The sequence below is a fragment of the Euleptes europaea genome, chromosome 7 (genome assembly GCF_029931775.1).
Source record: "Euleptes europaea isolate rEulEur1 chromosome 7, rEulEur1.hap1, whole genome shotgun sequence".
Classification (NCBI taxonomy): domain Eukaryota; kingdom Metazoa; phylum Chordata; class Lepidosauria; order Squamata; family Sphaerodactylidae; genus Euleptes; species Euleptes europaea.
The window spans coordinates 825998-963811 of record NC_079318.1 but is presented as its reverse complement, the minus strand read 5'-3'; the positions used below and the strand labels follow the sequence as shown (position 1 = coordinate 963811).

Sequence of the window (137814 nt, the reverse complement as noted above, 5' to 3'; positions counted from 1 at the left end):
CTACATCTTTTGCACAGGAATAACTGAAGACACGTTCCGACTGAAAGTTTATGCGCCATCCATGCATCATTTTTAATATGACTATTGTCGTCAAATGAATGTAAGCATTTTACTTAAATTTTACCGTTGGAGAGTAGCTTAGGTTTTTGTTTTAATTCTTTAGTGATTCACTTAATAGTAGCTGTTAACAATTATACCGCAGCAAGTAGAAAAATACAATACTATTTGTCTTGATCACTTTTTAAAAATGTTTAAAAATTGTATAAGCAATGTAATTTTGCTTTGTCCAAAAGGTATGGTTGAAACGTTGAGAATTGTACTTCATTGCCCCTACAACTGTGTTTTATTCTGAAGTAAACCTTAGGTCTGCACATCTAAATCTTGAGGCAGCACTTTTTAAAAATAAATCGATATTAAATCTCAACTCTATGCTGGAGTTAGTATTTTCCTTAGTTTTTTTGTTTGTGTGGCTTATGGTTAAATTGTAGTGTAATAATTGCTTGATTTATTTGGGATGGGATAACAATGACTCAGCCACCTAAATAATCTTGTCAACATGTGAGTAGCACTGAAAGACTAATGGGTTACAATCTGTTTTCACAAAAATGATTGTGGATCAGGTTTGAAAACTATAGTATGTTCTGTTTTCTGAAGAATGAGTGTAAGTAGGGGGTATATGTAGGTTGGTGTTGGGATCTAATTAATTATTTCATGCATTCACATTTCTAGACCACAGTGGGAGTTTCTTCTGAACAGATCTAGATCTGACAAGTAGAGCGCTGTAGCTTAACAGGTGCTACGTTTCTCCGTCCACACATGTCCTAACTGCTAATGGGGAAATGCCTCAACTGTTTGTGCAACAGCACTAAAAGTAGTTTGACCTTCTGCACACTCTTTTCTAACAAGAGGATCTATCCTACATTCCAAATGCCCGTACCTTTAGACGTACAACAGAGAAAGGTAAATTGTAGTGAAAAAAGTTACCTTTAACAACCAGCATGCTTCAGGATGTTATTTCAGAATTTACATGCATAATAAATATAGTCTTCTGTAAAACTCTAGATATCCATTTATAACATTTAAGCAGAGTGTATAATGAGTGTGAAATGGCATTATTACTGCAGGAACATTAGAGGAAGACTCATTTGGCTTCTGGTGAAAGTGTCGGCCAAGAAGTACATGGCAATATTGATCCAGCTACTATGTGTCTTTTCCCCAGATTGTAAAATAGTCTCTCTTGTTTTTTCTGTGGGGTTTCTTTGGTAAATAACCTAACAAAAAATGGGATATCTCCGTCATGTTTTCCGTCTTCAGTGGAATAAAGATGTGAAAATTCTAAAATGACATTAGACTGTTATTACATATCACAGAAATATCATAATAGCTGTGTGTTGATGTCTGAGCAACAGGCGTTTTGGGGACAAGCTTCATTTGATTTTGTATATCAAAACCACATAGTCAAATAGTCAATTGAATAAAGTTCAAATTCATGTCAGCTTAAAATGTGAAAATTTAACACTTTACCAGTCCTTTTAGATACTTGTACTGCTAGAATGCTTTGAGGCAATATTAGCTGAGGTTTGCTCTACATATGCAGCAGGTAATAGAATAATGAGCAGGTAAAATGTGCCACTGCAGGCTACAGCCATGGATAGTTACATTTGAAACGTTGCACCATGTGAAAGTCCCTGTAAATTTAAAAAAATGGCGTATACAAGGAAATGTCTCTGTGTGTGCAGTGTTGTTCCCTGTAAGTAGAAAACTAATTTTTGAGCTCTGGAAAACATTACTTTATTTTGTAGGCTGATGTAGTACAATCCATTCTTCAGTATCTTGCTGCCTCAGTACCACCTGCTGTGTGTATAGCCTAGGCCTGAAATACAAAGCAATTTCAAGAAAGTAGTGTTTAATAGGCAGCAATGTCATTGTCAATACTGAAATGAAGGAGAGGCACTGTGCGTGCGGGAGAGTTGCTTTAACTGGTCCATCTAGTACTGTCTCCAATCCTTTCAACTTGAGACGCCATTTATCCTCCCATAATACCTTAACAAAGAGTTGTGAAGGGGATCGATATAAGTATCTAGTAACGACAAATGTAAGCATAAGAATTGGTGATGCGAAAAGGCTATGATTCATCACATGATAGACAACAGCAATATCATTGTTAGTGAGTAGTCAGAAGTCACAAATGAATTGGGAGCATGCCATTTAAATAAAAATACATACACCCATTGCTAAAACTCAATAACTAAACAGGCATATGGTCGCATTGCAATAAGGCAATAGTTAATCAAGGCAGATGGTCATATTCATCATTAGATCAGCAGTGACAGAATGGAGCAGGGCTTCTGAAAGAAGACAGAAGAGAAACTTCTCAGTGCTCAGAAAAACTTCAGAAAGTGTTCTGCCCCGTCTTCGGGCTTAAAAGAGAAATGATTGCAACAAGATGGGAAGAAGATGAATGCCACCCTCAGTCACGCATGGTGTGCCGTCACGTGGAACCTGTATGCAAGCTGATGAAGAATGAAGAACTGGCTGCACTTGAATTCTATGGGTAGAAACTGCATTTTGAGAGGAGGGGCTAATTCATACTTAGGTGTCAGAAAAATGAATCACTTTGCTCATGTGTACACAGGTGAGCCCCATGAAAAGAAGGTACACGCCTGAAAAAATGCATGTTCCAGAGAGACCTTGCAGTTCCCAGACATGTGGGGAACATGGGGGCAACTATATAAGGGCATCTTCTAGAAGTTACAAGAGGATAAAGATGAAAAGGAACAGGCATAGCAAAATGTGTAAAAAAGTTAACAGTTAATGATTTTTTTTTTAGAAACCTGATAAGAGGGGAATTAGGTTTCCTAGCATCTCAGTAACTCAAGTTCTAGTCACCTGTCCAATTTTTAAGAGCCAGCTGCCTATTTCACACTGGCATATATACTCTGTGTCTTCCACTCTGTCTGCCATGTTATTTTATGGAAATAATTTTACACAGAAAACTCACAACTTACTAAAGCATATATAAAGTCAGAATTAATTCCTGGCATATCAAGGCACAGCCCCAGGCCAGCCTGTCAGATCTCAGAAACTTAAGCAGGGTTGGCCCTGGTTCGAATTGTATGGGAGACCTCCAAGGACTACCAGGATTGTGACACGGGCAGGCAATGGCAAACCACCTCTGAACGTCTCTTGCCTTGAAAACTTACGTGGTCATCATAGGTCAGCTGTTACTTGATGGCATGCGCGCACACATATCAAGGCACACACCTTGGGGGTGGGGGAATGAACTGGTAAGCAAGTATGTAATTAACAATAGGGCAAATCACATGATGTCTCACTACATATGGACAATCGCCAGGCAGATGGGAGTATTTCTGATGGTACCCACATTGAGTGGCATGTACTAATTGAATTTGTGCTTTAGCTATTTGCCTATGGGGGAACACAAATCTTTACATTATAGAGAGGGTATTTCTGCATTGCTAGGAGGGAAGGCTGCATGGTATAGCCCGATCTTGGAAGCTGAGCAGGGTCAATACTTGGAAGGGACACCTCCAAGGATAGCCCTGGAGAGGAAGGCAATGGCAAACCACCTCTGCTTCTCACTTGCCTGGAAAGCCCCTTGCTGGGGTCGCCATAAGTCGGCTGTGACTTGACAGCACTTTACCCACAGTGTACATCCCTACCAGATCCTTAAGATTTTTGCAAAATTCTGCCTTTATATGTAATATTGAAACATCCAGCCTTGTGCTTATCTGTAGGATATTTGATGTTACAGCATCATAAATAATAAAATGCATACAGGAACACCCTGTGCAATTATTTTACTGGTGTCAATCAGAGCATGATTTACACTTGGCTGACTGTCAGCTGTTTGCCTCTATCAACTGGTTTTCTGGAAAGCATCTCTAGAAGCCTTTTAGTTTCTACCTACCCTGTCGCTCCCTATCTACATGTGGCTGTTTACTTCGTTTATATCGCAAGGTCTACAGCACTGGTTCCCAACTGTTGTCTGTGGACCCCCAGGGGTCCGCGAGAACTAAATTAAGGTCCACTAAACAAAGTTAAAAACCCATCATAAATTAATATTTTCAATTAAAAGTTCTCTATTATAAATATATATATACATTCAAATATTATTCTAAGCTTAATGTTTAACTAACAGTTATGATTAAAGTTTATTTTCAAATTCTCTGAATTTTTATTTTGAACCCTGGGGTCCCTGCACCGAACAAAAAAGTCCTAGCGGTCCCTGGTCAAAAAAAAGGTTGGGAACCCACGTTTGGGAGACCCGAGGCTGAAGGGCTCGACGCCTCGCATCGCCGTCTGCTGCGCGCTTTGGAGAGGGGAGAGAGCGCGGGATGGGAAGGACGCCCCCCCACCACCCCTCTCCCACCCAACCCCCCCCCTTTTCGTTTTAGCCCAGTTGCATTTTAGACCCCGGCGACGTTTATTCTTGCACGAGCTGCGGCGAGTCGGAGCCCCCCCGCCCCTCCCCATGAAAAAAGACCCCCCCCCCCAAACACACACACATGCACACTTTCCCTTGCATTTGAAGAAGGGGCTGCCCGTGAACCCGGTCAGCCTTGGCGGCGCCTCCGGACCTTCGGTCTTGCTGGGGGCCGGCCGGCCGGCCGGCCCCCAGCAAGACCGAAGGTCCGGAGGCGCCGCCAAGGCTGACCGGGTTCACGGGCAGCACGTGCTCCCCTCCGCTCCCCTCCGCCCCGCCCCGCCCCTCGCCGAAGCCCCGCCCCCCGTGCCGCGGGGTTGGCTGGCGCGGGCGGCGACGCCCCCTCGGCTCCTCCAATCGCGTGGAGGACGGGCCGGAGTTTGAGTGTAACGGTCGCGGCGGTCGGTTGGAGGAGGGTCGCTCGCTCGCTCGGCTGAGGGGGGGGATTTCTTCGGTTCGTGTAGGTTCCTCCCGCCCCCCCCCCGGTGCTCCCGTCCAGTCAGCGCCGGGGGGCTTCTCGGGGCCGGCGGGCCAAGGCACTTGGCGGGGGTGGGTGGGCGTCTCTGCGCTCCTTGCGGGCCCCGGGGCCTGGCTCTGGGGGTCCTGGGCCTGCGGCGGCGGCGGGGTCCCCAGTGGCCGGAAGGTGAGGCGGAGCGACGGTCCAGGCCCCCCTCCCCCCCCCTCCCCTGGAGTGGCTGGGTTCGGTTCCGGGCACCACAATTTAAAAAAGATGTCGACAAGCTGGAACGTGTCCAGAGGAGGGCAAGGAAGATGGGGAGGGGGTCTGGAGACCAAGTCCTGTGAGGGAAGGTTGAAGGGGCTGGGTATGCTTAGCTTGAAGAGGAGAAGACTGAGAGGGGATATGATAACCATCTTCAAGGACTTGAAGGGCTGTCATAGAGAGGAGGGTGATTAGTTGTTTTCTGTTGCCCCAGGAGGTCGGACCAGAACCAACGGGTGGAAATTAAATCAAAAGAATTTCCGTCGAGACATTAGGAAGGATTTTCTAACCGTCAGAGCATTTCCTCAGTGGAACAGGCTTCCTCCGAAGGTGGTGAGCTGTCCTTCCCTGGAAGTTTTTAAGAAGAGGCTAGATGGCCATCTGTCAGCAATGCTGATTCTGTGACCTTAGGCAGATGATGAGAGGGAGGGCCTCTTGGCCATCTTCTGGTCACTAGGGGTGTGTGTGTGGGGGGGGAGGTAGTTGTGAATTTCCTGCATTGGGCAGGGGGTTGGACTAGATGACCCTGGTGGTCCCTTCCAACGCTATGATTCTCGTGGGAATTTTTTACCCCATTTGTTTTTCTAACACAGAATTTGGAATGAACAACAATACCATGTACAAGCCAGGGCCATGTTTATTAGCCTAAAGCACTTCCTGTGTGGCTGAGTTAAATTAAATCAAAAGAGTTTCCGTCTAGACATTAGGAAGAATTTTCTAACCGTTAGAGCGGTTCCTCAGTGGAACAGGCTTCCTCGAGAGGTGGTAAGCTCTCCTTCCCTGGAGGTTTTTAAGAAGAGGTTAGATGGCCATCTGTCAGCGATGCTGATTCTGGGACCCTAGGCAGATGATGAGAGGGAGGGCACCTTGGCCATCTTCTGGTCAATAGGGGTGTGTGTGTGGGGGAGGAAGGTAGTTGTGAATTTCCTGCATTGGGCAGGGGGTTGGACTAGATGACCCTGGTGGTCCCTTCCAACCCTGTGATTCTATGAAAGACAGGCTTATGGCAAAAACCAAAGTTGTGAAATAACTCTTTAAATTAGGACCGCTCTAAAACGGCATGGCACCGGACTCTTGATTAGGTCAGGCCGGATGTTTCATACAAAAATAAAAGCAGGTTGACAAGGAAATGATCCTAAACTGAGGGGGGGGGGGTTAGAGTCATTTGGGTTGGGGCAACAATGGCATGTCTGTTGATTTCGGCACAGTGCTCACTGTCTTTGGGTTTCTGGACCAGCTGCTTTCCAGCCCTTGCGACGCATGCCGCAGGCGGCCCCTTGTTTCTTGAAATGTTGAGATTTCATGAAAAATTACATTTTCACAACATCACCACCCTTTCTAAAACCCTCCTGTCAAGCTTTTATATTTTAGTGTCTGTTTAGACATTAACGTTAGAAATATGGAAGCTGAATAAGGCCAGGTGTTTTTAGTTTGAAAGTTTTACGTGCGCGATTTAGAATGATTCGTATTTAGTGACAAGCGGGGGACCACTCGCAATGGCTTGTGAGAGACAGTAGAGACATGAGGGCTCAGAGGGAAGGTGGAAAAGTTTGGGAGGAGAACTTTTTTTTTCTCAAGGCCTTTATTTAAGTTTTTTTCTGATTGAAAACTTGGGGAAACAATGAAAGATTCCTATGAGATATTTTATATATTTCAGAATGAGTAAAATGCTTAATAAGGTAATATTTTTCACACTCCAGATGTAGAGCATGAAAAAATTTGAGGACCTTTTCAACTTTTCTATTGGAAAAAATGGGAAATCTTGAGGAGTGCTGAGAGAAGGCCTGCTTTGCGATATTTCCTCCTTTTGAGTGAGAAAAACCTTGTCTAAAGAAGCATTTCACTCATTCCACATGTACAGCATGAAAAAGTCTCAGGGTGGAAAAATTGGGATATTTGAAGGAGCAATTGGGGGGAAATTCTTATATTGTAAACTTATATTTTCAAGATTTTAATAATAAGTTTAATAATATATTATTAAAGAATTCAGTGTTTTCACATAGTTTGTATCTAATGATGCTGGCAGTTCTACCTATTGTGATTATTAAGCGGTATGGTTCAAATACTTACTTTTTTTTTTACAACAACATTTGTTTTATCAGTAAAAGAAGATGAGGTTTGTTAGGAAAGTGAGTACTGCATAAATTTAAATTCTCCCCAACCCCTCCCCCCAACAGAAAAAATGCTTTCCCCCGTAGCTTCAAAATTACTGGAAATTTTACATCTCTGGGGATGATGTTTCATTTCCCCCACATCCCCCATCACTATTTCCTCTTTCCCTTCCCTGGCAGCCCCCTTAGTCTCTCCCCTTTGCCCTGTGTCCTTTTCTCATTCCTAGCCACCAACCTATCTTAATCAGAGGTAGGGAAGGAGGGAAAGTTGAAGACACCTTCAGCTTTTCTTCCTTCCCCACCTCTGACAGCTTATCCCTGGGAAAACTCTGGCTAGGCTGCCTGGTGGCAGACACTGGGCTGGGCCACTCACTGAGTTTCATGGGGGCTGATGCTGGGCCGGGCTGATTGGCACAGTAGCTACCACTGCTAGGCTAGGCTGAGCTGTGTGTATAGTGACTTTCTGGTAGTTGCTGCTGCACCTGTACCCTGCGAGTCCTCCTTCCTCAAGAGACATAGTGTGTGTGGGGGGGACATTTTCCAGGGCTGTTTTGGCCTCCCAATCCCCTCATGCTCCCCACCCACTCTGCTTTACAGGAATCAAATTTGGAAGGAATCATAGAGTTGGAAGGGACCATGCAGGCCATCTAATCCAACCCCCTGCTCAGTGCAGGATCAACCTAAAGTATGCCTGACACATGTTCATCCAACTCCTGCTTGAAGACTGCCGGTGAGGGGAAGCTCACCACCTCCCTAGGCAACCAATTCCACTGCTGAACAGCTTTGTGAAATCGGCTGCCTAGGGAGGTGGTTGGCAGTATTAGCAATATTATTGTGGTTGCCTAACAATCCATAGTAGCCACTGAAAGTTCAGTGGGCATTCTTTTCTGAAAGCTACGTGTGTTGTTTCTGTTATTTTGGTGTTTTTTGATCCCCCTATTTTTTAAAAACTGATTGCAGGTTTTTCTGCAACCATGGCACTTCTTTCAGGTTTGTACAGAAATCCCTCTGGTCTGTCCCTAGCTCGGTTTTGCAGCTGTACCTATCTATTCTCTGTGGTTTGGAAATAGATATATTGATAGGACTGGTTAATTGGCCTTGTGGGGGGTGCAGATGACAGGATATTGAATTACTAAAGACTTCTGTGTAATTTTGTGTACAAATAATACAGCAATAGAACTAGTTTCTCCCAGAAACAATAACTTCCAATATATTGTAGCCGGGAATTAAGATGATTTGACTGTGTGCACTAAGTGGTTTTGGGGAAATCCTTAGCTTAGGACCTCTTCCCAGTCAACTACCACCCTCACATACATAACTTACACCCTTCCCTTCCCCACATAACATAGTATCTGCTGCCTCCTCAAAAATAGCGTGACAACAATTGTATAAATTGGAAGACAATGCCACCATGATGGATTGATTTCAAATCCATGATTTAAATTGCGATATAGAATGGTTATGAAATGTAATGGTAAGGAGTAAAGTGGTGAAATGGCAGGGAATATATTGTTGCCAACCTCCAGGTGGGGGCAGAATTAGAACTGATCTTTAGATGCTAGAGATCAGTTCACCTGGAGTAAATGGCTGTTTTGGGGGTGGGCTTTATAGCATACTCAAGGTCCTTCCTCTCCCCAAACCCCACTCCCAAACCTCCAGGAATTTCCCAATCCAGAGTTGACTACCCTATACGGAGACAGAGGCCATTAACGCATGTCCATCTTGTCCCGTGAATCTCCCGGGCATGTAGCAATTCTCCTTAGTCCAGGACTTCCAGTAGAGTGCCATTGGTCCGAGCGCCATTGTTTCTTGGGGGCTCCCAAGAGACACCAAGAGTCGTTTAGATTTGGAGTGCTAAAAGCACCCCAACCCTGTCCTAAATAGTGGATCGGGAAGCAGGAAATTCCCCTGCAGCCTTCAAGAGCGGATGGACTCCCATATTCTCTGAGAGAGCTTTCATTAAGCCTCTCGGAGATTTGGAAGCTGTCTCCGCCGGCACTTAGGGGCTACCATTGCCTCGGACAACTCTTTGGATTTAGGCTTTGACCTCCTCTATCCATTAACATCAAAGAACCTATGAAAAGAACAATAAGCCTCACCTTTGGAAGTCAGAGTGAGTAAAGACACCTTCTGCCTTTATCTTGATTGAGAAGACTTGAATGACGATAAAAACACCTACGAAAACCGCGACTCCCTGCCCAGCGTAACGAGTCTTTTTAAATTAACAAATGCCATAAAACGAACCGACACATACCTTATCAACTTGATCAGTGAGTAGGCGCAATAAAAGGGACTTTTTAATGACTTTACAACTACCAATTAAATGTTGTCGAAGGCTTTCACGGTCAGAGTTCATTGGTTCTTGTAGGTTATCCGGGCTGTGTAACCGTGGTCTTGGAATTTTCTTTCCTGACGTTTCGCCAGCAACTGTGGCAGGCATCTTCAGAGTAGTAACACTGTCCTTCAGTGTTACTACTCTGAAGATGCCTGCCACAGTTGCTGGCGAAACGTCAGGAAAGAAAATTCCAAGACCACGGTTACACAGCCCGGATAACCTACAAGTACCAATTAAATGCTTTGAGGGGAGGGAGTGAGACAACCCCCCCCCATTCCCGGTTCTCTCTGATTCAATCAGTCCTCCAGCCACGTCGCCTCTTAAGACCGGAAGATAATAAGAAGGGCTTTGTTACCATTGAAAAGACAGGGCAGATTTGAAGACTTGAAGTGAATCTCCCTAGTGTAACCATCAGATAGTTCCTACCACTTAACCACCAAGAGGAGACGACGCAGGATCTATGATACTGCAGTTTCCTGTCTACTTCCTTTTCTTTATCTGTGCCACTTTGAAGCGAAATTGAGGATATTTTGAAAATTACAAAGCCCACTTTTATATAAGAATACAAGCAGATATGTCAAACAAGAGGATGGAAGATATGTTACTCAAACAAATGGACATGTTTGCAGTGCAACAAGATTTAGTCTTTGAAAAACAACAAGCGCTCTCACATCAAGTATTTCAACTAGCTGAGAAGATGAATATCTTATTTAAATCAATCAATGGAAAACTGGATACAATTATTGAGGAGATCCATGATATGAAGACCAAAGATATGACAACAATTATGCCAATGGAAATAAAAGGATCTACTAAGGAGATGACGACTGAATGCTATGTGGAAGTGGTGATAAAATCTGGAAGTAATGACAATGAACCAGAACAATTTATCCTAAAAGAGGTAGCTGCAAATGTCCAGCTTGCAATGAGAGAGAGCAACATGAGAGAATTCAATACCTCTACATTCTACTTGTCTGAGTTACTGTTGATAGGAGGAACACTATTATCCCAAGAAAACATTTCCTGGCAGCCAGCGATGGAGGGAGATACAACGAAAGATTTTAACAAGAAGCTGCAGGAAATTTTAACAAGAAGCCAATGGATGCAACTACTGGGATCCTCTTTTACATTTTCAGAGGCCAGAATTGCAGCTACTATACTGAAAAATGGGGGGGTGGGAATTGGGAAATGAAGAAGGACTGGCAGATCCCCTCCCAAAACAAGAAAATGGCTAAGATGATGCTTATTTTTGGGGTGTAAGGGAGGCACGGTGGATTTACTTTGATGAATTTTTAAATGGGAAAATTTGTTTATGATCTAATCCCTTCATTATAGAATAACAAAATGTTACATAGAGACAATGATGATGATATTATAACTATGCAGGACTTCTGAAGAAGTGAGCTGTGGCTCACGAAAGCTCATATCCTGCCAGAAAATATTTTTGTTAGTCTTTAAGGTGCTACTGGACTCTTGCTCTTTTCTACTATGTAGGACTTGAAACTGCTTATAGAAGTAGTATAGATAGCTTAAAGCAAGTCTGTATGAAAGAAATTAAGGATTAGAAATTAATTTGAAATGGAAAAGTGTTAACCAGTAGAATTAGTGACTGAAGATGTGGGGAAGTCGTATATAGTAGATAGCATTGAATACTATAGATAACATATTCTCAGTAGTCGCAATGAGTTTTTTTATTATAAATTGTTTTAATTTTAAACTGAATTTCCATTTTCACCCTATACATGATTTTTTTTTAACAGCTGTGGCAGATGATTACTAAATTATTCCAGCATTTGAATGAATACATTGCTTTTTAAATGTCTCTGCTACTGAGCCTCTTAAGACAACTGCTGGAATATTATGGTGTGCCTCCTGAACTGGTAAGCCAATATTATTGGATTAAATGAGGTGGGGGATTGGGAGATGTTTCATGAATATTTTGTATTGAAACTGGAAAAGGACCATAGCAAGCTTGACAATCAGTTAGTGTCATAACTAGACAATTTTATAATTCGGCTACCTTGGCCATTTGATCAGTGTTAACTTCTGCTGAGAGAACTGTTCAGATTGGGGAGAAAACAGTCTAGAGGGTTCATGTTAATAGTGAGATTCTTTTTGGTGAATCCTTTTTTATTTTGGCAGGTCCTACAAAGATGTGAAGTTTGTCTTTATGGTATTGCTCAGATGTTCAGATCTCATCATCCTTTAAATACCTTGTCTGCAGTATACTTCCAACAGTTACGTGCCATCTCAAGAAACTATTTGGTGAGGGTAGCAACATCTTTCTCTTGTGCTTTGTAGTGTTCCTAAAGTAGGCAGATCTTGAGTACGTTGTTTGCAGTACTTTTTGTTCTTCCACTGTCATAGCTTGAGATTTCTGCAGTTTACTACTGCTATTAACTTCACTTTTAATTTTTTGGACTTTCTATCGTGGGATTTTTTTAAAATACATACCATTATCCACAAACAGTTATACCTCTACTGCTTTATGTGTATATTTTCCTGTTTGTAGTTAACACTGATTTTGTTCCTATGTTACCTTTTGAAAACTGGTTAATGGCTGTCCTATAATATTTCCCCCCTTTCATTTCTGTACTAGTGTTGTTTGCCTGAAAACAAAATGCAATAGAAAACCAGTAATGAACTAAAATGTTTTACCCAGCTGAGAGCCCTATTTGTGTTTAAGGTTGAAAGATATTCTTCTCTCTTAGGTGTCCTGGTCTTGGGAAACAAAGAAATATGGATCTACTCGAAGTTTTGTCCGCAGATTGGGAAAAATGATATCCTTAGACCCTTATCCAAGGGCTCACTTTCAGGTTTGAGGATTATTGCAGAGTTCAGTACTAATGTCTTGTCTAAGTCCAGTGTCTTATTCCGGCATTCTGTTTTGTGCTGCATGTAATACTAGTGAAAATGAGTAGTAGGCATCCCTTAAGAGAATTTTACTGGAACTGTATTGCTTTGATTTACAAAAAAATATGTCAAAACTGAGGAAATAGAAACAATGTACTGCAGTGTTCCTGGAAACTGATTGGGAGGGGCTGCAGCTCAGAGGTAGAGCATCTGTTGGTCATGCAGAAGGTTCCAGGTTCAGTCCCTGGCGTCCCCAGTTAAAATAATCAGATAGTAGGTAATGTGGAAGACCTCTACAGGAAACTCTGGAGAGCTGCTGCAAGTCTGAGTAGGCAGTACTGACCTTGATGTACTAAAGATCCGTTCAGTATAAGGCAGCTTCATGGGAGACTTAAGCTGTGACATTTTTTAATTTTTTTTAAAAATATTTAAGTTATTTATACACTTTTCTCACTGAGAATCAGGGTGGATTACGCTGTTAAAGTCAAGGGTCCGTAGCCTTTTTCAACCTTTGTGCATCTTTGGAATTCTGACACAGGGTGGTAGGCACAAACCACAAAATAGCTGCTGCAGGAGGTAGAGCCAACCGCAAAATGAAAGGGAGTGAGGTTATGCTTAACTCTAATAGTAACTCGTCAACATTTCAAGCAGAAGCTCTGCTTAAAGATGATACCTTTTAAAATGAGTCTATTACTTAAAAATATGTCCTTGCATTCATACATCGTACCTTCGGTCACACAGCAAAGTACTTGTGTTGTGGTAGCTGCTGCTGGAGCAATGTTTGTTTTTTAAATCTGCACAGCCAACCTCATCTCCAGTTTGGTCTGCAGAATCTGAAACCAAGCAGCAATATGAAAAGAGCCAAAACACAGCATAAGCATTAATATGACATGTGAAACAATGCAGAAATTACTTAGTAATGGACAATATAAACGATAAGCTAGTATAGTCCATAGTCCCTTTGTATTTACCAAAGCATCCTTCTGAATCATTTTGTTACAGTATTGCTTGTGTAAAAAAGCTATCCTGAATAATTCAGTTTTGTACAGTTTGAGAAATGCCAGTTTTCCTGGCCTCATTGGTGGCAAGATTCACAGGGGTTCAGGGGGTAGCAATCCCAAGCATCACCCGAAGTTGTGTGTACAGTTGTACTGTAAGCAGATCTGACTCATCTTAAATGAATGACTGTAGAACTGAAAATATATAGGGGAAAGTTTGCAAGTATGGTTGTTGGCAACTGTGTTGCTTCCAAATAAGGCCAATAAACAGTTGTCAGGCGTAGGCTACTTTTTTGCTCCTTATAGTATTCCCTGTGTTACACATCAACTGAGTGCTATGGCTGCCCAAGCAGTCCGGTGGTATTCTCCATCTCATTGCAAACCATTTCCCCTCTCTTCCAAGTTCGATCTACATATCAAGGCTTGGATCCTTCAGTGAATCTCCACTAATGGACGGCATATCCATCAGCAGAATGGGACTTCCTTGCACCCCTCATTCCACTGCAGCCTGAAATGTTGCTCTTGGGGGTTGGGGAGGGGGGAGATCGGATCAGGAGCAGCCTGAGGTACAAATAACCCCCCCCCCCACCTCTTCTGTTCGCTTATCTTTACCATGAGATTCGGCCCCATGGCTTGTCATGTGGAGGCAATTACCAGAGAGGAGCGCTGTGGTGGTTCTGTGATGGTTCTGCTTTCTTTGCATTGACTCCCAAAAAATTAGAGTTATTCAGCTTGGGAAGTAATTGATGGTGGATATAAGGAAAATGCATAAGGTGTTTTTTCTATACTGTTCACTAAGCAGGAATATACTTTATATTTTTATGCTATTAGAATGCAGGGACACCTTTTAATATTTTAATTTTTGTAACTGACATTTTTAGGCATGTGACTAGTTTTCTTTGTTTCTTTAGCGGGTCCGGTGTCTGAATTCCTTGGATTCCGAGCAACATGGCCTTGTTAGTTCCATTACACCCTCTTTTGCTGATGTCTTGTGGATTGCAAATGATGACAGAGAGCCATCTGCTAGATTTAGGCAAGTAAAACTGGTTTGTTGGTTCTTGTAGGTTATCCGGGCTGTGTAACCGTGGTCTTGGTATTTTCTTTCCTAACATTTCTCCTGCAGCTGTGGCAGGCATCTTCATCTTGAGACACTGTCCTTCAGTGTTACTCCTCTGAAGATGCCTGCCACAGCTGCAGGCGAAACGTCAGGAAAGAAAATACCAAGACAACGGTTACACAGCCTAGATAACCTACAAGAACCAATGAACTCTGACTGTGAAAGCCTTCGACAAAACTGGTTTGTTTCCTGAACAATTATTCTGCACAGGAATCAGACCGGCATTCAGTATTTTTTTTAATCCATGTGTTTTTAACAATTCTCTATTGTTTTGTTGCAAAATGTACTTTATGTTTGGAACAAGTTCCTGCTTGAATAATCTTTTTGGTAATGAGAATGTGTATTCTGTGTTGTAACAGTAATCGTTTCCTAAAAGAAAGAATCATGTTCTTCATATATTTATCAATATTGGCTGTTTGGGCAAAGTGTCTCTTATGTGCAAAGTGCCATTTCGTCCCGATCACCAAATCCTTATTTATGGGGTATCCGTTTGCTTGACATGAAGCCAGAGTGATAAAGCCCTTGTTGCATGCCCTGTCATCTTTGGGAAACCTTCCTGCATACTCCAGATTGTGTGCTGTGCGTAGCTGCAGACTTTGCTAGAGTCTTGTGCTGCATTGTGGCTGTACGGGCAAAGCAGGAGGGACAATGATTTTTGTTCTTTATTGAATTCAGTTGTAGTGTTCTGGCTAACACCACTGTGACAGATGTGCCCTCTGGTTCCACCCTCCAGGCACCACAGCACATCTCTGCCTACAGGGAGAGTATGCAGACACTTAATAGCATCAGCCAGTGAGAGGCTGTAGAACCTTTGGGGGGATGCAGAGAGAGTTAGGTGGAGGGAATGCTTGTAATTGCCTCAGATAGGACTTGGGAAAGCGACAAAGAAGCAGGGAAAACTCCCAGGAGAACAGTTAGGTAGTTAGGCCTCACCAGGTAAAGAAAAAGGTCTCCGTTTTAGGGCTCAGGGGCCAGTACAGAGGCGGGAATAGAGCAGATATCCAGTGTGCCTTAGGAAAATAGTGTGTTTGTGAGTGGATTGCGGGAAACATCCCAAGAAAAAAGCTAACAAGATTCTGAGGTTCTTGGGTTTAGTGAGAAGTTCCAAGAAAAATCCTCCCCAGACTCTCACAAAAATTGCATGTAATTTCTGTAAAGCTGTGTATGTATGAAACTGTAACTTTTGTAGAGCAGAGCTTCTACTACCCCGTGCTGTAAATAGCTGATCCTGTGTTATATTCCATGACTTATCCCTTAAACCACTAAGCATAAGCCCTTTTGAAGACAGTCAATAAACTTATTTTTTGTCTTGTGAAAACACTCCAGTTTTTGGTGTGAATCACTCCGCAACAGAGGGGGAGGGGGAAAGCAACATAAATTACCTCAGATTCCTATTCTACCTCCCTAGGCTTCCTCCGAGATTGCAGCATATAGTCCAGCACAGTGATTTGTTAACATTGCCTTACTAACCACTCGCAACCTATACATAACCAAAAACAATTCAATCACTGCTACGGGAAGGTGTGATGTGTCTGGGTGGGGAACTGAGGAAAGTGTTTGGCCTTCACAACCATTTTTACTGATGTAAAGGTTGCAAAGGTATAAAAGGGCTTAGAAACTGATTAAGCTGTGTTCCTTTTCCATCATACTACAACGCTTCCCATTTTTGGCCTCTACTGCAGTGGAGTAGTACCAGCCTCACCAAGGTCTTACACAGCATAGAATTTTGGAGAAGGGTGACCTTCAAGGTGTGGTTTAGGGAATGGCTTGGATCCTCAATCTCTTGAGCTGGTGTAACTGAACCATTGGATTGTACTGCTAGGCTGTGGAGTTTTCTGGTAAATAGATGTTTTAGGAAGGCCTCTTGCATATATTGGAATCAAGTATAAATGTTAAATACCAGATTTTTCCTTTACAAATGTTGTAATGCAGATGTTAGAAGACATGATTCTATGTAAGATGAGAGAGCATATTTATCAAGGCATAAAATTTTGAGTTTATGTGCTAGTAAATTGAATATATTTCATGCATCTATCATAGTGAGCTTGTTGGGGTTTTTTTGGGGGGGGTAGATTTGATGAACAGGCAGAATCTGTGCTTCCATCTTCAGTTCTTTTGCCAGCATCTTCAAAAGGAAAAGCACCAAAAGCAACTGTTGTGAACGAGGATGCAGTCAAAAAAATTTCTGCACTTGAGGAAGAGTTGAGTCATCTTCGTGCACAGATTGCTGCAATTGTCTCAGTGCATGGAGCAAGAAATTATCATTTGTGTAAGTATGTTCATGAGCTGTTCTTACATGCTCATTTAACTAAAGCTGTCTTGCTAGTTTCTTCACGTATGAATCCTGTCTGGGACTTCTGTGTAAAATTAAAATCAGTTGTTTAATATGCCCAACTTATCCATTTGGTCAGTTACAGGCAAGTAGCAATGGAGTTTGTTTATTTATTCATTCATTCATTCATTCAGTGGTTTATAACCCGCTCTCCCCAACCATGGCCAGGCTCAGGATGGGTAACATCATTTAAAATACACCAAAACATCCACAATAAAATCAATAACAATTTATAAATTAAACAATAAAATCCAGATTAAAAGCAGATGGCACCCAATTCAACTCATAGTGCCCAGAATATGCAGTAGGTTACCCCCGGTTAACAAAAATAGCATAGATGCAGAGGGGGGGGGGGAGTAGGGAGGCCAGCAAAAGAGGGTACCCGTGGCTGCAACTGTAGGCCTGGCAGAAAAGCTCTGTCTTTTACAGGCCCTGCAGAACACTTTAAGATTTTCCCAACTTCCCATATAGTAAACCACTTATGAAACTCAGCGTCCTTCAAAAGTAGATTGTGAAGCAGCCAAGGGATCTGTTGTTCAAAGAAAAACAATAAAATTCAACTGAACATGGCCACAGTGTTAAGTAGCTCTTTGAATCTTGTTCCTTGAGCGCATAAACATTAATTCCTATATAAAAATGCAGATGAAAGTTGTTTTTCTAAGCAGAGCTGCATGTATTCAACCCACAATAACACTCTTAACAGTCTACTTCATGTTTCATAAAAAAAGTCAATCTTCTTGAACTTTTAATTTTAAACAGAAAGCAAGCTTGTTCTTAAAACTAGGAATAAACTTGAAAAGGTATTGTTGAATACTTCTTAAATTATAGAAGGGCTGAAGAGAACTTCCTTGAAGAGAACTTCCAATATTTTAGAGAGCTGTTGAATCTACTTTATTTTCCACAGTTTTATTCCACTCTACCTCCTCAGAGCAGCATATGTGAGGGGATTCCTTATTATCCTCCCAGCATCACTGTGAAAGTACAGCCTAAAAAAATCACCTGGTGATTTTTATGGCTGAGCAAGGATCTGAACCCAACCCAAATTTCCCTGGGGCAAGACTGATACTTTTCTAGAGCTATTTTGGTGCAGTGGATTTTGTAACCTGTTCTGAAATAAACAGTTTTATATCTAACTTGGATTAATTCAGTATTATCTTTTCATGTTTTTCTATTCTAGATTGTGTAGATGCTTTTAAAAATAAGCAAAGTGATTGATCTAGTATCTAGGATTCGTCTCTTCTACACATTATAATGTGAATTGCTCGGGTCTCTGATCTGTTAATATTTGTTCTCAATAGGTTCAGATACTGTGAATTCATCAGATACTCCCTGGAGTACTTATCCACAGTCAGCAATGACTTCTACACCAATTCCCATTTCTTCTTGTAGTACAGTAATTCCGCCACCGCCACCACCACTTCCAGATGCGCTGCCATCTCAATGTAATCCCCATATTTCAACAATTGAACTTATAAAACAACGTCGAGCTGCAAGTAAGATCAAAAATATTACAAATAGGGCTGGATGTCAGAAGGCTAAGACTGTTCCCAGTATGACAGATGTTCTGAAAGATATAAATAAGGTCAAATTAAGAGCTGTTGAGAGGTAAGTTGAGCAACGTATGCATTTTAGAATAAAACAAGTGGGGGGCCCTCAAGAGCTTGCAGGGGGACATTTAATTTTTCCTCCCTCACTATTTTCTCTTTCCCTTCCCTAAAAGCCCCTATAGCCTCTCCCTTTTTCCTGCTTCCTTCTCTCCTTACGCACCAACACAACACAAAACAAGCCTTTAAAAAGGTAAAGGTCCCCTGTGCAAGCACCGGGTCATTCCTGACCCATGGGGTGATGTCACATCCCGACTTTTACTAGGCAGACTTTGTTTATGGGGTGGGTGACCAGTGCCTTCCCCAGTCATCTTCCCTTTACCCCCAGCAAGTTGGGTATACACTGGCATATAAAAAGGAAGAACATACAGGATAAATCCAAGTACAAATTTCTTACACACCAGCAGATCTTCTTTCATCTCCCCCATCCTAAGCTTTCCCTCCCCTGGCAACCTCTTCCTGGGAATGTGGTTACAGCTGTTGGGCTGGGCCCATTTGCATAGTGCTGACTGCCAGGCTCAGTTGTGCAGTGGGGAACCCGCAAGGACTTGCAGGGTGGAGTCACTTTCCCCTGTATCCCCCTCCACAAACTGTTTTGTCTTTTCCTCCTGGCAACCCCTATATCCTCACCTTTCCGTGCTTCCTTTCATCATTCCCACACACCCACCAACCTTTTATCTACCCCCCTCTATCTTTATATTTATTATTGATTTACTTCATTTATACCCCATCTTTCTCCCTAATGGGGACCCAAAGCAGCTCACATCATTCTTCTCTCCTTCATGTCATCACAACAACCTCTTGAGGTAGGTTAAGCTGTAAATGTGTGACTGGACCAAGGTCACCCAGTGAGGTCCCATGGCAGAATAGGGATTTGTACCTAGGTCTCCCAGATTCTAGTCCAAAACTCTACCAACTGTACCACAGTGGCTTTCGTGGGGTGGCTGCTGGTGAACAGTAGCAAAGCTTAAACCAAAAAACAGCACGATGGCTCAAATGCAAAACCTTATTTTATGTTGAAAATAACAACAACGTACTATAATGTAACAAATATACTAAACTTCTTACTATGGAATACAACTATATATCAAATTCTAAATAGCACATTTATCACTCAGAGCAATACACAGTTAAGGAGTAAGGTTGATTAGAACTTGGGTCAGGGCCTACAAATTTGGGGGATTTTTTAAAACTTGCTTTTAAAGTATCTCATGTGGTTCTCCTTGTGCTGTTTTGCGGATGTAAGAGGAGGGGATGCCTCCATGGGGTACTCGTGACTTGTTAATGACAGCAGGGCAGAACTTCAAGGTCTGCAAAATAAAACAAATCAAAATGCTAAAATCTAAGGACTGCTGGCTACAGAAACGTGACAGCCGTATTATTTTATAGACAGTTACAGAATGATATTTGCATAATGTTGACCACAGTTTACAGAAAGCAAGAAGAATAGCCTCAGTTCAACGAAAGAAAATGATGAGTTAAAGGTGACAGCCAAGACTACTGTATGTAGTTATTAAGCAAGAGCAGCAAATACTTCCATTAAAGGCTGGAAACACTCTGACTGTCCTTTTTCAGGTCGCCAGGAGGGACACCTCTACCCAAAACAAAGAAAGTAAATAGATTACAGTGGGATCCAGCAGCTTTAATCGCCAAAGCTCTTAAAGAGAAATTTGCAGCCTACAGCAACAGTGATGATTCATTTGATAAAGAGAACAGATCCTCTGATGCTTCTCCATTTTCCAGTCCGGAGACCCCAGGAGTATGTATCTGGCTTTTAAAAAAATACTGTGTCCTTTGTATGTGAATATTATAGATTTAGAAATTATTATTCAGGTGCTGCAGAATTTGATTTCAAATTGACAGAAGGAAGGCCTGAGGCCCCTTGCTTCCCAGAGTTACTCTGGAAGGCTTGGATGTACAGCAGCTATTCCACTATTCAAACCCTGCTTTTACAAATTATGCTAACATTGCTGTTTCAGTCAGTATATTTTAGTTCAGGAAACAACAAATATACTTCCTTCCACACTTTTCTTATAGTGAAAAACAGCTGTACATAGTTAAATGGACAATCATATATATTGAAATAAGAATCAAATTTTTATGGTATCAATTTAAAAAGGAAAAATGAATCTCTTTTTATATAATTTTCAAATGGTAGGTGTTTTAGAGTAGGGTTGTCAGCTCTGGGGTGGGAAATATCTGGAGATTTTGGGGGTGGAGCCTGGGGAGGGTGGGGTTTGGGAAGGGAAGAGACCTCAGCCAGGATACAATGCCATAGAGTCCACCCTCCAAAGCAGCCGTTTCCTCCAGGGGAATGGATCTCTGTTGTCTGGGGATCAGTTGTAATAGCAAGAGATCTCCAGGCCCCACCTGGAGGTTGGCAATCCTACTTTTAGAGATTGGCTGATGTGGTTATTTGGTATACTTTTACATCTCTTTTTAAAAAAATTATTATATAGAAAGGCGTACAGAAGGAAAAAGGGAGAATTGGGATATCAGCAATGCAACCATTAAAACAAAGAAGCAAAGACAGATCAAGCAGACTGTATTGCCATGCTTTTCATTGCCGTTGTATCATCAATTAGTGGCCCAAGTTATTAGAGATAATTTTAACATTGGTAGTCATATAAAAAAAAAGAATAATCACCTTATTTTGTCTGTAAAGTTTATTTACTATCTCTACAGTCTAGATCTAAAGTTCAGTTTCACTGCAATTGATTGGCATCTACTCTCTTGTTATTTTGGTTAAAATTAGACCTCAACATATTTATAAAATAATTTCCAGTTTTCATGGAACTGCTCGTAATTCTCATCATTATTTGCCATATTAGTCATTTTAGCCCTGATAGCGTATTCCATTAATTTTTCTTTCCATTCTCCTATATCTGGCTTTATTAAAGAGTATAGTTGGTCCCATGGTTGGATGGCTGCTTGGGCCTTCTTCTGCCTTTCCACCTCCTTGTGGTCACTGAAAGTCAGTAGACAAGATTTCTTCAATCAGAGCTTTGGCTTCTAGTTGGTTGCAAACAATTCTTTTGCCTTTAGATAGCAAAACTTCTAGAGAATAGGGAATCAGCCAGCGGAATCTTATTCCTCTGTCATGAAGAACCTGTTTCAGGTTGGTAAATTCTTTCCTCTTGATTGGTACGTTGCCTGGTAAATCAGGGAAGATTTGTATTATGGTGGTTTCGTCGATTAAAGGATCATCTCTTTGAACTTTTAGAAGTAAGTCTCTGGTCCTCTTGTGAACAAATCTAACTCGAATGTCTCTTGGTGTTTTATTTCTCCTGGCATAAGCAGAGTTTATTCTGTAACAGTATTCAGTTTCTGTAGTGTCTTCATCCAGTTCGTATTGGTCTTGCAGCGCTGTCTTCAAATCTCCTTCTAGATTTGTTTTTCCAAACTGTTCGGAAAAACCACACCTTTTAATGTTTTTGTCCCTCAGTTTTATTTCATGAGTATCAGTTTTAACGTTGGTTTCTAAATGTAGCTGTGAATGCTGAGAAAGTTTTTGTTCATGCAATTCCAGTGTTGTTTCAGCAGACTTCTGCTTCTGTTTAATCTCAGATATCTCTTTGGTGTTAGCTGCAATCCTCTCTTCTATTTTGGTTATACTTTTAAGCACTCGTTCTGATTGCTGAATTGATTCTTGTATTGATTTTACATCTCAATATGAAGTATGATTACTCAGAAGTATGCTAAGTCCTAGTGATACAACTGGAGTTTCCTTTTAAATACTTATGATTGCAACCTGAAACTCTTTCAAAGCCTCTTTTAGAAAGCTTTGTCTATCTTGGAGAAATGTGTTTTATAGTGTACAGAGAGAAGAAATGGATGGAACTACACTTCATGTGATCTAGGGCACACACAATGTTTCTTGTCCCTCCTTAATCATGGGATCCTATTCCTAGGGGAGTTCAGCATGCTCTTTTCTATATTTGTTCCCCTTTACCCTGTTGCCCTTAACTGTTGTTATGCCTTCACCAATATTCATCATGGTTAATGCTAACCAGAGTTCATTTTAAACAGATTTTGAACATGGCTTCCTCTTCAAATCCTGCTTCATATTAGCATAGAGTCGTAATCCAGAAATTGTAACACATTTAAAACTCTGGTGTGCTGTTTCTCTGTAAATATATTGTGTGTTTTATTTCTGTATTTTAATGTAGGGTTGTATATGTATTTTGCTGTGGGTTAAAATGTAGGCCCCTAGAGTAAGAGGTAGGCTGTCTGGCTGGATGATTGAAGTGTTTTATGACTGAATGGTAGCTGTACCCTAGAGGGGGGAGTTGACTTGTTTGTTGAGAGAGGCTTTGGATGTGTGAGGGGAGAAAGGAGGGAGTTGAGGGGGTGAAGAGCGTGGGAGAAATCTGTGTTCTTTGTGGAAGTTATTGGCCTAAGTGGCAAGTTAGGATATTAAGAATTGTGGAAGTTACTAGCCTAAGTGAGAAAGTAAGCCTTTGTGGCTAGGTCTATTTAAAGAACTTAAGAGAAAGAAGAACTGTACATATCTGTACAGGTATTTCATATAAGAGATCTCAGAAAAGAGCAAAACTTCACACCTGATTTCAAATTAGGGATGCCAGCCTCCAGGTGTGGCCTGATTCCTGGAATTACAGCTCATAGATGCTTTGAATTGTGGACTCTATGGCATTGTACTCCACGGAGGCCTCTGTCTTCCCAAGGCTCTACCCCCAAATCTCCAAGAGTTTGCCAGCTGCGAGACAGCAGCCCTACCCCCACTCCACATCAGTGGCCAAGGGGGACCTGGCAACTCTATTTCATAACTCTATGGGTTATGAGCTCACTGTGGTTAGCATTAACCATGGGTATTGGTAGTGTGATACAGCAGCTGATGAATACGTTTAGCAGTGTTTTCTTCTTGCCTTGCTTTGCAATTTTGGCAAGGTCAAGGGGGATCTTTGGCCATTGCTTTAGCACACCCAGCATATCCCACATTGTGTGTTTCCTGGTCACTCTGGCAACTGCTTTCCGCTGAGCTGGCAAATAAGTGACATTCTGTAATTGGAAGGAGGGAAATCTACCGCTGCAAAAGTAAGCAGGAAAGCAACACTGCTGCTACGTGGCGACAGCAGATGAGGACTTTAACACTTTTCCTCCCATGAGATGAGGGCTATCGGTGCTGTGTTTCCCCCCTGCTATCTAATACATTAGATTCCAGTTAAAAGAATGTGATCCTGAGCTTTCTGATTTGGCACACTTTCTCTTGAGCTGTCTTTGAAATCAGTGGGGTCTTTGAAGCAAATGAATTTGAGTGTGAAACATCACTGTACAGTTGCTTGAGCTACTCAGAAGCAGATTGGTCATTTACTGACGGAAGTGTTTGGAAAAATTCTTGCAAGTTTGAATACATGTAACTAGGCCATGACAGAGAGGCAGTAGAAAAGGAACTTTTAAAATAAGTCAGTAAACTCTTTGTCAGAGTAAGCAACAGATTTTATCATATTAAATAGGGACATGAATGAACATATCTTAAATGAAGTTGTATGAAAAATGAATAAAGCCTCATGGCATCTGTTCAGTTTCATTTATTTTGTCCAACTAAAGTAGTTTATATTTACACCTAATATGTAAATGTCCTCAATCAGCAGCGTATATTAAGCAATTACACATATTAAATTACCCCTCCTGAATAATATACACGCACTCTTTTTTTCCTCTTTTTTTAAAAAGCTTGGTTAAAAGAGGTATATGGCTGAAATCTTCACTTTTCAGTTTCTTATTTTGGTTATTCATAAATATTGTAGAAAATTATTCATCAGCTCTCATATTCTTCTTTAATCTTCTCTTAAAAATAATAACTGAACCGTGTTTGTTTTCAGATTGGCCATCACATTTTGAAGCCTGCTATCAAACAAACGCGGATTAGAGCTGAGGAATTCAGGCGGGTGTCGGCTACAAAAGGAAGAACAACTATTTAGCTCTGTTGTAGGGTTTTTGAAACAGCTTAGCATAGTTGTATCTGGCACAGCCGCTGTGTCTTTATTTCATGGATTTCATTTTGTATGGCACAAGGCAAAATCTTTTGAACGCTTAATTTTATATGATGTATTCCAGCAGCCAGCTTTGTTAAGGAGGAATTTGTTTTCGCCTAATATTTTATCAGCTGAAATACTTACTGGTTCTATATTTTTAGGCTGGCATGCAGCATTTCAGTGGGATAAGTGAATATGTCTCAAGAGAATGGAAACAAAATATAGACTTAAGAGAATGGAAATAAAATATGGATGTGGATCCATTGGAATGTATAATTATCCCGGCGAAATGTTAATTAGATTAATATGAAGAAAGAAACAGTTTGTCAAACAAAATAGAGACTTAAGAGAATGGAAGCAAAATATAGATGTGGATCCATTGTAATGTATAATTATCCCGTTGGAATGTTAATTAGATTAATGTAAAGACAGAAACAGTTTGTCAATGCCTGTTTTATCTCACTCCATCAAAATAATGGTCTTCAAAATTGGCATTGGTGGTATTTACTTGGCTTTCTGCAAAGGAAGTTAATTCTGTATTAACTGCTTTTAATACAGAAAAATAAACAATAAAATCTGTTTGCTTCTATATGCACATTTGAAGTTAATGATATTAATATTGCTGTTGACCATTTTGTACACCTGTACATTCAGATTGTAAAATAAATCCTTTATGTATAGACTACATGCTAAACATACCCCACCTTCATGACAAATACTTCAGATTTCAGTGTTTGTGTTTCAAGATTTGTGAAGGAATATGTGCTACCTGTTAAAATTAATTTAAGAAATTGTTACGTTTGTGACTCATGATGGAATTCTAGGTTTCTCTGGAACCACGAGTGTTTTGGTGCCTGGAGAAAGGCTGTTGCCACCAGGGCAGAGCTTTTACCGCCTGCTCAGCCCCCTTTCCCTTCTCTGTGATTAGTTTGTTGCTGTCAGCTAGGTAAGTTGTGTTTTTGTATGTGGTGTAAGTGGTTAGGAGCAGCGGATTCTATTCTGGAGAACCAGGTTCGATTCCCAACTCCTCCACATGAAGCTTGCTGGATGACCTTGGGCCAGTCAGTCCTCTCAGAACTCTCTCAACCCCACCTCCCTCACAAGGTGTCTGTTGTGGGAGGTGAATGGAAAGTAGATTATAAGCTACTTTGAGACTCCTTAAAGGTAAGGAAAAGCAGGGTATAAAAACCAACTCTTCTTCTTTCTCTTATATTGTAAGCCCGTTCAAGTCCACACAGTGGAGAAAAGCATGGTAAAAGTATTCAAAATAATTTGGTGCCAAAACATACAGAGTATTCTATTCAGTTGGGTTTTGTTTCTTCTACCACAGCCAGCTGTGTCCTGGCAAGCCACAGGGCATGCCTGGATTCAGATTTTGCGCAGCCCAGAGCCAACAATCCATCCCATTTAGGCGTTTAGGACTTGACCAGTTTCTGTTGATGTACGTTAGCTTTGTGACAGACCGTTTCCCACCAGTAGAGGAAAACATGCCTTACAGCTGAGCTTCCTGGCCATCCTAGGGGTGCATCCTGGAGCCCCTGCACCACCGCAGGACTCACTTCAAGCTTTCCTTTCTCTAATACAGGAATCAAGAGATTCTCCAACGTTCCTTCTGTCTGCATGCGGAACTCCCCAGGGAGTGGGAGAGGCACAAGTTGGATGTCAAGTGGATGCTCAAGACATCAAGTGCACAGCTGCCTTCGGTCACTCTGATTTCCCTACCTATCTCTCTTACAGCCCAGGGAATTTGGGCAAGAGGATACAAGTCCACTTTAGCTCGGTGGACTTGTATCTAGCTAGGCTGCATCTCCTTGGCCCCTCTGGCGTCCCAGCAGGATTCTCCAGAAGAGCAGTGACTTCAGCACCCTTCTCTTGTGCTCCCATTGAAGAGACCTGTAAGGCAGCCGCTCCTGTGTCCTTATTTGTGACACATTATAAGTCGGACCTCTATGCCTTGGCTGAGGAAGCATTTGGCAGAAGGGTCCTCCAACAGATTGTTCCCCAGTGATTCTTCCGTGTCCCTTATCCGCGATGACTCCACTTTTCAACATCCCATCATAAGGATGCCCTCCTCCACTGATGGTGAAAGGAACGCTGGATTTACCATGAAGGTTTCTTCTCATCTGTGGATTGGGACATATCCTGAGGAATTCCTAGGGGACAATTTTTTTCTCATCTGCCTTTTCTCTTTTTTTAAAAAAAGATATGTATTTTATGGTGACTTATTATGACAGAGTCCAATACTTGTTGTTTCAGGAAAACATGATTATTTTAAAGGAATAAGTCAAAAGATTCAATATCTCTAGTACAGGTTGAACAAGATGAGCAAAACAATTTTATTTGTTTCTCATTTCTCACCTGACACGTTACTACTCAGGCACAAAAGATGTACTATATCGTAGTGCCATTTTATAACAAACTGATCTTGGTTTGGTGTACTAACATCTGAAGGGTTGGAGTTGCTCCAGACAGCTGTGGCTTGATTGGAAAGCCCCTGCCTTGGTTGCATCGTTTAACTGGCTTGCTGCAGTTGGCAAAAGAAAATTTTGGTTTTGATTTCCTTGTGGAGAAACATTTTTTATTTATTTTTGGCTTCATGTGAAGCCATTTGAGCATTTGTGTGAGGTGAACATGCCATAGACCAATCTACTGAACAATATATCTATATATCGAATTCCCACGTGTGGCCCCCATCTGCAGATACCTAAAATCTGAGGCTTGAGGCCACATTTACCCCAAACAGATGTTTCTAGAGACTTTGGGGACCCTGTAGGTCTGCAGAAAAATTTGACATTAAAGAAACATTTTTGGGGGGGGGGTTTGAATTCTCCCCTGAAAACACTTGCTTTTTGAAATGGTAATGGCAGGGGTCTGCTCCTGGCCTGGCTGCTGCCGCAGCAGACCCCTGGAGTGGCTTCAGGCCCGCCCACTGCAGCGGTGGGTTTAAGGTAGGTGGGGGGGGGCTGGAGCTGTGATGGGAGAAGATGGGATTCCCCACACACACACGTGCGAGAGAGAGTCTTGTGGGCCTGTTGCTAGTATTTAATTTTTACCCTTACAAGACATAGGATGCTAAGAGCATTTCTGAATGCAATAAAAGTATGCAGTTTGCCACTAGAGGGCATTATAACACCCTACAAAAATAGTTCGGTTTTCATAGTTGTGAGTTTTCCAAAGAGTTTTGGCCCCTGGATATTCAGACTTCCACAAAGAATAGGGTGTGTGTGTGTGTGCGTGTGTCCCCACTCCCATGTTAGTAATTACATTTAGGCTTGCGAAGGTGTAGAAGTTCATGTCACCAAGTTTCTCAGCTTTATAGAACTTTGAACACATAAGGACAATGTCCAAGTCTCAATAGTTGTAGGAAGCTGGTAATAAGCTAGATTTCTGCTTGTGCACAGGTAATGTCCTCTGTGGACTCATATTCCTAAAGCACCTGCAGCTACACTTTTTATCTCCATACTCGCCCTTCTTCATTTTACTGCAGTCCTGTAGTACAACTCTCTTGAGGGAGCTCGAAGAGAACTCTGACTGGCCCAAGGCCACCCACCGAGCCGGCTTCATGTGTAGGGGGTGGGGAAACTAACCCGGTTGTCCATATTGGAGTCCACCACTGTTAACCACTACTCCACGCTGGCTCTCTAACAGAAAAGTGGGAAAGGCAGGCTGCTTGGTTTTAGTGGGTGAGACCTGAATCTTTTAACTGTTAATTACAAACCATGCAGATGACTGTTCTTTCATAAGATACAAAAAGCATTTTTTCTTATAACTTCGTTATGCAGCTCTCTTTTACAAAAGCCAGTAGGGATATACCATCCTTGATAAAAGTTGCACAATCCTTGAGATTCTTCATACACAAGAGACAGAATTTGTGATTTTTGACACTCTTGCATAAGCTCGCAGTCGTTCAACCATTTCTTAATTGTTGCTATCTGTTTACAATATTTAATAGAAAAGGTCTGATACAACTTTTCTGCTGTTGTAAACCCAGATGAAAATGTGGGGTGGATCCAGTGATCTGCTTGTGCAAGGACTGTGGCTATTCCCCACTTGCCATCCTCCCAGGTAACTTTCTCTCTGTGAAAAGGTGCTTCCCAGGCTCATAGATCTTGTGTGGAGTAATGGCCACGCCATTTGGTGAGCTGTAGTGACGAGAGGGAAGGGGGTGAAGTAGCTTCCTCCTTTCTTCACGCACGCACTCACACCTTTCTTTACTTTTATTAGATGGTTTTTACGTGAATACTTTCAGCAGCATGTTAAAAAGATACAGTTATGTCTCTTTAGTTCTTGGCATGACTGCACAGCAATCATGGCATTTTCACACCGTCTACTGCTTTCTCTTTGCTTGATGCATATTTATAGGTGCACTTGGCAGCTGAATCTTGGTCCTATGAAGCCAGTAGACACTGATTGTAGGATCATGACTTGGCCCATACATTTGTGTAAGGTATGTGTGTGTATTCTACAATCAACAGACAATTTTACATGTGCATTTTATTCCCAAATCAAACTTCAGTTTCTGCATGTGAAATGTGTACCTAAAATACCAGATGGATTGCTGAAATATTTGCACCAATGCTAAAGTAAGATTATCTGCAGTACTTCTTGTTCTGATTTCTTGCATTTGCTTTATTTAACATCTGTGGTAAGAAAAAGTCTGTTTTAGTATAGATTAATTAAATATCTCAAACCCGTACTACATAAGGAGCCCCCACATTGACCAGGGAATATACTGTCCTTGGCTGAGTCAATAAAATGTGATAGAACAAACCCTGAGTGTTTTCTGCTAACATTTTTTTAGTAGGAAAAAAGAAGTATGAAAACCGGCCCTTGAGAAATACTTTCTGTTGTCAGCTTATAATAGGAGAGGGAGGGCCTGGGGGTGGGGCCTCCCCTCACTGTAGAGTTTTTCCCATATATTTAAAAGGCTGTAATTTCTAAGCACATTTATGCTCAAGTATGTTTCTTGGAAATCAGTGTGACTTCTAACACTTGGAATTTAGATAATGCACAGTGGGTCGCCGTGTTAGTCTGTCTGCAGTAGTAGAAAAGAGCAAGAGTCCAGTAGCACCTTAAAGACTAACAAAAATATTTTCTGGCAGGGTAGGAGCTTTCGTGAGCCACAGCTCACTTCTTCAGGTATCTGAAGAAGTGAGCTGTGGCTCATGATATTTTCAGGTATCGGGTGGCTTCAGATATTTTCATATCTCTTAATTTTTTTACAAAACCACCAAACATGCATAAACGTACCTTTCTCAGTTCCACACTTCCAGCATAAACCCTTATCTCCTTTTTTCATTTTACTTAACAATACTGGGGTTATATACCATCTATAAAACATTTTGTATAAATTTTCTCTTATTTCATTAGTAATGGTAAATTTATATTCCTTCTTCCACAATTTTTCCCATACTTCCAGATCAATATTATAGCCTAATTCCTTCATCCATTTCACCATCACTGGTTTGATCCTTTCCTGTTCTAGGTTCATTTCAATCAGTAATTTATAAACTCTTCCTATCAACCCTTTATTCCCCTTATTTAATATAATTTCGAATTTAGATTTATTTTGACTGAACCCCATAAGGTTATCCTTATTGAATATATCCGTTAATTTATAATACATAAACCAATCTTTAATTTTAAGCTCTTCTCTACTCTTCAACATCCAAACTCCTTCTTTACATTCTATAATTTCTCTATAGATATCCATATCCAAATTTAAATGTTTCCCTCTTTTCATAAAAGCTTCTATCGGATTAATCCAACCAGGGGTTTTACATTCCAAAAATCTTTTATATTTCTTCCACGGTTGGAATAAACCCGCCCTGATAATATGGGAATTAAAGTCTTTATTAACTTTCTCCTTTCCATACCATAAATATGAGTGCCACCTGAAACGTAAATTAAACCCCTCTAATTCTAATAGCTTCGGATTCTCTAATAGAATCCAATTTTTTAGCCAGGTGAAGCAAGCTGCTTGATAATACATTCTCAAATCTGGTAATCCCAATCCTCCTGTTTCTTTCAATTCAACTAAATTGTTATATGCTATCCTATGTCTTTCCTTACCCCATAAAAAGTTTAATATATCTTTCTTCCAGTTTTTAAATATCTGTGCTCCTTTCAATATTGGTAGGTTTTGAAACAAAAAAAGCATCTTAGGCAATATCATCATTTTAATAACTGAAATTTGGCCCCACAATGTTAATGGTATTTTTTCCCAGTTTTTTAAATCTGTTACTATCTGTTGCCATTGTTTGCTATAATTATTCTGAAATACATTAAGATTATTAGGTGATAACCATATGCATAAATATTTTATTTTATGTTCAATATTAAACCGTCTTTTTTAATCAATATTTGTTGTTGTGAGAGAGTCATATTTTTAACCCGGAGGCAGTTGCACCGGAGGTTGCCCTGGGGCCGGATGTAGCGGAGGCTGCTGGCCAGGGAGTTGTTGGCCTGGGACCGGTGCCAGTGCAGGCACCGCTTGAGCTCGCTGTAGGCGACCGTACTCATTCATCAACACGTCCATTTGGTACTGCATACGGGCCATACGATCCAACAGCTCTCGGTTTTGAAATCTCAAGGCATGGATCTCCTCCTCAGCCCCCCCAGTCCGTCGGGCTTGGCTGACTCGGTAGTTCATATTCCAGTCGCCCTCCTCTGCATAGAAGTCCACCTCCTCCGAATATTCTTGCACATCAGGAGCAAAGGTGAGCCGTTGCCTGCGCGCTACCTCCTGGGGCAGGCCAGGTTCCGGGGAGCCCAAAGAAAATGAGGGGAAAGACCAGTCCAGTCCCCCGCTAACTTTCGACCACGCTCCATTTCCTGCTGTCGCGCCCGAGCGGCGGCCGCATCCACCAACAGTTGCTCCTCAGCCCGCCTCTGGTCAGCGAGCGCTCGGTTCGCCTCGAGTTTGGCGACCACAGCGGCCATCACAATTGGTTTGGCCGCTTGTTCCAAGAGCATTTGGATCTCCTTGTGTTGGCCCAACAGCGGTTGGAACTGTTGAGCAAGATCCACAGAGGAAGGTCCGAACTCAGGTTTTAGTACCTTCTCGACATCGGCCGCCATTGCCGTGGTTGGCTGTAAGTCCATGAGGACCAAGGCTGTCCTGGCGGCAGCGCTCTGTGCTTCCCAGCGGCATAGGGTGGGATTCAGAACAGTTTGCGGAACGTCTTACCCCCGAGCCCCCGCCATTGGGAAACAGAACTCGGGCCCCTGGATTGGGACCGCCGACTCCTGTTGCGTCTTGCGGAGCGTAAGCTCAGCCAATAACCGAGTTAGCAGGGCAAAGTCCTCTTGCGCTAACCGGGACTCCTCCAGCAAAGTATCCAGTCCCAAAAGATCATTGTGGGCACGCAGATCAGTGTCCTCTGTCCTCCAGGGGGTTGCTGCTGCCAGGCGACACCACTGATCAATCACCAGCCCAACCAGCCAGGTGAACTCCGCGTAAGTCCACTGCACCTCCTCCAAGATGGCACGCAGGAAGTCAGGGTCCTCGGGGAGCTCGTCCTGCACCTCAAGCTGAGGAGACGAGTGTCCAGGCGAACCCTCCAGGGCTCCAGCCAAGGTCAGCAAGTAAGGATATGACTAGTGTCCTAATATAAGCTCTAGTCCTGCGGCCCCATTAAACAGACTTCAGCAGACAACCAATCCACGAAAGCAAGGTGGCTGGGTCTCACTGGATGTATGCCCAGTTTAGAATCTCAGGATGCAACGCTGCTCTGAAGTAATGCACCCGGGTAGCTTCAGTCCAATCTACTATTTTATTAGCGAGTCTTTGGAACTCATCCGGAAACTCTCGGACTGAGGAGGATCCTTGACGGAGTTGTAGGAGGGCCGCTTTAGCCTTCTCCCCTTGAAACAGGTCCTCGAAACGTCTCCTTAACGCTCGCATGAATTCATTAAGCGACCGCATGGAGCGAGCCCGGGTATCAAACTGGAGGACCATCCATTCTGCAGCCTTTCTAGCCAAGAGCGAGGAAACAAATCTCACTCGCCTGTCTTCCGTGGGAAAGGGTATGCCCTTGTTCTCTCATGTAACTGTCCACTTGCTGCAGAAAACAGGGCAACGCGTCCGCGGAGCCATCGAAAGTCACTCGCAAACGGGGTTGCTTCCAGGACTAGAGCTTACAGATTCTGGGAACCTGGGACTGCCTGCATACAAAGCAGATACTCTACCACTGAGCAATGGCCCCACTCCCATATTAGCTGAAATTCGTTAAATGTTCGTATAATGGAAATTGCTATCATCAACAGTTCTACCTTAACAACTGAACACTTTACAGTTTGGTACTGTTAGTAGCAGAGGAGTCATGAAAAGTTTTAGTGGTGTGAACTGGTCCTAAAAAGCTGCCAAAGGCCTATTTGGACCCAAAGTTGCTTTTCCACCAGCAGGATGCCTCTTCCATTGGCAGAGAGTGCATTTTTTTCCTGATTCCTCCCTCCCACCAGTGTGGGCTCAGCAGGCTGCAGCAGGAGTAGGGAGGTGGGAAAGGTTGCTCTAACATTACTCTCCTGTTTTTGAACGTTTCATAACCACAGAAGCACCGTTTCTTAATTTAAGAAAGTCTAAATGTCTTCTTAGCAAGCTTGTAATGGGATTGTGCAGTAGCTGTTAAATCCTTGCCTTAGTCTTGTGAATTTCTGGGAGCACATTTGTAGCGCCATTGTGGAAGAACCCCTCGAGGAGGGAGGAGGGAATAGTGTTGTCGTCAGGGAACCTTATCTGAGCTTTGAGCATATTGGCCGCTGGATTCCATCCCACTGACTGCAGGATCATTTCCCTTCCTAATAAGGGCCTGCCCCAGGTGCAAGCGCTGGAACCTGACTGAGGTGCAGCCTCCTAGCATGGGTGTCACCTGGCAGGCAAGCTAAGCCGGCTGTAAACAAGGGAGAGGAAACAGTAGCAAGAAGGCTTTGGGAGGGCTTTGCCAGAGCGGCTGGAAATTGTTGCTGCTGTAAGAGGTCCCCAGCAACTAAATGGATGGGGAAATGCCTTCTTTATGTCTATTGTGGTTTCTTTTGTTATCTGCGTTTAACATATATTTGTGTCACCACAGCACCTTGCCTCCTTGAGCTTTCTTTGACCTTAGAAAGAACCCTTTTGCCTCGGGCAAGAAATCGGCCTCTGGCACAACAACCTTGTAAATGGAAATAAAGTCTTATACTTAAAGCTCTATATTATTTCTTCCAAAAAATAGTTAAAAAGAACATACAGTTTTTATGTGCACAATAGTTAACTCTTCATTTGACTTGCCAAGGAAAGAGATATAGAAGAAGAGTTGGTTTTTATATGCCGACTTTCTCTACCACTTAAGGGAGACTCAGACTGGCTTCCAATCACCTTCCCTTTCCCCTCCCCACAACAGACACCCTGTGAGGAAGGTGGGGCTGAGAGAGCGTGACTAGCCCAAGGTCACCCAGCTGGCTTCATGTGTAGGAGTGGGGAAACAAATCCAGTTCACCAGATTAGCCTCCGCCTCTCATGTGGAGGAGTGGGGGAATCAAACTCGGTTCTCCAGATCAGACTCCACCGCTCCAAACTACCGCTCTTAACCACTACACCACCCTGGCTCTCTTGCACCATTGTGAATCTGTGTTTCACATGTGTTCTAATTTAGACAGCGTATAACATTTCCTAATGTTGGTATTATATCTCATTTATATCAATTAGATAAGAACTATATTTTCCATGGCCTAACACCCAGTTAATTTTTCTCAGTGTTCATCTGATATAATGAAGTTTAGGCTGGCATGTGTTTGTATGGATTACATACGTAAAGCAAACCCCCTCAGTGTAGTTGCAATAATGGTTTGGTTTTAATGTAATTCTTCAATGTGAAAGTAAGACAAATTTATATTTACTGGAAATAAGATCTTTCATGATTTTTAGTTGGTGGCTTGACTCTGGATTAGAACGTTATGTATGCTCTGTATGGGTGTATATGCTTGTTGCATATCCCTAAAACATATTTATCAAAACTGTACTGAACAGGAAGGCAAGATGAGAAATACAGACAATTCCTCCATCTCTTGAAGTTAAAGGGTTGCCTTGATGGGATGAGAATTTTTATTCTTAGCAATGCCATAACATGTTTAAGTGGCTTTAAGTGCTACTTTACACTCCTTTGCTAGAGACATTTTTCACACACACACACCCCGTCTCAAAGCCCTGTGCATCATCCATCATCTGTTTGCAAATGATGCAGGTAGAATAATGAGATAAATGGGAGAAAAATGGAAGCAAAAGTGTTCCCGAATGGCTCTGGCAGTATAGTGCTACATTAGTAACAAGTTGCTGCATAAGACGGAATAATACTATAATGAGTTAGAACTGGACCCAAAAATCTCACTTGACCAAAAGGCAACAAGAAAAACACTAATGAAAAATGTCTTGACCAGAATTAACAACTTATCTCAGTGATTAATCATCTCTTTTCAAGAACAGAGTTCATGGAAAGGAGATTCCTAAGTGATAAGAAAAAAATGTTACTAGTAATAAGAAAAAAGGAAAGAATGTTTTTCTTTACTGTGATAAAGCCAAATCTGCTTACCAATGAGGCACATGTCATAAAAGTTGTTCATCTAAAGTAATTTTTTTCACTTGCTATGTGTCACTAGAAAGACTGTTCTAACACCTTAACGCCAATGCAAGACCATTCTAACCCTGCAACTTGCCTTTGTGTTTCTAAGTAATGTAACATCTCTGTGGACATCAATTTAGACTCCAGTTTTCTACTTTGGGTGATTGTATTGAGGTCATCTTTGTTAGAGAAGAAAAATGTAGGAATACATATGAAGCTTTCCAAAAGATTGCCTTGGTAGATAACCACGCCTAATCCTTTGTTGGACAAGGGAAAGTAGGCCACGCTGAAATGATAGGAGTTTGGTAACCATCAGAAAGTGAAGGATGCTAAAAGTTAAGGCCTTTATCTGCAAACAGAAGTATTAATAGTCTATAACATATTTTCAAATGCGTCAGTTACTAAAACTAACAGTATTTTGTTCACAGTGCCATTGTGTATACAGATAGCTTTCCCATAATACTTCAGTATTTTGCATGGGAATCAGTAGCGCTTTATATATACATGACACATACATGTGCGAATATAAACAGATCACAGATACAGTCATCCAAAGAGACATCTGGGAACATTTAGACTCTACAACTCTTCCCTTTGATTTGCTAGGAAAACTGTGAGAAGAATGTCAGTTGTATCTAAAGTGGCATAAAATGATTAACAAAATGGGCACTATCATGAAAAAGCTTTGAGTACACCGAATAACCTCAAGGTTTCTAGATTTTGTCCAGTGCACCAAATACAAAAATTAAAAAGGCTTTAATTATTTAAAACGAGACACTTTTCTTCTTCTTCTTCTTTGTGGCCAGAGTTCTGACAGTGCTGGTGGTGAGTTTGATGTGCAGCCCGGCTGCCAGACTGAAGACTGTACACGGCTCAAGGCGTTTCAATCAGAGAGCCCACTCCACAGGATGGCCCAGAGTGAATGAAACCGATAACCCGAGAGTGTCCCGGGGCACCCACTTTACTGGCCCAGCTTCAGCACTAATAAATGAAACTTCTCCTTTAAGCAGTTCATGACCAGAAGTGATGAATGGCTTCAGCTATTAAGATGAGGGAGTGGGATTATTCAGCCTTAGCATCAAACCCAGGTACGGTGTGGGTTTTACTGGGGGAGAACCCCCATGTTTTCCTCCCTGCTTCCGCCCCTTCCTGCTTGGTTAATGATGGCCCAACGGAGCCTGAGCATTTTGTTCACAGTTGTGAAAGACGGTGGCACGACAGTGCAAAGAGCTAAGCTGCCACTATGGGGTCTCTCCTTCATTTGAAGTCTGTTCTTCACTTTCAGTCCCTTGGCCCGAGTGGACAGTGTTCCTGCTACTGCTGTGTTGTTTGGGAAGTAAATTCCTCCACTTCACCTTATTCCTCCGTAGGTGATTTTGCATGTTTTCTGACAAGGGGGTGTTCCCGATAAAGTTGGCCCATTCTTCAAAGAGTGGCTCCACAATGTAGGTCATGAAGCCTGTGGAAAGACACGAGGCAAAAGTCACATTAGCAACTACGTCATCCACTAAGTGGACTTTTCGGACAAACCAGCAACTCAGTACACAGCATGAACTGATGGCCATACGCTGTATTTTCCTGTTTTCTGGTGACGTTCAAATTGCAGCACTGGGGCTCAGAGGGCACCTCTAGACGGGTTATTTTTTTGTTATGTTGGCAACATTACTTCTTCTGTTTTAAAGTCAACAGAAAATAGCCAGAACGAAAATGAACATCCACATTATCTAGGCAACTATATCGTCTATATCTGTGTTTGGTCTCATGTTCTTGTTCAGAGACTTAATTAGCTTGGAGCAGGACACAGGTATCGGCAAGCAAGAGGCACACAAGGACTTGCGGGGGAGGTATCACATTTCTACCTTGCACATTACTTCCTGCCACTGGAAGCCATAACATCCTCTCCCCTTTCCTGCTTCCTTCTCACCCACCAGCCAACCTACCTTTATCTGTCCCCCCCCCCATCCAGTTTCCCATCCTTCCCTCACCCTGGGTAGCCTCTCTGGCTGTGTTGTGCAGACCCAGCCACTGGGCCCTCTCCCTGTTGCATGGTGGGGAACCTGCAAGGACTTATAGGGGGGGCACCTCACTTCCCCTCTCCATACTATTTCCGCTTCCTGTCCTGGAAGCCCCCATATCTTCTCCCCCCTCTCTGCTTCCTTTTCTCCTTCCCACCCACCAGCCAACCTATCTTTTATCCAGTCCCCATCTTCAGCTATATTTATTAATTATTTCATTTATACCCCACATTTATCCACAGTGAGAACCCAAAGCAGCTTACATCATTTGCCTGTCCTCCATTTTATTCCCACAACAACCCTGTTAGATAGGCTAGGCTGAGAATGTGTGAGTGGCCCAAGTTAAATAACAATTTTCACAGAAGAGTGAGGATTCGAACCTGGGTCACCCAGATCCTAATCTGAAACTGTAACTATTGTACCACACTGGCTTTCACGCACTGACTTCCATTATCTGCCCATCCCAGTCTTCATGTTTATTACTTAATTACTTCATTTATACTCTCCCTTTTTCCACAATACGGGGAGCCAAAGCTGCTTACGCCATTTTCTTGTCCTCCATTATATCCTCTCAACACCCTTATGAGGGAGGTTAGGCTGAAAGAAAGTGACCAGTCCAAGGTCACCCAGCAAGATTTCATGGCAAAGTGGGGATCTGAACCTGGGTTTCCCAGATCCTAATCTCAAACTCTAACCACTACACCATGGTGGCTTTTTGGAGAGTGGCTTCTGTTGGAACAGTAGCAAGTAGCTGGGCCTGGGTGAGTCCTGCAAGTCAGGTAGTGGCAAGGTAGTTGCTGGAGGCCAGGCCCCCATTAGTCCTTTCTCAAAGGCCAAAACAGCCTTGCAAAGGGCCCTGCCTCAAACCCCCCCCCCCGCCCCACACCCCTTTTACGGACAGAAACAACAGCTTGAAGATTGGCTATACTACTCTGCTTGCCTAGAAATGGCCACAATGGCTGCTGAGAAGGCATTTTTGTTTCTTGAAACTACAGGCACGGCATTTATTCTTTTGGAGTATTTTTTTTTTAATCCCACAGTGTTGTATGTGTTTGTTTTTTAACACTGATGATTTTTCTGCAAACCTGGGGATTTTCTTAGGTTTGTAGAAAGGTCCGTCATGTCTGTTCATGGCATCAGTTTCTAGATCCACTGATGGTGCCAGGCTGACAATTAGATATATGGGTGGATCTCTCTAGACCAACCGAGGTAGTTTGTAGGCACTGGGCAACCTCAACTGGAAGGGTGCCGGTGTTCGCTGCAGTTCATAGCCGCTGGCTGGAGGAATGTATTGTTATGGTTTTTAGATTGAAGTGTTTTAACCCGATGGCTGGGTTTTGGTCAGTTGTTGTTTGTGAATCCTTGCGGGTGCCTGTATTTATGCTCCCTTGTTGCTATTTTACTATGCCAATAAAGGTGTCTGAATCTGAATCTGTGATGTATTTTGTAAGGTAAGGAAGGAAACTTTTCTGGAACTCAGCGGTCTTATGAAACACTCGTTACACTTGTTTAAATAGGTTTTTCATATTTTTGTGCTGTCTTGTGAAACTGTTTCACTGGAGGTAACCGTGAGATAAATGAAAGAATGTGATTCAAATAAATAACTTAAATAATAATTTAAGTAATAATTTAAATATTTCAAAAATAGGCAAAAACACTGCAAACAAGCCTGGACCGTGTATAAGCACTGGAGTTTGTTCATTCTTCATATCCCACATTTAGCCCATCGAACATGACTGATTTGCAGGACAACAGCCCTGACAAGTATAGATAAACAGGGTATATTTACATAGGCAGAGCAGAAGATTTCCCACAGAAAAATATAGCATTAGAAAAGTTTCCACCTCATCTCCCTCATGGCATTAACAATCTTGAATCCCACTCATCTGACTTTGCACCCGATCATAGAACCGAAAAGGGAACTAAAGGGCTACTCTGTCTTCAAGTTGTTCGTTACTTGTGGACTAAAATTCTCTCCAGGGTTGTTTGCAAAATTCATTTGACTTAGTTCAGATGATCTCTGTTGGGGTTACTTTTAAATCCATAATCTGTTTATGCTTCATTTTGTGTTATTCAATGAAGGACAGTTTAATGGGAGAAAGTATACTCACCAATTTGTATACTAGGGATTGTGTCTTTCTGCTGATTACAAAGAGGACTTATTTCCAGGTCAAATTTCTGCTCCAGGTCACCTAACAAAAAGGAGGAATTTTTTTTACTGCTTATTTTGAAGAGGCACCTGTTTTTTGTGTACATGTATTAATATATGAGGTATATAACGATAACCTTTTTTAATAGCCAGAATACCTCTGAGCCGCAGGCTTGTCTCTCTCCACCTCTGTTGAACCTGTGCCCCCTTGGCTTCCATAACAGTCTTCTTGCTCTCTCTCCAGCCTCGGGCACAGCAGCTCAGGTGGGAGAATAAGATTGTCATGACACCAGGAGAAAAGCAAGTCGGTCATGGAGAAAGGGGAAGTAAAACTGTCACACGGCCGCACTGTGGCCACTTTTCCTGGGTGGCAGCTATGGTGGTGATATTGGATTTACCCTATCTCTTTTCTTCAGCCAGCTCACTCTCCTCCTTACTGTTACCCAGTTACTGAGATGAGAACACAGAAGCTGCAGAGAAGGGGAGGGGGTATTGTACAGGATGAACCCTTTACTTCCACCCCTGGCCTAAGGCTCCTCAGACAGGCTCACAGCTTACCCATCCTCCAGTCTGTCTGGCAGCAGCTATTTCAAGGTGGGAACCAACTGCCAATCACAACCCTTCTGAGAAATAGCCTTGTCCACTTCCTTGGAACACTGGGCAGGTGCCGCATTGGGGAATGATGAACCACAGGTGGTATTAGAGCTACAGAGTCAGTATCACCGTTGTGTAACATTGATGAACAACGTTGTGTTGATGCTTTACATTGTGATTGGTATTTGTACTAAATTATATGTCATTAAATGCTACAATATGTTTGAAATGCCTCTTTGAACCAACTGGGTCTATGTGATTCATAAACAAGATATGCCAAAATACATGGCTTTCTGGCATCCCATTGGAATGCACTTCAGTAATTTACTACTTTGACTTAATAAAAAAGGAACTCTCATTATGACGCCTCACAATGTAGAGGCAAGCAGAGTTTTGCAGGCAATAAAAAATGCATGTTAATTTTTGGAGCTACGTAGGTTTAAGCTGCCCTCAGATGTTATCTCAGCATATTTATCAATTTAGAAAATTTATATGTTGCCTCAAGGTGGCTTACAACAAAGACAGTAAGACACAGCTTTTAAAATGCCACTAAAAACACGCTGATGCTATTCAAGGCCATAAAACATTTAAATGATAAAAACCTTAGTTAAAAGTTTGGCTAAAAAGGAATGTTTTAGCCTGGAATTTGAATGAAAGCAAGTTGGGCATCAGGCAAGTCTCATGGGAGAAGGCACTACTGAAAAAGCTGTCTCTGGTCAAATCCCGCCTCACCTCTGAAGAGAGCAGGGCTTCAGAAGAAACTGATAGGCTGGACAATACCAGTGGAAGGGGGGCCTTCACACACCCTGGCTGCAAGCCATTTAGGGCTTTAAAGGGAAGAACCAACAAATTCTGTTTGTGAGAGCAACAACCAGGTAAGGCTTTGGTCTCCATGCCTTTTGGGGTATCCGCTTAGCCACTGTGAAACAGGATGCTGGACGAGACGGACCACTAATATGATGCAGCAGGGCTGTTTTTTTTTTTTTTTTTTTAAGTGCTGTCATTGGTATTGGAACAGGAGGAGTTAACATTTTGAAGAGTTCTACATACTTGAAGGGAAGTCCAACACTCTTCCCTACTTTTTTATACCGGTTTATTAGCATTGTTGTACAAGGTTAGGGCAATTAAATAGCTATGAATGTATTCACTTGCTTTTTCTCTTCAACCACAACTGCTTATTCAGTGAGGTCATATTTCAGTCAACTATTTTAAATGAAGATTTCTAACAAACATACAGGGAAACAGAGTTGGTTGGTGAATAATGACCAGATTAACAATAGTGTCTCAGAGTGCAAGGTGAAAGTATATTAGCCTGCTGACCTTGCCTATAGAATTCCTCACAAACTCGTTCACTCCACTGTTTGCTCATCTCCCAGAGCCGGCAAGGATTGCAGATGTCTGCACACTTGAGTGCAATCTGAAAAGAAAGGGACACATGGTATGAATGGTGAAGCAAAATATATTGTGCCTGACAGGTCTTGTAATATTATGTACTGCAAGCTTGATGTTGCATGAAGAATTGTTCAAACTTGTAAAGCACACTGCATTAAAGCATTATCTTCTATCTACTGCACTTTTCATAGGCAAAATTCAAGGCAAAAGGAGACAAAGCTCGCTACAACCAAAATAAGCATTCACCACTTCAAAAGCAATGTCGAAGAAGTACCTTTTCAAACAATACACAGTTGTTACAGCAGTTGGATCTGTCAGTACCTATAAACTGAATATATGTGGTCTACTCTTACTAATGATCTAATATGCAAGTCCTAATTTGAGGAACTGCATAGAAGACTATTCAATGAACAACCATGACGGGTGGGTGCAACCTTGTTTTCTGTCTGAGGTGTCTTTCGCAGCCTATTCAAATCTATATAGCTAGTGCTATATAGATTTCAAATCGCAGCCTAGTCTATAGCTAGTGCTCAAGCTAGTGCTCAAGCTAGTGCTCAAGCCCTCTAGGTCCCCTCTGGCATTGGCATGCCATCAGCATTTTCTCCCATACAGTCTTTTAAAAATTTCCAGCGGGTGTCATACCAATAAAACAAGCTTTTAAAATACATACATACATACACACATGCATAAAGACAATTAAAACACAAACAATTAAAACACATAAAGAAGATGGGGGAGGTCAGTGAGGAAGCGCCAAACCAAGCAGAATCTGCTGGCAGAAGACAATATAGAGAATGACAGATAAATCTGTCTGGTGGGGGAATTGCATAATATTGGTGCCATGACCAAGAAGGCCCTTTCCTGGGTTGCCACCCATCTAACCTCAGATGGTGAGGGTGCCCAAATAAGGACCTCTAAAGACGACTGTAATGGTCGGGTAGGTTCATATGTCCTTCATGTATTTTGGTCCCAAGACAAATAGAGCTTTAAAGGTAACAGCACTTTGAACTGGGCCTAAAAACTGATTGGGAGCCACTATAGATAGAATGAGACTAGAGTGAAATGGTCCCTACAACATCCTCCAGCCAACATTCTGGCGGCAACACTGATGACCAATGGCCTTGCTGACCACATATATCATTTGGGCTTTTTAGGTCATTGTTTTGCTTGATCACTCAAGCAAACATGGTTATGCCACAGATCATAAACTACTAATACTTAATGAAAAGCAAGTACAGGCTCAGAGAAGTGAGAGACAGAGAGAAGTCTACATATTATTTTCTTGAAGACATAACATATACTTTGTGATCATTTCTTTCTGCCTCTTCTGCATTAGCAAATATCTTAAGCAGTTTGCAAATGGATTTTCCATTTGAAACAAAATTATTGTTTAGGCATTTTTGACGCTAGAAGTTATTTGGAGAGGAAGGTATCTTTTAGGGTTGTTCCTTAATTAAGCAGCCAACCATCAAAAAGGAATCTTTCCGGTTAATAATGATGGTGCAACCTTATTTCGAAGATTCAATTCATTTCTGTAGTGCTGCTGGAACAAGCAATTTGAGATTTGGTTTTGTCATTACCCTCTGAAGATCAGCCAAGCAAGAAGCAATTTATTAATACAGTTACTTCTCTGCAAGTGAAACATAGCAGCTTAAAAATTATTCAGGGACTGGTGAATACTGCTAACAAAGGTTGGGGAAAATAGTCCCCATTGCTGAGCCAAAGGTCTCTCCTCACAAGGCCCTTCCGCCTTTAGCAAGTTGTCTGATAAGTAAAAATTTCACAGAATGTTTCATCTGCTGTTATACAGCGGGCAGCTGTTAAAAGATGTGGCAGCCCTTAGCTAAGAGAGAAAAACTTGACATCCTTAATGCATCACACTGGCATCGTATTGGTGGGCTAGCAGCTTGCAATTAAGTTGTTATAGAAGTGTTCTGTATCCCTTTCATAGTTAACTATTAGCCATTAAAGGCTGCCACAGGAATATGCAGCATTATGATTTAATTCTGGACGGTTCATAAAGTTTTCTGTTCTGTTAGGTTGATAATTACTGTAAGTCTAAAGTTATCCAGGCTGGATCATGTGCATTTAGCATCCCTGTTCCAAAAGCTGCAACTGACTGTCCAGGCTAGGATACTGAAAAAGTGTGCTAACAAGCTCTTGCCTTTATTGCTAGATTTTCATGACAATAAATATAGGGTGAGGAAAGCTGTTATTATGGCAGCAGGTTACACAAACTGTAAAAAACAATATGTCATTTCTGTTTGGGGTATAATGTAGAAAAAGCATCCAGCATAGAACTTTGTCTGTTTTTGTTCTCTGTTCTGTGTAGTCTGAATTTACCTGAAGCATAAAATGCCTATCTGGTGCATCTTCTAATCTTAGATCCTGATTTTTGAGATGAGCTTTCAAACGAGTCAGAAATTCATTCTGCCTATTGATGTCTGTTGCTAAGATCAAAGATCCCAGCTGTTGTTCAATATCATGCCTGCAATTGGGGGAAAAAAGAAACAGTAAGGTATACACTTAAAGCAAGGGGTCGTTTAATAGCAAGATTGCCAATGGTCCTCAACTCATGTGTCCCATCATGTGTTTTTGAGGACTCCAGTTACTATAATGATTCATTTAATTTAGTGGATCTGGTTTTGTACAACTCTAACACTAGTACAACCTCTTCCACACAATCCTCCCCTGCCACAGTTTAATGAAGCCTGGAGTCAATTTCAGGTAGGAAGGAAGCACACTGGGGTGGTGCAGTTACAATCAACACATGCTTCCTTGCAACCTGTGATAATACACCAAGTACTTACTCTTCCCTGTCTTTATACTGACTCAGGAGCAGTTCTGGGACACCTAGTGGGGGAAGGGCTTTTGGAAGAAAACTCCTCGGGGCATTATGGCAGCCTTGGAGGTGGGAAATGACGGGGACTGGTTTGGGGATCCAAGTTACTTTGCTTCCCACCAAAACATGGACCCAGACTTATCATGATCCTCAACACAGCAGAGAAAATTCCATTGGCCCTGAGTGAAACACACCATGGAAAATTAACATATTGGCAAACATTTATGGATTAAATGTAATTTAAAAGATTTTGATAAGTATTTACATTGGTTTAAAAACTTACAAATAATCTCTTACATAGAGATCCCAGAGGAAGTTAAAAAGGTATTGGCCCCCTTTAAGTATCTTCAAATAAAAAATATTTAGTACAATTAATTATAAAGGGTAAGTTGATACCTAGAACTCTTAATGAATATGAATAATTATTAAAAACAGATAAAATTTCTCTAAGTAAGGTATATGGAATATTAGTACAGAAGAATAGGACAATTAATCCCCCTTTTCAAGAGAAATGAAATAAAAAATTAGGTTATGAGTTGGATGAAAAAATGGAACTTTATAATCACAAAAGGTCTAAATTTTACAATAAGTCTTGCATTCAGAGAAAATTTATTTAAGATGACACATATGTGGCATCTTTCCCCAAGCAGAGTTCAAAAAATGTGTAACTTGGACAAAAATTCTAGTAAAGGTTGGTATTGTGATTCAGCTGGTACAGATTTTCTACACATGTGGTGGAGCTGCAGTAGAGCCCAAACATACTGGATTAAAATGATTGAAATCATATCCAGCAGCCGGGAAATTGCTATTCCAGTAAGACTGGAAACAATTTTATTAAATTATTTTCCAGATAAACCAAAGGACATTCGAGTTATGTTTTTCCATATACTAACAGTTACTAGAACAAATCTTGCGAGATATTGGAAAAGCAAGATATCCCCTGATTTAAATACCGACCCGAGTATAAGCCGAGGCACCAAATTGTGCCTCAGAAAAGGGAAACCTGTATTGACCCAAGTATAAGCTGAGGGTCAATACTGCAGCACTCTAACATCCCAGAAGGCGCGCTGGGATGGGGTGGGGTGGAAAGAAACCGCCGCCGTGCAGAAGGCGCGCTGGGGTGGGGTGGGGTGGGGTGGGGGAAAAGAAACCACCGCCGCTGCGCAGAAGGTGCACTGGGATGGGGTGGGGTGGGGTGGGGGGAAAGAAACTGCCGCAGGGAAGGCGCGCAGGCAGGCGGCAGTGGCGGTCCCCTCCCTGAGCGCAGGAGGCCCCGCAGGCCGCTCCCAGGCCGCAGGGAAGGTGCGCGGGCAGGCGGCGGTGGCGGTAAGTCCCCCCCTCCCTCCACCTACTGTATTGACCCGCGTATAAGCCAAGTTGGGCTTTTTCAGCCCTTTTTTTGGGCTGAAAAACTCAGCTTATACACGATTATATATGGTAATTGGCTTGATAAGGTTAAAGAAACCTATGTTTTAATTAAGTTGACATATAATAATGACAAAAATACGGAAGAACTGGACACTCGCTGGAATGTAACAATCTCAAGGATGGGAAAAAAGCTCCAATGTGTAAATCACAGAGAGGGAGGGAAGTGACAATCATCGGATTTTAGATAAATAGATAGCGTATTGCTTGGTTCACTGGTACTGTATGGATATTTAGTTATATTAGCAGCATGGTTTTAGTTTATTTTCAAGAATTTGTAGTATGTGTATTTTAGTAATGTCATATTTCCATTTTCTTTTACTGTTATATTCTCATTTTCTTAAAGTAAAATTAACCTTCTCATTACCTACAGAACTGGAAACGTCTGGTAATATTTTTTAGAATTGAGTGTCTTCTGGCTGGTGGCATGGGAATAGGATTTATCAGGTCGTTCCCTTATTTCACAGTCTCGGATTCTTTCCACCCAAGTCAAACATTGAACAGGACTGAACTATAGCCACATTTATAACAGAATACATACCAAATGTCTGGCAATTTCACAGCACACATTTGTTAGATCCACTTGGTAAAACACAGCACATGCAAGTATTGATGCTTTTGTTTTGGAGAAAAGGTACATAAGAACAGCCTGTCATTCTAAAGTAACCTATAGTTTAGTGATATGCCCCATGTAGTCAATGAGTTGGACCGAGCAATGTATAAACAGAAAACGCTGGGGGTTACAAATCTTTCCTGTGTCCCGCTCACTCAAGCAGTCTCTTCTGATCTAGGAAATTGATTCCTGGGGTTATGGGATTTGGGTGTGGACTAATAGCCATACAAGTCAGAGGTCTGCAATGAAGACAGGGAATTACCTTCTTCTGATGGCACAGCTGGTATTTGCAGGATGTGTTTTAAAATCTTTAAAATTGCTAACATGCACTGAGGCAGAACCATTTGATATAGTAGCAAAAAAAGAGTAACCTCTTGCCATGTGGTGTACCAAGATTCTATGACCACAGGGCTCAAATTCTGAATTAGAATAGTATGCTCCAATTTGTATAATTTATCTGAATTGTGAAATCTGGTTGCATTGTGATAGGAACAGAACCACAACATAACTAGACAGAGGAAAATTGGAAGCTTAAGAGAGAGCAGAAAATCTAGTTTTGGAAACATTCTTGTTTTGATTGTTTGTCCAAAATTAGGAAGGCGCAGAAAGCTAAGACTGAGATCCTTAGCATTTTTTTGAAATATTTTATCCACAAGTCAAAGCAAATTCATAGTGTGATTGTGACTCTGCTGCTGCCAGGATTACTTGTATGCTTGTTCTCTTTACAGTGGGACTTTTATATTGCCCTGCACCATATATTTTTATTACCTTAGAGAGGGTTGTCCAAACGGACCCAAGGAAAAAGGCTGAACCAATATTCAATCCTTAATTTTATTTACTTGTATATTTTATTAAAACCAAACACTAAAATATGCAAGACTTTGCCTCCAATGACCATTTTAGCCCATTTCACAGCAGTCATTGCTAACCTCTCTTCCTTTGGCAGATGTGCGAGTAGTCTGGATTCTCGAAGCATGCCTACTGTGGACTTCCAGTGATGGTTTTCTAATACAGAGACATTCTGGGGAAAGTCGAAAGAAACAGTTGACCATAAAATTCAGTAGCATGTGTCACTGGTTAATGAACGCTTGGATTCCTCAGGCTAACTGCTGCACATAGAAAGATACTTGGAATGCGGCCTGTCAGTTGTTTGGGTTGGAACAGGGCAGGGAGAACTCAGTTTAAACAATATAATAGCACTCTATGCCTTCAGCTAACATACCTAATGCTCACAACATTCAGGACAGTAGCTGAGTGTGCTAATAGCACAAAGGAGTCTGGTGGCATCTTAAAAAGGATGAGATTTACCGTGGCATAGGTTTTCATGGACTAGTGGGCCCGGGTCCATGGAAATTTTTTGCCTCCGTAAATCTGCTCGTCTTCAAAGTACACTTACAGCGCAATCCTATGCAAAGTCTGAAATCAACCGACTGAAATCAGTGACCTTAGACTGAAGAAACTCTGCATAGGACTGACTGCGCTGGTAATCCTCTTTTTTTCTGTTTGAATATACTGCTGCTACACATATGTTAATTCGGTACTTCAGGGCTGATGCTAACAAGTAAAAGGACAATATGACGATAAGCTCTCCAACAAGAATCAGTTAATGTCAACAAACAGGAAAACAGCCACCTATGGTTTCATTTTCAATTGCCTATGAAAGTTAGAGGCAAAGTCTGCCCAAGATAACAACGCATTTTTCACATTGAAAGGGGAGCCCGAGGTTGTTGTTGTCATCATTTAAGGCTCCCCTGCTGTCCTTGTAGCATTAGAGGCTTGAATCAGACTTTTGTACTCGGGGAGGCAAATTATGGTCCCTGATACATGTTGTTCCCATTTGGAAATCTCAGATTGTGAAAAGCAATTTCATCATGCAGAAATGACTGCAATTAGAAAAATAACATTTTCTTATGGAGTCAATCATACAAACTATCTTACTGTACACTTCAGCAGTGACATTACTCCATGAAATTCTTGTTTTATTTGTAACCAGCATGTTCACAATTGGACTTCTAAGCTCAATGAACATTTTTTTTTAAATTTAAATGTGTTGTTGGCTTCTGAATGACACCCATTGTGATCCTCTTAATGTAAAGCGAGGCAACACTGGCTGCTTGTGCATATGCAATAATGGCAGATGGGCTGCTGCTGATCTGTGTCATGTTACGCTGAGGTCTATATATTGACTTATAGGCCAGAAACATGCTTTGGATTTGCGTTTTCATGTACAACATCCCCGTCTTCCACAGATCATATAATAAATCTGTATGGTTTTAGGCGTGCTTCCACAGGTGTATTTTACCCGGTTAGCAGGAAGATAGGAAAAAGCCACCTGAGCAAGTTACTTTGAACTTTGCTTTTTTACAAAGAGGAAGGGTTAAGCTTTTATTGTGGCCTCCTAGTGGGATCTTGTCCACTGGCTACCCTCTTTTGAAGTTCACATCAGATGGGATTCCCAAAAATGGGATGCTTGCCTCCTGCTGAGATTTGGTGTGCATGTGAGGTTGGAGATTCAGGAGGCGCGTTATACTTTGCAAGACAAGTTACTACACAAAGGCTTGAACATTTGAAGGCCCCTGTATCGACAATTTTGCTTGTAACTTTTTAAAAAACAAAGGCCATGCAGTTGTCAAATAGTAGCCTGCTTTTACTTTACAAGGTTATATCGTTTCTTTCAGGCATTTATCTCCACTCTGTCCTGAAGCCCTGACGTTTAGAGGAGTCTAGAGTGATGCCTCAATGCAAGCTGCACACCAGGTACTTAGCTGTGGCTTTTCTAAGCAGATAAGAAGATCAGGTCCTAGGAATACCCTTCTCACAGCCTTGGCTCTCCTACCCTAGCTGTTCCTTTATCGTAAGATAGAACTGTTTGAACTGTTACACACTTGATGTTTCTAGGAAGGAAACCATGAGGAGGGAGTAAAGGTGGAGAGGAGGAATACTTTAACGTTGTGAACTAGTTAATGGCGAAATCAGAATTCTGCTGCAGCCCTTTGTGAATAAGAGCACTGGTATAGTTCCACTGAAATCAAAGTGGGATATCCAAGTCATACATTATTGTAGTACAGGAACTGCTCATTCATGCTGAAATTCCAGCTCATGTTGTTAATATCTGTAAAGAGAGGCCACGTATGGGCAAGATGTGGTTCTCCCTGTACCAATGTCATTCTGGCTACTAGCTAGTATCTAATATACTCTATATTGTTACAATAAATCTTGAGGGTTCTCAATGACCGTAGAAAGAGGGCGGCACTTCGGGGTAAAGGTGGAAACACTGGATTTTTCACGTTCATGATGTAAAGACATCTCTGAAACAGCAACTGGACAGAATCCTTCAACTGGTGGGTCAGACATCACTGTCTCGGAGAAGGGGGGCGATAGAGAGAGCACCTCTTGCGACCAGGATCCTTTCCCTTGCTCTAAGGCAGTAGTGTTGCTTTGCTTCCTAAACAATTATTAGCATTTCTAGGGTGCTTCTGTGAGACTCCAAAGTAATTCATACATTACTTCAGCAACCCTCAATAACCATGACTCTGTAAGGAAGGTCTATATTAAATAACTCCATGGTGTATATGGAGGGGAAGTGTGTTGACAGATGATGATTTTTCCTAAAGTGAGAATTGAACCAGGGGATTGAACCAGGCTCACTTTCTCCATCACCAGGCTACACCTCGCTCTCCCTTCAGCTCTTATTTAAACTCACTCCCAATCAAATATTTAAAGGCAAAATCACACACACCTTTTCTGTGAAGGCATCAGTGAATATTGAAACCCGGCACAGGTGCATTTATTAATACTGCCTTTCTGTTTTCCCCTGGTGTACAAGGATACAGTGAGGGAAAAAAGTATTTGATCCTCTGCTAAATTTGCCCGTTTGCCCTCTGACGAAGAAATGACCAGTCCATAATTTTAATGGTAGGTTTATTGTAGCTGTGAGAGACAGAATAACAAACAGGAAAACCCCCAGAAACCCAGAAGACAAAAGTCAGAGATTGATGTGCATTATAATGAGTGAAATAAGTATTTGATCCCCTATCAACCAGCCAGAAGCAATCAATCCATCAGATTCCACACTAGCCACCATGACCAAGACCAAAGAGCTGTCCAAGGATGTCAGGGACAAGATTGTAGACCTGCACAAGGCTGGACTGAGCTACAAGACTATTGCCAAGCAGCTTGGTGAGAAGGTGACAACCCTAATCCTAACCCTAATTGTCAACCTCCCTCGGTCTGGGGCTCTATGCAAGATCTCATCTCATGGAGTTGCAATGATCATGAGAATGGTGATGAAGCAGCCCAGAACTACACGGGGGGAACTTGTCAATGATCTCAGGGCAGCTGGGACTATAGTCACCATGAAAACAGTTGGTAACACACTACGCCGTGAAGGACTGAGATCTTGCAGAGCCTGCAAGGTCCCCTTGCTCAAGACAGCACATGTACAGGCCCGTCTGCAGTTTGCCAATGCACATCTGAATGACCCAGAGGAGAACTGGGTGAAAGTGTTGTGGTCAGATGAGACCAAAATCGAGCTCTTTGGCATCAACTCAACTCGCCATTTTTGGAGGAGGAGGAATGCTGCCTACGACCCCAAGAACACCATCCCCACCGTCAAACATGGAGGGGGACATATTATGCTTTGGGGGTGTTTTTCTGCTAAGGGGACAGGACACCTTCACCGCATCGAAGGGACGATGGACGGGACCATGTATCGTCAAATCTTGGGTGAGCACCTCCTTCCCTCAGCCAGGGCATTGAAAATGGGTCGAGGATGGGTATTACAGCATGACAATGACCCAAAACACACGGCCAAGGCAACAAAGGAGTGGCTCAAGAAGAAGCACATTAAGGTCCTGGAGTGGCCTAGCCAGTCTCCAGACCTTAATCCCATCGAAAACCTGTGGAGGGAGCTGAAGGTTCGAGTAGCTACACATCAGCCTCGAAATCTTGCTGACTTGGAGAGGATCTGCAAAGAGGAGTGGGACAAAATACCTCCTGAGATGTGTGCAAACCTGGTGGCCACCTACAAGAAATGTCTGACCTTTGTAATTGCCGACAAGGGTTTTGCCACCAAGTACTAAGTCATCTTTTGCAAAGGGATCAAATACTTATTTCACTCATTATAATGCACATCAATCTCTGACTTTTGTCTTCTGGGTTTCTGGGGGTTTTCCTGTTGTTATTCTGTCTCTCACAGCTACAATAAACCTACCATTAAAATTATGGACTGGTCATTTCTTCATCAGAGGGCCAACGGGCAAATTCAGCAGGGGATCAAATACTTTTTTCCCTCACTGTAACAGCAGAAGGCGTGTAAAGCGCTTTAATTGGCATCTATGACCTCACTCTCAAATTTCTGCCAGTCCTGGCCCTGATTAATCCCTTCTCGAAGACCAAAATAGGCCTGGAAAGGGCCCTGTCCCCTCCCCCCCACCTTTTGCTTGACAGAAACTGAGACTTGAAGACTTACAATGCTGTTGTGGTTGCTTAACAACCCCCACAGTGGCCTCTGTTCTATTAAGCTTCTATTAACTTGGGGGGGGGGGGGAATTTGTATTTAGTTAAGCTTCTATTAACTTGGGGGGTATATTTGTATTTAGTTAAGCTTCTATTAACTTGGGGGGTATATTTGTATTTAGATTTCAAATTTTTCTGCAAACCCAGGGACTTTTCCAGGTTTGTAGAATGATCTGTGTTGTCTGTTCATGGCTCCAGTCTCTGGATTTAAGTATCCACAGATTTGGCCATGTTGAGAATTATATATACTGACAATAAAAGCTCTAGCAGTGGATCCCTCCTTCAGTAAAGAAGTACTTCCCAAAACTAATTTGCCTATAAGCAAAAAATATCTGAAAATGATGAAAGTCACTGAACTGGAGTCAGAGAAGATATTAAAAAAAAACGATATGTTAACTAAATTCATGACATCTTAACATAAGTAATCTATAACAGACTGGATTATCTGCCATTTAATTTCTCTGTTCCTATAATGCAAATTATTTATTTTTCTCCTCTCCCTTCAGAGGGTTGAGGAAGCGTACATGGTTCTTCCCTCACTTTCTATTTTATCTTCACAGCAATCCTGTGAGGTAGGTTATACTCAGAAAGTGTAACTGCTTCAAGATTGCTAGTGACTTCATGGCAGAGTGGGGATTTGAACTTGGACCCCCCCCCCCCCGATCAACTACCCCACACTGGCCCTCACTTCTGCTTACGGAACCTGTCAGATTATCGATACATATTCCCTGTGAACTCAAGCCATAGCCTGTGGAATCTTATCTCCACAAAACGTTGCTCCTGGGGAACAGGGAACCCTGGGGATCTGAGGGGGATCTGCAGTGGGGACGGGGAATTAGCAGAAATTGTTACATTTGGTGCAAACACTGTATTTCCTAGTATGCTTTCTTGCACTGTGCATTTGGTAAAATGATTATTAGAACAACCTGGCATGCCCCCACTTTCCACATCTGGAATGGTTCTATGGAATGCTAACGAGAAGTTGGGATGGGGGGGGGGGGAGAGCTGGCCACATGCAAGATGGCCCTGAAATATGACTGGTTAATAAAAACAATTTTCTACATGCTGAATGGCATTCTCACCTGGTATAAACTGGCAAGATGGTGTTTGGTTTTTATCAAAAAAGGTTGGTTGACTCCTGGATGGTCTACATCATGCGCTGCAGCAGCCAGTAGTCCCAGCATAATGTCCAGAGGTGTAAGGAAGTTAGCAAGCTGTACCACAGAAAATGTAATGCAGCGTTAAGTGAAATATGCCTCTTACTGTATGCACAATTAAGCAAATTCATGCCCATGCAATTCCTCAGTTTTCATAACTCATAGAAGAGTATAATTCAGCCCATTTAATGATGCTTATGGAAGCATAAAAGATTGTCAGTTTCTACTGACAATCATTGAGGTGTCAGTTATTAAACGTCTCAAAAGCTTCTCTGGTAAGGCTACTAACTTCTTTCAACTAGTAAGATCAAGCCCGTAAGTAAATAATTCAGCCAGGCTCTCTAACTCTGGGTAAAAACCTTTCAAATTTGGCTAACGCTTTAGGAAGTTCACCCTGTCACAGCACAATGAGAGTAGTGCTATTTAATTTATGACTGTGTACCGAAGAGAAAGGATCCAGTTGTCCTAGTGCTGGGTAATCATTTGTGAATTACTTAACTGTGGATTTGAAACTCAGGGGAAAGGTGTTCAGTCTTCAAGGAAGTGCTGTGGCTGCTCTTTTTAATCCTGACACTGGTCTTAGGGTTACAAGGCTCAAGTTTCATTACAAGTAATATAGCAAGTACTATAGCATCAATTTTGCATGTGTAAGGACCAGGTTAAATCTCTGCTTTCTTGGGTTAAAAGGGTCTCAGTGTCAAATTAAATGCTTGAAGGCAAATAGGAGGCTCCTAGCTTTGTTTACCTTATAACATGAAGTTGGGGGTTCTTTCAAGGGAGAGTTAGTGGGGTAAAGGAGGTGCCCAATTCTTCCCTTACCAGATTCTTCACTGCAAATGCCCCTCTCCCATGTAATGTAGAAAAGTTTTCTCCTTTCTCCTCTCCCTCCCACCAGACTGTAAAGCCTTGTTGAAGGGAAAAACAGCTTTAGAGGGAAGCAGCATTTGCCAGAAAGAACTGGTAGGCAAAGGAGGAGCTAAGCACCTCCCACTGGCACCCTTCTTTTGAACTGCCCCTCACACACACACATGTGAGGTCGATAGCCATGCATTGGCTGAGCAAACCCAGTCTGACTGCTTTAGATCATGTAGAGAGTTGCTGTGGTCAATCGCTGCAGAAAGCAAATGGTTATGTTGACCACTGGTCTGATTTGGTAGCTCTTTATTGTATTATTTATGCATGAACACACATTGATGCCTTATACTGAGCCAGACAATTGGTCTAGCAAAGTCATTGTTGTATGCAAGCCTCTGACTTGCAGAGGCTCTCCAGGGTGTCAGGCAGGACTTTTCATGTTCCCTACTAGCTGAGATATCAGTGACAGAATCTGTGACCTTCTGCATGCCCCAGGTAGATGCTCTACTGCTGAGCTGTAGTCCCTCTCCCAGATAAATGTCCATGCATTACCTCATTCACTCTACTGCCGTTAGCAGAGATACTCATTTATACCCTGTTGTAGGTTTCAATATATTAGTTTTAGATATTGACATATTACAGCTTTTAATTCATTTATTCTCAGTTCTCAAATATGTTTTGACTACGTAACCAAGCGTCTGTGAGAAGTTAAACTGCAAAGAGAAGTTAGCTCAGTGAACAGCTGATAGTCTGGGGCTGTGAGAGCCAAACTAGATAACAGATGAACACAGTAAAAAAAATGACAAAACACCTTTTGCATTTGGCTTTTCTGCCTTTTCATCTGCCTAGACAAATTTTTTTGATATTCCTTTGCTTTTAAGTTTAATCAAAATGCAATTATATATAACTTTAATATTAGAATGTTTAGTCTTATTAGCCAGACAATGAGCAGATATATGTGTGAAACTTGGAAATGTTTTAAGAAAGGTGTTGTTTATATGAAATTCCCTGATGTCATCCATCAATTTATGACATCAAGGGCAAAAGTATATGCTTGAGAACAGACATTTAATCTGATCTCATACCTGACAAGTCCTTTTGAAGTCTGGGAAAATTACAATATTCCCATAACAAAATCTAATTGGTTCCTGGAGCAATTGTATAGAAAGGGCTTGAAAACTGAGAGAAATTGGAACAGTCTCCCTCAGACTTGTTGCTAGCAGTCTGTATGGGAAATTCTATACCAGGCATGCTTGCGTGCTGTCTGTTGAGAATTCTCCCCGGCATGATCATTGATGGGTTGGTTACTGGGTTGGTAACTGGTTGGTAACTGTATTCTATACAGATCTGTATTCTGTTGTATAACTTGTCTACCTTGTGCATATATCTTTTCATTTTACTATTTTCTGAAGCATTTACAATAAAAAGGAATTGTTGACAATTCAAATAAGTTGTATCATCACTTGCAAGGGGCTGGTTATATAAGGTAACGTGGTTTTTAGTGAATCACAAAATCTAAAGATTTAGCCACAAAAAGTACAGTGACTGACTGCTTCAGTTTGGTCAAGAAGTTATTAGATATGGAAACCTAGATCAGCAATTCTAACTCATGCCCAAATCTAAAACCATGAGGGCTTCTTGAAGAATTTTTGAGCTTCTATCCCACTCTTAACCTGTAATTGGGCAAGACAGAAATGCAGTTTTAAACTTGCTCATATTCAGTTTCTGAACCAACTGAAGATTGTGCATTAAGGTTTACTTATTTCAGCCTTCCTACACTCAAATGGGAATGAGAGTATTCAATTTGATGTGCATTTGCAGTCCTCCATCCGACATTTTTCCCCAAGTGAAACACTCTTGGGGAGGTTGAACCATCTCTGCTCATGTCTTGCCTGGAACATCCCATGGACATTCCTTCAGCGCATTCTTTCTGGTTAAGCCCTTTCTTCCTCTTTCCTCACAAGTCTCTTTCTACCCCACACACCCTTCTCTTGGATTCTTCTTCATCGATCTGCTCTACCCTTCATTCAGCCATCTTGATTCTGGGTTCCCTTGTCCCTCAGCGTCCTTGTGCCCTGGGACTACCTCCCAGTCCTCATCCACCCCCTGAGAAATAGTTAAATCCCACCCAAACTGACAGGTGTTTCCCCTCACAGAATGTTTAGTTCCCCGACAGCTGAGCATGTCAGACCGCAACCCTCGCAGCCAACTCTATCAAAGGCTTCTCTGCCACAAGCACAATATAGTGAGGAGGGAAATCTTGGACAATCTCAATGGAAAATGGGAATGGTTACCTTGGGCTCCTTTAGGTAGCAGTGCAAAGCTTGTGTGACATCAGCAGCATGGACGGCATTGTGGTACGGGTTTTGGCTATGATAATCTTCTTGCACCATAACTGCAAACAAAGGGGGGGGGGAATATTAGCTTCTCCTGTACCCAAATCATGCCTGTCATTTGAATCTGAGATTAAATATGTTTATGGCTGTTTTTGAAATGGTGTTTATTCCTTGAATTTGGCAGACTGGCACTCTTTCTAGAACTTTAATGGCTTGGCACTCTCATAAGGCAGTCTCTGGGGGGAGGGGGGAGAAAAAAACCAATCTCTAGAAAAGATTCCTCAGAACTCAGAGGATTTGAAGTCTAGTTTATAAATCAGCCCTTTATTGCTTTTTAATGAAAGCACCCATTCAGAAGAAAAATAAATAGTGTTGGGAGGGAGAAGAGAGGCAGCATCTATGATGATGTAATTACGGAATGCTGTTTTTCCTATGTGACTATCAGTAAACAACAAAGAAGGGCCCTTTACCTACAAGTGCAATTTGTCATTCATTTGATTTTTACACGCAGAAGGATTCCTACCCTTTCCTGGTATTATTTAGTGGTACTTTTTCAGCATATTTGATCACTGAAAGCCACAGGATATGATGAGCTCAATACGGATTGATCCCATGCACATCTCTACCACAAAAGGTGACAGCAGTGCAGGCCATTCTTAGTGACACTCTGAGTAGAACCAAGATGTCATGTCAGCACAGGGATTTCCTGCTTCTTTTAAGGCTTATTCCCACACTTCAGGCTTAGAACAGGGGTGTCAAACATAATGCCCGCAGGTCGGATCAGGCCCCTTGAGAGCTCTTATCCGACCCACAAGCCAGCTGAAGCAGCCGCCCCCTCCAGCCCCAATCTGGGCTGGCAAGGCATGGCCCAGCCCGACCAAGTGACATTTATGTCAGATCCGGCCCTTGTAACAATTGATTTTGACACCCCTGTGCTAGAAGCTACTGTGCATGTGTGCCAAAGGAGTGAATCCATCGACTTCAGCAGGGTGACTTTTCACGGGAAGAGTTCTACCTTCACTCATAATGTGGGTCAACATAACTTTATCAAGTCTCAAAATCAGATGTCTTGAAATCAGCTCCCTTAAAGAGGGAGCACTGAAGCAGCCACAGCCCCTTCCAATTGGCGCTATCAACCCCCCTCCCCCGACTCTTGCATTTTTACACACTTGACTTGTATTTTCCAATGCTAGAATAGTTAAGTTTCATCTGGGAAAATTGCAGAGAACTTTACAGCTCTCTCTGCTCCTGTTAGCATAACTAGTGAAATTCTACAGCTTCTGCTGCAGAAGGCTGCCTTGGTCGTGCCATGTGGTAGTCCCATTTCAAGCCACTGAGGACAGATAACAGGAAATGTCACACTAACCCAGGATTTAAGGATAAATTTATTATGTAATCTGTCAGGCATTTTCTTCCTGGAGAAGGATGTTGCTGTAAGTGAGGGCAGTGCTATTCTGAAGGGTGAATAAGGAAATCGGACTGTTATGATCCCATTCAGGAGAGCGAGGGAAAGCCCTGCTTTTAAATCAGCTGGATCTCTACAGTCCTGCCAGGCCAGGATCTTCCCAGTTGTCCTGCACATATATCTTTGTTGCCCTCAGGCTAAGGTTGCTTTTGAAGGAACAGGGCCGCTAATTGGTTTCTACTGCTGCTGCTCCACATTAATACATTTAGGGAGAGGAAGGGAAGGGGAGAGGACCAGCCCGCAGCAAGAAGAGCAATGACCCTGGTGGGCAGAGAGGAGAAGATGCAGATAGAGTGATGATGACAAGAAGAAAAGACTTTACATAAATCAAATTTAGACAGCTCTTAGTGTGGGCAGAAGAGGACACAGATCTCAGTAATTTGCAGACATTTAGATATTAGTAGCCCAGTGAGGAAGAGCTAAAAGGGATGGGGGACTAGATGCTTTCCCAGAACATAGAGCTAAGAGAACAGACATGGGAAGGGGTGCTCAATTAATAATTATAATACTGAATAGACAGGGCATAACTACAGATTTGCTTGGCCTAGCTGGGTGGGGAACAAGACAACAGCAAATATTCAACTGGAATTCATTTGTCATCAATCCTTGTTTGTCTTAATCCTTGACTGGACTGTTGAGAACATATCAAAAACATTAAGTTAGTATTCAGAATAAGATTCTCCCAGCTACAGAAGATAAACAACTGTAACTTGGATACTGATGGAATTGGCAATCTTCTTGAAAGGCTAATGAAGGCATGTCACAAAAATAAAATTGTAAACTGAGAGAAGACTTTTGAGTTGGTGAATTTTCTGCATTCAAGTGTTGCTATAATTTTTCGGAACAACTGCATATTGCATACAAATGCTGCCTTGAGAGTCAGTTTGACTGAGAATGTGGCACACAAATATTCTAAATAAATAAATCTAAGTGTAGTCCTGACCTTTTAAAAATGTAAAGTAGCTTTAGAAGGCTGAAGTTTTGAGAAGGGGGGAGGGAAGAGCTTATTTCTTTCCTGCTGACCATTTTTCTGTTCAAAATAATCTCGTTCTTTTCTTTGCAGCATGCATGTTTGCAATCACGCCCTGCAGCACCTCTGTTCAAATCACAGCCTCCCCCCACCTCCGCCCAAGGCTGCTTTCATGAATAAATCTTGTACAGGCTTCATTTCATACATTTTTATGTGACATGTAACTTCCCCCTTTGTCTAAAGGAGATGTGTTAAGTGGACTGTGAGAAGGAGTGGTCTTTCCCCCATCTTATCATCCAGTTTTCCTGTCATATGCATACATTAGGATCTGTGGCAAGACCAGTTATTGAAACGTGCTATGGAGCCAGTCTCCCAGTTTTCATTGTTTGAAAAAATAATGCTGGGGAGAAGACATCCTTGTTCCGCAACTCTAAGCACATATCTACATTTACTTTGGTGATCAAGCAACTGCCATCTGCTCAGAGGTCATGCTATACTGTGTAAACTTCTCTGTGAGTTTTCCCACTTGCCATAGTGAAGTGGTGGCAATACTGAGATTTACAGATACCCCATAATAGAGACTTGAAGAATGTACTTACCTAGGAATCTGTGTAATGTAACCATGTCTAACTGGAAATGATGGATAAGCCCATGTACACTGAAGAGGTGGCCCAGCAAGGTGACTAGGCTGTTTCCTGGGGGAACAGAAAGTGACCCTGTTAATCTGGTAGAACTTCACCTGGCAGTCTTCATAGTAATGTTGCCAATAACTGATTATGCTCTGCTTCTGTTTCACCTGCCCTAAGGTTAGTCCACTGATAGCCTGTCCGTTCCTTGAGTGGCAAGCCCAATACAGAACCACCGTCTGGACGAGATGATTGTGCATAGCGCTGATCTGGTGGCTCTTGTGGCAGTTATGAAGCGCCTTCTATCCTACCCAGAACAATATTTCCACTTTAAAGGAAACCAAATTACCTTTCTAAAAGTCACCAAAGACGTGTTTAACTACTTAAGCATGCTGAGCACTTAAAAAAAAAAATTTAAGACAAAAATCTGCCTGAACCATGTCAAGGAGGGTGCCAGTCTGTAGCTGGAGTTGGAGCCATGTGTGTGTGTGTGTGGTGGTAGATGAGTGGCAGAACAAGGAAACAGGGTTCCTCTCATGTGCTGCACCTGCTCCTGCAGGGAAGGACGTCTGTAGGCACTCTTATTTGCATGTTAAATATATGCCAGACTGTGGGCTGTATGGATGATGTCACTAGGGATGTGCACTTGGGTAGAACTGAGACAAATATATATCCAAAAATTACCATATCAAAATATATATATATATATATATATATATATATATATATATATATATATATATATATATATAGATAGATAGATAGATAGATAGATAGATAGATAGATAGATAGATAGATAGATATAGATATAGATATAGATATAGATATAGATAGATATAGATATATCCGGGATATTCTGGAATACTAAAAAAATCTGTTTTTTCCCTTTCCCCCCTTTTCTTCCCCCTGTGTTTCTATATCTCCCAGGGCTGGGTATCAGCTTGCCAGGCTGCTTTAGGTAAGATTCTGTCATTTTCAAGTGTTTTAGTTGTTTTTTAAAAGTTCCTTCTTTGCTGGAGTTATTTTGTGTTGGGTTTTTGGGTTTTTGGTGGATTCTCATGGTTTACATTGAGAATCCTAAACTTTTATTTTATTTTATTTTATTTTATTTTATAATAGGGGTACAGAAGGAAAAAAGGGAGAGTAAAAAAAGAAAAAAATGAGGGGGTATCTGTCTGACAATAAAATAAAAGATTACATACACATAGACACCATAGAAACTTAGAAACTAATTAAGCAGACATACATTAGTATTCTTTCTTTTTGTTATTCAGAAAAAAATTGCAAGATTAGTACATCCAGATCTGACTGGTTTTATTCCCAAAAGACAAATGAGAGACAATATCAGACTCGTTCTTAGTGCCATTAAATATATGAATGAATGAATGGTTTTATTTGCTTTTAGCCACAGGCCATTACAAACATGTCAAGGATACCACAGATACATAATAAAAGGAAATATTCGGTTGGGCGTAGCAATAGCTTGCAATAGCCTTCCTATGTGGGAGATTCTCAGGTTTTACATTTTTCATGTTTTTTCCTCCATAGGAAACAACGTAGGATGGCTGGGGCCATTTTGTTCAGGGGCTCATAGAATTGGACCCCTTGGTCCAATTGACTTGAACTTTTGGGATTATTTAAAGGACAGGCACCAGCAGCTCCCCTGCAATTTTAATGCCAGTACCTTTAAAAATACCTCCCAGCCCCCGGAAAGATTCTCCATAGGGAATAATGGAGCCAAAACATATCAGAAACCTGAAAACAACAACACAACAGGTCTGAGTACCATACCAGTATGGGAACCTTGGAAACCAGAAACACTGATATTTTTCAGCTCCAATACACTTGGATCCAAAAAATACTGATATTTTTTTTTTGCTGCAAACCTGTAGATGTCACTAGAAAACAGACTTGAAGTATACTCTTACTGCTATACAGGCTACATCACTTCCAGTATTCAGCTGGATGGATAAATTTCCTGAATCCATTGAAGGCAGCTTCAGATGACTATGACACAGGTGATGAACAACTGCTTAAGACCTGGGAAAGAATGAGCTTCTAACCAGTATCAGTGGTCAGATTTTTCCTTCCACATGAATTTATCCGTTAAGGAATCCCTGCACATTAGACATGGAATACCTGTGTATCCCAAAAGATTCTTGGGCATGTTTTAGGGCATTGTCTGAGTTCACAGGGAGCACACTCCTAATGTATGATGATAGATGACACTGTCCCTCTCCAGCTGCACCGTGCAAGGAAAGATCGGTAACAGCTAACTAGCTGTCATCTTTTGAACAACTTGTCTGCTATTATCTCTTTGACGGAAAAAACTCCAACGAAAAACTCAGGAAGAAAAATGGGGGCTTCTAACACCATAGATGGAAAACCACTGAATTATATCAGTGTGCAAATTTCAATTGTAGTTTCATCTCAGTTATTTTTATCCGCAGCGTTTTGCCAAAGCTAATTTGTTCCAATGCCAAGCAAATTACAGAGAAATCAATTGTTGGCAATTTTAGTTTATTTTTAAATTAACAAGCAAATACATGAATGAAGCACATGTCCTATGAACACACAAGAACTGTAATTGAATTTCATGGCTTTAAAAATGCTCCATTGTGCAGTGATAGAGCTTTTTCTGTGTCTAGGATCTAGATCCAACCACCACTAATGCTTTAGGGTTCTTTCTTCCCACCATTATATTGCCTTCACTCATTTTGTGAAGTGTCAAACATCTGAGTGTTGATAAATTCAGATTAAGGAATGTAAGAATTTCTGATATACTCAAACAGCAAATTCTGAAAACAAGAAGTGATGTTTGTTTAGGTATTTTCCCTGCTCAGTTTCAGGAGCTAAAAGTAGCTAATATTTCTTTCCATAACAAAGAAACATTTTTAAAAAAGGAAAATATATAATTTAGGTTACTTAATTTATTTCTAATGCTACATTTGGGTTTGTGGCATAAAATGGGTGGGGTAAGGCTGTTGTTTTCAGCAAGATTTAGGGTAATGGAGAGGGAGGAAAGACTATTGCCAAACATAGGCCTGGATCCAGCCTAGAATTTCCATGGATGGAAAGAGGGCACGGTGATTCTGCTGATATCTGCCCTCCTGTGACAGTCCAAAATGCCCCATGAAATGCTGCTCCGTGTGTGTGTGTGTGTGTGTGTGTGTGTGTGTGTGTGTGTGTGTGTGAGATGACCCACCCACCCAGGAATAATTTGTGGTGAGAATAAGAGGACTCCTACAGGAGGAGTGGAGTCTCCCACGTCAAATTCTGGGAAGCTTGTTTTATTTTGTTTTAACAAAGAAGGCACAGATCTTTCAGCAACCTGCACACCCAGTCAGGTTCTGTACAAGGCAGAATCCATGAAATATGATGGTGTAGTTGAGCTGACACACATTTCTAAACCCCTCTGTTCATACTGACATACAAGGAGAAAAACTATTAGGAATAAAAAATTAATAAGAGAACCAAAAGGCAATTACTAAGTATAGCTATCTGAAAAGGATTTCACAATTGAGTTCTTTTTTGTTTTCTTTTTAACTTACCATTTGTCAAGCGGTCAAACAAGAAAATGTCAAAATCCCACATTTCCACTTTGGATAGCATGTGCTGGAAATAGAAATATAATATAAATATGAAATGCAGAATGACAGCTTGAACAAACTAAGCCCAAGTAGTTTGTGATTAAAATCAATACTTAATTTCTTTCTTTCTTTGTAATAACAGAGATCAAGCTTCCCAGAAGCCATACTTATGATTTGGAATCCCACCCATCCCAACCACAGGCACGTACAGGTGGGCTTGGTGGTGAAGGAAAGGTACTTTGTACATGCTCAAAAGTATGATTATTCCTTCACATATTCCAGAGCAGAGTCTTAGTCAATTTAAGCCTCACCGACAAAATGCCATTCAACTTCTTTCACCTAAAATGTCTGAAGGAGTTTTGCTGTTTTGTACAGAGAATATTTGAATCTCATACTTTAGAAAGAATGAAACTGTAAATAATAAAGACATTTAATACAAATATAACAGTTCTGGAAACTTTGAAGCCACTAAAAATCTCCAGTTTTCCAAGGCTCCCCCCATTAAACATACCTAAGTACTGTATTTTTCGCTCCATAAGATGCACTTTTTTCCTCCTCAAAAGTGAGGGGAAATGTCTGTGCATCTTATGGAGCGAATGCCGGCTTGCGCCATCCGGACGTGCGTGCGCCCAGCCGCCTCTGGTGCCCTGCCCGCCTCCCAGCTGGCCGTCGGGGCGGGGAACGCCGGCTGGGCGCGTGCGCGTCCGGACTGCGTGAGCCGGTGTTCCCCGCCCCGACGGCCAGCTGGGAAGCGGGCGGGGCGCACAGAGCCGGCTGGGCGCGTGAGCGTCCGGATGGCGCGAGCCGGTGTTCCCCGCCCCGATGGCCAGCTGGGAGGCGGGCGGGGCGCACAGAGCCGGCAGGGAACACCAGCTTGTGCCGTCCCAGCGCGCACGCGCCCAGCTGGCATTCGCTCCATAAGACAAGTTTTTAGAGGAGGAAAACAAGATTTTTTCTTGTTTTCCTCCTCTAAAAACTAGGTGTGTCTTATGGTCAGGTGCGTCCTATGGAGCGAAAAATACGGTATATCTTAGTAATTAGTTGGGGGACAAAGAAAAAATAAAAGGAGAAAATAGAAAGTATTGTACTAATAGTAATAAAAAGTTTATTGTCTGGGTCTACAGACAGAGACGGCATCCAAATGTTGAAGAACCAGCCCCAAAGACCTTGGCTTTAGAATCCTGGTTATCAGGCAAGATACAAACTACAATTTGTAAAGGTTGTGATTTAGATGTCAGGGCAACTCCTCAATCCTTGCACATCACTCCATGGGAGAAGGGAAGCAAGCCCACGGATCACCCCTCCCCTCCTCATCAGCCACGTGAAGACTTCAGCATTATCGTGCAGAAACATATATTTGGAGGAATAAAAATTCATGTCATGTAGCTAAGTAGTAGCAAATAATGTGGATATACAGTTAAACATTAAACTCTTTGGTAGCAAGTAGGCAGAATTCATATATTTACTTATTTTATTTATATTCCTGTGACGAACAAAAAGTTAATCTTTTAGAGAAGCTCAGAGGAAACAAAACTGGCAGGGAGAGGGCAGAGCTAAGGAGCTCACTCTCTCTTTTCTGAAAAAAGGGAGTGAGTCTGTTTTTGGTAACTTGTGTGTTCAGTAGTTGTTTTTGACTCTGGGAACTGGAGGGTTCAGATTTGCCTAAGCGGTTGTGAAACAACTCCTGTGGAGTGACAGGAGAAAACTGGAAGGAAAGGAACCCTTTCTCAGGTCACTGAAAGGGATATTCCATATATGGGGTTTTGTTAAGGTATTACTGCCACAAAAGATCTATAGACAGAACTGGAAGAGAGATTTGAGGAACAATCTCAATACTTTTTTGTATAATCTCCATACTTCCCCGTTCGCTAGGCAGCAGAGTCTGAACAGGAACAGCTATTGGAAGTTCTGTGGACTGAATTTGGGAACTTAATTTAAGAACTGTAATTCTGTACTAACTAAGCCATCTAAGATCTATGCCTTCTCTGTAGTAAAACTTATAAACTAGCTCTGGTTCTATGCCTTCCCTACATACCGTTTTCCCTCCAACTCCATCCTTTGTACAGTGTTTAATAAATCTCTGTTGCTTGGTTGTTAACTTGAAAAAGTGTCTGGTGTCTCATTTCTACTGAGGGAAAATAAGTAAAGGGGCTAAGGAGAAAAATTAAAACTCCAATCAAACATTTTGGAAAGCAGCCTCTCTCTTGCTCGGTACGCACGGATCATGAAAATCCCACTCCATCTCAGTAGATAATATATCCCAGAAAACGACTGAGATCTATTTCTCTATCTGTAATCTGAATCAGGTTTCCCCTACATTCTCCAAATCCCCACTTTTCTATTTTAAGTCTGGTTGTGTGTGTGAGGAAAAACTGTGCTCTAAAGGTTTTGTTAGCCGAATTGCTCCTTTACATGGGGAAATTAGCTTAAGCAATCGGTAACTATGTATTTATAAAGCGAGATCACAGCCAACTATACCGGAGCCCATTAACTGTGACTTTAAGAATCAAGACAGACAAGGGAATTCCAAATTAAAAAGCGTTTATGTAGTTTTCTTTCAAATCAGTGTTGCATACACACATACATAGAAATCTAAGAAATAAGAGATAGGAGTACAGAGACATTTGCCGTAAGGCAGGTAGGAATATTTTTACGGGAATATACGATACCTCCCTGTAGTCCAGAGTTCCATAGGATCAAGATGAATAAATGGGGGGGGCATGGGGAATAAATAGAGGGCAGGGGTAGCCCCCTGCGTACTCTAGCATGGCTGCTCACTCTGGCAGAGTGGCAGGCTGTATGAAATGGGAAGCCCGAAGGTAAGGTTATGGGTGTGGGCTACCCCAGTTATACTGTTTCTCTGGGGGCAGGATGATTGGATTAACCCTGCTAGTTTCCCAGGTGGCAAAAAGTGACAAAAGGATTAAACTGTGGCTACCGGGGCAGGGTAGTGAGAATTTGGAAATCTATTCTGATTCCGATGACTTTTGCAACCCGTGAGGAACTGGAAATTCTCTGCTGACCAGATTAGCATTTCGGAACAAAGGGTGTGATCTATGCAAACGTCCTGGGATCGCTGCAGCATAGCAGGAGGAACGACTCATCTTGATATCAGGATCGCTGTTGACGGCCCATTAAGCAGTGGATGTTGCAAGAGGAGGGGGGTGTTTGACACTGACTACGTGACTTTCTGCTTTCTATGACATGGCTGTGGCTGGAACAGAGGCTGTACAGGAACATGGCTTCTCTCAGGTTCACCGGAGGCTGCCCCTGCATCTGCTTCCTAGCTGCTAGCTGCACGGTGCTCGCAGGAGCAGCCGAGTCCGTTACAACGGAGCGGGCAGCGACCGTCTTGTATCGTTTGGGGCAGGCGCGCAGCCAGCACAGTAGTCGAGTGTCTGCATAGCGGGCTGCCAGGTCCAGTCGAAGAGGTTTGGGCAGGCCCGTTTGCTATCAGTTTCCAGGTCTTCATATCTGCTATATGTAGAAACTAAATAGGAATTCTACATAGGAAACATGGGAGTCTAACACGAAATTCCTTGGCATTAAATTTGAATGAGTTAAATCCAGAGACGGTGTTCTTAATGTAATTCCCACTTTGGTTTAGAAGAGTAAGTTTTTTTTAAGTCCTTAATTTGTATACTTCTTACCCTTGCTTGACCCAGATAGTCTTCATCCAGCAAATACAGTGAAGTTTGTGGTACGATCCCACGCAAGAGCCTGGATGCATGGAAATATCTCTGAAAGCTTAACAGTCTCTTCACCTTTTTCTTTGTGCCAATTTCCCCTGAGTAAATGGTATCTGTGGAAAAACGATTGGTACAAAGAGCTTCACTAAACCAACAAGCTAGAACTCAGATCAACTCTTGGTTGATGCATTTTTAAACCAGTCATTGTGGTTCTTTTCTCCAGTCCAAATGAAAACAAATCCATTTTTAACACCACATTTAGTTTTCCCAAGGCCCATGATAAAACAAATGATCAGCTCTAGAATATACAGAACATCCAAGCATGGGTGTTTTCATGTTTTTGATAGGAAAACTGAATCTAGATATAATGAGAATTATTTATATTTAGCCTCATATTTCAGAGAAAACTAAAGTACAGATACCAGTATGGTTGAGAACAACCCAAGAACAACCTGGGCCTGCAACCACCATTAATATTTTACTGAATTTTGTGCTAGAAAATGTTACATAAACCTCCTCTGTGATGGGAGAAGTGCAATGTTACCTTTTACAACTGCAGAGAGAAACTAAACTACATTTCAAACATTGTATAATATCTGCAGGCATGATTATGTAAACAGGATAATCCTATAAAAATCGTCAAACTACACATTCTATTCTGATAGCAAAGCCAAAGGTGTTATTTGCTTACATTCCTATGTATAATGTCCTGTCAATACCCACTGTATTTATTTATTTATTTATTTAATTAATTAATTAATTAATTAATTGAATGGATTGTAAAATGAGCATTATGGTAACTTATTTGCAAAAAAACCGTTTCCTTTTCCTTGAGTGGATTCTGTCTTCACATGACAAGTCAATTGAAGGCTTCCCTAGCTACAACGAAAAGGAATAGTTTTTTTGATTATATTGCATTGCTTGTGGAGTGTATGAAATCCTCAAAATAATGCAGTTTTCATTCCATCATTATTATTTATTTTTCATCCAAACGGTTTAAACACAGCTGCCTTCATACCGTACACTTGAGTTCTCTTTTAGAAGAAAAATGGCGAACCATAGGAAGGATGTTGAAACTTACATGGGGAAGCGTGGCGTATTCACAGAATATGGGCTGATTACTCAGTCCATGGGGTCAGCCCTCAAAAATCCATTTTGGACAACACAGTCAGGCATTACCCTACACAGAATGTTCACTTTTTCATCTCACCTCGCATTTCATGTATGGTGTAAAACATATATGAGCTCACTTGTATACAAAGCTTTTGCATTTTTTTCATTTTAAAAAAGTAAGTCTCTAGCCCTCTCCCTTGCAAAATTATGTCTTTTTTCTTATATCTCTGCAAGGGAAAGGGCTAGAGACTTAAAAAATTAAAAAACACATTAAAAAAATGAAAGCTGGGGATACAGCGAACCTGTTACACCTATTGTTGCAACTGTATATTGATATTCCAGTGCCAATTAAGAAAAAGTCTTCTGGTGGCAGGGGGAGGAAATGGCTGTCATTTGGGCAAGAAAATCTTATTTTCCCACTAACACAGCAACCATCCAGGCTTTGCAGCAATCATTCCCGAAACTTCAGAGCAAAGCAGGTTTGCGAAAGATCAGAGAAAAGCTGGGGAAACCCCCAGAGGTGCACAAATGCAGCATGATGTTGCGGGGAAGCAGGGAAAAAAGCTGCTTTCCCAAAAGCATTGAACCCGGCCAGATAACCCATGTGGAAGACATACAAAATGGCTGCGTGTTCGTCATGTACAATATTAATCTATAGCTGAATTCTAAGGTGGCCCGATATCTTGCTTTCCCTGCAGCTCCAGTCGCCTGTTGTCATTCAGAGGGGTGAAGAAAAAATGGGTGTGGGCGGGGAAGAGGTGCTGTGGCATCACTTCTGGGGCATCAGCACAACACTCTAGGATTCCACTGGAACTCTGGCAAGACCATAGAGTTTTGGGAGAATCTTATTAGGGTGCTTTCACACATGCCAAATAATGCATTTTCAATCCACTTTCAATGCACTTTCCGTCTGGATTTTACTGTGTGAAATGTAGGATTGCCAACCTCCAGGTACTAGCTGGAGATCTCCTGCTATTACAACTGATCTCCAGCTGATAGAGATCAGTTCACCTGGAGAAAATGGCCGCTTTAGCAATTGGACTCTATGGTATTGAAGCCCCTCCCCTCCCCAAACCTACTCTCCTCAGGCTCCACCTCAAATACCTCCCGCCAATGGCAAAGAGGGACCTGGCAACCCTAGTGAAATGGCAAAATCCACTTGCAAACAATCGTTAAAGTGCACAGAAAGTGGATTGAAAGTGCATTATTTGGCATGTGTGAAATAACCCTTAGAGTGTCACAATGCTGTCATTTCCAGGTTTGTGCCAGAAGTGACATTGTGGCATCGCTGCAACACCTATTTACTTCTCCCCACCTCCTAAACCTCCCACCAAATACCAGCACTCTGCTAGCAACCCTTCTGAATACATTGGTTTAGGCTGCAGTGACAAGGACACTTTCCTTGGAGTAAGTTGTATCGAATAACATGGGCTTACTTTTGGTAGACCTTTGTGGATTGTTCCTTTAATCCACTAGTTCTAGAAGGCCACTAAATCAGAGCTATAAAAGCAATTTGAACATAGAGCTACATTTTATTTATTATTTACTTGGATAATTTTTATGCCATCTCTCTAGAAAACCTGCACATACACAATGCTACAGTATACAATGAATTTAAGATTGTCTTCAGTTAGGAACTTACTTCTGATCTGAAGCATTATAGTAGGATAATTGTTTAAAAATGTCGCCATTACAGAATTAGTGAAAGGAAATAGCCCTTGTTCCTCCCTAAGGAAAATGAAAGTAACCTGTAATAACAGAAAATCCAACTGACAATTTATCAATTTAATGTTCCCTTCACTTTGTTCTTTCTCTTCTTTGTGTCATTTGGAATGTTTCCTCAGTGTTATCATCAATACGCCCCCTTCCTTGGAACAGAAGGTCAGGTAACAAACTTAGCAACTGATCACTTGCAAAAATCTGGTTCTAAATGGAATTTATTTATTTAGTAAAACTCATGGATCAAGTGACTGGTGAGATGCTTGTGTAAGCTCTGTCCAAGTGATGTAAAACATTTCATTATATTGTAAAAAAAAATCTTTTTCTGTGGTTGCAAAGCCACTGCTTAGACATTGTTATATAGAATATGTGTGTGTGTGTGTGTGTGTGTGTGTGTGCATATGTGTATATATATAATTTTGTTTTATTATTTTGTGGGGAGAGGTAGATCCCTGTGTGTGTGTGTTAAGTGCCGTCAAGTCGCTTCTGACTCATGGCGACCCTATGAATGAAAGTCCTCCAAAATGTCCTTTCTTTGACAGCCTTGCTCAGATCTTGCAAATTGAAGGCTGTGGCTTCCTTTATTGAGTCAATCCATCTCTTGGTAGATCCCTACCACCATCTAAAATGAAATGAAGACTCATTGCTAAGTTAGTCTGTTACAGCAAAAATAAACCGTATTTTATAACACAATTTTATATCCTTTCATGTGCCAGAGCCTGCTTCTTCAGATGCCACAAGCAGATTCCACAGTGTGCAACTTGGAGAGACCTACTCCATCTTTGCCCAGACAAGTCTCTATGATGCACATAAGGTTGGTCTTTTAATCCAGGATTAAATATTGGATGACTGCTAGTTTATTGTGAAACAGCTTGGTGTTCAGAGCAGCCCTTTCAGGACTGATGAGGTGCCAGGAGGATTACCCTTTGGCACAGACTAGTAACTGCGGGCTGCTAGGCACGGTAGGTCAGCCATCAGAGAGGCCAAAGCTTGCAGTGAGCTGATGCTGGCCAGGGAGGCTCGCTACAACAAGAAAAGTTTCTTCAGATAAGTGAAGAGCAAACACAAGGGAGAAGAGGCCATAGGCTCACTGTTGGGTGAAAATGGAGAAACTCTGACAGAAGACAGAGAGAAGGCAGAAAGGCTCAATGCTTATTTTGCCTCAGTTTTCTCCCTGAAAATGAGGAACGGGCTCATCTAGAGAGGACAGTAGGCAAGCCACAGCATCCGGGCTGCTGGCTGACATGAACAGGGAGGTAGTTGAGAAGCTTGTAGAGAGCTTGCAGAGCCTTTGTCCATCATCTTCCACACCTCTTGGAGGACGGGAGATGTCCCACAACACTGCAGGAGGGCAAACGTTATCCCAGTTTTCAAAAAAGGGAGGATGGATGACCCAGGAAACTACAGGCCAGTCAGTTTGACCTCTGTCCCAGGGAAGAAACTGGAGCAGATCTTAAAGAGATCAATAGGGGAGCATCTGAAGGACAACTTGGTGATCCGGGGAAGTCAGCATGGATTTGTCCCCAACAGGTCCTGCCAGACCAACCTTGTTTCCTTCTTCGATCAAGTGACCAGCTTACTGGATCAAGGCAATGAGGTTGATGTTTACCTGGATTTCAGTAAGGCTTTTGGCAGGGTTCCCCATGATGTTCTGATGGGTAAACGAGAGGACTGTGGACTGGACTGTAGGATAGTTAGGTGGATAAAGAACTGGTTGCAGAAACGCACTCAAAGAGTAGTTGTCAATGGCATTTCATCTGAATGGAAGGAGGTATCCAGTGGGGTGCCACAGGGTTCGGTTCTGGGCCTGGTACTTTTCAATATTTTTATTAATAATCTGGATGAGGGTGTGGAGGGACTACTCATTAAATTTGTAGATGACACCAAATTGGGAGGAGCAGCGAACACACCAGATGAGAGATAGAATTCAACGAGATCTGAACACACTGGAAAAGTGGGTGGATGTGAACAGGATGCAATTCAACAAGGATATGTGCTGAGTTCTACAGCTGGGTAACAGAAATGAGGAACATGCATACTGGATGGGGGATACACTTCTGTGCAGCAGTGTGTGTGAACAAGATCTTGGGGTACGGGTGGACCGTAAGTTAAATACGAGCAGCCAGTGTGATGCAGCAACAAAAAAGCTAGTGTGATCCTGGGGTGTTATCAACAGAGGCATAACATCCGAATTGCAAGATGCCACAGTTCTGCTGTACACCACATTGGTCAAGTCGCACCTGGAGTATTGTGTGCAGTACTGGAGGCCTCACTTCAAAAAGGATGTGGACAGAATCGAGCCTGTGCAGAGGAGAGCAACGAGGATGATCAGGGGCCTGGAGACCAAGCCCCATGAGGAAAGGCAGAGGGAGCTGGGAATGTTTAGTCTGGAGAAGAGGAGGTTGAGGGGGGGGGGGACTTGATTGCTGTCTTTATGTATTTGAATGGCTGTCACTTAGAGGAGGGCAGGGAGCTGTTCTGGTTGGCAGCAGAGGATAGGACTCGCAATAATGAGTTTAAATTGCAGGTGGAAAGGTACTGGCTGGATATTGGGGGGAAATTTTTTTTACAGTAAGAGTTGTTCAACAGTGGAATCGGCTACCTAGGGAGGTGTTGAGCTCCCCCTCACTGGCAGTCTTTAAGCAGAGGCTGGACAAGCACTTGTCAGGGATGCTCTAGGCTGATTCTGCATTAAGCAAGGGGTTGGACTAGATGGCCTGTATGGCCCCTTCCAGCTCTATGATTCTAACTACACCACCAGCCCGTCTTTGGGTCTGTGATATAAAGACTGAGCAGTACTGGTAAAACCCAATCTGCATTCCTGGCCTGAATTTGCATATACAAAAACAGCTTGTAGGAGAATTTTGTGGTGTGAAAATAATTAATATTGGTTGTGGGGCTTTCTCTGTGTTTCTGATGTGTATTAACAGTGAAGTAAATTAATATTGTTCCTAAGTTTAACTCCTGGCTGAGTTAAAGGTTTTGATACTTAATAACACCTTCTCAGTTTGAATTATATATCAGGAAAGCACATTCAGTTCTATTCACTCTGTGCGGTGCTGGGATTCACCAAACCAGTGCAATTGTGCTGTGTGGAATTCCTAATTAAGACAATCAAGAAATGTGCTGTATCAGTCATTGACAGACTACATCATCGGATAATGAAAGATAATTTTAATCACCAAACGTGAGTCACTGAAAGGATCTGGTTCAGTGACTCACTAAACAACTAAAGTCAATCTGAGAATTAAATTATTGTTGCCTTACCAGTAACAATCCATTGATGGAAGCCAAGCAAGGCTAGGCGCCAGTAAAAGAAAAAGTGAATGAAGTAAGCATTCAATACTGGAGCACTTGAAATTTACACTAGACAGTGCACGGAGTGCCTTGTTTCTCTACAGACGGGACTGTGTTCAGTTTATACAAACCACAGCTCTCACTAACAGAATAAAGAATTGTAAAACATTGGTTCTTGTAGGTTATCCAGGCTGTGTGACCGTGGTCTTGGTATTTTCTTTCCTGACGTTTCGCCAGCAGCTGTGGCAGGCATCTTCAGAGGAGTAACACTGAAGGACAGTGTCTCTCAGCGTCAAGTGTGTAGGAAGAGTAATGTATAGTCAGAAAGGGGTTGGGTTTGAGCTGAATCATTGTCCTGCAAAAAGTATCAAAGGTAATGTGCAAATCATTGTCCTGTAAGTATCAAGATAATGTGCTAATGAGGGTGTGGTATGTTAATGTGGAACCATTGTATCCTGAAGTGATCTGTTAACATGTGGAATCCAAGGCTAATCCGCATGGCTATTGTGGACTGTAGTCTTTGTTAGTCTGGAGGTTTTCAGGACAGGAAGCCAAGCCTTATTCATTCTTAAACTCTCTTCTTTTCTGTTAAAGTTGTGCTGATGTTTATGAATTTCAATGGCTTCTCTGTGTAATCTGACAAAATAGTTGGTAGAATTGTCCAGTCTTTCAGTGTCTTGGAATAAGACCCTGTGTCTTGGCTTACCCAACCCCTTTCTGACTATATATTACTCTTCCTACACCCTTGACACTGAGAGACACTGTCCTTCAGTGTTACTACTCTGAAGATGCCTGCCACAGTTGCTGGCAAAACATCAGGAAAGAAAATACCAAGACCACGGTCACACAGCCCGGATAACCCACAAGAGCCAATGAACTCTGACCGTGAAAGCCTTCGACAATAAATTGTAAAACACTTGGAACATTATGTGGATGAATCACACTCCAGAATCCCACAAATTTATGGAAGGAAAATGAGTCTATAAATGTTCCAGACCTAATCAGAATTTCATCTTCCTAAAACCTCTTGGAGACTAAACCTAGGGTTTTAATAGTACACTTTGTCTACCTTATTTAACCTCCTTAGTTTTTTTTCACATATCAAATATCAGGAAGGTAAAAAGATTCTACACTCTTCTGTAAGCTATTAGAAAAAATTGAGACAGAGAAGCAAAAGCATGTTCTCCATCCACAATGCTACCCAACTTGGCTTCTATGGTCTCTTTATCCAGTTGATCATCCAAAATTGCAAATATAAAAACCATCACAGTTTTCTTATTTATTTATTTTTACCTTAAAAGGTACCTGTTTGTTCAGATTAGTGCTCAAAAAGAGTCAGAGAGAGCAGCCATTTCTATTTTTCTATCCTAACAGTCTCTGGTCCATCTGTTTTGCAGCCAGCACTATCTAATCTGATTATGTCTTAAGTACCTCCTGGTGTCAATTTCACATATTCAAATTCAAATTTATTAATACGGTTGACTGACCAATCACGTGCCAACACATCAAAAATTCCAGACACAATAGTTTTGCAGCATAGAATCACAGACTGCCCATACATATAAAGGTGTAAGGTCAATAAAAGCAACCCCTGGTTAAAATTATCATCTTAAAATTGATAAAATTGTAAAATATTCTAACAATGTGAGCTCTAGCCCTGCGGCAAACCATAAACAGATTCCAGCAGACGGCAAATCCACGAAAGCAGATTTATTGGTTATCATCGACAGGTTTCAGAAGCCATATTCAGAAGGACACTAGTAAGGGGCAAAGGCAAGGTGCAGAGCATATATGGAAAAGCAACAGGAGATAACTGGTAACCTAGGCAACCCCCCTCCCAGAGGCAGGAAGGAGCACTTGGCAACAGTATGGGAATTTAGGAAGACTAAACACGGGGCCCAGATCGGCCTTGGACAGAACAGCACAACAGCACCTGGGAGCAGCACAATCGCACTACCGCATACCATCCTCATGGCTTGCGCCTGAAAAACAATCATTCTCTAATAAAGTTCTGCGTATTTTAATAGCAACAGCGCAGAACTTAGCAGTTTGGAGCGTGAGCTGAGGGTCTCCTAATAGGAGCTTCTTTGCCAAAAGTTCAACTGACTCTTCAGGGAATTTCCCAAGTAGGGGGGAAATAAGCTTTGATCTAACTTTGTGGTAGAATGGGCAACATATGGTTTCAATGTCCCCTGTTCCACACGGACATAACCTTTCTGATCTAGGGATCTTCTTATATTTCCCTTCTAATACAGCCGATGGAAAGGAACCCACCAGTCTTTGTTCTTCAGAAGTTCGGGTAGAATAAATCAGCACCTGGGGCTTTTCCTGGTCTAAGTTGGTCAATCAAGGATTCAGCCTCCGTTAAGGAGACAAGGGGCCATACGGGCAGGTCCTCTATCCTCTCTAAGGAGGGGGCCAGAGAAGAATCTTTATACATATCCTGAAAGTAAGTTGCCCTTACAGCTGGAGAAATGTGCGAATCTAAGGGAGCTAGCTCCTTGGATGAATGTCTTGATATCAGCTTCCAGAATTGGGAGGAATTCCTCTCTTTGGCTGCCTGTATAACACTCCTTCATAATGCCCGAATGTTTTATTTCTTTTTGTGAGCGACAATTTGTTTATAAGTTTTCTTCAGTGTGAGAAAAGAGTGTTGAGCTACTTGACGTTCCTCTCTGTCAGTTGTTCTATATAAGCGGCAGGCTACAATTACAGCCCTTTTGGCCTCTAGACATTCCTTGTCGAACCATGATTTAGAGAAAAAGCCCCCCCCCTTCTTTTTTTGCATTTGCGCCATTATGGGACATTATGGGTTTAAGGTCTTGTACTAGATTTTAATAAGTGCTCAAAGGGTCTGGGCCCAATTCCAAACCTGAAAGGACGATGTTGTATTTTTGCATAATTTCAGATGCTAGGGCCTGTTTAATCTTTTGGTCCAGCTCTGGAGTCCATTTGGCCCGACAACCCATATGTCCTGTGGCTGTGACAGATATTGGGTAGTGTAATTTACATTGTAATTGCCACGTTGGTACAATTATAGTCATTGAGAGGGGAAAATGATCTCCCTCTAGATAAGGTGATACTTGAAATTTTTCGACCACGGCTAATAAAGACTCACAGACTAGCATATAATCAATTATGGAGAATTTCTGACCCCCTGTGAATGTAAATTCGCCAGGGTAGTCTCCATTAAGGGAGCCATTGAGAATATATAAATTATGCCTGTTTGCCAGTTTTGAAAGGCAAAACCCTACAAAGTTTGATCACATACTGCAAACTGCAGATTTGAGGCTTTTCCATCATGCCTTGAAACAGCTTTTTCTCTCAGACATCACAGAATGGCCCCCATGAGTGTTCAGTTACAGAAGGCATGATGTGTACAAACCACTGCCAAATAGCTAGATCCATGGACTGCCCAAGAATTCCATCATCTGAAAACATTGTTCAAAGATCAGTGAAACGGCTTTAACATAACTGTGGTTTGGATCAATCACCAGAAATGCTTTATGCCAACAGCAAGCAGATATTGAAATCCATGTTCCTACTTCTATGAGAAGATACGTTAAAGAGGAATGTTCTGTTCAAGAGGTCGTTTGCAACTATATACTGTATTTTCCTATATTTTCCTACTATATTCAAGTAGTGGGAATCACAATAATAGGCATTCAAATGTGACTGTAGGTAGATGAATGAGGGGAAGAGATTTTTTTAAAAGTATATCGTAAGTGAAAGTTTATGGTATGGTGAACTGTAAGGGCGTAAAGCAAGGCTGAGTACTGGCACCATCCTTATTTAATCTATTTATTTCAGATCTCCCTGCTTTTTTAGCTAATACTGATGGTCATGCACCTAAGCTAAGCTCTGAGAAAGTCCCTATTCTGTTATATGCGGATGACGCAGCAGTCCTATCCCTTTCAAAGATGGGTCTTAAACGTTTATTAGCTTCGTTTATTCCTATTCTGTAAACGGAATTCTCTATCTATTAATTTTGATAAGACCAAGATCCTGATCTTTTCTAAGACTTGGAAGCAATCAGTTTGGAAAATTGAGGGAAGAGAAATCGAACAAGTGAAAACGTTCAAATATTTGGGGGTCTCTTTTCATTATAATTTAAAATGGATTGCACACCGTAATCAGTCCCTAACCTTGGCCAAAAATAAGATGGCTGCAATAACTCGGTATGGTGAACTGTAAAATATGAGTGAATATGTATAGACTCAGCAAAGAATAAACATTGGATAGTTGAATTATATCAACATCCTGACTTTGCCTTTATTCTGCAGCGGCAATTAAATTAAACAGTACTTAGAGTATTCCTTGAGCATATTCACTGTGAAAACAAATGAAAAAAGTATCTACAAAGTCAAAACACTACAAAATTATTGGACACTCCAAAATTATTGGAGTGTAGAAAATAGTTCTTACTTTGTGTGAGTGTGTATACAAATAGAACTTCAATTATCATCTTAATGTTCCCATATTATTCCATTTTCTAAGCAGTGACATACTTACTGTTGAGAAGACGGAAGTCTATAAATGGGTAGGAACCACGTCGCTCAGAGAGAACGCCTGTCTGACCTCTCAGCCGTGCATCTCCTGTAAAACATGATAATCCAATAAGTTCTAGACACACTAACTTTTTTGAAAGAAGAAACTAAATTGTATTGAGCAGTGAGATTAACATAATCAAAATTATCTGCCTAGAAAAAAAGTTCAGTTTGCTTAGTACACTACATGATATCTAATAGGTTAAGTGAAAGGTTAAGGTATGATGTGCTGCAAAACGTAAGTGAACATGTGTAGACCCAACTACATTGGGTCATTGGATGAAAACCCTCCACTGCCTTGTTATTGCCACTGTCATGGCTACTACTTCGCTTGGCAGATTGAGTAAGTATGCTGAAACACACAGTTGTCTGCTGTATTTGAGCATCTCTAGATGTGAGTCAATGCTATTTATGATCATTTCCCCAATAATGTAAGTATTTCTGAATTTGGGAACAATACTAATTAACAGCGCATTCCTGACATGCGCTGGTGGCCCACGCCAAAGGCCTTTGGAGGCCAGCAAAGGCCTATGCTGGCGCAAGGGCCCACAGCGCCGGCATCTGGGCAGCGCACGTTGGCATTTGTGGCCCCAGTGCCGGCATGCCAGCCCGGACTCCGATGGAGCCTGCAGCTGGCGTCTGGCCACCGGCAAAGGCTGCTTTGGCACCCCAGGAGGTGTTCCCGGGTCGTCACGATACTGGCTTTATGGCTGGGGGGGTCCATTATGGCTCAGGAATGCCCACTTTTTTCAGGCTGAGCAACCCTATGAGGGTTGCACGGATTTTTGGCGCTGGGTGGAGGTTTCGGCCAGGCTGAAACCTCTTTAGGAGGCAGCGCTGCTGCGTTGCCTCCTAAGCCGGGTACAGGCATTCCGGTCAGGAATGCGCTGTCAGTAACCAAAATGGACACATTCTTCAATGTAATGCAATACATGCTACAAACCAATACGGGTGTGCATTTGGATATGCCGAACCGAAAAAAGGGCACAATTTCAATGGAGCTGAAAAAGCCACATCCCAAAAAAGCCAATTTTGGGGGGGGCTTTTTTCAAATCCATTATACCGTATGGGGAATCTTTGCGGGGCAGTCTTTTAAGGTTGAGGCACCAAATTTGCAGCATAGTTGCAGGTGACCCTCCTTAGAAGAACCCTCAAGTTTGGTAAAGATTGGGTCAGGGGGTCCATTTTTGGGCTCCCCAAGAGCCCCATCAATTCTCTATTGTTTCCAATGGAGAAAAATGGGACCACATAAAATTGGACCCCCTAACCCAATCTTTACAAAGTTTGGGAGTTCCTGTAAGGAGAGTCACCAATAGTTATGTGGCAAATTTGGTGCCTCTACCTCAAAAACCAGCCCCCAGAGCCCCACAAAGACTCCCTGTATGGTATAAAGAAGCCAAACTCTTTAAAAATTAAAGAGCATGGCTCCATATTAGTCTATGGAGAGCTGTAATTATTGTTTTGCAGGTGATTATCCCTAAGAACCGTGAGAAGGAAAACAGGTATGCTTTATTGATTTGTAAATGGGGTGGGGGTGGGGATAAAAACACAAATAAATATAGTAATCCAAATTCTGCAAAAATTCTAGAGATCAAGTTATGAATGGACCTGATTGGCTGTGCAAGTCAAATCAAAACCAAAGATAAACTTATCACTTATACATTTCCTTTCATATCATGGAAAGGATATTGCAATCACCAATCTCATAGGCAACAAACAAGTAATTAAAGTCATGCTAGAGAAGGTAAAACTGAGGTGCCCCACTGATCTATGCGGAAGGCAGCCTAAATACTGTTGAAATAGGTGAGATGACAACCACATCCTTGGCATATCACACATAGCTCTTGGTGGCTTGCCAAAACTACCGAGTCAACAGTTTTCGGTGCCATTAGGTTTTTCATAAGGGAAGCTGTGCTACATTGCCTTTAAAATTTTACAAGTATTATTCTTTCCATAGAAAGTTTTGAATTTTTTGTGAACATAACACTGAAACCATACTTTCCCCTAGTATTTCAGTTGAAGTATTTACTGGTATCAGGGCACAAAATTAACATGGGAACAAGCTAAACCAGATCATGTTTTTGAACCCACCCCCCCGAAAACCCACATAACTGTGGATAAGGACCCAGTGAAGAATACAAATTAAAAGCAATATCTGCAAGTGGGAACAATATTGGTACCCCATTTTAATCACAAGTCGTCCCTACAAAATTCACATGTATTTTGGATTCCAACACATTTTCACAGATATTTCACAATATGTATTATTTTTTAAAGGAAACACAATGCTTAGAATCAACCCTCTGTGGCACCAGATCAATTTATGTTCATCACGACCAACGGAGCAATCCTAAGAACACTGTCCTGGGAATAAGCCACATTGAATAGACCTATGTACAATTCTGAGTAGATATGCTTAAAATTGCTCCCTGGCAGTGCAGTTGTAAGAACACTTCCCTGGGAGTAAGTCTCTGTGGGGAAATGGGGCCTGGGAGCACATATTTCTGCCTGGTGCTGGTGTGAGGAAATTACACAGCTGTCCTGGGTCTTCTATCAAGCAAGGCTTCTCCACCTCCACCCCCTAATTCTGTCTCCCCCTCCCCGGTATCTTTGACACCACCAGATAACCACTTTTTCTTTTAGGCTTCCAGAGTGAAGGTTAGTACTCAGGCACCTACTGCCTCTTTGGGGCTTAAAGGCTTAGCGTCTCCCTCTTCTTCTGCACTCAATACCGAGAGAGGAGAACACACTTAGTTGAGCACTCGAGGGAAGTAGGATTAAACAGCTGTTCCCTCCCCTTTCTGTTTGTAGTACATGTGGGCTGAGCAGAGGGTTTGAATGTGAGGGTGATCTGGCTGTGACATCTGTCACCCCATTGATCGCCAGGGTTGATTTGGCTGATCTGACTGGCTAGACGGGTCCCCTACCTCCCTCACCGCTCCATGTGCGTCCCTCCCAAAGCTGCTTGCTTGATGGAAGAGGATGACCATCTCAGATAGAAGGAGTGTACCATTCTTCATCAAAAGCAGGGGTTTCACATGAGTTACAGAGATCAGAATGACTATTACAATGAAAATAATTTTAATAAAAATACAAAGCACACGCTGCATTTTTAAACACCAAAGATAAAAAGAAATATGAACAAAACAGTTTCTAAACCCTGACTCTTACATATTCCTAAAGATAGTAATTAGAGATAGGCCACATAGTTCCTGGAGCTGAAAGGTTGTTTTCTGTATCTAGGGTTCATCCCTGCTGAGTTTAGTGCCATGTGCTCATAGCCACTTCTTGGAGTCAAGATGGATCCCTTCCTCTTCCTTAGTGTGTAAAATGGCCAAGACCGCCAAAGGAAAGTTTTTAATGTAACTAAAGTGGTTCTGGAAAAGTGTGTCTATTAGCATCTCTTTGAGGGAAGTTATCATGGAAGGTACTCCATTAGTTTATGAATTCCTTGCTATTTAATGTTTGGACATGTTTCTATTTCTCTATTTTAGGAATAATTAAGAGAACAGAAGATACCTACCAATACTCCAGATCCTTTCTTTTTTTATACACAGTAAACAGACAATGCCCTGACCTGGATAGCCCAGGCTAGCCTGATCTCATCAGATCTTGGAAACTAAGCAGGGTCAACTGGGGTTAGTATTTAGATGGGTGACGACCAAGGAAGTTCAAGGTTGCTACTCAGAGACAGGAAATGGCAAACCACCTCTGAACCTCTCTTGCCTTGAAAACCCGTGGACGGCTGTCATAAATCAGCAGCAACTTGACAGCAAAAAACAAAAACAACATGCAATATGATATCTTAGTTTTAAAATCTTGATTAGTACCATGAGTTAACATGGTTCGTGGCTGTAGCTGAGTCTCTTGCTATCATTCTTTATTAAAGCTTAATATACAGTCTCTGTGTCCAGTGCTGCTTAGTGTTTTAACAATAGTATAATGTTCAACAGCTCAGTTTACTGTAGGGAAATTACATTACCCATGTCTCAAATTACTAATTTAGTTGCTCACCTTTAGGTTTGCCAACCTCCAGGTGGGGCTTGGAGTTCTCCCAGAATTACAACTGATTTCCAGACTAAGGAGATCAATTCTCCTGGAGGAAATGGCAACTTCAAAGACTAAACTCTATGGAATCACATCCCCACTGAGATCCCTCCCCAAATTCTGTATTCTCTAAGCTCCAGGAATTCCCCATGCCAGAGCTGTCAACCCAACTCTCCTTTCCCCAATGCTGAGCAGGAAGTAATGATATTGAGCACTTGTGATGGGGCAGGAAGGGGGGCCCCAGTGTTTGGCTCTCGTGGCTCTTTCTTGCGCGCCCAGGGTAATGCAGATCACCACTTGGCCAGGGATCCTGCAGGGCTTTTTGCCATCTTCTGAGCATGGAGTAGCGGTCACTGGGTGTGTGTGTGTGGGGGTGGGTGGGAGGTAGTTGTGAATTTCCTGCATTGTGCAGGGGGTTGGACTAGATGACCCTGGTGATCCCTTCCAATCCTGTGATTCGATGATTCTACTAAGTTATGATACTAAGCCTGCCTCATTATACTCCAAAGCAAAATAACTCAAGTAGCAGAAACAGAAAGGCTGTATCTCTTCTGCTTCTTCATGCTGAAGTCAAAAGACACCACAGAGGAATGAACACATAACCACATCTGCCTCAGAGCCATAAAGGAAGCTACTGGGCCTCCCAGAGAAGGCATTATTTGGATCAAACTGTTTTCCACTTGGCATCTTATTTTGCCTCTGTTTCCTAAAACTCTGTGCTAGGTAATAGGATTTTTGTTTTTAATATGCCTTATTATGTAAGTGAGAGCGAAGATAGGTGCTGTGACAACAGCTTGCAGTTATTGGAACATCAACTAAATGACAAGAAGATTATCCTTATTAAATATGTCTATCAGTTTATAATGCAAAAAACAATCCTTAATATTAAGTTCTTCTCTACTCCTTAAAACCCATTTCCCTTCTTTACATTCAATAATTTCTCTATTCCCTTATAATTTCCCTTATAAAAGACTCTAGACAACTTCAGATCCAGCAAACTTTACCATCCCATAGAAGAGCCTCTGTTACCAGCCCAGCTGTTTCACCTGCCACCTCACCAGTAACAGCGACACCTCTGGTTGTAAAGATGGCACAAAAAAACCCTGATGCTACCCTGAACTCTTTACAAGAACTGTTGACCAAAACACTTCAGGAGGTGACATCAGTCAAACAAGAGATGACATCAGTGAAGCAGGAGATGGAATCAATCAAACCAGGTCTGAACCAAAATACAGCGGCTGTAGGTCAAAACACAGCTGCCATTTCTGCTCTGCAAGACTCCATTTCATCTTTGACAGTGAAAGCCTTCGACGCCATTTCTAAATTTAAATGTATCCCTCTCTTCATATACGCTTCTACTGGATTGATCCATCCCAGGGTCTTATTTTCCAAAATCTTTCTATATTTTTTCCAAATTTGAAATAACCCAATTCTAATAATATGAATATTAAAATCTTTATTTACTTTCTCCTTATCATACCATAAATATACATGCCATCCAAAACGTAGGTTAAAACCTTCCAATTCTAATAATTTAATATTCTCTAACAAAATCCAGGTCTTTAACCAAACGAAACAGGATGCCTCATAATACATTCTTAAATCAGATAATCCTAAACCTCCTGTTTCCTTTAATTCAATTAAATTATTATAGGCTATTCTGTGTCTTTCCTTTCCCCACAGGAAATTTAAAATATCTCTTTTCCAAATTTTAAATATTTTAACCCCTTTTATAATTGGTAGATTTTGAAATAAAAAAAGCATTTTGGGTAAAACCATCATTTTAATTACCGAAATTCTACCCCATAGTGATAGAGGAATTTCCCCCCAATTTTTCAAATCTGTGGTAATTTGCTGCCATATCTTAATATAATTATTTTAAAATAAATTTAGATTATTTGGGGTTAGCCAAATACCTAAATATTTTATTTTATGTTCAATAAAAAGTCCTGACCGTTGTGATAGTTCTTGCTGCTGCAAAAGTGTCATATTCTTAACCAATATTTTAGTTTTATTTTTATTTATTTTAAAACCTGCAAGCTTTCCATAAACCTCAATCGTTTTGTTCCATTCTCCAATTTGACTAATCGGATTAGTTAAAAAACATACTAAATCATCAGCATAAGCTTTAACCTTAAAATGATTTCTCCCAATTTGACAACCTATACTATCTGTATTATTTCTAATTTTCTTCAATAAAATTTCTAACATTAATAAAAACAATAAAGGTGAGAGAGGACAACCTTGTCTTGTTCCCTTGTGTATTTCAAATTGTGATGTCAAAGTACCGTTAATCAACAATCTAGCCATTTGATAAGTGTAAATGTTTCCAATAGCTGATTTAAAATTTTGTCCAAATCCCATGAATTCTAATACTTTTTTCATAAATCTCCAATTTACATTGTCAAACGCTTTTTCTGCATCTAAAAATATCAATGTAGGCATGGTAACAAATTCTGCATATTCTATAAGATCCAATACTACTCTGACATTTTGACTAATCAGTCTACCTGGAAGAAAACCAGCCTGATCCTCATGAATTACTTGATTCAATACAATTTTCAGCCTATTTGCTAAGATAGTTACAAAAAGTTTATAGTCATTATTCAATAATGAGATTGGTCTGTAATTTTTGACATCCAATAAATCCGGGTTTGGTTTTGGTATTAATACTATATTTGCTTGTTTCCAGGTATGTGGGATAGATCCATTCTGCAAGCAGTGGTTCATTACTCTTAATAAATGTGGAGACAATTGTTCTATAAAAGTTTTATAATAAAATGCTATAAATCCATCTTTGCCTGGAGACTTATTTAATTTACTTTTACCTATAACTGTTTTTAATTCCTCCATCGTTATATTAGAATCCAGTAATTCTTTATGTTCCTGTAAAATTCCATCCCAATCAAATTGCTTTAAATACACCTCTATTTCCCTCTCTGAAACAATACTTTGTCTATAAAGATTTGAATAATAATTTATAAAAGTTTCTATAACTTTTGTTTGTCCGTTATTGTTTTACCATCCCTCCTTATTTTTAGTATAGGTAATTTCCTCTCCTTATGTTTGAGTTGCCAAGCTAATAGTTTACCTGGTTTATTGGCATGTTCAAAAAAATTCTGTCTATTAAACATTATCTTTTTCTCTATTTCTGAAGTTATTAAAAATTCGTATTGATGTTGTAATTTTTTTAACCTATCCATCTGTTCCTGTTTAGATAATTTATCTTGTGATTTTCTTAACTGTCTTTCTCCCTGTTTGATTTCCTCTAAAATCTTCCTCTTTTTCATCTCCCTCTCACTAAACCACCTTGAATTTTGTTGTATTAATAATTCTCTAATTACTGCTTTACCAGCGTCCCATACTATTTCATCTGAAATCCCTTTATCAGCATTTCCCAGAAAATAATTCTGTAAATCTATTTTTACCTTATCTACTATTTTCTTATTTTTCAATAGATATTCATTTATAGACCACGGTTTATTTTTCTTAATCCCCATGTTAATTTTAATCAAGATCGCATTGTGATCAGATAATACCTTGGGTAATATTTCAGGTCTTTCAGACATACCTGTTATACCTTTAGAAAGCCAAAACATATCTATTCTTGAATGTGAAAAATGTCTCGATTAATAAAATGTATATCCCTTTTTATTACTATTTACCAGTCTCCATATATCAAACATTTCCCATTGTTCTATGATTAAAAATATCTGGTAATTTACCCTCATATTTACCCTTTTTCTTCTTTGTTGACCTATCTAGCCTTGGATCCATCACTCCGTTAAAATCTCCCATCCAAATCATTTTTTCTTTAGCATATTCAGCTAGTATCGATGTCAAATTATTATAAAACATTTTTTGATTAATATTAGGTGCATAGATACCAACTAACACAATTTTTTGGAAACCACTCACAATTTCTACCAACAGGATCCTCCCACCCTTATCTTGATATAGGATCTTAGGTTCTAATGTTAAAGGGATACACATAGTTATACCATTTATTTATTTTTTCATTACATGATGTAAATAATTTACCCAATTTTGTTTGCTCCAACCTTATAACATCCTTTGTTAAAATATGAGTTTCCTGTAAACAAAAAACATTAGCTTTTGATTTTTGTAGGTGATAAAATATTTTCCTCCTCTTATTAGGAGAATTCAAACCATTAACATTCCAAGACATTATTTGTAGCATTTTAGCATTCAATCAAACCCCATATTTTTTTCCAGATCTAATCTCACCCCGTCCCCCTCTGACCCCTTTTAGTTTCCCTTATACATAGTTCAGCCATCTTCTTGAGAGTCCTCATCTGATGATGATGGTTTCGCCCCCCCACTTGCTTCTGCTTCCTTTTCTTCTTCTGTGAGATCCTTTCCGACTAAATCTTTAGATGGTTGACATGGCGGTTTACTTAGATCTCCTTCATATCTTCTTAGAAATTGTACAGGTTTGACAGTTTCTGTGATCTTAAACCTTTTCACCTTGAAGAGAAAAGAAATTCCTTGCGGATATTCCCATCTGTGTTGTATTCCATTAAATCTCAGACGTTCCACAATCTTTGCAAAGTCCTTTCTTTTCCTCAGTAGTCTTCCAGGGATCTCCTTCATCTCACCAGTATACTTTCTATTGTAAGTGGATTCGTGTAGTGCTTATTCAGAATTAGGTCCCGGTGACTTCTAGAAAAGAGTTGAACCAAGCAATCCCTTGGAACTTTATTTTTTGTTGCATAAGCAGAGTTGACTCTATAGGCTGTTACTATCATGCCTTCCACAATTGTTTCATTTTCCTGAAGAAAATCAGCCAACAGCACTTTCAAATAATTTTTTTAATCCTTCCCCTCCAGTTTTTCTTTGAGGCCGCGTATACAAATTTAGCTCTCCTTTATTTTAATTCTAACATTGCTGTGTGATCATCACGTTTTTCTTCTCTCTCTTGACTTGCCTCCATTGACAGTTCTAAGACGTCAACACATTTTCTGGTTTCTTTATTATCCTTTGAGTGTTTTTGAAGTTTTGCCTCTAACTTGTCCTGTCTCACTGTCAAAGATGAAATGGAGTCTTGCAGAGCAGAAATGGCAGCTGTGTTTTGACCTACAGCCGCTGTATTTTGGTTCAGACCTTGTTTGATTGATTCCATCTCCTGCTTCACTGATGTCATCTCTTGTTTGACTGATGTCACCTCCTGAAGTGTTTTGGTCAACTGTTCTTGTAAAGAGTTCAGGGTAGCATCAGTTTTTTTTTGTGCCATCTTTACAACTAGAGGTGTCACTGTTACTGGTGAGGTGGCAGGTGAAACAGCTGGGCTGGTAACAGAGGCTCTTCTATGGGATGATAAAGTTTGCTGGATCTGAAGTTGTCTAGAGTCTTTTATAAGTCCTTTGGGATGTTTTTTCTGTATCTTTCTTTTCTTTATCTTTGTCTCCCATTCCCAAAAATCTTAAAATGGCTGTTATTTGTAATCCAGTAAGAAAGAAAAAAGGGGGGGTGAGGCTTGTTATTTATTCCATCAATTTAAGAGTCATTTAACAGTGGAACTTTACTTGATTCAAACACCAGACCTGGGAGAGTACTTTAGCACATCTGCTTCTTCAATTCACTATCATTTGCCAGCTTTTAACCCCCTTCAAGTTTTTGCTTGGATATGCTTTGACAATTGACTTGACTGGCTGCACTGAATTTCAAGTGCGCAACAGCTGGCAAAAAGCCAAGTTTCGATTTGGTTCTGTTAGCGAGTCTAAGATAAAATCCAGGATGCTTTTTACTCCTTCACAATTACTGTTAGACACCTCAGTGAAATTAGTTTTTAATGTCCCATATAATGTAAAGGAAACCTTGTTTTGTGAAGATCCGAGTCTCTGCGCCGCCTTCCCCGGCTCCTGGGATTTTAATGGCGCCCGCTCCTCCACTCACCCGTCCAGGCGCTCGTCGCCGCTTCCGAGGCAACGAGCGCTCCTAGGACGGGGTGCACGCCGGCGCCCCGATCAGCATCCCCTCTCCTTCAACGAGTGCCGCTTGCCAGATGGTGGGGGGGGCGGATTCCCTGCCCCCTGGCTGCTTCAAGCCCAGAGCGCGATCTTCGCGCTGCCGCGGCGTTCGCCCCAGATCCGGAAGGGGAGTACTTAACATTCTTTAACTGTAGACACCAGAGACTGATCCTGGGACCATCAGAATGGGAAGCAGGTGCTCTGGTACTGAGCCACAGCTAGGGTTGCCAACCTCCAGGTACTAGCTGGAGATCTCCTGCTATTACAACTGATCTCCAGCCGATAGAGATCAGATCACCTGGAGAAAATGGCTGCTTTGGCATCTATGGCATTAAAGTCCCTTCCCTCCCCAAACCCCACCCTCCTCAGGCTCCGCCCCAAAAACTTCCCGCCAGTTGCCAAGAGGGACCTGGCAACCCTAGCCAAAGCCATTCCCAGTGGCTTTTGTATTCTAAGGCACATCAGCCCAGTCCTAGGCTCATCAGCACTACAACACCACGCTGGAGGTCTGGCCCATTGGCGTCATTACATTTGGTCCTGTTGAGTCAAAGCCAAATGTGTTTTGACGGAGAGGTTAGGTCCATGGGCTAAATACAGTCTGTGGCAGACAACCAGGCCAGGCTCCCCCTCCCACGCTCAGATGTGGCTAAGAGGAACCCTGTCACAAAGCCATAAGTGCCTCACCTTTGCTCCAAAATAGCAAGAACATAAACTGTACATCACACTGTTGTTCTTTAAATATATTTTATTAACACTTTAAAATTTACAAACATTTAACGTACACATACAGGTACCAAGTAGGCTTCTTCCAGGGAAATTGATTAGCAATTCTACATCACACAAAATTAATCAATACCTTGATTTATATGCTATGAGCTTCTTTTCTCATTTGCTATCAGTTTTCTAATTATTTTAATTACAGATTACAAATTCTAACTTCAAACATTTTAAACCTTATCCACTACTTCTATTTTAATCTTATATCTCTGCTATAAATTCTTCCATGTTTATTATCTATTTCATATAATCAAAATAATACTTCAAATTCTTTTGAAATTCGTCTATCGTTCTCCATCATGCTGGTTAATTTAGCCATCACTGCATATTCTGCCATTTCTTGTTGCCATCTCTTTAGCTCTGGAATATCTTCTTGTTTCCACACCATTGCGAGAACCATTCATGCAGCAGTAGTCATATAGCTAAATAAGTCCCTGTGGTTCTTTTCCAAATTTTCCGGTTCTATTCCAAGTAGCATGGTTTCTGGATTCAAAGGAAACTGAACTTTCAATACATCCTGCATTTCTTGATGAACCTGAATCCAGAATTTCTTTACTTTTTTACACGACCACCACGAGTGAAAATAAGTCCCATCTTTCTCTTTACATTTCCAGCAACTGCTATCCATAAACATCTTTTTAAAGAGTTGAGAAATAAAAAAGACTCATTTAGGAAGTGGAAGGAGGGCCTTATAACCAAAGAGGAATATAAACAAATAACTAGTGCTTGTAGAGAGAGTGTTAAGGAAAGCTAAAGCTCAGTATGAACTTAGGCTAGCAAGAGATGCTAAACGCACCAAAAAGGGGTTCTTTTCCTATGTACAGTAAGAACAAGATAAGCCCACTGAATGGACCAGAAAGTGAAATTGTAACAGGAGATGAAGAAGGCAGAACTGCTCAAGTCCTACTTTTCCTCAGTCTTTTCTTGCAAGGGAAGAACGATGCCAGAGCGAAGTCATGTCTGAAGGTCGGTAAAAGATTCTAGGACCATTTATGCAGGGACATTTAGTTCACAGTCCCTGCTGGACTGCTTCGAGGCTTCCATGAATGCAAAGGAAGCCTCGAAGCAGTCCAGCAGGGACTGTGAACTAAATGCCCGTGCATAAATGGCCCTAGAATCTTTTCAGCAACTCTTGCCTAAAAAAAGGATCATGCTCTGTAAATGTGTCCTTGACAAAACAAAGATGAGAGTCAAATGAAAGGTTAGTGGGTGATAAATGGAAAGGACCTCATCAGAGCAGAATGGTTGGATGGCCATCAAATCTAGCTAAGAAATCTCCATTACAAAGTTTTGCCTTTCCCTTTGAAATCAGAAAAAAGTTTCAAAGGAGTAAAAGGCTTGGAGTAAGGTGTGACATGGTGGCCAGGACTTTACACACAGGGAAGCAATGACTTGCTCAGGTTTAGTGTTTGAAATCCTTTCTCAGTCTACCGTGACTGCTCTCCTGGGGGGTCCACCTTGCCAAAAGAAGGTAGCTTGCAGATGGCTTCCTCTTTTCCGCCCAAAGTGAACAAGCAGTTAACTGCTCCCCAGCCTAAGAAGTCTTGCTGGAGGCTGTTCAGTGCCCGGTTGCCTTATATTGTTAGATCCTTGGTCCCTGGGCCAAAACTGTTCACTCTAACCGGCTAATGGCTCTTCAAGGTCTCTGTCAGTGTTATTTCCCAATCCTATGAACTGAGTTCTTCCACTGGAGATGGACTGAATCCAGATTTTTACATGAGCATCCAATCTACCTCTGAGCTAAGGCTTCTCTTCCAGCAAATCGACACAAGTATCTGCGGCTCAAAGACTCTGTAATACTTTTTAAAATATAGGTTGGTCACCACACTAGAATTTTCTTTACTTACTCGATTTTTAACTCATCTGAATTTGCTTTACTCACTTGATTCTACCATTGATTTTGTTAGGTTTAAATTGATTAGATCGGGGTGAAGGGTGGGGGTGGGGGGTTTCTAGTGTACTTTATTTTTAAAAGTTTGTAAACATTTTTTTTTCTAGTCTTGCCCATGAGCTGTATAGACATACCTGTCAATAAATGGAAATGGACACAAGAGTTTAGGATGACAAACGGGCATTTTTCTCACGAAAACACAGTTCAGGATTTTCTCTGTTGCTGCTGCACTTGCAGCTGAAGTAAAAAACCCCACAGTTGTGCTTCCTAGCAATGGTCTTCCTCTGATTTTTCCAAGTGTGTGTATATGGGGTTTTCTTTTGTCCATGCTCTGGTGAAGAACCACATCGTTGTCCATTCAGTGTGGTTGTTTTTTTCACTGCAATGTGCCGCCCTCCCACTGGTCATGGCGTGGGAGGATGAAGCCTCCTCCCACTGTCCCCGCAGCCTGCTGAATGAATCTGGATTTACCCACCAAGGCATTACTACGATCTTTCACAAAACTTTGGAGCAAAGCAGTTTGAAAAAGAAGGGAGAAAAGCCAGGGGAGGTGAAGAAATCGCAGCATAATGCTGTGGGGAATCAGGGGGCGGGGGAGAACGGCTTCCCCAAAGCACTGAACTCAGGGCAGGTAACCCCATGTGGAATGGTGACCTGCCCTTTGTCAGCACTTGTGTTCACTGAAGTCCAACAGCCACATCAAGAGACAAAAGTCCAAAAGAGTTGGTTTATTGGTAACAGGTATGCAGAGCTTAGAGACCAAAAGGCAGGAACGAAGGGGGATGGGGGTACACTTGGTTATATGGAGAATTACAGACACAGAACTACAGTCACATCATGATTACAGAGGCAGTCTGGAAATACCAAGCTCCCACGGACCTCAGACCCTGGGAAGCTAAGCTAAGCAAAGCAACTGGCAGCTGCGCCAGAAAACAGCCTTGAAGTCAAGGCGAAGCGAGGTGTTTACAGACAGCCTGACATTCTGCTCCCCTCAAGGCCCCCTCCCACGTTGAGGGGCTGGTTTGTCGGGGTAGGATTGATGGAATACGTGCACCAAACGGGGGGTGGACACATCGCGGGAGCGTACCCACTTGTCATAGGCAGGACGGAAGTGCTTCCAGCGAACAAGGTATTGAAGAGAACCGTGATGTAAGCGGGAATCCAGGATCTTGGCAACTTCAAAATGCTCCTCCCCCCCCACCATCATTGGCTGCTCAGGAGGCAGTTTGGGATGCCAGTTCGGGGTGGCGACATGAGGTTTCAGGAGGCTGACATGGAATACAGGGTGTATGCGCCTCAAAGTATTAGGGTCAGTTCCACGGTTACTGGGTTGATTATTCAAGCAATAGGATACGGACCCACAAACTTGGCACTGAGTTTGCCACACGGGCGGGTAGACCGTAGATTCAAGTCTCCTATGTTAAAGTTTGGGCTGGGGGAGCAATGCTTATCCGCTTGAGTTTTGTATTTCCGTTTGGCTCTTTCCAAGTTCTTGACCAGTCAGGGCCAAGTGGTGTGGACAGCTTGGACCCAAGACTCCACATCTGCACCCCCCTCCTCCCCAGAAGCATCAATCCGGCCAACGGGACTGAAATCCTGACCATACATAGCATAAAAAGGACTGCAACCAGTAGATTGATGTACAGCATTGTTATAAGCGTATTCAGCAAAAGGTAAAAATTCAGCCCAATCATCCTGATGGTAATTAACATAAAAAAGCAGATAGCATTCTAAAACAGCATTTACTCATTCAGTTTGTCCATCTGTCTGGGGGTGAAAGGCAAGTGCTCCACCCCCCTGCTCCACCCCCACCAACTTGAGAAAAGCTTTCCAAAACTTGGCGACATAGCTCCCCCTGCGGTCGCTGATTATCTTACGCAGAAAGGAATGTAAATGAAAGACATGTGACATAAAGAGGTGGGCCAACTTTGGGGCGGAGGGTATACCAGCGCAGGGAATGAGATGTACTTGCTTGGAAAATAAGTCAGTAATTACCCAAAGAACCGTCTTACCCTCGCTGAGAGGGAGATCTGTCATAAAGTCCATAGCAATTACTTCCCAGGGCCTGGAGGGGACCTCCAGTGGGTGCAAAAGTCCGGAGGGCTTTCCCTGGGATCGTTTGACAGTGACGCATATAGGGCAACTGCGAATGAAAGAGTCCACATCGGCACGCATGCCCGCCCACCAGAATTGCCTGCGCAATAAGTGGAGAGTTTCAAAAAGCCAAAGTGCCCCGCAGTTTTGGCTCTGTGGGCTAATTGCAGGACTTCCTTCCGAAGCACTTTGGGCACATATATCTTAGAGTCTTTGTACCAACAACCACCCAGTTCCAGCAGGGACAGGGGAAGTGCCTGAGCAGTGTGTTCAGCCAGGCATTGGGCACGAAAGGAGTCCAGGAAGGAATCAGGCAGGGTCACCCCAACCGCGGAGGGGGGTGAAGCAGGGCTTGCTGGCAGTGGTGGTGGGATGGAGGGGAGGACTGGTTGATCTGGGGCACTAGGCGCAGGAGGCGCAGGTGGGACTGGTGAGGGAGTCGATTCCCCCCTTTCAGAAGTTCTGCTGTCCGCTGGTTGGGACTGGGACTGGAGTAGAGTTTAGGACCAGGTTTGTACAGCCAAAACAGGTGGAGCATCCCTCTGCGCCGGGGTGAATAATGAGACCGTTGCACGGTCGATTTTCACCGGATACTGGGGAAGCCTGGAAAGAGCATCTGCCAGTACGTTCTGTTTTCCCGGCACATGCTTGAGCACAAAACGAAATTGAGCAAAGAAGTCAGCCCAATGCTGCTGTTTCGCGGACAGTTTGTGGGCCCCCGTAAGGGCTTCCAGATTTTTGTGATCTGTCCAGACCTCAAAGGGAACCCTGGAACCCTCCAGAAATTGCCTCCACGTAGTGAGGGCACGGTGGACAGCTGCAGCTTCCTTCTCCCAAATTGGCCAGTTCAGTTGGGAGTGTGCAAATTTCCTTGAAAAATAAGCGCAGGGGTGAAGAAGACCGTCCGGTCCTCGTTGCAAAAGAGCCCCCCCATAACCACATCAGACGCATCCACTTGTACTAAAAACATATGGTCAGGATCAGGATGCGTTAGCACAGGTTCTGAAGTGAATAGCTGCTTGAGATTTTTAAAGGCAGTCTGACACTGATTTGTCCAATGAATCTTAGCGGTGGGCAACGAGGCAGAGACCTCCTTACCCTTAGTCTTTAGGAGGTCGGTGAGCGGCAGTGCCACTTGCGCAAAGTTGGGAATGAAACCACGGTAAAAATTGGCAAAGCCGAGAAACTGCTGCACTTGCTTGGGAGTGGAGGGAGGAGCCCAATCGAGCACAGATTGTATCTTAGCAGTGTCCATGGTGAGGCCCTGGTGTGAAACTATGTAACCCAAGAAAGTTATTTGTTCTTTGTGGAATTCACACTTAGACACCTTAGCATAGAGTTCATTGTCTCTGAGATGCTGTAACACTTCCCTGACCAGAGCAACATGCTCATCCATGGAATTAGAGTAAATAAGGATATCATCAAGATAAACCACCATGCCCCGATATAACAAATCATGGAGGACCTCGTTAATGAGCTGCATGAAGACCCCCGGGGCCCCTTTTAATCCCAAAGGCATCACCAGAAATTCATACATTCCGAAGCAGCTAGAGAAGGCTGTGAGGGGTTCGTCTCCATCACGAATCCGGACTCGGTAATAAGCTTCGACCAAGTCCAGTTTGGTGAAAACGCGCCCCTCCTTAAGTTGTCCCAAGATATCCAAGATCAGCGGGATGGGGTAGGCGCTAGTTTGGGTGACTGCGTTGAGTTTTCAAAAGTCAATGCACAAGCACAAGTCACCCGTCTTCTTATGGACAAAGAAAGCGGGGGCTGAGTTGGGAGCGGTTGATGGCCGAATGAACCCTTGAGCAAGATTTTTATCCAGAAAGTCTCGCAGTACGGCGTGCTCAGAAACGCTCATGGGGTAAATTTTACTTTTAGAAAGTTTGCAGTCTCCCACCACTTCAATCGCACAGTCCGTTCTGCGGTGGGGGGGCAATGCATCACATTCTTTCACATCAAAAACATCCTCAAATTCTCAGTATTCATTGGGTAATTGGGTTGACGGCACGGCATCGGAGGCCAAGGCCGAGGTGGGTGGAAGGACTACCGTGACCTCGTGTCAATGCTGGTCACAAACAGGATCGGTAAACGTAATAGTATCAGCCTTCCAGTCTATGGAGGGACCGTGCCCTTTGAGCCAGTTGATTCCCAGAATGACCTCGTATCGGATAGGAGCTATGGTAAAGTCTATCTGCTCCCAATGAGAACCAATGCCCATTGCTACTCCCTGTGTGCAACGGTTGACCGGACCCCCTTTAAAGTGGCTGCCGTCCATTTGGGCGAATTGGACGGGAGCCAGTAGATTCTCGGACTTGACTTGAAGAGCTGCAAAAGTGGCCTCATTGATTAAAGAGCGCCCGCAGCCAGAATCTATGAGTGCTTTGACATGTAACTGGGGGCCCTTTTTATAATGTTGCAACACTACGTCCACATACACAGTATTTTCGACTTCACTCACCGTAACAGGAGCCTTGGGTTTTGCAGAAGGAGCTGCAGGGGTTTGCGGGGATGCTCCACTCACCACAGACCATGTCCATTTTTTGACAGGTCAAGAGGAGATTCCAGGTTAAGAGCTGGGGAATCCCGGTGACGGGACACTTGTAATCCAGGAACCTGTGGGGTCAATAGGCGCAGGGAGACTGGACGTTTCCCCGACATGAAGTGCAGAGGGTGTGGGTCATCCCGGCGCTGCGGGTGGCCGCGGTGCCTCTGCGTTGAGGTCGTCCCCGAGCTCGAGGCGGTGCGTCCGGTCGAGCGAGTTCTGGACATTGAGGACAAGCCGCTGCAAAGTGGCCCATAATACCGCAAACAAGACAGGCTCCCCTCTGGAATCGGGACTCACAATCCAGAGGGAGCCGTGTTGGTCTCCGCGGGCTGGGAGCCGAAGGTTTGGGGGGAGGTTTTTGACTGCCCCCTCTTTGGTCCGATTTTGGACTAGGGAAACGAATCGCCGGCGGCTTTCTACTTCCTCTGCCAGTAAAATCCAATCCTCAGGGGTATCTGGGTCGCCTCGCATATAAGACCAGTTCAGAATCTCCGGGTGCAAAGCTTCTCGGAAGTAGTGGATAAGGGTAGCTTTGGGCCAGTCCACTACTTTACTCGCAAGTCGCTGGAGTTCATCCCCGAATTCCTGAACCGGAGAGGAGCCTTGCCTGAGTTGTAGAAGTTCCGCTTTGGCTCTCTCTCCCATGAAGGGATCCTCAAAGTGCCTCCTTAAGGCAAACATAAAATTGTTGAGGGAGCGAATGGAGCGGGACCGCGTATCAAACTGGAGAATCATCCAGTCGGCCACTTTCTCCGTTAGCAGGGAGGCAATGAAACAGACGCAGCTATCCTCGGTAGGGAAGAATTGTCTTTGCTCCCTCATGTAACTATCTACATGATGCAGAAATCGGGGCAGAGTCTCAACCGAACCGTCATAAGAAATCTTCAACTTGGGTTGCCTCCATGGGATTGGAGGTGCAGGTGGGTGTCCAGGAATTGGTGCTCCTGGTACTCCCGGTGCACCTGGTAGAAACGGAAGGGCAGGGACTCCTGGCACAACGGGACCTCCGCAGGGTGCAACGGGTCCTCCGCCAGGAACAACGGGTCCTCCGCCAGGAGCAACGGGCCCTCCACCAGGAGGAACCACTGGCGCAGCTGGCTGTTGTGGTGGTTGCTGTGGTGGCTGCTGCGGCGTAGCTGGAGCCGGGGCAACGGGCGTGGTTTGGGCCCGTTGTAACTGGTTGTTGTCACAGAGTACTAGGGCCAGTTGGTCTTGTAAGCACACCACATGTTCCATAAGGTCCCGATTCTGGCTCCACAACAGAAACACATCGTCGCCGGCACCGCCAGTGCGGCGGGATTGGCTGGCCCATAGGTTAGTAGCCCAGAGTGATTCCCCAACGTAAAGGTCCTCCTCGTCGGAATCATCCGGTACATCGGATAAAGTTCCCGCGAACCTACAGGCGCGTTGGATGTTGTGAGATGGGACAAAAGTTGGGGAGAACGAGGGAAGTTCATAGCCCCCGGTGTTTCGAGGGCGTGTGCCGAATCGTGCCCATTTGACAGCCAAACGTTCCTTCTCCTCCTGTTCAGCCTGAGCCTTGGCCGCGGCATCCGCCGCAGCCCGCGCCTGATCTTCAGCCCTCTTGCGTTCAGCCAAGGCCTGGTCGGCCTCAAGCTTCGCGGCGAGGGCTGTGGTAACCAGTGGGAGAGCCTCCAGTTCCAATGTCAAGAGGAGTTCAGAGGGGTTGGTAAGATCCAGCATCGGCTGGATCTGCACCGCCAAGGCCGCCGCACCAGCACCGAAGTCAGGGGTCAGATGCTTTGTGATTTCAGCCACAGAAATCGTGGCCGAGGTCTTGCCCTGGAAGAGCGCAGCCACCCGTGTTGCCACCGCCTTTGCCTCCGCTTGGCAAAGCTGGGGATCCGGCGCGGCTGGAGTCGCCATGTCTGGCGATGCAGGAGGACGGGTCGGGACCCCTGCCTGATCCAACTGCATGTCACTGGAGGTTAGTCCTGCCAACAAGCTAGTTAACAACTGTAAATCCTCCGCCGCCAATCGAGTGTCCTCCACCAACCAGGCCAAGGTGTGGAGGTCTTGGCGGGCACTGGTATCCGCGACTTCGGACGTCCAGGGAACTGTCGCGGCTAGAGAACGCCACTGAGCCCGAACAATTCCAGTCAAGCGATTGACTTCCGCGTCAGTACAATGTATCTCGGCTAAAACGTCCCGTGCTAGGTCGGGGTCGTCGTCCGCCGTCCCCAAAGGAAGGAACCAAGGATGGGAGCCTTCCAGGGCTCCTGGCAGGAACCCACCACCCGGGGAGCAATCCTGCTCCCACCCGGGTCCTGGGCGAACCGCACGGGGCTCCAGCCACGGGTAGGTAACTCGGAGAGCACCGTCCCAGCTCCTATCCGAGCATCAGGCGAACCCTCCGGGGCTCTAGCCTGGCAGGTGAAAAGAGAAAAGGGTTCCTGCCTTAATGTAAGCACTTGTGTTCACTGAAGTCCAACAGCCACATCAAGAGACAAAAGTCCAAAAGAGTTGGTTTATTGGTAACAGGTATGCAGAGCTTAGAGACCAAAAGGCAGGAACGAAGGGGGATGGGGGTACACTTGGTTATATGGAGAATTACAGACACAGAACTACAGTCACATCATGATTACAGAGGCAGTCTGGAAATACCAAGCTCCCACGGACCTCAGACCCTGGGAAGCTAAGCTAAGCAAAGCAATTGGCAGCTGCGCCAGAAAACAGCCTTGAAGTCAAGGCGAAGCGATGTGTTTACAGACAGCCTGACACCCTTCAGGCTTGTCTGTTTTTGCAAGCCAGGTTTATGTTAATAACGGAAAGCAAGATAGCTTATTAGCAGGGCATTTATATATCTGACTACAAGAAAGAGGGATCTGATTTTTCAGCTTAACTTTTCACAAATACATGTTCTGGTATGTTTTTACTCTACCATATAATATATTTCAGTTTCGGTATTGCAGGCAGTGACACAGCACTGTCTTCCAAAATGGTAAAGATTCATTTCTGTCCCAATTTTGGGAAGGGGGAGAAATTACTTGGCTAATGAGAACAATTTCAAGGCCACGTTGACGATAGAAAATTGCTCCATCTTGTAACAATTTCAGACAGGAAGGTTGTATTGTTTAGTAGCTCACTACGGCAGCCTATCTTAGTACTGGACCATAAGAATACTTTGGAAACTGGGCGGCCCCTTGAAGGCTCATTTCCAGCTAATACCAAGGGCAAAGGCGGAACGGAGCATTGGTGAGTATAATGACAAAGATTTTGTCTATGAATGATTAAGACCTCTCAAAAGCGAGGCATTCATTTAAACAGGGGAATGCTGGATACAATAAACTAGAGCTGTGATTACTTTTAGTAGCAGAATTTCTTCTTTTTATTGTGCTTTCATTTTATTTCTACTTGTCACAAGCTAAGAATATGAGATATATGCATTGGTGAACAAAAACCTGTTAATCTCGCCTTCTTAAACCTTTTTTTCCCCTCAGAGAAGAAACACAGGCCTGTTCTCGAAACTTATTTTGTACAAATGGATCATGTCTGTGATGTGAACGTTTCAGTCAAGGGGCTTCTTATTTGTGTCCAGCATAGCAACCTATTATGTCTTAACAAAATCTCTACAAAACATGGCACACAAATAAATCAACCCACTGATTCAACCAACCACCACACGGAGACTTGGAGCAAACACTTGTTGGCAAACTGAGCTTTCATTTCTAATCTCAATAGCCTTTGGTTCTCCTAAGTTCTTTTCAGTTTCTGGACAGAATCACACACTACTAGGAGGCTGAAATAAACTGTATTTTCCAACTCGGTATACTGCTCCCCCCCCCCCACCAATTCTCCAATATAACACACAAACCAGCTTATGCCTCTGCCTCTGATAATATTACTAGCATGGAAAGCCAGTTTTTGCCATAGCCAGTCACACGACCAAATAGTCAAGATATTTTTCTACTGGAAACAGCCTTGCCTCATTAGTTAGATGACAACTTGTGTGATCTATAAGAAATCACTAACAACAATCTGGATGAGATCCTGATGGATGGGTGCTCCGTGGCTTTGCAGCCATAGTAATTCCCAAAAAATCACTGATACCAAAGATCATCATATGAATACGTGAATATATGTTACGTCAGGCACAGGGGTCTCCTTTATTTGGAGAAATTAGCTGGAGACTAGATAGAACTGTGCAAGAGGCTGGCGAGGGGACCTTTTAACCACTTCCATCCCTAGGTGAGCCAGCCATATGAAGAACAACCTAATAATGAGGAGGCTTTTATGAATTTTAAGGGTTTTATTAAAAGTAATCAAATCGGGTGAAAACACACACACGCGCACACACAAGCAAACAATCCCCAACACACACAGAGCTAAGAAAGTAAAGGTTTGAGATTCCCAAGCGGTTCATAGTCACCTTTCCTGCAGAACAAGGTTCCAGAATGGCAGCTACAAGAGGGGAAGGGGGGAAAGGACTGCCTTCCAGGTGTAGGGGTCACATCTTGCATGTAAAAAGGCAGCCCTGAAAAGGACACGGGGCTTTCTTTCTGGATCCAAAATGAGAAGCAACTGGCATGTGCCAGGGTGCCAATATTTATGGCTGAATTCTGCCCTGGGGCAGGGTGACTCACTGAGCATGTGCGCAGTGGGGCACAAAGGTAAGATTGCTTCAAAACTGGAGAAAGACTGAGTGGTGAAAAGGTGGGAGCCAGGGTGATCTCTCTCTCTCTCTCTCTCTCTCTCTCTCTCTCTCTCTCTCTCTCTTCCTCCCTCCCTCCCTCCCTCTTTTCTTTCTTTCTCCCTCTCTCTCTCCCCCCTCTCTTCCTTTCTTTTTTTTCTTTCTCTGTCCCTCCCTCCCTCTCTTTCTTTCTCTCTTGCTCTCCCTCCCTCCCTCTCCTATTTTTATTCAGGCTGATGTGCTTTTTTAAAACGATGGTGATCTTGTGAGTTGCCTCGAGTGTTTTTAATGGAGAAGGTGGGGGGTGATAAATATAAAGATGAGGCTGTAATTTACTTCACACTTACCTGGGAGTAAGGCACATTGGACACCTGAGCATTTGCTCAGGCTGTACATGTTTGGTTTGTTTGTGTGCCAAGTGAGTGAGAGGGGTGGACAGGCTCAAGCTTTCCAAGGGGAGCAATGCCACCCTCACCTCACACCACCCAGAGAGACAGAGAAAGCAGGCTGAAGTCAGTGCTGGATCTTTCTGACACCACAGGGCCCAACCTGAGAAACCCTGGATATCAGCTTAAAGAGGTCCTCCTTATTTGAGGCATTTTCTAGTTCTTGTTCAATGGCACTGTGTTCAAATTTCAAATCTGGCTTCTGGCTCTTTGGGATGGTTGTCAAAAATGGGCCTGAAGTTTTATTTTTCTCATATTTGGTATTAAAATGTACATTGCTTTCTGCACTCTTGGACAGAAAGGTGGAGGTGTGGCTTTGGAAGGTTATCAGTAATACACTTTCTTATTTTCTTGGACATCTCTTTCACCGACCCCCGACAATCAGACCCTTTGACTAGGGCTGCCAACCTCCAGGTACTAGCTGGAGATCTCCTGCTATTATAGCTTTCTTTCTTTCTTTCTTTCTTTCTTTCTTTCTTTCTTTCTTTCTTTCTTTCTTTCTTTCTTTCTTTCTTTCTTTCTTTCTTTCTTTCTTTCTTTCTTTCTCTCTCCTTCCCTCTTCCTCGCCTATCTGTTTCACTCTTTCTGTCTCTTTCTCCCTCTTTATTTCTCTTTCTTTTTTCTCTCTCTTTCTCCGTCTTTCTGGACTGGGAGAGGGCTGCAGGCTCATCAGTCAAATCGGCCAGCCCTCCTCTAGTCCAGATCTGGGCTGGTGAATATGCTGTGGGCTTGCCAGCCAAGGCAGCCATGCCATACACACATACCCAGTCCAGATCTGGGCAGGTGAACCCACTGGGAACTCGCCAGCCAAGGCAGCCCCCCCCCTCCCAGTCCAGATATGGGCTGGTGAGTCCGCTGCAGGTTCGCTAGCCAAGGCAGCCACCCCCCTGGTTTAAAAATTTTAACAAAATTAATGGCAGGAACCAGAAATACAAACTTCATAGAAGTCACTTTCAGAGTGAGTTGATGATATTATTTTTTTACTTTATTTTTTACTTAAAATACAGACATTCTTTACAAAATAACAATAAGACTGTTAAATAAAAGAAAATACTGTAAGAATTTTATTGTTTTTACTTAAAACAAAAACAAGTTTACAGCAATATCATTAATTGACTTTGCCTGGGTCTTTGTAAAGTTTGTATCTCCAGTATCTGGCACTACATTTTATGGTATTTATTTATTTATTTACACATGGCCTGACCAAGTGACATTTATGTCATATCCGGCCCTCCTAACAAATGAGTTCGACACACCTGATCTAAAGTGTGCTGACCAGACTGGTCATCTTGAGAGGTATGCTGTCTACCAGGTGCACGCATCCAGAATGTGACAGAAAGGGTAGGAAGAATCATCAAGCCCACCGATTATTACCCCTTCTTGCTCATTTATGTGGGAATAAATGATATTGCCCGACACAGCCCAGAACATATTAAAAGAGACAATGAGGCTCTGGATAAGAAGGTGAAGGACCTGGGGATGCAGGTTGTTTTTTCGTCAGTTCTTCCTGTCAAAGGTCATGGCTTAGGAATAGAAAGAAGAATACTACAAATTAATGACTGGATGCGTAGATGGTGTCGTCAAGAAAGGTTTGGATTTTTGGACTACGGCTTACACTTTCGAGATGAAGCTCTTCTATCGGGAGATGGTTTGCACCTCACGAGGGTAGGAAATTTTTTGGGGGTGAGAGCCTTGCAAACCTGATCAGGAGGGCTTTAAACTAAATCCTATGAGGGAGTGAGACAAGAACTTAAAACCTAGCATGATGACAATAACTGGAGATGAGAACAATAAAGATTTGCGGGGAGTGGCATGTATGCGAGGAAACATAAACTTGCGGGTAAGTACAGAAACTAAAACTTTGGGGCACATAAACCATGGATTCTGATGTCTGTACAATAATGCGCAGAGTATGGGAAACAAGCAGGAAGAACTTGAACCCCTAAACAAAGGAGGAAGAGTTTAACAAGTTGTTTCCCACAATAGGGAAGAGTAGAAAAATAATTTGCACAGATCCTGGGGGGGCATTTTTGCAGGTAGAGGTCCCAAATTTTCAGGGCAGCTTGAAGGGACCCTCCCTGCAAGAACTCCCAAGTTTGGTGAAGATTGGGTTAGGGGTGCCGAAGTTATGGGGTCTAAAGGGGGTGCCCCCCTTTGCTATTAAAACCAATGCAAACTGTCCCCCCCACAGGCAGAAATCACACAGGTAAGGCAAGGCAACACTTTAGGAACCCAAATTAACCACAGCAGAAGCCCCCCCCAAATCAGTAGCCTGATTTCACACCAGAGAATCACTGCCACGAGGCAGGTGAACTGGATTCCCCCACAGGCAGAAATCACACAGGTAAGGCAAAGGCAACACTTTAGGAACCCAGGTTAACCACTGGCAAAGTACACTGGATCTCCCCACAGGCAGAAATCACACAGGTGAGAAAAGGCAACACTTTAGGAATTCAAATTAACCACAGCAGAAGCCCCCCCCAATCAGTAGCCTGATTTCACACCAGAGAATCACTGCCACGAGGCAGGTGAACTGGATTCCCCCACAGGCAGAAATCACACAGGTAAGGCAAAGGCAACACTTTAGGAACCCAGGTTAACCACTGGCAAAGTACACTGGATCCCCCCACAGGCAGAAATCACACAGGTGAGGCAAGGCAACACTTTAGGAATTTAAATTAACCACAGCAGAAGCCCCCCCCAAATCAGTAGCCTGATTTCACACCAGAGAATCACTGCCACGAGGCAGGTGAACTGGATTCCCCCACAGGCAGAAATCACACAGGTAAGGCAAAGACAACACTTTAGGAACCCAGGTTAACCACTGGCAAAGTACACTGGATCCCCCCACAGGCAGAAATCACACAGGTAAGGCAAAGGCAAGAATTCAATAGGAAGTTAACCAAAGTTCATCAATCTGTTAAATCAAGTCTCAGGTTCTCAGAGCACCCCCAGAGCCAGGGCACACTACCCACAAAACCCTCGTCTAGCCACATGATGCCTGGTTGCTGGAGGTATGGGGGCACTGCTGACAGCCGAGACAAAGCCACCAGTTGCCAAGTAAAATGGCTCCCCCCACCCACACACACAGAAAGAAACCAAACACTTTTAAAGAGGAATAAAAAAGGAATCAAACAGGAATTTAAGCAGTTATGAGCAATAACAACTACAAAGTGTTGAAACCAAAGTGAATTCAGTCCCAGAAAACCCTCCCCCTTGCTTGCATGCAGCCAAGTTTGGGGGGGGGGAAGATCCAAATGAAATAAAATGATAGGGTCTCAAACTGTTAGATGTCTTCTCTTCTTCTGGTAGCAGGCAGCAAATAATCCAAATTTGCCAGGTCGGCTCAGGATGAAGCAGCAGGAGCAAAAGCCAAGGTTTTTGCACCAAGAGAGCTTGCTTTTGCAAGCAAGAGAGCTTCCTCCTTGCAAAAACACGGGAAACAGCTTCCTCCATTAAAGATACATTGTATCTCTATAAGCCCGGCTGCTCCATTGTGATGCAGATAGATCGCTTCAAACAATCTGCCTATAGCCAGTCAATGCTTTTAAATGGAGGAAGATGGGGCACCCCCTTCCAGACCCCATACCTCTGGACCCCCTGGCCCAATCTTTACCAAACTTGTCAATGCCAGTCAATGCTTTTAAATGGAGGAAGATGGGGCACCCCCTTCCAGACCCCATACCTCTGGACCCCTTGGCCCAATCTTTACCAAACTTGTCAATGCCAGTCAATGCTTTTAAATGGAGGAAGATGGGGCACCCCCTTCCAGACCCCATACCTCTGGACACCCTGGCCCAATCTTTACCAAACGTGGGGGTTCTTGCAAGGAGAGTCCCTTCTAGCTACCCTGGAAAGTTGGGACCTCTAACTGCAAAAATGCCTCCGCAGAAGCTGCGGAAAGACATTGCTAAAAAAGCCAGTTATTCGGGAATGGCAAATTCGGCTTTGCCAACCTCCCGGATATTGCTGATTTGGTAAACCCGAACCAGAAATTTACCGAATTTGCATTTATTTGGTATTTTTCCACTTTGGTTTTTACCAAATCAACAGCCCTACATATTACTATTAGGTGGATCTGTAACTGTTTGACAGATCGCATCCAAAGAGTGGAAGGGAGTGACTAGTGGAGTGTCTCAGGGATCTGTCCTGGGCCCTGTGTTGTTTGACGTCTTTATAAATGATTTGGATGAAGGAATAGAAGGGATGCTTATTACATTTGCAGATGATACTAAATTGGGAGGGGTAGCAAATATGGTAAAAGACAGAGCCAGAATACAGGATGATCTTGACAGGCTGGAGAATTGGGCTAAAACCAATAAAATGCATTTCAACAGAGATAAATGTAAAGTTCTGCATTTAGGTAGGAAAAATCAAATGCATAATTATAGGATGGGGAGACTGGTCTTAGCAGTAGTGTGTGCAAAAAGGATCTTGGGGTCTTAGTAGACCAAACACTGAATATGAATCAGCAGTGTGATGTGGTAACTAAAAAGGCAAATGCGATCTTGGGCTGTATCAACAGAAGTATAGTGTCCAGATCATGCGAAGTGATGGTATCGCTTTGCTCTGGTTAGACCTCACCTAGAGTATTGTGTTCAGTTTTGGGCACTGCAATTTAAGAAGTATGTAGACAAGCTGCAACATGTCCAGAGGAGGGCAACAAAGATGGTAGGGGTCTGAAAACCAAGTCCTATGAAGAAAGGTTGAAGGGTATGTTTAGCCTGGAGAGGAGAAGACTGAGAGGGGATATGATAACCATCTTCACAGGCTAGAAGGGCTGTCATATAGAGGAGGGTGCTGAGTTGTTTTCTGTTGCCCCAGAAGGTCGGACCAGAACCAAAGGGTTGAAATTAAATCAGAAGAGTTTCCGTCTAGACATTCCATTCCATTCCATTCCATTCCATTCCATTCCATTCCATTCCATAAACCTTTAATGGCATAGACATTATGACAAATATCACAAACAGAAAACATACATCTTGGAATCGGTATGATAAGATCAAAACTGAAAACCATAAGAATCAAAGATTTTAAGGTTTTGGATTTTCATCACTTCAAACAAAAACTTGGCTACATCCACAGTGATCTCTGGAGTTACATCATTCATTAAGAATTGGCATTTTATTTTATTAGGCAAGTGAGACTTGGCATGTAGCCTATTTCCTAACCATTTCTCATATGGTGATACATATAAAGAGCAGTCAAGTAATATGTGATCAAGAGTATCCAGGGAGTTAGAGTCACATAGGCAAATTCGATCCTGAATTGGAATTTGGTGAAACCTTCTGTACAAAATTCGAGATGGGAAGGCATTAACCCTGGCAAGAGAAAATGCTCTCCGAAGGGAAGGAGTATCCAAATTATAAAAATATTGGGGGATACTTTCAGTTTTAGTCGAGAGACCCAGCATTGCTGACAAACAGACAAAAGGTTGAGTGGGATGTAGCCACTGAAATTCCATATCCAAAAGACGTTGTTTGATAGTTTAGACATTAGGAAGCATTTTCTAACAGTGAGAGCGGTTCCTCAGTGGAACAGGCTTCCTCGGGAGGTGGTGGTCTCTCCTTCCCTGGAGGTTTTAAAGAAGAGGTTAGATGGCCATCTGTCAGCAATGCTGATTCTATGACCTTAGGCAGATGATGAGAGGGAGGGCACCTTGGCCATCTTCTGAGCGTGGAGTTCTAGGCTGGCAACCCTAGAAAGAGTTTCATTTCAGAACCCATCATTGCCATTCAAAAATATAAATCTTTCATATATACAGAGTCACGGAAAAGAAAATTGTATATCTCAGAACTGTTGAAACACACCCAAGAAATGGTACCACAAAACATGACACCCCTCTCCCCGAATCTGCAGGTGAGGAGGCAAATTATTAATTCAAGTGTGAAGATCCCAATGCATATCCATCAATTAGCTCAATTGTTCCACAATTCCCTGATGAAGAGCTATATATGAGTAATATTAATGTATTTATGTATTCTGACAATTCTCAATGAAGAGCAAATTGCTGAAAACTCATTGAAATTTAAAAAAAATTCTAATTGGAATTACAAATCAGAATAAATAATTTGCCTCCTGCACCTGTTAGATTGTGTCCCCTGCCCTTTAATCTTAGAAATGAACTTAGCTAAGATAAAAGATTCACACTAGGAAATGAAAACTGAATCTTTTTCATGACTGGGGGGTTGGAAGTTTTGACAATCACATAGAAATTCTCTCAAATAATATTTTTCACAATTCTTTAATCCTTTGCTTATATAGTATAGCTGTAAGTACAGAAACACTTGAAATGTTAAGTGTTGAGGAAATTCCAATGCAGTCTTTATTCCTCTTTATTAAAAAGCATTGCTTTTCATGCTGGATAAAAGATAATGAATAGTGTTTTTAAGTTAATATCTTTTTCATTTACTCCCACAGCGTGGCATACATTCCTTCTTATTTCAAAGGAATGCCTGAAATTTTGTGGTATTATGAAAACCCCAATTAGAGATCCACAAGATGTGTTGAAAAACACTGCCTAAGGTGTTGTGGAAATTTAATGGCTGACTTCCAGAGGCCTGAAAAATGTCTCTCATTGAGAACTGAACCACTGCAGACTGACTGGGAAATGCCATTAGAAATAATTCCTCCAACAGTTAATAAAAGTCTTTCTACTGAGGAAGATACAACGTCCTCTGTGTACAGAACAGGATACAGGGGATGACAAGTGGGCCGTGTTTCTTTTCACAGTGCCGATATTGGCTACTAAGTGCAATATTTACTACTATGGGCCATCTCATTGACTGGAAAGCTGTTTCAAGTTGTTGATTAATAGGATCTCTTTAACCAGTAGACAACTGGTTTAATTGCTAAATTATCTGTTGATTCATCACCATGTTTTGTCCAATGCTGGAGTATGAGAGACGCTGTGCTTTAAGTGCTTCTTTGCTTCAGCACAACACAAGCTCCAGCAATTGGTTTGGTGCCAAAGGACTGGGGCATCCTTCAGTCCAAACCATGACAGCTTCACAGGATGAAGAGGGACCTGCAGTATTCACTCCCTCAGCTCAACACCTACAACGGACCTGGGATACGAAGCGAGGTCACCTGTCGCTCTTTGTCCTGAACTCAATAGTGGATGTCTGGTGAAGGGATCTGAAATTGCATGCTGGCAACACTATTATTGCAACAACTTCGACTTAACAGCCTAACTAGATGCTACAAACTGCATGAATTCACCATGGGGACTTCCCAGTGATAATTCATGAGTAAATGCACATGAGTGCATGATTTGGATCACAACTATTGTGTGGGAGAAGGAAGAATTCCTACCTTATCCCCTCTGCGGTTTTTGGCAGCTGAAATAGCCCAGGGGCTGTAGGAGAAAGCATTATTTACTCTGAGGGGAACCAGCACGTGCACTGAATGCTGACATGTGCTGGCTACCCAGATAGATAGATAGATAGATAGATAGATAGATAGATAGATAGATAGATAGATAGATAGATAGATAGATAGATAGATAGATAGATAGATAGATAGATAGATAGATAGATAGATAGATAGATAATTTATTTGCGGCACTTAGCCAGTCAAAACAAGATAAAACGGAAAGCATGGACTAATAGATTCTTACAATCAAAGAATTACAGTCCGAGTCTTAAAACATTTTTAAAACGTTAAAAAAGAAAAAGAAAAAAAGAATCACAGCTGGGACACATCCGTCAATTGCGCTGTTCTAAGGCGACGAATTTTCATTGCTGCTAAACAAAATTTCGCAACCTGAAGAGTGGTTGAAGGATTACCCCCTTGTAGGAGCATCTCAATGTTGGAATATGAGACTGCACATGGCAAGCAGATGGCAAGCAGATGTAAAAGATCTATGTGACAGCCAGGTGATTGGTGGTGTCACATGACAGCTCAATGACTGAGCAGAAAAACTGGCTTGTACTGGACTGAGCTAGATAGTCCTGGAGACAAGGCAGCCAACAGGTGATTGGCTGAGAGACTATGCCAGATATGTATATAGGTGTGTTATATATGTATTGGGTTGTGGGTTGTGGAGAGTTGATGACCAAGCGGAGCATTCTGTCACTGTGAATAAAAGAGCACTTTTGTACTACGTGCTGAGTCTTCTGTGCTTACTCGCCTGTAGAGCTGCAACGCTTTCTAACATACGCCAACAGGGTTATGGGCCCAGTTCAGCTCAACTGCGCTACATCCTGGAGGTTCTGAGCAGAGGTACTATCTGTGGAACAAGGGCTGTAGTGAGCAGAAGGCGAGTGGATGTCTGAGGTTGAGTCAGACGGAGCAGAGGAGGTGCCAAGCAGGTCTGTCAGCAGCAGTGCGTCTGAGGCGGAGGAGGAGAGCGACACGGAGCAGGAGCAGCAGGGAGCGGGAGAAATTATGGCTCAAGCTGCAATGTCCTTGCTTGTGGAAAAGCTCACTTCTACCAACTACAATGTGTGGGCGTTACGAATGCAACACTACCTTAAAAGAGAGGCACTGTGGATTTATGTCTCCAACCCACCGGATCCTGAGACGCCGCAGGACGTGGTGAAAGATGAGAAGGCACTGGCAAGCATAGTGCTGAGCGTGGCTGACGACCAGCTTGTCCATGTGACGGGAGCTTTGAAAGCGAAAGCAGCCTGGAACTCATTATCACAGGTCTACGTCCAAAAAACAGCTGGCTCTTTGATAGCCATAACGAGACGTTTGTACAGAACTTTTCTTTTGCCGTCAGTTCCTGTGAGAAACCATATAAATGAACTGACTGAATGTTTCCAAATGCTGGAGCAGAGGGGGAAGACTCTACCGGAGGATGATAAAGTTTATATACTCCTGAGCTCTCTGTCTGAGCAGTATAACATGCTAATTACAGCTCTGGAGTCGGTTGAAATTGATAAACTAACTTTACAGTATGTTATTGGAAGAATTTTGGAACATGAAAAGAGATTGCTTGCAAGAAATCCTGAGAAGCCTGCCAAGCCGGAGGGAAACCTGCCAAGCCAGGAGACGCGGAGGTTTGCCGGCGGAGAAAGGAATGCGGAGCAGAGAAAGCCGGGTGATTTACAGCAGCACGTGGCTCTGAGGGTCAGACGTTGCTACATCTGCAAGGCTACAAATCACTTAAAGCGTGACTGCCCAGAAGCAAGGAAGAAAAGCCGAAGGGACCAGTCGTCACGTGAGTTTGTGAGCGGTCAGAAGGCATCATTGGTGCTGACTGAGCACAGTGACACAGCCGGTGTCTGGATTTTAGACTCTGGTGCGTCACAGACCATTTGCCGGCATCAGGAACTTTTAAAAGACACACGGGACTCAAGTTTGCCGCACGTAAGCCTCGCTGATGGAAGGAATTCTGAGGTGACACGTGAGGGGAGTGTGTGGTTCCCAGCTTTGAACTATACATTTAAAAAGGTGCTATGTGTCCCTGAACTAGAGAATAATTTGCTAAGTGTAAGTGCCCTTGACAGGGCTGGATATACTGTAACATTTACAGACAAGGCTTGTAAGATATCCAAAGGTGGGAAAGTGCTTCTTACAGGGAAAATGTGTAATAATGTGTATGTGGTAGAAAATAGGCATGTGGAGGCAAAGATGATAACTAATAAGAGCCCCCATGACAATTGCATACATCTGCTACATAGAAGGTTGGCTCATGCAAATTATGAGACCATAAAGAAAACGCTAGCCTTACTGGGGAAGGAAAAAGTTAAAGAGTGTGGGAACTACCTGGATTGTGAGGTATGCAAAAGTTCCAAATCGAAGGCTTACCCAGTGGCTAAGCATAGTGAGAGACTCTCAGACACTGCATTAAAGGTAGTGCATGCAGATGTCATAGGCCCCTACAGGGAGAGTCACTCAGGTAACCATTACGCGTTGATTCTGGTGGATGATTGCACCAGATTCTCCTGGGTGTATCCTTTGAAAAAGAAGTCACAGGTGTTTGAAACATTTAAGTATTGGGCCAAAAGAGTGCAGAAACAACTTAAATGTACCTTGGATTCTCTCCAAACAGATTTTGGGGGAGAATTCATGTCAAATGAGTTTAAGAAGTGGTTACAGGTGCAAGGTGTGAGGCACAGAGTTGCCAACGTGGCGGTGCCAGCAGAAAATGGTGTTGCTGAACGACATGGGGGAATGCTACAAACAAAAATGTATTCCATGTTGCAGGATGCAGGGTTGCCAATGACATACTGGGCAGAAGCAATAAAGGCCGCCTCCTATGTTTCCAACAGGATCTGGACCAGGTCCATACAAGACATACCTTATAGGGTTTTGTACCAGAGGGATCCTAGCTTAGGTTACCTCAGAGTGTTTGGTACAAAAGCCTGGGTTGATGTGCCAATATCCAAGAGAAGGAAAGGAGGAGCGAGAGCTAAAAAACTAACCTTCCTTGGGTATCAGTCTGGCATGAAATCATACAGGTTTGCTGATGAACATAATTCTCTCAGCTACAGCAGAGCTGCGAATTTTTGTGAGGGTAATAACTGGGCCAGAATTCATGGACAGGAGGAGCCAAAAGAAATTGGGCTACCATTGACAGATCTCTCACAGGATGCAGATGGGGTGAAGCAGGAGGGGTCTCCTCAAAGGGCTTCATCGCCAAGGGCTGAAGAGGGGAGACAGATTCCTAGGGTGTCAAGCAGGAGCACTAAAGGAATTCCCCCGGAGAGGTATGGTTTTGAGACCACTGATGTAAATCATGTACAAGTCAAAGAACCAAAGAGCTTTCAGGAGGTAATGGCTTTGGAAAGCAGGGAAAAGGAGGCCTGGCTAGAAGCCATGCAAACTGAGTTTGATTCCCTGAAAGAGAATAAGGTATTCTCTGTAACAAAACTGCCAGCTCAGAGAAAAGCCATAGGGTGCAGATGGCTTTACAAAGTCAAACAGTGTCCAGAAGGGAAGATACTCCGTAAGGCCAGGCTTGTGGCTAAAGGTTATTCCCAAGTTGAAGGGCAAGACTTTGATGAATTATTTGCTCCCACTGTGAAGGCTGATACTATAAGAGCTGCATTGTGTAAAGCTGTCAGAGATAACATGTTAGTGCACCATTTTGATTTCACCACTGCATATCTGAATGCAACAATAAGTGAAGAAATATATATGGAGCAGATCCCTGGGTTTGAATGCAAGGGTAAACAAGGAGTATTAAAATTGCATAAGGCTCTGTATGGATTAAAGCAGAGTGCACGTGCATGGTCCCAATGCATTAGTGAAGCATTGGCAAATCTTGGGTTTAAGCAAGGTGTTGCTGATCCTTGTATGTTTACCAAATGTGTAAAGGGCTCTGACTGTGTTGTATTTTTATATGTTGATGATCTTTGTTTGTTGTGTCATACAAAAGAACAACTAAACTGGTTTAAGGAGGCAACTGGAAAACTGTTTAAAATGAAGCATCTTGGTGACATTCAAAATTATCTGGGGGTAGAAATTACCAGGAACCCAGAAGGATATTTTGAATTGTGCCAGGAGAAAAAGATTGAACAGCTCCTAGAAAAATTTAAAATGACAGAGGCCAAAAGCACTGAGACTCCCATGACAACAGGGTATGTGAAAGAGGTGGATGATAAGGTATTCCATGATAAAAATCAATACCAATCGTTGGTGGGTTCATTGTTATATCTGTCATGTTGGACAAGACCAGACATTTGTATGGCAGTACATTTGCTTTGCCAGAAATGTGCATGTCCATACATGAAAGACTGGAATGCAGCAAAAAGGGTGCTGCGATACTTAAAAGGCTCAGCTTCAGCCAGGTTGTGTTTAAAGGCTGATGCAGAGGAAACAATCACAGTGTATAGTGACTCCAGTTGGGGGGAAAGAGAAGAAGGAAAGTCTACCACTGGGTACGTGTTATTTCTACATGGGGCACTGGTTATGTGGAAGTCTTTAAAACAGACTCATGTAGCTACCAGCACATGTGAGGCAGAATATTCTGCATTAAGCGACAGTGAGATTCAGCTGGAATGGCTGTGTCAACTGGCTAAAGACCTAAATCTTGAATATGAAATGCCTGTAAGTGTTTACTGTGATAATACTGCAGCACAGCAATTGGCTGGATATCAAGGTATAAGAACAAGAAGTAAACACATCACAATAAGATACCAGAATGTCAGGGAAGCGGTAAACAATGGTTTAATGGTTCTGAAACATTGTGCTTCAAATGTAAATATAGCTGACGTTTTCACCAAATGTTTGTCTACTGAAAAGTTTGAACTATTTAGAAGCAAATTGGGGCTTGCAATGTCAGTCTAGGAGGAGTGTTGGAATATGAGACTGCACATGGCAAGCAGATGGCAAGCAGATGTAAAAGATCTATGTGACAGCCAGGTGATTGGTGGTGTCACATGACAGCTCAATGACTGAGCAGAAAAACTGGCTTGTACTGGACTGAGCTAGATAGTCCTGGAGACAAGGCAGCCAACAGGTGATTGGCTGAGAGACTATGCCAGATATGTATATAGGTGTGTTATATATGTATTGGGTTGTGGGTTGTGGAGAGTTGATGACCAAGCGGAGCATTCTGTCACTGTGAATAAAAGAGCACTTTTGTACTACGTGCTGAGTCTTCTGTGCTTACTCGCCTGTAGAGCTGCAACGCTTTCTAACATACGCCAACACTCAAACCTTTCACCTGCCCTGTCAGGTCTCAGTCTCGATAAGAGGGGCTCAATAAACTTTGAACGGGGTAATGTATAGAAATTGCAATTCAGGAGGGCATGCTCAACAGTTTCTAAGTACCCTGATTTGCAGGGGCAGAATCTCTCTTCCCAGGGTGTCTTCTTATATTTCCCCTCAAGCAAAGCAGACGGTAAGGCTGCACATCTGGCCAGGGTAAAGGCCCTTCTATAATTATTTATCTCTAAATAGTGGAGACAGGCTGCTGGTGCTAGGATGTATTTAGTATGGAGGGGTGCAGTGAATAGAGGCACCCTTGCTAGATCTGTTTGTCTCTCAAAGTCTTTGATCCTTTGGGATATAATTAGCTTAGCTTGTTCCAACCCTAACTGAAGTAAAGTTGGGGGTGTAAAACCCAAGTTGTTTAATTTGACATCTATGTGCTGGCTACCCATATAATGCTCCCCTCTGTGCCCCCCAGGCTGTTACAGCCACCAAAAATAGCATGGGGAGAAGGCAGGAGTTCCTCCTTCTTAGTGTTGCCAATCTCCAAGTGGGACCTGGACACTTCTTGGAGTTACAACTGATCTCCAGAGAAAAGAGCCAGTTCCCTTGGATAAAATGGTTGCTTTTGGAGGCTGGACTCTATGGAATACCATCCCACTAAGGTCCCTCCGTAGGAGCCCCATGGCACAGAGTGGTAAGCGGCAGTACTGCAGTCCAAGTTCTGCTCACGACCTGAGATCGATCCCAACGGAAGTCGGTTTCAGGTAGCTGACTCAAGGTTGACTCAGCCTTCCATCCTTCTGAGATCGGTAAAATGAGTGCCCAGCTTGCTGGGGGTAAAGGGAAGATGACTGGGGAAGACACTGGCAAACAACCCCGTAAACAAAGTCTGCTCAGTAATTGTCAGGAATGGGTCAGGAATGACCCGGTGCTTGCACAGGGGACCTTTACCATTTTTTTAAAGGTCCCTCCTCTTCTTTAACCCCACCTCCCCCAAGTTCCACCCCCAAATCTTCAGGAATTTCCCAACCTGGCGTTGACAACCCTAATTTCCTTCACCTGTGCAGTGGTCCTGATCCAAATCAGGCCTTGCTGCACATTTACTCTCAAATTCCCATCAGCGACTACCAGGTACAATGTAGCTGTCAGGCCCCTGAGGTGAATTTGTGCGGTTTGTAAAGTCAAGTTAGGCTCTCAGTCTTCTCTCCCAATGGGTGAACAATTTGGGTAGACCAGAGGCACTGGTCTTGGTTTCCCACTTCAACACTCTTGCTAATTCCTCACGGGTGCTCAAGTATATTAAATATGAAATAACATCTAAAGATCTTTTTTTTTTTTGTTGGCAGTACATTTGTAAGAGTTGCCAGTGTGTGCCGATCTCGGCACTTCTCCGAGAGTAGGAGAGTGGGAACAACCTGTTGGCTGTCAGACAAGACACGCCCGGAGGGAAGGGAAAGGAAGGGAAGTACAGCAGGAGAAGCCAAATGGAGGGAGAGAAGGGGGCCAGGGAGACAAAGACGAGACACACGAGAGAGAGGGAGAGAGGCAGATAAGCTACAAGGGAGAGGAAGTACCGATGGGATCTTCCAAAGGTTTGGGAGATGTCGGGGGAGAATTTAAGGAAGAAGAAAGAGGGTGACAGGCGAAACAAGGCCAAGAGGATGTGACAGACAACACGCGAGGGCCAAGCGGAAGACAATTAGGGTTAATTGGTGGGCGGAACAGATAGTGCAGGGAAAGGGGTGATGAAAAAGGGAAGGCAGAAGCGCAAGCCGAGGAGGAGACGGGTCTGAGGGGAGGTTACATTCAGAGACCTCTCCTCGGAAATAACGAATGAAGAAAGAAGGGGACGAGCGGTCCCTCTAAACTCGTACGTCTGAGGCAGCGCTACCTTCCTTAAGAAGAAAAGAAGGAAACCCCTTTCGGGAGCAAGGAATCTCTAAAAGTAGTAGCGGGGGTGGGAGGAGCATCACGGAAACTCCAACCCCGAAAGACAAAGACACTTACACAGTGTCATTCCAAATTTAAGCAATGTAGTTTCCACATACAGAGAACACTGTTTTGTAGATGGGGGGGGGGGTCATTTGCTTTGGAGCCAGTTGGAAACCATTTTTTCCTCCTCTCAGCCACTTATACCTTAGGTGGACAGACTGTGCTGGGATCTACTAGGGTTGCCAGCCTCCAGGTGGGGCAAGGAGATGTTCTGAAATTACGGTCTCCAGATGACAGAGATCAGTTCCCCTGGACAAAATGGCTGCTTTGGAAGGTGGACTTATACCCTGCTGATCTCAATCCCCTCCCCAATCCCTGCCCTCCCCAGCCCCCCCCCCAAAAAAAATAGCCAGGAATTTCCCAATCCAGAGTTGGCAATCCTACAGCCACCCCCCACCCCCCAGATCTACTAACCAGCACCGGGACTCACACACCACCACCATTCTTTCGACCTCAGGGCCTGTCCTGGTATCAGAATGCTTTATTTCAACAACAGGCAACTCTGTTTAGTGCAGACATTGACTGTTTCACTGGTGCCATTTTTCATAAATATATCATCGCTGCCTTTAAAAGTCAAAGAAGCTCACTCCTATTCCACCCCACCATTTAACACCCAGATCTGTTACTTACATAGGATAAGAATACCTTAAATTCTGGATTCAAAACAATTCTGGACATATTTTTTGTAAAGTAACTTTGGCACTGAAAACAACAATAAACCAGGAACCAATGGGGAAAGAGTACCAAGTACCCACTAAGAGCAAGTATTCCAGTTTAAATGTATGGTTGATCATTTCCAAAATCTGCTTATAGCTATTTACTTGCAATGACCGTGAGTTAAGGAGACATCTCCCTCTTTACAGAATCCAACTCATCTGAATTTATCCCAGGCTGAAGAGTCGTATTTGGCATTTGCATTTTTAGGTTATCTTCCATCTAGTTCAAATGCTCTCTAATGTTTACAAGGTTTATTTTTTACATATAAACCTACAGGTCCCATTTTATCATCCCCCCCCAGTGGAAGTATAAAGTATAGTGAGAGAAGCTGCCACTGTGATCCTAAAAAATGTGGATTTAATTATGGGCTGTATTTCAAGTTCCTGTTGGTTCTGGAAAGGGGCCACTCCAGCTCAAATCTCTGCTGCATAAAGTTGGCTGTAATATTCAGTCCAGAGAGAGATGGGAGGCCTGAAGCTGCAAAGAAAACAAGAATATGCCTTCTGATTCCACATTCACAGATTCTGATAATTCTGCATGATTGCACTATAAATCTGCTGAAGCCTTGGAAGCCACAAGTGAATCAGTGAAGAGCCTGCCTGTCTACTTCCTGTTCAAGCTATGGAAAATAAAATGCTGTTTCATACAGGAGGAGGGCAGCACCAGAACACCTTGGAGAAGCACACCTATGGCACATCAGCAGGAGCATATTCCCAACAACTGTACAGAAAGGGTTGAAGGTGCTTCCTCTTCAAGCCTTAGGGGAAATCTGTCTCACATGGCTTGTTTCTCAGCTGTCGCACATCCCTGGGCAAGGGCTTTCCACTAGAGTGGCCAACTCGGGCTTGGGAAATTCCTGGAGATTTAGGGTGGTGCCTGGGGATAGCCAAGTTTGAGGGCAGAGAGCTCAAGGGTGATGTGATACCATAGAGTCTACCCTTGAACTGGCTACTCTGATTTCCACTAATTGATTCTTTATGATTCGTGCTGTTCATGAGGTTGCACATAAACAGCATGCTTTTGCGTGTCTGTGTATATAGGGAAGGCTAGCTAAATACAGAGTATACATTTCCCCCTAATTCTACAGTAATCTGACCTTGCCCAAACCATATAATTTCCCAATGCTGCACAGTAAGCAAAGCCAGGCGCAAGCACATTCCTGGCTACATGGTGCCTACAGAAATATTAGTGGAAAAGCTTGTCAGGACTGGGGAGGCAAAACTGGGCTGAGAGAAATGAACATTTCATTAGTAATGGGTGTTCTGCACTTTTTGTTATCTGACTTAGGGAAATTGGGAAAACCTGTTAAGCCTTTAATGCTGCTTTGCCAGCAGCCACCCAGCAGGGCACCTAAAAATAAAGCACCCTTGATCAGAAAAAAAAATAAAGAACTTCACTGTACCTTTAATCAAAGAGAGAACTGAGGTGAGCATAAAGCCGAGTTCTGGTCAGGAGCGGCATGTGTTTGGCAGCTGCCTGATAAATCTGGACTTAATTAAATAGCATTTTGCAGCTGCGCATTCAAAGTATTTTAAAGCACTCTACAATACTTGGGGTTGGATGTGTATTTTTGTTGCTATGTGACATGACCAAGAATTTATATTTTCGTACACAAAGAAATTCTGTTCATGCAAAATTCTGATGGGTCATGCGCCACAAAGAGGCCCCGGAGAGTGGGAGCCACCTCTTCGCAGATCATCTAGATAGCTGCCCTGTTCAGGTGGAAGCGGTTCAGGCAATCACTGTCCGAGAGCTAGAGGGTGCTGATGCGCTCTCTGTAGCTGTGGGCCCGTTGACGCCGACACAGTTGGAGAACCACCCACAAGTACAGTATCAGGTGGACCACTCTCGTGCGGCCCAGGGTCAGAGCGGGGAAGATGAGACACAGGCGGGTCTGGAAGGGGGTTCCTGGCGCATCCAGCCTGGCTGCCATGGATGCTGCTTCCCGGCACTCTGCTGTGGGCAGCCTCGCGTGTCGAGACGTGGCACCCTGGAATGCAGGCCCAGACAATGGAGTCGGGCCCTGGCCATCTCCCCTGCACTCCGCAGCTGCAACACACCAAGTTCTCCCAGGCTGCTGAGCAGCCCTTATCTTCCGCGTTCCCAGGCTGACCCCCTCCCTTTCCCCAAGGCCTGCATGGAACATGACAGACACCGGGGAGGCTGGACACCCCACCTAACAGCCCAACTGGACCGATGCCGAGAAGATGTTCCTGTTTGGGATTGTGGCCAAGAATGTCTCGGTCACACACACCCCGACAGGAGCATGCTGACACAGGCGAGACGCTGTGAGTTCTGAGAGGATGCGGCCAGGAGGGTGTCTGCCTTGGGCCAGGCATCCAGGAGGGGACCCTCGGGTCTGAAGTCATTTGGCAGAGCCAAGAAACAGGTGTGATATCTGGTGGTGCAGGGGGCCCCCTTAGAGCAGACCCTGGCCACAGGACTGGAGGGGTCCGAGAGCATCTTGTGGTCTCTTATCCCAGCTGCAGTAGGGAAGGGGAGCGGTGTCAATGTTCTGCATGGTGAGTGCTGGGGGGGGGGGTGCTGCCCACCCCCACCTCCCTCTCAATGCCTTCCCTCTGTCTTGCAGTGCGTGCCTTCCAGGATGAGGTCATAGCCACCCCGCCATTGCCTGAAGCCTGGCCAGCACTGATTCCCAGGCCAGCCGTGCCAGCCAGGGCCTGGGCACTCAGGGTGGGCTGCTTAGTGAGCAGGATCCCAGCAAGGGATGCTTGCACAAAGAACCCTCTGGGATGGCTGGGACCCCAGACTGTGGGCCCCTGGAGGGCCAGGGTGCAGCCCAGGAGGAGCCGATGGAGCTGTCCCTGGATATTGCCTGTCCCTGTGAGACAGGCGGGCCCAGCCCAGATCACGCAGGTGTTGGCTGGAGGGCAGTTGGTCAAGAGGGGATTCCCCCACTGGGGCAGACTAGTGCTGATGGGGTGCTTCTCTCTGCAGGTGTGGCTTCAGTTTCTGTGACCCTCGCTGGCCCTGTCATCCAGCGTCTCTGCGACCTGACCCCCAAGGAGCAGCAAGCCGAGGCCAGCTGAGCAGTCCTGGAGTTGCTGGCCATGCCGGGGTCTTGTGGTCTGGCTGCCGCCTGGTGGGCAACACCTGTGACCTCAGAGAGCTCATTGGGGGAGGAGGGCACCAGTCAATGGGGCCACCCCCCTTGCCACAACCTGCCTCAAGTGCACCAAGGGCCCTGACCCCCCAGCAATGAGGGGGAGGGGGGCCGCCCCCAGGTCTCACACTCGTGGTCCCTGGCCCACTCAACCTATCCCCCCAACCTTCTCCTTCATGTGGGCTGCCATTGAGAGGGAGTGCTTGAATTATGGGTTTCGTCGCAAGAAATGTTAACATTACGTCCACTAAGGCCAGCTCAGTTTATTACATATCAAGATCTTCTAAAGTGGGATGGAAATAAATGCTCGCTAAAAGACTACGATGAAGTCAAGGATCTTTTGACCTGGTTTCAATACCACCAGATAAACTCTGTCTTTCTTCAGGACTTGAAAACAGGATTTTCTAAAAACAAATCAACCTTTCAAAAGCTTTTATTGGATACAAATGATCATTTAATATCTAAGATGTACAAGTTACTATTAGAACTTTATTGCAAGCAGGAAAGAATAAAACCCACTATGATTAGTTGGGCACAGATGTTAGGCCATGATATACTGTTAAATAAATGGGAAAGACTTTGGTCACGAGATATGAAACCCATACTCTCTCAATCATTAAGAGAAAACATCTACAAGATGATGTATAGGTGGTATTTAACACCTAAGAAACTGGCAATGTCTTACAAATCAATGTCCCTGAAGTGTTGGAAATGTAAATCTGAAATAGGTTCATTTCATCATATGTGGTGGACTTGTGAAAAAGCGAAAGATTTCTGGGACATGATTTATAATGAAATAAGGTTGATTATACAAAACAATGTACCTAAAACACCTGAGATGATGTTATTAAGCATGATACCAGACTCTACTTTAACTCAAAGAACATTTTTGATTTATGCCACCACTGCTGCAAGATTAATATATGCAGCTAAATGGAAGACAACGGAAACTCCAGACAAAAAAGACTGGGCACAAAAATGTTAGAATTGATGGAAATGGCAAAACTTACTGCATTGATAAACCAAAAAGACAATGTTCAATTTATGGGTGAATGGGAGGCGTGGAGGGTTTACTGTGAAAATGAATTTCAAATGGGGACGTTTAAAGGTTATTCATTGATCTAATCCATTTTTTACTATTATAAATAACGTTTAATAATTAATAGATATAATTATTATATTATGGTTTATCTGAAATAATGAAATCTATGCTTTGAAAAAATATATAATCACAATTTGATGGCAAATGAGAAATTATACTTAATTATATAAAATACTATTAGGATTAGAATTTTTATACAAAAGAGTACATAAATTTATAATAAGATGGAGAGGGGTGAAGGGGAAGTCTTAATTCCTATCTAAAGATAAAGTGTATTTTCAACAATACTACATTTTTCTTTTTCTCTTTGTTGATGATTTTTATTAATTGGTTCTTGTAGGTTATCCGGGCTGTGTGACCGTGGTCTTGGTCTTTTCTTTCCTGACGTTTCGCCAGCAGCTGTGGCAGGCATCTTCAGAGGAGTAACACTGAAGGACAGTGTCTCTCAGTGTCAAGTGTGTAGGAAGAGTAATATATAGTCAGAAGGGGGTTGGGTTTGAGCTGAATCATTGTCCAGCAAAAAGTATCCAAGGTAATGTGCTAATCATTGTCCTGTAAGTCTCAAGATAATGTGCTAATGAGGGTGTGGTATGTTAATATGGAACCATTGTATCCTGAAGTGATCTGTTAATGTGTGAAATCCAAAGCTAATCTGCATGGCTATTGTAGACTGTAGTTCCTACACACTTGACACTGAGAGACACTGTCTTTCAGTGTTACTCCTCTGAAGATGCCTGCCACAGCTGCTGGCGAAACGTCAGGAAAGAAAATACCAAGACCACGGTCACACAGCCCGGATAACCTACAAGAACCAATGAACTCTGACCATGAAAGCCTTCGACAATATTTTCATTAATTGTTTAAATGTTTGAATATGAACATGATTTTATGAAAAATAATAAAAAAATGTTTTTTTTTAAAAAAAGAGAGGGAGCACTTGGAGGCCAGATGCGAGTGGCGGGAGATGACCGACAGGCTGATGGAGACCTTGGTGGGCGAGGTTACCGCCTCCAGGGGCCATCTGTCAATGATGCTGGAGCTGACCCGCACCATTGCGGAGCAGCAGGCAGGAGAACTTGCAATGTGCCACGGCTGCACCCCCCACCCCCTCGACCCCCCCACCCCCCGGAACCTACCCACCTGTGGATGGGGGCAGCCCCCAGGATGCCAAGGGTAACACTAGCCACCCCCCTCAGGTGCCCTGGCAGTCGTGGCAAGGGATGATCTAGTGCTTGGGCACTACTGGAGGTCGGGGCAAGGACCTGTCGAGGTGAGGGCTGGCGGGACAGCCATCCATGTCACCATTGCAACGCACGTCGAGCCCAACCTCCTTAGGAGCCCTCCCGGCTGCCCTGTTGCTGCGCCTTCTCCCCGCCCTGGCGGCAGCGCCGGATGGCCTGTAAGCAAACTACATGCGGAAGCGTTTCAGTGAATTGAAGGAAGCCTAAAGGACGTAGCAAGCAATCTGGCTTTTAATCTTGATCACAATTACTATGTAAGCAGCACTTGCCACTGTCTCCTTTAACATTTTAGTGCCCTAAACAGATAATGCTAGAGGATCAAACCAGGCATTAGAAGGGCAGGGCGAGAGCGTGCACTTGCAGAGCACTTGGTTTGCCTGCAGCAGGGTCTCCAATTCAATCGCTGCCATTTCAAGGTGAAAAGGACAGAGTCTTTTACTTCCAGTCAGAGTAAACCACACGGGTCGGTTTTTGTTTTGTGTTCTATTGTCAAGTTGCAACCGACTTATGGTGACCCCATAGGGTTTTCTAGGCAAGAGACATTCAGAGGTGGTTTGCTATTGCCTGCCTCAACATCACACCCCTGGTATTCCTTGGAGGTCTCTCATATAAATACTGACCCTGCTTAGCTTCCCAGACCTAACAAGATCAGCCTGGCCTGGGCTACCCAGATCAAAGTTCAACGGTATTTTTTACAGTCCATGACCAGCAAATGCAGCAAAAATACAAAAAATGGAAACATTATTTAAAATAATCATGGTACACATCATCCACGAATACAGATAAACATAATATAATTAACATATTAACACTCCTTAACGAATACTAAAAATAAAATCACCCCAAGGATTTAAAATCTGTGCCACTCTTTAATTTAAGAACATATTCTATTCCAGAGTTTGGGGAAAATGGTTAGGACAGTACAATCTTCAGTAAAATAAAGACTGCTTCTAAGACCTTCTTCTTATGTATATTCCAGTGCTTGATCATTTTTAAAAAAAAAATCTACCAAGTTTCAACAGCTCTACCAAAAGCCACAATTCCCTGTATTGACGTATTTCTTGGAAAACATTTGTGCAGCGGAGTTGTTAAAAAGGTCTACAGGAAAAGGGAGAGGCCACTAAAATGTTTCACTTCCTGATGGCATCTGAAAACAAAGTACTACACACTTCTGAGTATTTATCATATATAACAGCATTTGTAGTTACTGTCTCTCTCCTGTTGTGGAGACAAGATATTTGCCAAGCCTTTAAATAAGAAGGAAACAGATAGTGCTCGATAGTTCCCAATGAAGACACAAGTTCACAATGACAAATGCTGCAGTATGGAAAGAAGAACTCTACCAAATCTTAAAAGATGATGAATGAGTTCAAAAGTGAATTTAGAACTATAGAATGAACTTCTGCTCTGGGTCGAGTCTATTATTTTTATCCTGCCCTCCTTCCAAGGAGCTCATACCCGAACACATGGTTTTCTGTTCCTCATTTTATCCTCATATCCTCCCCGTGAGTAGGTTAGAGTGAGTGAAGGTTATTGGCCTAAGGTCAACCAGGTAGCTTTGTTTCAGAGTGGGCATTTTCAACCTGGGTTCCCAGATCCTAGTCCAATGCTCTAATCACTACACCAGACTGGCATATAAAAATACGAGATCAAATATGCACACGTTGAGTTGTTATTCATCTCTACTTTAATCTATAATACATGTTGATTTGATTTGAATTGCTAAAGGTTTTTAGCAACCATTCTTATAGTTGTGGTGCCAGAGATGCACATGGAGCAATTAGCAGTAGGGTGTGGGGGTAGGAGTTATTCTCCCTGCTGAATATCCCATCATGCAGTTCTTCAGAGGTCTACGCCCATCTTTCCCCCTTCCTATTTGAACAGCAAATGGGATGTGTGTAAAAGTTTTAATCCCCCTATCTGTCTCTGTGAGTGCATCTATCTAATTATATAAAATCAGAAATGTGAAAATAATGTATCACATTTGTTTTAGTATCCACAGACTACGGCTCTGCCAATCCTGTCTACAATGACACAATTTCCCCTCAAACATAAGGAGTCCCTAGAAGCCCTACAGAGAACAGCATCTGGTATAACCTCACCGAAGGAAGTTGCCTCTCAATGCAGCGAGTAGAGGGTGACATTATTTGTCCTGCATTAGTTCGATTCCCAATGTTTCCCAGTATTAGCTGCCCACGAAATGTGGTTTGTACAGCATTAGCTCACCTCTTTCCGACCAAGGAATATTCATTTCCTAATTGCCCCATAAAACTTCAAAATCTTGTTTGGTTTGTCCCATCTCCTTTACCCAACATAATCTCTTTAGAAAGTCTTCTGGTTTAAATTCCTTTTAATATAAATTGCTCCCATTCTGAGCAATCAAATATGTAGTGCCAATCCTGTCTACAATGACACAATTTCCCCTCAAACATAAGGAGTCCCTAGAAGCCCTACAGAGAACAGCATCTGGTATAACCTCACCGAAGGAAGTTGCCTCTCAATGCAGCGAGTAGAGGGTGACATTATTCGCTCTCTAGAGGGTGACATTATTCGCTCCCTTGCTTTATTTATAATAATTTTAAAAGCACAATATTTAATTGTTTTTCCTATGTTGATTACCAATGTTGAAGGCAACACAGCTATTTAGCTAAAGCCACCTAACCATTCCCTCCCTCCATGCTCACCACAGTACAATGTGGGTCAGAAGCAATCTTGTCAAAAGCAATACACATATTCTTTCACACACCCTGCAGCCTTCAAATGATGCACCTTTTCTCATGATTCAAAAGCACCGCTGTTTTCATGTGAACCATGGCTGTCTTTGATTCAGAGCTTGTGGGATTCCCACAATGGATTGTTGAGCACTCATAGCATGCCTTTGTTATACACAGGCCCAGTCTTCCCTTCTGGCCACAAAAATATTGTGCTGCCAACATGAACTATGTATCCTGCGACCTCATGTTGGCTGCACATATTATGAAGGAAGGAAGGAAGGAAGGAAGGAAGGAAGGAAGGAAGGAAGGAAGGAAGGAAGGAAGGAAGGAAGGAAGGAAGGGTGCACATACCATATTGTTGGGGAAATAATTTAATAATTACTCCTGTTAACTTTCATAATGCACAAACATTCTCGTATTAACACGTAATGTAGGGGTGTGCATTTGTTTATTTACTAATCAAAAGTTATTAAAATGATATTTATGTTAATGTTGCAACAGCAAAAATGAATAGAAAAGTAATGGCATCAGTTAATACTGTTATGGACAATCCCTACGTTTTAAGTAGAAAAAAGGCCAAAGTTGTGTTTGAGCTTGCAGCTGAATTACAAACTCCATTACATGGAGATAAGCAAAACATGTAAGTTTCCCTGACGAGAGAGAGAGAATCAGCATGCAGATGTCATACTTGTCACATGGGTATGTCAACCCAGGGAGATTATTGGATAATTGTCAGGCTTCAGCAAATGCACGGCGTTTCAGGCAATAGCACTCAAATCCAGACGGAGCAGTGATTCAAGGATTTATTCCGAAAGTGATTTCAGTAAGGAGACGAGCAAGGCTGAAATACATGACTGGGGGAGTGTGGATACATATATAGGACTGATACAATAGGGTTACAGGAACAAAGAGACAATGTAGTCGTTTCCTGCCGGTAACGACTTAAGTAAAACTGAAACAGAAACAATTATGAGCAATCAGTGGAGGAGATGGCCGAGGTCTCAGCTTTGTGCGCGGGATCCGATATCAGATCGGAGATTTACACGGGCGGGTCCCAATACAATTATAAATCCCTGGGTGGAGCTCGTGTGCAAAACGGGGGTGGGGGGAAGGAGTGCACGGAGAACTCCATCTTGTTTGCGGGGAAATCATCGTTTGGGAATGGAGCTGTCAGAAGCCCTATCTGACACCCATTGTTTCCATTCTTCATCCCACTTGCTGTGTACAAGGCACACTATGACCCCAAGATAACAGTTTGTTGGTCAGATCTTCCTCTGGTGGGATGTTTGAATGAACGCCCACTTTTTGACTGGACCAAAAAAGAATGCCCTGCTTCTGTGGAACCATTTGAAATATGGGGTGCAAAGGAAAATGTTTTGTTACTCTGTTGCCAGGCCCCACACGCCTGCTATGGAAAGATGGCCCATCTCCAAGATGGAGGGACGTCTGAAGTTTTGTAAGTTTTAGGTAGCAAGAAACTGCACTGTTACTTGCTTTATGTATTCACTTATTTTTACCATTATTTGTCTGTATGTAGAACAACACTTTTTTTCAGCAGTATTTTCCTTTGGTTTCTGAGATACTTTCTAAGTTATTTCCACACATGCTGGCTGCTTCAGAAGGCAGAAATGGAGAAATCATTTTCCTTATCTCACACAACACAGAGAGACAATGGTCAAGAGAATTATTGGCTGGATTCAAGAAAGCTCATATTGAAATAAATGCCTACTCTGGACAAGAGGCTTTTGTTAGGACAGAATATGGAGAAACAGAATGGTTTCCAATTGGGAATGGTTTCAGAAAATGGTGCATTTTATCTCCCTATCTATTTAATCTGTATGCAGAACATATCCTAAGGAAAGCTAGATTAGATTTAGATGAAGGCAGTGTGAAAATTGGTGGAGGGAATATTAACAATTTAAGATATCCAGATGACACCTTATTACTGGCAGAAAATAGTGAAGACTTGAAATGACTACTGTTGAAGATTAAAACAGAAAGTGCCAAAGCAGGATTACCACTGAACATCAAGAAGACAAAAGTAATTACTTTTGGGGAATTACACAACTTTAAGGCTGACGATGAAGAAAGTGAAATCATTCAAGATTTTCTATTCTGTGGCTCCATCATCAACCGAAAGGGGGACCTGCGGCCAAGGAATCAGAAGGAGATGGAGACTGGATAGGGAGCTGGAAAAGATCCTTAAGAGTAAGGATGTGTCTCTGGCAACGAAGATAATTCATAACATAGCACTCCCCATTACTATGTATGGGTGTCAAAGTTGGACTATGAAGAAAACTGACAGGAAGAATGTTGATTCATTTGAAATGTGGTGTTGGATTAGAGTTTTACAGATACTGTGGCCCACCAAAAAGTCAAATAAATAGGTTATGCTTCAAATCAAGCCTGAACTCTCCCTAGAAGCTAAAATGACCAAATTGTGGCTATCGTACTTTGTTCACATTATGAGAAGGCAAGAGAAAATACAATAATGCTAGGAAGTAGAAGGCAGCAGGAAAAGAGGAAGACCCAACATGAGATGGATTGACTCAATAAAGGCAGATACAGCCCTAAATTTGCAAGACCTGAGTAAGACTGCTAACAATAGGACGTTTGGGAGGTCATTAATTCATAGGGTTGCCAGATGTTGGATGCAACTTGACAGCACTTCTCTCTCTCTCTCTCTCTCTCACACACACACACACGCACACACACACACACACACACAAGGTGCCATGGGACTTACTGTTTTATTTGGCTTACAGCAGCCTATTAATATCCTTAACATCTCTAGGTACTGGTGTGTGTGTGAAGTGCCGTCAAGTCGCCGCCGACTTATGGCGACCCCTTTTTGGGGTTTTCATGGCAAGAGACTAACAGAGGTGGTTTGCCAGTGCCTTCCTCTGCATAGCAACCCTGGTATTCCTTGGTGGTCCCCCATCCAAATACTAACCAGGGCTGACCCTGCTTAGCTTCTGAGATCTGACGAGATCAGGCTAGCCTGGGCCATCCAGGGTACTGGTAGCATTGACTAAAGAGGCACTCTGGGTTCCAAGAGTCTAGGGAGAATCCAGAGAAACAGGAAAGCATAACAAATGCCACCATTTATTTCTCTTTATTATTCTAGCATCTGGCCTATCTAGTTTAGAGATTAGGGAAGTCTAACTACACATGATGCTGGAGTTTTCTGACTACAATGCCCAACTTATCCTTTTTGGCTCTGAAAAGTAGCCACAGGAAACCCAACAAGGATCAGAGCCACATACTGATCACATAATCATAAATGTGTCCCTATCAGCAACTTGTAGTCCCACTAACAGCCCATTCCTGAGGGGGAGGGCTGTGCCGGTGACTGGTGGCAGTGGAGCCGCAATGCCTCCAAAGGAGGTTTCCCCCCCACACACACACACACACACTGAGGCCAAAACCTTGCCCTTACCTGGAAAACCCATGCAACCACTCCATTGGATTGCATGGGGATAGGCCACCTCAAAAGGTGGCAAAATGGCTTAGGTGGCTGCCTAATGGCGGCTCCTCCTCTGGCCTGGCGTGAGAATGCCCCAGGAGGACAGTGCATGGAAATGCGCCGTATGGAAGTGCATGAGGCTGTGCCGGCGTCTCTGGGTGCTGCTGCTGTGGCAGCACCAGGAGAAGGCATCCAGGCCCCCATACCAGCATCCAGACCACCCTGAGCTTTGAGTAACCAAGATGGAACCATTTCCTTGATCAAAAATGCCCCCAGTTGCTTTTAGTCCCAGTAGGGAAACAAAGACAGTCACCATGTGGTTTTCCTTACTGGTACTAAAGGCAGTGGAAAGGAGCCTATTTTTTCAGGGAAATGGCATCCTCTCCATTCCTTCCTCCAAATCATTTATAAAGATGTTGAACAACACAGGGCCCAGGAAAGATCCCTGAGGCACTCCACTAGTCACTTCTCTCCAAGTGGATGAGGAACCATTAGCAAGCACTCTTTGGGTGCGATCTGTCAACCAATTACAGATCCACCTAACAGTAACAGGATCTAAATCACATTTTCCCAATTGGTCAACAAGAATATTATGGGGAACCTTATCAAAAGCTTTACTGAAATCAAGATAAACTACATCTATAGCATTCCCCTGATCCAGCAAGGTAGTAACATTTTCAGAAAAGGAGATAAGGTTGGTCTGACATGACTTCTTTCCTGCTCTACTCTGATAGTTCCCCCAAGAAACTGCCTCTGAAGGCTCCCTGCTTAAAGAAGCAAAAACACTCAACACAAAAAAATATATAGAATCTTGTCAGCTGCTTACAGGAGAAGAAGAGAGGGCAGAACTCCTCAATTCCTGCTTTTCCTCAGTCTTTTCTAGAGAGGGAAGCGGTGCCCAACATTGCATAAACAGAACACATGATGAGGGAAGGGAGTTGCAGCCAAGGATTGGCATTGGGGTAGTACACAAACACCTAGTTTCTTTAAATGAAACAAAGTCCTCAGGGCCAGATGAATTGCATCCAAGGGTACTCAAAGAACTTGCAGATGTAATTTCTGAGCCTCTGTCCATTATTTTTGAGACATTTTGGAGAACAGGTGAGGTGCCAGCAGATTGGAGGCGGGCAAATGTTGTCCCCATCTTCAAGAAGGGGAAAAAGGAGGATCCGGGTAACTACCGACCCATCAGCTTGACTTCTATACCGGGAAAAGTTTTTCAACAAATCATCAGTCAGTCCTTGAGCATTTAGAAAGGATGGATCTGATTACTAAGAGCCAGCATAGGTTTCTCAAGAACAAGTCCTGTCAGATTAATCTGGAAAATTCTGTAGACATAGTTGATCTTGATTTCAGTAAGGCTTTTGGTAAGGTTCCCCATAGTATTCTTGTTGACAAACTGGGAAAATGTGGTTTAGATCCTGTTAGGTGGATCTGTAACTGGTTGAAAGATCGCACCCAAAGAGTGCTTGTTAATGGTTCCTCATCCACTTGGAGAGAAGTGACTAGTGGAGTTGTTCAGGGATCTGTCCTGGGCCCTGTGTTGTTCAAAATCTTTATCAATGCTTTGGATGAAGGAATAGAGGGAATGCTTATTACATCTGCAGATGATACTAAATTGGGAGGGGTAGCAAATACGGTAGAAGACAGAGCCAGGATACAGGAAGATCCTGACAGGCTGGAGAATTGGGCTAAATCTAATAAAATGCACTTCAACAAAGATAAATGTAAAGTTCTGCATTTACGTAGGAAAAATAAATGCATAATTATAGAATGGGGGAGACTTGTCTGAGCAGTAGTGTGTGTAAAAAGGATCTTGGGATCTTAGTAGACCAAACACTGAACATGAGTCAGCAGTGTGATGCGGTAACTAAAAAGGCATCACTTTACTCTGCTCTGGTTAGACCTCACCTAGAGTATTGTGTTCAGTTTTGGGCACTGCAATTTACGAAGGATGTATTCAAGCTGGAACGTGTCCAGAGGAGGGCAACAAAGATTGTGAGGGGTCTGGAGACCAAGTCCTATGAGGAAAGGTTGAAGGAGCTGGGTATGTTTAGCTTGAAGAGAAGAAGACTGAGAGGTGACATGATAACCATCTTCAAGTACTTGAAGGGCTGTCATATAGAGGAGGGTGTCAAGTTGTTTTATGTTGCCCCAGGAGGTCAGACCAGAACCAACGGGTTGAAATTAAATCAAAAGAGTTTCTGACTTGACATTAGGAAGAATTTTCTAACAGAGCATTTCCTCAGTGGAACAGGCTTCCTCGGGAGGTGGTAAGCTCTCCTTCCCTGGAGGTTTTTAAGAAGAGGCTAGATGGCCATCTGTCAGCAATGCTGATTCTATGACCTTAGGCAGATCTTGAGAGGGAGGGCATCTTGGCCATCCTCTGGGCATGGAGTATGGATCCCTGGGGGTGTGTGGGGGAGGTAGTTTGCAATTTCCTGCATTGTGCAGGGGGTTGGACTAGATGACCCTGGTGGTCCCTTCCAACTCCACAATTCTATGATTCTAATACAGCAGACCAAAAACAATGGTAGTGGGTGTAAGTATACACACTTTGCATTCATTCTTTAGCTTATCAATCTAGCTTCTTTATCAATTTACCTTCTTATACATAAACATTTACAATCAAACACTGCAATCCAAATCCCCATGGAGTTTCATCAGCTTCAGTACAAATAATCAGTAAAATCTAACATAAAGAACTGTAACTTGAAACAAATTTCATGTGTCTATTTTTAAAGAGGAGGAAAGCAGAATATAGATCTGATAATTATTATTGTTTACAAAAGTATCTTATTGATTTCACTGACCTTCATACTAATGGAAATACATATATATTAACAGTGTCATAATATCTGAAAATGTTTGCTAAATTGAGATCTCATGAATACATTACCGCAATCTCCCAGATAACACTCCTTTTTCACCATTGAAGGGTATTGTGAATTTTTGTCTGACAAGATTTTTTTTTAAAAATTTGCTATATAAGTAAGGTTGCCAACCTCCAGGTAATAAGTACAGGAAACAGCTGACACAACCATAGCATAACAAAATAGTATTGACTAACTACAAGCAACAAGTGAAAGATATATACAGTGCCAATGAAATAAAGTATGCACAATATTTATGAAGTCCATATAAATGGTATCCAATATCAATCTGTCCAAAAATGGTATCTTCAAACTGAAGAGTAAAAAGGGATATGATCTGTCAAAGGCTTTCACGGTCAGAGTTCATTGGTTCTTGTAGGTTATCCAGGCTGTGTGACCGTGGTCTTGGTATTTTCTTTCCTGACGTTTCGGCAGCAGCTGTGGCAGGCATCTTCAGAGGAGTAACACTGAAGGACAGTGTCTCTCAGTGTCAAGTGTGTAGGAACAGTAATATATAGTCAGAAAGGGGTCGGGTTTGAGCTGAATCATTGTCCTGCAAAAAGTATCAAAGGTAATGTGCTGGCGAAACGTCAGGAAAGAAAATACCAAGACCACGGTCGCACAGCCCGGATAACCTACAAGAACCAGGGATATGATGGTTTCGCAGTCTTCCTCAGTCCCACTTCTGTATATATAGAAAAGTACATTTACATTCACACAATAAAAGTTATCATTTAACAATTATGAAAATATAGAAGTGTAAAAATGTTCTACTTACATATCAACAGCAGTGCATACACTTGTTCCAAATTCAACTTATGCATATTTTCACAATTTTCCATAAAGTCCCCATAGGGATACTTAGAATAACTGCATATAATGTCAGGTTCTCCAGCCAACCTGAGCAATTCCCAAAAAGCCACTCACTCAGACAGCCAAGTCAGAAGCAGGTAAACTTTATTGTAGAAGCAACAGGCCAAGCTAAGGCAACTTGCAGATTCAAAGCTGCTAACAGGCTACTAGGCATAACTTAAAAGCATGATTACATCACAGGTGCAGGTTCAACCGGCCTGGGAAATGGGTAGATAACGGTGCCTGGCGGTGAGGGGGAAGACGGAGCCTAAACCCGGCGCGGCTCCTTAGCTGCTCAAGGCCAAGGCAAGGGAGGGGGGAATGGAGTGGGAAGAACAGAGCAAATGAACATCAAAGTCAACATGCGAACACTGGCCTAACTCATGCCAGGAGCCTGACCGCTTATACGGGTCAGCCCAGGCATGGCTAGGCAAGGACTCAGAAGACATTCAGTGAAGAACCAAAGGCAATCGAAAGGCAACCTCTGACATCTATAACTCTCCAATATATACTACTCTTCAGTTTGAAGATACCATTTTTGGACAGATTGATATTGGATACCATTTATATGGACTTCTTCATAAATATTGTGCATACTTTATTTCATTGGCACTTACTATACCTTTCACTTGTTGCTTGTAATTAGTTAATACAATTTTTTTATGCTATGGTTGTGTCAGCTGTTTCCTGTACTAATTTCCTAACCTTGGTATGAGTACAGAGGTGTTCTTTTTGTTGAGAACCTCCAGGTAATAGCTGGAGATCTCCAGCTATTACAACTGATCTCCAGCCGATAGAGATCAGTTCACCTGGAGAAAATGGCTGCTTTGGCAATTGGACTCTATGGCATTGAAGTCCCTCCCCTCCTCAAACCCCACCCTCCTCAGGCTCCACCCCAAAAAGCTTCTGATGGTGGTGAAGAGGGACCTGGCAACCTTTGATCAAAAGGATATAAATTAAAACAAAAACAAAACAAAGCCAGTTTCAAAAAGAAATTTTGATTCCCAAATTCAAGCCATTTCATTTTGATTTTTACTCCATCCCATCCCTAAAGGCTCAGGGCAACCAAAACACTTTGAATCAAATAATAAAAATTAGTTTAGGTACTATCCAGCCAGACTTAAGCACATTTAAATCCCACTTACTTCAGTGAATAAATGTAAGCTTGTAAACTCTTGTATATTGAAATCAAATGAATTGAAAGAGTTTAATTTTGGCTGGATTGCATATTTTAATTTTTTAAAATCTACTATTTTTCCACTCTTTGCTCCCCCAAAATACTTAAGCTTAGTTTGGAAGAGCACACAGCGTGTGAAACAGCTCCAAAATTACCTCTCCACAAGCCCTTTCCCTTTAGGAATCTGGGCATATGAAAGTCACAAGCAGCTGTTCTTGGTGGTTCTAAAAATATTGCCTCATATTTTACACAAGCTTTATTTTTTCTTCTTGTACAAATTATTTAAGTAAATTAACATGTGCCACATCAGATTACTGATTCTTTAATACCTAAATGCTCCCCCCCCCAAACGCACTCCCAAATAGGTGCCGATGAGCTGACACATGCACACATGCTTCCAGGATTTAGGAAATATATATATATTATGAAGTCAGCAAGATTAATAAGAAAAATGCATTTAATTTTACAGTGTACAAATTATAACATTGTAAGCTTACCTGATAAACTATTTGGCGCATCTTCATTTTCCAGAATTCCTTTCTGCTTTGTTCTGCAGAGATCATTTTTTGATTTCCAAATTAGCTGCACCATTTTTAACATCTCAGGTAGCTCCCAAGCTAGGATCCCCGGCTGACGGAAGGGCTGGCTGCCCACGGACAAGGGAATCAGGTCTTCTTCAGCTCCCCACGGTCTACCCATGTCCAACACGTTGAAAAATCTGTTCAACACAGGCATCCTCTAAAGAGAAGGTGGCTGCTGCTGGGAAGGAAAACTCCTCAGACTCCAGGAAAAATAAAAACGCCACACATCATCGTCCCAGTTTACAGAGAAGGTTTCCGAAGGCTCACAGCAGCTTTGTTGCTCTTAAAGTTCAGCTGAAAAAAATCTGTGGGGAAATGTACTTTTCAAAGTTTCCCATTCGTAACTCTGCTGAAATGGTTCCTTCTCACAGAGGCATGCACATTTTGTTCCGGTCTCTTTTCCCTGCCTCCCTCTCAGGTTTCCCGTTAAGAACACTTGATCAATCCCAGCCTACAGCTTGCATTAAAAAGAAAACTGGGAAGATATTTGTAAGACCACAAGTCAAATGCCAAACTGCTCTCAACTGCAGCTCACAGGAAAGGTTTCCTTTACCAGTTCTGTGATCATCAGACCCTATGATGTGAGCAGCTGCTCATTTTAAGCAGAAGAGCTTTGCCAAGCTATACCCGGTACTTTTTCTGTGTGTGTGTGTGTTTGTAAGTAAGGGGAGGACCTTGAATAAAGCCCTTGGAATTTACCTCATTCTGGTTAGACTAGTTCTTAAGGTCATTTTGCCCCTTCCCTAATAAACTACCAGACAATGAAGATACTAAGGAGACTGCGTTTGAATTTATGTGCCAAGTAATCCGACTAAACAACCTTCCTTTTCCCAGTTATTTGGTCCTCGGTCTCAGCAAATCAGAAGAGCAGACTATTAAGCAAGCCCCTCTGTAACCTCCTCTGCCCTTCGACTGGACAGGAAATAACACTGATTCACATTCCAGAAAGAACCGTGAACGAAACGAATCAGGAAAGCAGCAAGATCCAGAAGTGGCAAACAGCTCTCGGCTGGTTTGGAGTTTTAAATTCCATTTTAAAAGGAAAACAATCGTTAGAAAAAGAGAGCGAGAAATGGTTCCATGACTCAACGAGAAGGTAAAGAAGGAAAGAAACGGTGGAAATTCAACTCTTTCCATTTCATTATAGATTTGGGTTTTTTCCTCACCTCACTCCACCTGCATAAAGTTCATGTGAGGACAGACCCTGGTGTTGATTCGTGCTTTAACCTCCAAAGACAAAAACCAAAGCAGCCCTCTCATGGTATCTTTGCCTCTGCTGCTTTTAAGTGGTTTTCACTAACAAAAAGTGTTCCGCTATTTTTAGATGGAAAATTTATTTTTCCTGCTCTACCTATCTTTCCCTCTAGTTACAAATGTTACAATAAAAACTTTTCAACTTTCTTGGGGGGGGGGGAGTGTGACCAATGTTTTCTTATTCTGCGTAATGTATTATTTGTAATCTACAAAGGACGTCATAATTTTGTTCCTCGTGTCTTCTTCATTTACTTGTTTCTTGTAGGAGCAACCTCCACACACACACACACCTGAGGGTCCTGTGGCACCATAAATACTAATAAAATTATTGTGGCCTTGGCCTTTGTGGACCATAGCCCATTTCCTCAGATCCAGGTGCTAAAGTGGGCTAAAGTCCCTGCTGAAAGCAATACATTGGTAGACAGTTACAGGACGCAGGACTCTTGGTTGTTTCTGTTAATTTGATCTATTTTTAGATGTTTTTTGCTACATGGCACTCAAAATAGCTCGTAAATGACAAAACACAAAAATTATAAACTATGTACACAGGAGCACTGTACGTGCTAATCCAGGAAGCTATTCACCCTTATGTTTTATCGACTACTTTATCCCACTGATCTGAGCCTGTATGTGTGAGAGATCCCCCTCTCTGAGTTTGCTTCTCCAAATCAGTTGCTCAGACGTTGATACAGAAACAATCAATTTATTGAAGCCTTCAGGAGATGAGACAGGCACAGGTAGAAAGTTGCAAGTGAGGGGCTATACGGGTTTACAGAATATATTGACTCCAGGGCACTGGGGCACTGGGGTTCACACTTATTGTTATGGGAAGTTACAAGCTTGGCATAATACAAAACATCAGACGGATCCCAGGAAGTCTGGTGCGGTTATCACACTTCCAAGGCCGCATCGGCCTGAGGGAGTACTGGCAGGAAGAACAGCGGGGGGGGGAAGATACATGGGCCATCAGGCCTGGCGCCTGAGACCAGAAGGTGTGAACTGCTTTTACGAGTTCACTGATAACACAGCAGGTGATGGAAAGCAGAGACACAAAGACAGAGACCCTCACATTCTGCCCCCCTTAAGGCCCCCCCCCGGGGTCCCCGAGAGGACGAGGCTTATCGGGATAAGCGAGGTGGAATTCCCGGACTAAGCGAGGAGCCGCCATGTGGGGTGCGGCCACCCATTCGTCATGAGCGGAGCCAAGGTTTTTCCAGCGAACAAAGTAAAACAGTTTCCCTTTCTTCCACTTGGAGTCTAAAACCTTGGATATTTCCAAATGGGTGTCCCCTCCTACTACGGTAGGAATCTCGTGTGCGGGAGGGGGGTGGAACTGGGGGGCTGCCACATAGGGTTTGAGGAGGCATATATGAAAGACTGGATGGACTCCTTTCAGAGTTTTCGGGAGGTCCAGTTCCACAGTAACCTCGTTGATTACTCTGGTAATGGGGAAAGGTCCCACATAACGGTCGCTCAGTTTTTTGCAGGGGCGAAGAGAGCGGAGGTTTTTGGTGGACAGATAGACTTGCTCCCCCACCTTGAGTTCCCATCCCGGAGACCGGTGTTTGTCTGCTTGTTCCTTGTACTTGCTTTTTGCCCTTTCCAGATTTTTGAGCAACCATGGCCAGGTGGATTTAACCACCTGAATCCACTCCTGAAGGTCAGGGGTAGACTGGAGCTCTGGCGAGACGGGGGCAGAACCGAAAGGGCCGAAATCCGTCCCGTATATAACTTGGAAGGGACTAAAGCCGGTAGAGGAATGAGGCGCATTGTTATACGCATATTCGGCAAATGGCAGCAGGTCGACCCAGTCGTCCTGGTGGAAATTTACATAGCAACGCAAATAACATTCTACCACCGCATTTACTCGTTCCGTTTGACCATCCGTTTGGGGGTGATAGGCGGAAGAAAGGCCCTGCTCTTCCACTCCCATTAACTTTAGGAAGGCCCGCCAGAATTTGGCAACAAACTGGACCCCCCGGTCGGAGAGGACCTTCCTCGGGATCGAGTGTAGCCTGAGGACGTGTGTGATGAACAGTTTAGCTAAGCCCTGGGCTGAAGGAAGGCCTGCACATGGAACGAAGTGAACCTGTTTGGAAAAGAGGTCTGTGATAACCCAAAGAACCGTTTTTCCCCGACTCGGAGGTAGGTCGGTGATAAAATCCATGGCGATGACTTCCCAGGGACGGGAGGGGCTCTCAAGCGGTTTGAGAAGCCCTGGGGGTTTTCCCATCCGTTTCTTGGCTGTGGCGCAGGTGGGGCAGCTGCGCACATACAACTCTACATCAGATCTCATACCGGGCCACCAGAATTGTCTTCGAACCAGGTGAAGCGTTTTTATGAAACCAAAATGACCCGCTAGCCTGGCACCATGTACAAGTCCCAATACTTCCTTGCGAAGAGAGGAGGGGACGTACAGTTTCCCCCCTTGCACCCACCAAGTGTTGGTACGTTCCAGGCAAGTGGGGAGGAGATGATGCTCCTCCTCCTGCAAGGAGGCGTCCCGGAGTCGCTGTTGGAAGGCTTCCGGAATGCCTTTGAGTGTAGGGGGGGTCTCCGGTGGTCGGGCTTGGGACCGGGTGGTGACGGCTAAGCTAGGAACTTCCCCTCGCTGCTCGGGAGTGAACAGGGAGTCGACTGGGCGATCGAAATCGTTGCGATACTGGGGAAGTCGTGACAAAGCGTCGGCTAGGGCATTTTCTTTGCCAGGGACATGTCTGAGAGTGAACCGGAACTTAGCGAAAAATTGGGCCCACCGAACCTGTTTGGCATTGAGTTTTCTAGCCCCCTTGAGGGCCTCAAGATTCTTGTGATCGGTACACACTTCGAATGGCAGTTCGGCCCCTTCCAAGAAGTGTCGCCATATGGTAAGGGCATGTTTGACCGCTGCTGCCTCCTTCTCCCAAATAGCCCAGTTGATTTCAGACTGGGAAAACTTCTTGGAGAAGTAGGCGCATGGTCTCAACCGTCCCCCCTCATCCCTCTGCAATAGGGCCCCGCCCATGGCTACATCCGAGGCATCCACTTGCACCACAAAAGGCTTGGTGCAATCTGGGTGAGCCAAAACGGGTTCGGATGAAAAAAGTAGCTTCAAACGTTCAAAAGCTCGCTGGCACTGGGGGGACCATTGCAAACGGGCTGAGGGAAGCGCGGCGCTAGCCCCCTTGTCCTTGGTACGCAACAGGGCAGTGAGGGGAAGCGCAACTTGGGCAAAGTTAGGAATGAAGTTCCGGTAAAAATTGGCAAACCCCAAAAACTGCTGAAGTTGGCGGCGGGTAGTGGGGGGTTCCCAGTCCTGCACTGCCTGGACCTTGGCGGGGTCCATTTCCAACCCCTGGTGGGAGATCACATACCCCAGAAATGTAATGGAGGGTTGGTGGAATTCACATTTGGACACCTTAGCATACAGTTTGTGCTCCCGCAGCCGCTGGAGCACCTCTCGCACTAAGCGCACATGGTCTTCCATGGTTTCAGAATAAATGAGGATGTCATCGAGAAATACCACCACCCCCCGAAACAGCAAATCATGCAAAACCTCATTAATTAATTGCATAAAGACACTCGGAGCCCCCGAAAGTCCGAACGGCATGACCAGGTACTCAAACATCCCAAAACAACTGGAAAAGGCCGTTTTGGGTTCGTCTCCTTCTTTGATGCGAATGCGGTGGTAGGCTTCTACCAAGTCCAGTTTGGTGAAGATTCGGCCCTCCTTTAATTGTGCTAGAAGGTCAGGAATAAGAGGGAGGGGGTAAGCATTAGACTGGGTGACTGCGTTCAGTCTGCGAAAGTCAATACACAGTCTTAAATCTCCCGTCTTCTTCTTTACAAAGAAAGCTGGGGCTGAATAAGGAGCCTTGGAGGGGCGTATGAAGCCCCTCGCCAGATTGACATCCAGATAGTCTCGCAACACTGTCTTTTCACTAGGGCTCATGGGGTAAACCTTTCCCTTAGACAGTTTGCCTTCCCCTACAATCTCGATGGCACAGTCCGTTTCTCTGTGGGGAGGCAGTTCGTCGCACTCTCTAACATCAAAAACATCAGTAAATTGCGAGTATTCAGAGGGTAATTGAGGAGAGATTGGGGCGGGGGACCCTACCAGTGCGGCGGCTGGAGTTCCGAGTACCCGTTCCTTGTCATGTAACCCACAGGGGTTTTCGGGGAAGGAAAGCATCCGTTTAACCCAATCAATGGAGGGATTGTGCCCCCTTAACCAGTTCATCCCTAACACCACAGGGGTTACAATAGGGGCGATGGTGAAATACAACCGTTCCCAATGTTCCCCCACGGACATAATCACGGCTGCAGTTCTGTGGGTCACAGGGCCCCGTTTAAAGTCACTCCCGTCCATTTGGGAAAAACGGAGGGGTCCCGGAAGCCGCTTGCGCCGAACACCCAACTTCTTGGCAGTTTCCTCATTTATCATGGTGCGGGCACACCCCGAGTCGACCAACGCGGGGACCTCTAATGGGGGACCCCCTTTGGGTAGGGACAGATGAACACGCACAAATACATTGTCCTCTTGGGCGCTTACCATCGGTGGAGCTCCTTGCACAACGATGGGGACGGTCTGCTGCGGAGCCCCCTCTACAGCAGACCGACGGCGTTTTTTGCCGGCTGTTCCCACTCTTCCTCCTCGCTGGAAGAGGG

General features: G+C 43.0%; 2 protein-coding genes across 2 annotated transcripts; one reads left to right on the top strand and one right to left on the bottom strand.

Annotated features, from left to right (window-relative positions):
* Positions 1 to 11414: 11414 nt before the first annotated feature.
* On the top strand, positions 11415 to 24460 carry MTFR2 (mitochondrial fission regulator 2). The gene is made up of 8 exons (XM_056853618.1): positions 11415 to 11494; positions 11757 to 11879; positions 12326 to 12430; positions 14377 to 14498; positions 16655 to 16851; positions 18213 to 18519; positions 20094 to 20277; positions 24362 to 24460. The coding sequence occupies exons 1-8, from the start codon at positions 11432 to 11434 to the stop codon at positions 24458 to 24460; spliced, it is 1200 nt and encodes a 399-aa protein (XP_056709596.1). The 5' UTR covers positions 11415 to 11431.
* An 11839-nt stretch (positions 24461 to 36299) lies between these two features.
* On the bottom strand, positions 36300 to 132225 carry PDE7B (phosphodiesterase 7B). The gene is made up of 12 exons (XM_056852825.1): positions 131830 to 132225; positions 76987 to 77070; positions 66307 to 66458; positions 62618 to 62681; positions 59039 to 59134; positions 55963 to 56063; positions 52739 to 52870; positions 47069 to 47160; positions 43603 to 43747; positions 41188 to 41284; positions 39236 to 39316; positions 36300 to 36568 (listed from the first exon to the last, which is right to left on the bottom strand). The coding sequence occupies exons 1-12, from the start codon at positions 132065 to 132067 to the stop codon at positions 36351 to 36353; spliced, it is 1500 nt and encodes a 499-aa protein (XP_056708803.1). The 5' UTR covers positions 132068 to 132225; the 3' UTR covers positions 36300 to 36350.
* Positions 132226 to 137814: the final 5589 nt, after the last annotated feature.

What these genes read in the sequence shown, in the direction of transcription:
- MTFR2 (XM_056853618.1), top strand. Translation starts at nt 11,432, where the DNA reads ATGTCTCTGCTACTGAGCCTCTTAAGACAACTGCTGGAATATTATGGT. An exon ending in AGCAAGAAATTATCATTTGT is followed by an intron (nt 16,852 to 18,212) that starts GTAAGTATGTTC and finishes TGTTCTCAATAG; the next exon opens with GTTCAGATACTGTGAATTCA. An exon ending in AAATTAAGAGCTGTTGAGAG is followed by an intron (nt 18,520 to 20,093) that starts GTAAGTTGAGCA and finishes GTCCTTTTTCAG; the next exon opens with GTCGCCAGGAGGGACACCTC.
- PDE7B (XM_056852825.1), bottom strand. Translation starts at nt 132,067, where the DNA reads ATGCCTGTGTTGAACAGATTTTTCAACGTGTTGGACATGGGTAGACCG. An exon ending in GCTACCTAAAGGAGCCCAAG is followed by an intron (nt 52,871 to 55,962) that starts GTAACCATTCCC and finishes TCTGTGGTACAG; the next exon opens with CTTGCTAACTTCCTTACACC. An exon ending in CATCTGCCAAAGGAAGAGAG is followed by an intron (nt 43,748 to 47,068) that starts GTTAGCAATGAC and finishes CCCCAATTGCAG; the next exon opens with GCATGATATTGAACAACAGC.